The 125,746-nt window shown below is 39.4% G+C and overlaps 10 protein-coding genes across 12 annotated transcripts; 5 read left to right on the top strand and 5 right to left on the bottom strand.

Annotated features, from left to right (window-relative positions):
• Positions 1-8,083: 8,083 nt before the first annotated feature.
• On the top strand, positions 8,084-14,910 carry rnft1 (ring finger protein, transmembrane 1). The gene is made up of 9 exons (XM_063014056.1): positions 8,084-8,228; positions 9,672-10,111; positions 10,197-10,273; positions 11,427-11,527; positions 11,643-11,796; positions 11,878-12,036; positions 12,172-12,237; positions 12,959-13,060; positions 13,890-14,910. Exons 1-9 carry the CDS (start codon positions 8,203-8,205, stop codon positions 14,022-14,024), a joined length of 1,260 nt encoding a protein of 419 aa, XP_062870126.1. The 5' UTR covers positions 8,084-8,202; the 3' UTR covers positions 14,025-14,910.
• A 1,533-nt stretch (positions 14,911-16,443) lies between these two features.
• Positions 16,444-17,428, top strand: ptrh2 (peptidyl-tRNA hydrolase 2). The gene is made up of 2 exons (XM_063014357.1): positions 16,444-16,480; positions 16,834-17,428. Exon 2 carries the CDS (start codon positions 16,835-16,837, stop codon positions 17,336-17,338), a length of 504 nt encoding a protein of 167 aa, XP_062870427.1. The 5' UTR covers positions 16,444-16,480; position 16,834; the 3' UTR covers positions 17,339-17,428.
• Positions 17,429-18,199: 771 nt separating this feature from the next.
• Positions 18,200-49,392, bottom strand: cltca (clathrin, heavy chain a (Hc)). The gene is made up of 32 exons (XM_063014828.1): positions 49,106-49,392; positions 43,640-43,847; positions 39,909-40,177; positions 39,666-39,827; positions 39,360-39,473; positions 39,037-39,210; positions 36,443-36,640; positions 35,956-36,156; positions 35,038-35,190; positions 33,696-33,818; positions 33,436-33,573; positions 32,730-32,894; positions 32,394-32,574; positions 31,395-31,558; positions 30,734-30,859; positions 30,483-30,625; positions 29,167-29,401; positions 27,692-27,814; positions 26,128-26,273; positions 25,853-26,036; positions 25,102-25,294; positions 24,782-24,939; positions 23,879-24,043; positions 23,637-23,744; positions 23,147-23,314; positions 22,614-22,763; positions 22,358-22,489; positions 21,114-21,224; positions 20,805-20,975; positions 20,190-20,411; positions 19,018-19,093; positions 18,200-18,920 (listed from the first exon to the last, which is right to left on the bottom strand). The coding sequence occupies exons 1-32, from the start codon at positions 49,145-49,147 to the stop codon at positions 18,784-18,786; spliced, it is 5,040 nt and encodes a 1,679-aa protein (XP_062870898.1). The 5' UTR covers positions 49,148-49,392; the 3' UTR covers positions 18,200-18,783.
• A 7,395-nt stretch (positions 49,393-56,787) lies between these two features.
• alox5ap (arachidonate 5-lipoxygenase-activating protein) lies at positions 56,788-61,202 on the bottom strand. The gene is made up of 5 exons (XM_063014832.1): positions 61,119-61,202; positions 60,840-60,918; positions 58,901-58,971; positions 58,395-58,476; positions 56,788-56,950 (listed from the first exon to the last, which is right to left on the bottom strand). Exons 1-5 carry the CDS (start codon positions 61,186-61,188, stop codon positions 56,788-56,790), a joined length of 465 nt encoding a protein of 154 aa, XP_062870902.1. The 5' UTR covers positions 61,189-61,202.
• Positions 61,203-64,215: 3,013 nt separating this feature from the next.
• On the bottom strand, positions 64,216-75,737 carry uspl1 (ubiquitin specific peptidase like 1). 2 transcript variants are annotated; one of them, XM_063014829.1, is made up of 9 exons: positions 75,653-75,737; positions 73,825-73,968; positions 73,441-73,563; positions 71,965-72,586; positions 71,761-71,871; positions 69,065-69,194; positions 68,165-68,290; positions 66,721-66,881; positions 64,216-65,839 (listed from the first exon to the last, which is right to left on the bottom strand). In XM_063014829.1, the coding sequence occupies exons 2-9, from the start codon at positions 73,933-73,935 to the stop codon at positions 64,464-64,466; spliced, it is 2,760 nt and encodes a 919-aa protein (XP_062870899.1). In that variant the 5' UTR covers positions 73,936-73,968; positions 75,653-75,737; the 3' UTR covers positions 64,216-64,463. The 2 variants fall into 2 exon arrangements, with proteins under 2 accessions (XP_062870899.1, XP_062870900.1); XM_063014830.1 differs by lacking the exon at positions 75,653-75,737 and having other exon boundaries at positions 73,825-74,192.
• A 6,465-nt stretch (positions 75,738-82,202) lies between these two features.
• On the top strand, positions 82,203-87,121 carry hmgb1a (high mobility group box 1a). The gene is made up of 5 exons (XM_063014831.1): positions 82,203-82,303; positions 83,901-84,060; positions 85,365-85,510; positions 85,642-85,816; positions 85,978-87,121. Exons 2-5 carry the CDS (start codon positions 83,914-83,916, stop codon positions 86,110-86,112), a joined length of 603 nt encoding a protein of 200 aa, XP_062870901.1. The 5' UTR covers positions 82,203-82,303; positions 83,901-83,913; the 3' UTR covers positions 86,113-87,121.
• A 3,434-nt stretch (positions 87,122-90,555) lies between these two features.
• katnal1 (katanin p60 subunit A-like 1) lies at positions 90,556-102,109 on the top strand. Of its 2 annotated transcripts, XM_063014036.1 has the most exons (11): positions 90,579-90,595; positions 92,320-92,358; positions 92,511-92,582; positions 93,642-93,802; positions 93,943-94,105; positions 94,771-94,898; positions 96,546-96,651; positions 97,153-97,311; positions 97,944-98,205; positions 99,770-99,896; positions 101,282-102,109. In XM_063014036.1, the coding sequence occupies exons 3-11, from the start codon at positions 92,517-92,519 to the stop codon at positions 101,478-101,480; spliced, it is 1,371 nt and encodes a 456-aa protein (XP_062870106.1). In that variant the 5' UTR covers positions 90,579-90,595; positions 92,320-92,358; positions 92,511-92,516; the 3' UTR covers positions 101,481-102,109. The 2 variants fall into 2 exon arrangements, with proteins under 2 accessions (XP_062870105.1, XP_062870106.1); XM_063014035.1 differs by having other exon boundaries at positions 90,556-90,595; positions 92,320-92,582.
• Positions 102,110-104,798: 2,689 nt separating this feature from the next.
• Positions 104,799-105,785, bottom strand: or30bu1 (odorant receptor, family 30, subfamily BU, member 1). The gene has a single exon (XM_063014767.1). It carries the CDS (start codon positions 105,783-105,785, stop codon positions 104,799-104,801), a length of 987 nt encoding a protein of 328 aa, XP_062870837.1.
• Positions 105,786-113,738: 7,953 nt separating this feature from the next.
• On the top strand, positions 113,739-114,722 carry LOC134332723 (olfactory receptor 1E5-like). The gene has a single exon (XM_063014477.1). The coding sequence runs from the start codon at positions 113,739-113,741 to the stop codon at positions 114,720-114,722; it is 984 nt and encodes a 327-aa protein (XP_062870547.1).
• A 4,617-nt stretch (positions 114,723-119,339) lies between these two features.
• LOC134332339 (olfactory receptor 1E16-like) lies at positions 119,340-120,512 on the bottom strand. The gene is made up of 2 exons (XM_063013943.1): positions 119,556-120,512; positions 119,340-119,372 (listed from the first exon to the last, which is right to left on the bottom strand). Exons 1-2 carry the CDS (start codon positions 120,504-120,506, stop codon positions 119,340-119,342), a joined length of 984 nt encoding a protein of 327 aa, XP_062870013.1. The 5' UTR covers positions 120,507-120,512.
• Between the last annotated feature and the right edge of the window lie 5,234 nt (positions 120,513-125,746).

Raw genomic sequence — 125,746 nt, forward strand, 5'->3', positions numbered from 1 at the left:
AAGTTTTTTTGGACGTTTTACCTTTCTCACCTAACTATATACCTGTAATATAGTCTCATTGCTACATTTATATATCTGTTTATTAGTTTTTAGTTTGATTAATTAAATGCTCATTCTGTAATTGCTGAGGCTAAGTTGGCTGATTTTTCATGGATAACTACTGTTTTCTTTTTCTTCTACTTGTGACAAAGGTGCTTTTACAGTTTTGTTCTTGAATTATTTTGCATATTAAATGTTTCCTTATGTTCTGTTATGTTCTGAACATATTGCCTGCTTTCTTTTACATAAGACTTTGTATTAGAAGGTATATTATCTACTTTCTTTTACAAAAGACTTTGTATTCGCAGGTATATTATCTACTTTCTTTTACATAAGACTGTGTATTCGCAGGTATATGTGAATAATTAAGTATATGTGAATTAAGAAAATAATAATAAATTATTTAAGATCTAAGTCTATTGTTTGGTTTAATTGGTTGATGTATCACAGAATCTATAAACACATTTGAATTCATAAGTATTTATAATAATCAGTTTCCTATCTTTCTATACTTAAACATTCTCTACTCTAAACACTAAACCATTTCTAAAGATAACATTCCAATAAACTAGACGTAGACGTGTCTTAAATCAGTCCTCCAGCTGTAATTTAAGAGCTTTAATTATTTAATTAGAGCTGGAATTATATATGGAGCATGTTTACATATCTGGTATCAAACTGAATTGCTGGAATAGTGTGAGCAGAACAATTTTTAAGCTGCAAAGACATCTTCTGCATGATTTTTTTTGAGGTGGGAGAAAACTAACCCATAAAAAGTCTATAAAACAAGGGAAAACATGCAAAACTTCCTATAGACAGAGAATGGAGGCAAGTAGTTATCACTTTCCAAAAACTATGCTGTTAATGTATATAAAAGTACTACAGTAACTGCTTATAGGTGACAATTTCAACCAAAGTCAATTAAATCAACACTTTACAATAAATGATGGTTGCTGACCTGGTTTGCAGGTAAAATCCTAGTTTGTAGATCTGCTGAGCAAGATGTACTTATCTGATGATTCGTACTACACGGAAATCATATTGTGACAGTAAAACGTTGTATACAGTTGTATACCCTATGCCCCTCCACACACACTCCGCGACCCTGACGACTGACGAGACCTGGTGAATGTGTGTTTGAATGTGTTTAAATACCATCTACTGGCAACGTACCGCAAATACGCTGGTGTAGATGGCAATACACTTGCGATTATACTCGTTGTGTTTAAGTGGTCATTAAATGTCGAATTTAAATTCTTTTAATGCAGCTGACTTTATTAGACTATAATAAATACACCTTAATGAAATAACGTTATTTTTAATTTTACTATTTTATCACTTCAAAGTCACAAAAATTGACTTTGTGTCAATGTAACAACAGCACCCCCTACCGCAACTGAAAATTACTGTCTGTATAAAGGTTCCACCTCCTTACGCCTCCCACTTGTGTCAATTATTGACAAAAGAAAGCAAACAGTAAAAATTGTGGGTCATTCTATAATTTGGGGTACATTTCACATCACCAAAAAGTACAAAAACAATGTTCCTTCTCAACAGAACAATCAGTGGTTCAAGTTAATATATTCCTTTAGTGTAACAAATCCACTAGTTGCAAAGCTTAAACATTATTATTTTTTTATTTTATTTAAAAGGGCAAGTAGATGTAGACTACTAGGTAACTTAGTTGACAGGTAACATAGTTGACAATTTCCCTATTTTGACCCATAACTTCAGTGGTAGACCTTGCCTGGCTGACCACATGTCATTTCTTGAACAGAGTAATGTCTAATTTGAACATACATTTGAATTAAAATTATAAAAAAAATTGTAGCCATAACAATGTATGTAACATAGTTGACAGTCAATTAATATACTCATTGACAATGTTCTATTATAGATAAAATATTTTTAAAAATAAGAGAACATTCACCACAGTTTGTTCAATATGCCCTCTACAGAGATAAATGATATCATGTAATGCTGCTCACATAGTTTTAGAACAAACCATTTTTGAGTTGCTGAGTGGAGTTCTGTTAGTGACACAGTTGACAGAACTTTTGCGGACAATAATAAATAAATATATTTAAATTATTTAAAAGAGAAACTCAATTTAAAAAATATTATTTTTCTTTAGTATTTAAACTATTGAAATAAATAAAAAAATAGATGTTGTTGCCTTTAATAATTTTATTCATTATTTTGAAACCAAGGCACCCTCAACTTAAAAAACGGACACAGCAAAAACTGTTCATTTAGGAACATCATGACAAATTTCAAGCTAAATGAAGCATAGAATGCACATAATGTTTTTGTGATATTACAACATGTTTTCCATTAATAGGTAAAATATGACATTTTTAAAGAAAATAATTTGAATAAATATAATTATTATCATTGGATATGGAATGTACCCCAAATTATAGGATGACTCTGTATGTATGCTTGAGCTCGAGTGACAGTAGAAAGCAGATGAGAAGGACTGTCCAAAAGTTCCAACATTTTCTCATCAGAAATCAGAAAGGCAAAATTGTTAACATACTATGAGGATCGAAGAGGAGCAGAGAGTACCGAAGGGAAAAGAAAGAGTAACTACAAGTCAAATTCAGACACTTTGGTGTTAGTTGTGTTACCTGTAAATGTTTTTGAGTGGCAGGTTTACACTAAATCATGTGACAGACATGAAAAAGTCTGAGTATGCATTTGTGAACATTATGGTGCCAAGAAAATCATCCAGCATGACCAGTTTGGCAGTGGGTCAGTGATGACATGGGGAGGCATATCCTTGGAGTTCACACAAACCTCCATGTGATAGCCAAGCGTACCCTGACTGCTGTTAATTACAGGGATGAAATCCTCAGAGCCACTGTCAGATCGCTGGTGCCATGGGCTCTGTGTTCCTGATCCAGATCTAGGAGTAGATCTCCAGTGACACCACCACATCAGAAGATATTTTTGGGAGTGCAACCAGGCACGTGGGGGCCATAAAGTCACATTATGAGTTGCCATGATGAACTTTAGGCAAATTGGATCAGCCTGTGATTCTCAGTGTGATTTTGAATCCAGTCCTTAGTGGGTTCATTTTTTTCAGTGACCATTGCAATGGCATTTTGTTTTCAATAAATTAAATCAGTAAAGATTTTAACTTGAATCTTTTGTTCATTGATGTGTGATATAAGTGTGATGGCTCAGTGGTGGCTCAGCATTGGGTGTAACCTTGTCCAACAGACCTGGAACCACAGGTTTAAGTAGAAAGACGTGAAATGACATGTACTGATGACATAAATGAAGCCTACACATAACATTGTTAACTATCTTATTAACCTTGAATGTACTTTGGTGACAGTTTCTTACTCCCCTCAGTAAACCTAAAGTCCCTGGTCCTCAGACAGGTAGGTCGGTGTGTCTGTCCTGGTCAGTCAGCCAGCAGCTTATGTCCATGCAGAACATCCTTAATCTTCTGATGTGTTTGCTCTCAGACCTATTCACTCCATTGCATCAGAGTGTTGATGGCAGGTACATTTGATGGTGTGGCCGACCAAGTCATTAGAGGGGGTTTATAGCCTAACAAACCCTGAAAAGGAGTCATACCAGTGACTGAACCAGCTAATGAGTTCTGAGCCATTCTGTCCCTGGGCAACTGTCGTGACCAGTCTGTTTGATTATTGTGACAATAAATGTGCAGAAATTTTCCCAGTTCTTGATTGGCCCACTGGATTGAGGATTATAACCTGATGTAATTTAGGAAAAATGTGGGTGGTGTAGTGCCTTCTAGAAGTTCAATAGAATAATATCATTCTCTATGGGGTGGTAGTTTGGTGGCCTTTTTTTTTACTGAATACTGCTAACAAGTCGTCATACTCAGAGTGTGCCACTTGCAGCAGCATGAGTGACTTATCCAACAATGATAACCAACTAAATTCCTTTAAATCAATCTCTCACACTGAGCTATCGTCACTGATTAAATCATCAAAGTCACTGTAATGTATATTCTAACCCACTTACTTAAAGATTTACTCCATCATTGTATAGTCAGTGCTTACCTTAATAAATGCACCCCTTAGCTTCGGATATGAACCTAAATTGTTTAAAAAAGCAGTTTCCCAATAATTATGTTCTTATCTGGTTCAAGGTCAAAGAGATTTGTGGTGAACAGGGTTGCTGTCGTTCTGTCTCTCTCGTGCGATCACAACAGGTCCCTCACCTGGATGTCCGCCACATCGACTGTCATTCTTTGAAAAATCTTATAGAAGAACGCCAGTTTCTGTCGTACTGCTGACACTAATGTAATTCTAGCATCTCAAGATTACTTGAGTCATGAAACTCAGACACCCAGAATGTGCAATATTTGTTCATGTGTATGTACAGTGGATATAAAAAGTCTACACACCCTGTTAAAATGCTAGGTTTATGTTATGTAAATGTCATTTCCGAACCTTTTCTACCTTTAATGGGACATATAATCTTTGCATGTAAATTGAAAATCAAACTGTATACAAAGAAAAAAGACTTACAGTAATGTGGTTGCATAAATAAGCACAATGCAATTCCCTTGTAGAAATCAAAATATCTGGGAGAGTTGATTTACTTTTTAATTAAAATACTTCAAATGGGACAGTGGTATTCTAGTGGGCAGAGCTGTGGGTTACCAACTTCAAGGTTCTGGGTCTGAATCCCAGCCCTCCTATGCAGCCACTTTTGAGCACTTGAGCAAGGCCATAAACCCTCTTGGCTCCAGGGTTGCTGTACAATGACTCCCCCTGCGCTCTGACCCCAGCTGGGGTATGCATATAACGCATTTTATTGTTCTGTACATGTGTATTTGTATATATGACAAATAAAGGCATCACATCTGCCCTAGATTATCAGTATTATTACTGTTATCCTTATTATAGAAAATCTGTGATTCACTTGAAGAGAGCAGTGCATTACTGTTCACCACGAAGTTTGACTGAACTCAAACAACTCTTTAAGTAAGAATAGGCAAATGGCGTCCAGTGTGAAAAACTGTAATTAATAATAACAAATATATTAGGAACCTTCTTACCCAAAATTTTACTATAAGAACCATCTCTCACATACCTGGAGATATTAAAAAAGGCAACTATTTTGGACTTTATCGTATAAATTCGTAATTAATAATAAAATAAGAGATGTACTTTTCAAAATACTTCATAAACGCTATCCAGTCAATGCTAGATCGAGCAAATTTTTTTATATTTCTGATAGATGTAGCTGCTGTAAGTTCTTCAATGAATCCATTAATCATTTATTTTTTGAATGTGTCTATACATTTTCCTTTTGGGTCGATGTGTTCTGGGATTTGGGGAAATAAATTGGCAAAGATATTCCAAGTACTAGTCAATATATATTTTTTATATTTGATAACCCTAATTTCCGGCCGAATCTTATATAGTTAACTTAATAATATTATTAGCTAAATATTATATTCATGAAGTTAAAAATGCAAAACAATTACCATCTTTTATTTCTTTTGTAAATTCAGATTTGAAAATATATTTTAAAACAATCAATTCTTTGAGCCCCTCACTAAATAAAAAATTATGTAAATTGGTAACTGTTTTAAAACACTTTAAATTTATATAAGGATAATATTTTCTAAGGAGATTTTCATTTATTTGCTTATTTATCTTATTGACTTATTTTATATGATATACTATATCACTATATAATATACAGTACTATATTTATTTTATATGATATACTATATCACTGTATAATATACTACGTACATTTATTTTATATGATTTACTATATCACTATATAATATACTATATTTATTTTATATGATATACTATATCACTATATAATATACTATATTTATTTTATATGATTTACTATATCACTATACAGTATAATATACTATATTTATTTTATATGATATACTATATCACTATATAATATACTATATTTATTTTATATGATATACTATATCACTATATAATATACTATATTTATTTTATATGATTTACTATATCACTATATAATATACTATATTTATTTTATATGATATACTATATCACTATATAATATACTATATTTATTTTATATGATATACTATATCACTAGGGCTGGGTATCGCCACCAATTTCCTGGATCGATTCGATTCCGATTCACCAGGTCCCGATTCGATTCGATCTTCGATTTTCGATTTTCGATTCGATTTTCGATCCAATTTCGATTCAACACATTTAGGCATATTTGAGTTACATTAACAGGTTTTGTTTACATATGTACAGATGTTCAGAGAACGAATGTGATAATTGTACAAAGAACACTCATTATTAAAAATATTTGTGTATTTTGTTTACATAAATAATTAATCCAAAACAGAAAACAGTAACATTCAACAGCCAGGTGTATGTTTACATTACATTTACAATGTTGTAGCATGTCAGACAAATGAAATAATAATAAAAAATGAATGTTACTGTTTTCTTCCATTTGTCTGACATGCTACAACATTGTAAATGTAATGTAAACATACACCTGGCTGTTGTACAGCTTATGCCAAGTTTACACTACACGACACTCTGATTAACACGTGGTCACTGTAATGTTCACACTACACGACTGATCGGCGATGGGGAGTTTTACACTACACCATCCATCACCAGGGGGAATCACAGGCGAGCTTCTCTGGTCTCCAAAACTACGTTTTGTCACGAAAACACACGTGAGAAGTGATGAAAGGTTTAATGATACCACGTCCAAACATGCACATCAACAAGTAGCGAGCGATCAAAGTTTGTGCGCTGATGAAATAAATGAATCTGAGTGGATTTGGCAACACGAGCAGCATGGATCGTTCTGTAGTGAGTTGGAGGTTAATAAATATTTTGTTTTGTAGAGAACGATCTCGCGTGTGCTGATGTATTCTGATAGAAACTATATTGCGCTCCACCACCTGTTTCCAACCTCTCCCCTGTGTTTCCCCTCGCTGTTTCTCACATTGATTGAGAGCCGAGTTTTGATCGCAGAGCGAACACCGAGTTCCTCCCGAATCCAGAGCCGAGCGAAAATCAGTGCAAAAAGTTGTGTAGTGGTCATAATTTGAGCATCTGCCATGCTAAACTGATGTGCAGGTCAGATCTCGTTGCATGAAAAAACAGTGGCTGGTCACGCGAAATTAAAGGGGGTAACAATAGTAATAGATTTCCGTGTGCACCGTAAAAAGGGGCGTATTTAAAAAATCGATCTCGCATTTATATGAATCGATATCGGATCGTTCAAATAAAGATCGATTAAAATCGAAAAATCGATTTTATAAACCCACCCCTATATATCACTATATAATATACTATATTTATTTTATATGATTTACTATATCACTATATAATATACTATATTTATTTTATATGATATACTATATCACTATATAATATACTATATTTATTTTATATGATATACTATATCACTATATAATATACTATATTTATTTTATATGATATACTATATCACTATATAATATACTATATTTATTTTATATGATTTACTATATCACTATATAATATACTATATTTATTTTATATGATATACTATATATACAGTACTATTGCTTGCTCTTTTTTTAGATTAATTAATTCCTCTGGCTTTGTTGTTTTTCTCTTTTATGTTTATATTATTTCTTCTCTGCTGTTATTTAACATATTTTGTATATTGTTAAATTTAGTGCAAAAGCATATTTGATATGTTTATATATATTATATGTATGCTTCTGTAATATTGTTGTTTAAAAATAAAAGTTATTAAAAAAAAAAAAAAAAAAGCAAAATGTGGCTCTACAAAGTACAGAGCAGATACTTGAATGTTGTAAGGCAAAATGTTATTATTATTTTTACGAAAAAGAATAAATGTTATTAATAAGAAACAAAACATCAATTCATACTTTTTATCTGTTTTAGCACAGTGGCAACATGGTAAAACAGTGGAATGTGAGTAATCTTTAGGACTCTTTATTTGAAGGGTGTTGGAATATCTGCCATGATGGAAAGTAGACTCGTTCCTGTATTTCGTGACTTGTTGATAGAGTGATGTTGTGAGGAACAGTCGGTTATTTAAAGTGTATTCGGTTGACTTTATTTTCATTTTCGTTTTATTAGTTACTACACTTTTAACTCCTTACATGGAGACTCATTGTTTGTCATGAAACTCCGGCTGCAGTATGACAGGTAAGGTACATTAAATACCACATTTCACATTAAACTCTGGTAATAAAGAGCTGCTGTACTGGATCAACTGGGGATGAAGTTAACCGGTAACATGCGCGTTCATGTGAAATGTTTATTATATTATTATTATTATTATTATTATTTATGAAAAGTTGGTAGTTAAGTTCGAACTGTCAGTCGGTGTGTGAAAGATCTGACAGGTCGGTAGGTATAGAGAGCCTAATAAATGTCGAAACCAACTTTTATATATACACCAATGTTTCTTACATACTATAAAACGTTTTTTAACATTAATTACATTAGTTAAGTGATTTATTAATCAGATAAATGAATCCTTTAAAGTCTTGTATAATATACCATCTGTTAAATAGACATCAATATTCCTCACAAGCTACAAAACAGCCATAACATGTGTTACTGTCCATTTTATCAGCTCCACTTACCATATAGAAGCACTTTGTAGTTCTACAATTACTGACTGTAGTTCATCTGTTTCTCTACATACTTTTTTTGCCTGCTTTCACCCTGTTCTTCAATGGTCAGGACTCCCACAGGACCACCACAGAGTAGGTATTATTTAGGTGATGGAGTGTTAGTGTGTGTTGTGCTGGTATAAGTGGATCAGACACAGCAGCGCTGCTGGAGTTTTTAAATACCGTGTCCACTCTGTTAGACACTCTTACCTAGTTGGTCCACCTTGTAGATGTAAAGTCAGAGACGATCGCTCATCTATTGCTGCTGTTTGAGTTGGTCATCTTCTAGACCTTCATCAGTGGTCACAGGACGCTGCCCACGGGGCGCTGTTAGCTGGATTTTTTTTATTTTTTTTTGGTTGGTGTACTATTTTAAGTCCAGCAGTGACAGTGAGGTGTTTAAAAACTCCATCAGCATTGCTGTGTCTTATCCACTCATACCAGCACAACACACACTAACACACCACCACCATGTCAGTGTCACTGCAGTGCTGAGAATGACCCACGACCCAAATAATACCTGCTCTGTAGTGGTTCTGGAAGAATCCTGACCATTGAACAGCAAGAAAGGGGGCTAACAAAGCATGCAGAGAAACAGATGGACTACAGTCGGTAATTGTAGAACTACAAAGTGCTCCTATATGGTAAGTGGAGCTGATAAAATGGACAGTGTGTATAGAAACAAGGAGGTGGTTTTAATGCTATGGCTGATCGGCGTATATGCTTTTAAATTGCTCTTGTAATTGCTTATATTAAAATCATTTAAATGTTATAGTACAAATAAAAATAAACAATTTGCAGATGTATTTTTTTTTATTGACACACATATTAATATAGTTATTATTACATGTAATTATACAGTCTATCTGTGTAGAGCACTTTGTCTTAGCCGTACATTTTTTACCTGAACAGTTACAGTTGACTGAAACTGTCATTATCTTTAAAAAATGTGCCATATTAAATATTGCAGGAGAGCATCTAATGAGATCAGAAGCGTCTTGACTCACAGTCAATCAACTGTAATGCTGAAAGAATTAATCTCCCAAGATGGCACAGGTTCGTCAGTATCTTTGCAACCTGGGCTATTGACCAGAACGCCAGAGTCGGGAACGACCAATACTCTCGAGGACACAGATGTCCAAGTTTCAGTACACAGAACATCAACAGGAGAAGAAAGCAACCCTGCTCCATCTTCCCGCAGACTCAGAACCGGAGGCCACAGTCACTCCCACAGTTGTAGACGGTCTCATACGCATGCTGAGCCTGAGGCTGACCACTCAAACTCAGATCTTGAAGGTGGAGAGTCCAATGTGCCTTTTTCAGAATTGCGGTATCTCTTTTATTGGTTGCAAAAAAGTTTCCCTTTCATTGTGATTCTTTGCGTGAAACTAATTGTACAGCATGCCCTGGGTAAGTGGACATAAACTAATAATTATAACTTAATTCTTTTGTTAGTAGTAAATCATCTCTTAGACCTTTATATGATTTATAATAGGACTGGCTGTTGGAGTTGCTCTGTTTACAACATTCTTGTATGCAAATAAAAGCATCCAGACACAAGTTTTTCTTCAGGTAAGCTTTAATTACTTTTACTTGTGCTTATTTACAGTTATATTAAGTCACAGATTTCACTGATTTTTAAAGAAAAGTGCCACATTTCACAGCAGTCATTAAAAGCAGCCCCCTTTCACCCTGTTCTTCAATGATCAGGACTCTCCCAGGACCACTACAGAGCAGGTATTATTTGGGTGGTGGGTCATTCTAAGCACTGCAGTGACACTGACATGGTGGTGGTGTGTTAGTGTGTGTTGTGCTGGTATGAGTGGATCAGACACAGCAGCACTGCTGGAGTTTTTAAACACCTTACTGTCACTGCTGGACTGAGAATAGTCCACCAACCAAAAAACATCTAGCCAACAGCACCCCGTGGTCAGCGTCCACTGACCACTGATGAAGGTCTAGAAGATGACCAACTCAAACAGCAGCAATAGATGAGCGATCGTCTCTGACTTTACATCTACAAGGTGGACCAACTAGGTAGGAGTTTCTAATAGAGTGGACAGTGAGTGGACACTGTATTTAAAAACTCTAGCAGCGCTGCTGTGTCTGATCCACTCATACCAGCACAACACACACTAACACACCACCACCATGTCAGTGTCACTGCAGTGCTGAGAATCATCCACCACCTAAATAATACCTGCTCTGTGGTGGTCCTGTGGGGGGTCCTGACCATTAAAGAACAGGGTGAAAGCAGGCTAAAAAGTTATATAGAGAAACAGATGGACTACAGTCAGTAATTGTAGAACTACAAAGTGCTTCTATATGGTAAGTGGAGCTGATACTGTTTGGCCACCGTATCTGAAGGGTGGGCGTCGTATGTATCATACGCTGTGTAAGGACCCTGATTGGCGGAAGAGACGCCTGTGCAGAGTGCATGGGTGATAAGAGGAGGGCCGTGCACGTGTCGAAAGAGGCGTGTACAGCGACGTGCTCTCCTCGGATGCAATCTGGTATCTCTCAGCAGCGGAAGACAAATTGAGTGTGCTAAATCAGGAGGAAAATGGGTGAGAAAATGCATTAAAACAAAAGATCAGTAAATATGTGGGATAGGGATTTCTTTGTACATTAATATTAATCATTTTAAATAATCCAGAAGTGAAATAAAGTAAACAAGTTTAAGCGCTAGTATTTATTTATTCTTTTTTGTTTTTTGTCTCTGAAGGACCGGCGGTCAGTGCTCCAGTGTTTTTGGCTCTTGTCCTTTTTAACAGCCTCTGCCCTACTTCTGTATTACACGTTTCAGAGGGAGTCCCTATACTTTTGGTTTGTATTGATTGTTTTATCCAAAATAAATTGTAGCCTAATTTTTAGACCATTTTTACCGATTTTAATCGGACGGCAATTTTAATATTCAAAACTGTCTTTTACTGTCTTCTAGTCTCATCCTCATCTATCCCCATATTGAGCCTGTGGATTTCTGGAAGGTTTTATGGGCTGTTGGGGTAACCAGTTTCATTGTAAAGTTTCTCTTTATGGGATTTAAGTGCATTATACTACTTCTTCCAGCCCCGATCATGTTGTACAGAACACGGGTATGACCTGGCCTTTTGGTTTATTATAATTAATGTAATTTAGTTAGTGTTTTTCATCAGTAAATTCTCTGTTTTCGGCAGGGTCAGTGGTACATGTTTATAGAGGAGCTTGGACAGATATATCAGATACTTGCACCTGTGCCTCCTTGGTTTTACTATCTGGTCAGCTCCCAGGAGGGAGACAGCGCCCTGGGATTTACACTGGGCATTCTGTTAGCCATGCTTTATGTCATTGTGAAGGTAGGTCCATATGCATCAAGCACCATATAGTAAGGTCAGTTTGTTTTGTGATTAAGCACACATGTTTACTCTGAATAGGAATTAAACTAACAAACGTTGAATCTATCCTTTACTTTTATTATTTATATTTTTCAGCTTTTGGGACTTTATACTCAGTGGGGATCTCTGAAGAAAACAATATGGACTTTTCTCAGTAATGAGGTATTATAGATTTACTGTGTTTAGAATATTGACATTTATGCTAAGCTTTATTTTGCACTTAAGTATATTTATCATCAAACTAAGGTTTTGTTAGTTTATAAATAGACTTTTACACAAAGCCACAAGGTGGCTCAGTGTTTTTTTATGCTTGCCTGGTTTCCGGGTTCAAATCTCAGCAGTGCTATCAGCCAGGCGACTACACGGACACTGGCTGTCTCTTTGGGGGGTACGCCCAGAGCCCTGAACTGTGAGCCTGAACAGGATAAAGCACTCACTCACTCACTTAACCGCTTATCCAATTAGGGTCGTGGGGGGGGTGCTGGAGCCTATCACAGCTTTTCAATGGGCGCAAGGCACGCAGTAACACCCTGAACGGGGCGCCAGTCCATCGCAGGGCACACACACATACACGCACCTATTCACCTAGAGGGCAATTCAGTGTCTCCAGTTAACCTGACTGCATGTTTTTGGACTGTGGGAGAAAACCGGAGCTCCTGGACGAAACCCACGCAGACACAGGGAGAACATGCAAACTCCACACAGAAAGGACCCAGACCTCCCCGCCTGGGGATCGAACCCAAGACCTTCTTGCTGTGAGGCGACAGTGCTACCCACCGATAAAGCAGTTGATGAAAATTTTAACATAGTGAAACTGTTATTTTCATAAGAAAAGTTCATTATTAATTTCTTGAAACTTAAGTTGCTTTTGCTTTGTGTGTAGATGAATGGAGTTCCTGCCACTCAGTCCCAGTGTAGTGAAGCTGGAGAGCTCTGTGTCATCTGTCAAACTGAGTTTAAGCATCCTCGGGTTCTACTGTGTCAGGTAAAGCACGGTCCATCTAATCGTTAAATCACAAGCGGTCACCTTGTTAAACAGGGATACCCAGATGTTTTTTACATTCTATGTATGCATTTTTCTCCCAATCATATCCAATTACCCGTTTGTATCTCTCCTCCAATGCCCCCTTTGACACATGTACAGTTGCCAACTTCTTTTTCACCTGCACGAGGTGGGTTCATACAGGGATAAGTATTGCATACGGAAAGTCACGCACTGATCTCCATTATTCCCTGTCGCTGTTCAGGCACCATCGACCAGCCAGCAGATGCCATAAGGAATCCCTTTGGCCCTCCCACTTGACAAACTTTAGCCAACCATGTCTTAGGCAGACATTAGCCAACTGTGTCAGTGTGTAGGCACCCATCAGTGGATTTGAGTGTCTATTTTTTTGGCCACTTGATTAAGTTATCATTTTTATCTTCTATTTTTCTAAAATCCCTTGCACAATCAGGGAATTTTAGACCCCTTTTCTTTTGACAACTGATTTACATCTCAGATTTGAAGTGTGCCTTCTACCAGTTGCTCTTTAGAGATGTCCCCACAAGTGTTCGACAGGACTCAATGCTGGTCACTTCAAACTCTCCTCTTCTGGGTGCTTTTCGAAGCTATAATGTACATGCCAAAAGTCATGGAATAGCAGTATGTAGATTATGAAGTGACGTTACCTCATGCTTAGTTCACACTACACGATTTTTGCCCTGATTTTTGCTAGTTTTGCCAGCTCAGAGGCGAGTTGGTATATGAATAGTATGTAAGAACTCCTACAAGTTAATAATTGAGACAATAAATACAAAAAATCCTTTTTTTACAGCATGTTTTCTGTGAGGACTGCATCGGACTGTGGCTCAATCAGGAAAAGGCTTGCCCTCTTTGTCGTACCATCATAACAGATAAAGTGCACAAATGGAAAGATGGTGCGACTTCACCTTATTTACAAGTCTACTGAAGGTCATATCATCTTACCTACACATCTAAGGACGATAAATACAACAAAGATGAATATGGATCTGAAAAGCCATAACATGCTGTTCATTTTCTTTTGGGAGTAAGGGCATTTACCATGCTTATCATTTAGGTGCACATTTTCTATGCTTGCTGTGCTAAAACAAACAAAATGTTTAAGTTAAGCTCATTTAGGCACTTGAATTTACCTTTTGAAAATTCTACACTTTATATACACAGTGGGTTTTGCATAATATATTTCCTCGAAATAATGAGACAATGTATTTGCATTGATTTATCATTGTACATTAGTACAGTATTACCTTTTCTTACTGTATGTTTACCTTTTATTATGGTTATATACCCAGTCTGATCCACAGTTATTGACACCCCTGGTAAACATGGGTAAAGAGTGAATTTAGGTGAATTAGCTTAATATTACAATACAATAATGAAAAACAACCAACTTTAATTGATAATTTATTTCAAATAAGGAATATAAATCCCCATAAATCAGGAAGTCATGGATTAAAGTTTTTTTTTTGGTGGGGACACTAATAACTGTGGTTTTGTTTAAAACTATTTTCTAACTAGGGATTCTCTGAATACATGTATTTTAATTGCAGGTTGGATCTCTCCTCACTGTAGTGTTTTACTACAGATAAAAGCTTTACTGGTGCTCTGCTTAACAAAAACCTGTTTTTTATTGTTCAGCCTGACAAACCCAGAACTTATAAAGATTCATTAATAAATGTTTTATTTAAAATGATAAAATCAAGCAATTCATTTAAAAATTTTTGTGAATCTTAAAACTATTTTTGTACATTAAAATGAGAGTTGAATATCTTTGTAATCTCTTTGAGCAAATTAAATAAAACATTTAGACAATTTTTAGACAATTTAGTCTTATTTCTCTTCATTCTGTTCATAGCTTTATATAGTTACATCTTAAATAAAAAAATGCCAGAAAATACCTGAAATTAACATTTATTTAGTAAGGATATGTAACTATAATCACATGCCAAACCAAAAGTATCCACCCATGCACATACACACAACCCCAAATAAAAAAAAAGCTGGGACAGTTTGGAAAATGTACATAAAAACCCACAGGGTTTCTTCATTTACTTTGACTTGTATTTCATTACGGACAGGATGAACCTGAGATATTTCATCTTTTGTCTGGTGAACTTCATTTAATTTATTAATATACAGTACATCCATTCCTACATTTCAGGCCTGCAACACATTACAAAATTGGGACACATTTACCACGTTTTGGCACAGAGGGTAGATACCAAGTGATGAAGTTCAATCCAAAGCTTTTATAGATCATGTTTTGTGCACAGGTGCAAAGACATGCTGGAACAGAAAAGAGCCAACCCTAAATTGTTACTGCAAAATTTGAAGCATGTCATTTTGTAATGTTCTTTGTATAATTGATTTGTTAAACCTGTTGCCATTTGATGTGGCTAAAACCCTCCGCCTTTCTTAACCGCCTATTCAATTAGGGTGTGGGGGTGAGGGGTTGCTGGAGCCTATCCCAGCTTTTCAATAGGCGCAAGGCACACAGTAACACCCTGGACGGGGTGGCAGTACATCGCAGGGCAGACACACACACATACACACACTCATTCACCTATAGGGCAATTCAGTGTCTCCAATTAACCTGACTGCATGTTTTTGGACTGTGGGAGGAAACCGGCGCTCCCGGAGAAAACCCACGCAGACACGGAAAACAAAAATAACTTCCATATTTCTCTATTATTTCCTTCTTTATTTCAGTAGTATTGTATTTTGTAGGTGTAATTGCACAAAAGAAAGAATACTTTACTCAGCCGAGTTCCTTCTTCTCTCTCACTCACTGTCGCCTCTGCCTGATACACAGTGACATCTACTGGCAGGAATAATTATACAACACATCAAACGGTACTAGATTTTTTCATTTTCTCATCACTGCGCTTTCTTTGCACCTTCTTTGGGGCCATTTTAATATTGAATTTTACAAAATATAAAGAAAACACAGAAAAAATACCATCTACTGTCCGCTCACTGTATATATATATATATATAGAGAGAGAGAGAGACAGAAATATGTTCGTACGTTAAGTTGAAAAAGATCGCTCGTAACCCCAAAATGTTTGTATGGTAAACGGTTCGTAAGTCAAGGGTCGACTGTAGTTTTTTATTTATATCTTAAGCCGCAAAAATGATTCCAAACCAGCCCAAATTTTGTCCACCCGCCAAAGCGTTTTTTATCCCCGCTAGTTTCCAACAAAATCCGCCCAATTTGGCTGAAAACCGCCCAATCTGGCAACATTGACTCTTCCTTCAAACTTATGGCTGAAAACCGCCCAATCTGGCAACACTGCCTCTGACTTCAACCTTTGTCAGCTGTGATAACGTCATCAGTATACGACAGGGCTCACAGTGCAGCGTTTCGAAGCTTATCGCAATAAGGTGAGAAATGATGTTTGTGTACCTTCATCATCATCATCATCATCCTTATTATTGTTATTATTATTATTTCCGTTATTCTGATTGTTGACTGGTTCTGTAGTGTGGAGTTATTCTCTACTATAACAAACAAATGGACGTGTTCGCCGTTTTAAAGACACTTATTTACATGTGACACGCACCAATACATCCCACGTCTGCCCTGTTGTCTGTATACTAGTGGGTATTTGAGCGTTTTGATAAAAAAAAAATTAAAATTAGAATTCCATTATAGTCTGGAGTCACTGTAATAATAGCGTCAAAAGTTTTTCCTCTATAATAATCTGGTAATTTATCTGAATGTTAAACTTTTTCAGGATGGATGTGCAGTATGGTCCGCTGGCATTAGGCATCCTGTCAGGCGTGGGTTGCGGGCTCTGCCTTGGCTGGCTTCTCCGAGGACGACTCGTGATGGCAGCCAATCATGGCTCTGAAAATGGCACTGAAACGAGTGTTATGGGAGAGAGTGGTGAATTCAAAATGGTTCTGGTCGTCCGGTCAGACCTTAAAATGGGCAAAGGCAAAGTGGCAGCGCAGTGTTCTCACGCAGCAGTGTCTGTCTACAAGCAAGTTCAACGCAGGAACCCTGAGCTTTTAAAACAATGGGAGTACTGTGGGCAGCCTAAAGTAGTGGTGAGAGCACCAGATGAGGACGAGCTCTTTCAACTTTTGAGCCAGGCTAAAGAAGTTGGCCTTACAGTCAGTCTCATTCAGGATGCTGGAAGGACCCAAATTGCTCCTGGATCAAGGACTGTTCTTGGTATCGGACCTGGACCTGCTGATATTGTAGACAAAGTAACAGGGCACTTAAAACTGTACTAAACAAAGCAGACATTGTGTGAAAAATAATGTTTAAATGCTTTGATGCTGTAGCTTTTTGTATTTGACTTAAATTTATACAGTAAAATCTTAGAGGCATTTTGTTTGGATTTTTATCTTACTTTAGTAAGAAGCAAATAATTAAGTTCATTTTCATTTATTGTCTGTTTTATCTCTGCCTTATCCTATTCAGGATTGTGGTGGTTACAATTCACATACAGTATATATACACACCGATCAGGCATAACAGTTTATCAGCTCCACTTACCATATAGGAGCACTTTGTAGTTCTACAATTACTGACTGTAGTCCATCTGCTTCTCTGAATGCTTTGTTAGCCCCCTTTCATGCTGTTCTTCAATGGTCAGGACTCTCACAGGACCACCACAGAGCAGGTATTATTTGGGTGGTGGATCATTCTCAGCACTGCAGTGACTGGTCTAGAAGATGACCAACTCAAACAGCAATAGATGAGCGATCGTCTCTGACTTTACATCTACAAGGTGGGAGTAGGAGTATACTAGGTAAGATTGTCTAATAGAGTGGACAGTGAGTGGACACAGTATTTAAAAAGTCCATCAGCACTGCTGTGTCTGATTCACTCATACCAGCACAACACACACTAACACACCAACACCATGTCAGTGCAGTGCTGAGAATGATCCACCACCTAAATAATACCTGCTCTGTGGGGGTCCTGACCCTTGAGAAACAGTGTGAAAGCAGGCTAAAAAAGTATGTAGAGAAACAGATGGACTACGGTCAGTAAATGTAGAAATGGTAAGTGGAGGTGGTTTTAATGTTATGGCTGATCAGTGTGTGTGTGTGTGTATATATGTATAATTAATCATTGTGCACACAGAGTAAGGAATAGTATTGTTTTAATGACTGGTCCCACTTAACATTACACTCAACAGACTAGGAAAAATCCCAGACAATATACATAGTAGGAACACGACATTTTTAATTTGCACAGACCAGGATAAAGACTGTTTACAGTGGTATTTTAGATGTATTTAAAATATTTTTTTATTTGAAGATTAGCATAAACGCCACTGTTGATACTACCAATACAATTGGATTTTTTTTTTTACTTCTATATATATGAATTTATATAACAGTATTTTACATATCGCCTGACGAACCTGCTAACACAAAAACACAGATATTATTCTACATTACTTTTAGCCTCTGATTGCAAGTCAGATCCAACAAAAAACATTAAGAGTTATTCTAAGTCATAATATGATCGATTCCATTTTAAGATAAAATGGTGAAAAACTTAAGAGGTGTACAAAATTTCTATGATGATTTTTTTTTTTACCCAGAAATAAGTCCTTCATTTTAGTGTAGAGAGAAAGAATAAAGTAGGCATGTATGTATATATAAAAGGCAGGAACAGAGCAAGCAATAATGTTGTTTTTTTTAACAAAGGGAAGGAGGGGAATTCACATCCCATAGCCAAATCCTGGTTGCACCTGAGGAGCCTGTGGATAACCAGGTGCTGCGGAGTAATTATAGCCATAAGCCTGTTGTGGGGGAACAGGTACACTTGGGCCTGCGGTCAGCATGAGCTGGGGGGTACCTACAAAAGAAGCAATTGAAAGTACAGCAACCAGTGTTAAATGCAGGTTAAGTGCATTCTAAATGGTCACATCTGTGAAATAAGTCACTGCTCTTACCATACACAATAGGTTGTGCTTCTGTTGCCTGCTCCTCCTCTTTTCTTAAAGATTCTGAGGTCTCCAGCTTGTCCACCTGAGAACATCAGTTAAAAGAAGTTAGTTTATTAGGATTTTACCATCATGTTTTACACTTTGGTTACATTCATGACAGACACTTGTTACTAGTTACTTGTTACCCAGGATTCATCAATTCACAAGGTTGTATCGAACAGTCATGGGCAATTTTGTATCTCCAATTCACCTCACTTGCATGTCTTTGGACTGTGGGAGGAAACACACGCAGACACGGGGAGAACATGCAAACTCCACACAGAAAAGACCCGGACCGCCCCACCTTCTTGCTGTGAGGCGACAGTGCTACCCACTTAGCCACCGTGCCGCCCACTTATTATTAACGACCACCAAGGGTGTGTCAACGGCTTGACAGTAAAAGTCACTGTTGCAGTGGCAAAGAGGGGATTCAACATCCACCTTTTCTTTCTCAGATGGGCCGGGTCGAGTCTGTTTAGTACACTTAGTTGTACCCCTGTACCCCATTTATCATCCAAGAAGTACCCCACTGGGCCGCTCAGGTGGCACAGTGGTAAAGTACGCTAGCGCACCAGAGTTGGGGTTTCGAATACATCGTATCGAATCTCAGATCTGCCTTTCAGACTGGGCTGGGCGGCAGCACGAACAACGATTGGCTGTTGTTCAGGGTTAGGGGTAAAAAGTCAGATCATAGGTCCTCATAACTGGTGCGACTGCGGCCCCTGCTGGTGCCTGCACAGGGCTGAGGAATAATGCTGATGGGGGTTCGGCCCTCTATACACAGTGCCTGTCAGTGTATGGACTCGACTCATGCAGGTGAAAAATGCAGTCTGTACTGACTGTACGTGCCGGAGGGGGCGTATGTCAGTTGAGAGGCGTCCTCAGTCAGCGGTGAAGGGTCGAATCAGTATAGAGAACGCAATTAGGGTAATTGGACACGACTAGATTAGGGGAGAAAAATTGGGGGAAAAAAGTTCATCCCAAACCAGAACTTCATCAATGAAAGCAAAATATCCTGTTTATTTTTACCAAAGCTACTGCAGCAGCTTTCCCCTGTGCTAAGTTTGCATTGGCACTACATAGAAAAGGGGTTGTGTGTTTTCAAAAAGAGGACTGGACCTGCTGATAATCATACTTGCCTTGCTAAGGTACTCCCTCATAACCTGTATGAAGTATGGCATGGAGAAGTCCATAATGTTGTACTTCCAGGCGGTTTCCAAAACCACGTCAGGTCTGAGAAGGTCATAGCAAGTAAAGAGGCAGGAAGCAAAGCACTCCTTTTTCTCCTCCTGAAGAAACCACTGCAATAGTTCCTCAGCCAGCTCCATATCCTTTGACTCTGATGCATAAAGCATGGCATCCTGGGCAAGAAATGTAGCATTTTTGTTTACACAGTTCAATTAAAACCAGATAACAAGGGTACACTACAGTTTTCCAAGACTGAGCTATTGTAGGCTTTACATTACTTGTCTCTTTTTAAAGCTAATGAATGTATAATACAACAACAGTACAAATTGAAATGAAAAGTGATTTCTTTAACCTAATATAAAAACTCAGCTTATGACCTGTAAGACGAATGCAAGATAAACAGTTTTAACCCCTCTGACTGCTTTGATTAAAGTGCTTGCACTTGAGGTCATGCTAAACCGACAAAACCAATATAATCAAGCTCTTGCAAAGGCAAAGTAAATTAAAGAGCCATAAAACCAAAAAAAATGGTTTAACAGAGAGTTAGTCCTAATCACAGCACATACCTTATAAAGTTTGTCTTTTTTGCAGAGCTCCACACTTTGTTTCCAACGGTTATTGCCTTTGAAGAGATAAGCAGCAATTCTTCTAAATTCAATGAGTTCATGCTTCTCCATGCGCTGGGCCAATGTAATGTTGTCAAAGTTATCATAAGCATCTATAGATGTCCTAAGTGCCTGCAATTTCACAAAGAAAAAAGCAAGATAAATATTATTTGTTAACAAAAATTCCAATAGTTTCAAATACTCCTTAACGACTGAAACAAAACAAGGTAACTTTTAAAGACAAAACAGATATTAATCTTTGCTTCTGACCAGGTAGTCTTCCTCTGTGATGAAGAGGTTGTTAAGTGCTTCATTGACAGACTTGTTGTTGTTGTTCTGTACTGATCGCAAGTACGGTTTTACAAGTGGAAGTTGCTTAACCTGCAGAGTTCGCAAATAAAACAAGAGAAAGAGAAATTTTATACAAATATAAAATGTTAAATAATCAAACACTTAATTGTAATGAGCATATAGGCTTTATTAGGTAGCTTCTCCAAGACTATCACTTAAAGCTAAGAATACATTTACATAAGACTTAAGACATACACCGATCAGCCATAACATTATGACCACCTTGTTTCTACACTCACTGTCCATTTAATCAGCTCCACTTACCATATAGAAGCACTTTGTAGTTCTACAATTACTGACTGTAGTCGATCTGTTTCTATGCATGGTTTGTTAGCCCCCTTTTATGCTGTTCTTTAATGGTCAGGACCCCCCAGGACCACCACAGAGCAGGCATTATTTAGGTGGTGGATCATTCTCAGCACTGCAGTTACACTGACATGGTGGTGGTGTGTTAGTGTGTGTTGTGCTGGTATGAGTGGATCAGACACAGCAATGCTGATGGAGTTTTTAAACACCTCACTGTCACTGCTGGACTGAGAATAGTCCACCAACCAAAAATATCCAGCCAACAGCACCCCGTGGGCAGCGTCTTGTGACCACTGATGAAGGTCTAGAAGATGACCAACTCAAACAGCAGCAATAGAGGAGCGATCGTCTCTGACTTTACATCTACAAGGTGGACCAACTACGTAGGAGTGTCTAAAAGAGTGGACAGTGAGTGGACATGGTATTTAAAAACTCCACTCATACCAGCACAACACACACTAACACACCACCACCATGTCAGTGTCACTGCAGTGCTGAGAATGATCCACCACCTAAATGATATCTGCTCTGTAGTGGTTCTGTGGGGTGCTGACCATTGAAGAACAGGGTGAAAGCAGGTTAAAAGGTATGTAGAGAAATAAATGGACTAAAGTCAGTAATTGTAGAACTACAAAAAGCTCCTGTATGGTAAGTGGAGCTGATAAAATGGACAGTGTGTGTAGAAACCAGGAGGTGGTTTTAATGTTATGGTTGTGTAAGTGTAAGGCAAGTCCAATTTCCTAATATGGTTGCAATGTAATTGATCTGATATGTATCAAATCCAGTACAAGGTGTGGAAGGGATCGCTCCTACTTAAATGTACAGCAGCCTAGTAAGATTTTGCTAGTTTTTCTTACCTTGGTGAAAAAGTTGACAGCGCGTGAATGATCCAGTCTTGGCGAAAGCACTATGAGAAGGTCATTCAGTAACATGGGTTTAAACTCCAAGTAAAACTGGATTGCTTTGTAATAAAGCTCCACATTGGCCACCTACACAAATGCACAGACAAAACAACAGAGAATTATAAAGACAGACGCTGTGGGATACTGCACTGTAGAATACAACATCAAGAGGTTTTTGTGGCTATAATAGCAAGTTGACAAAAATTTGTACCTTGGTGATGATGTCTTTAAACTGGCTTTCCTTCCAGGCATCTGTAGGGTGGTTCATCATGGTAATGATAGCATTATCAAACTCCTCGTATTTATCATACAAAAAGACCAGTTCTGCCCACAGGTGGGCCTGCTCTGCTGCCCGCAGTACCTGGAATTTTGTAAATACATAAAATTGTATTAAGTGGGTAGCACTGTCGCCTCACAGCAAGAAGGTCTTGGGTTCGATCCCCAGGTGGGGCGGTCCGGGTCCTTTCTGTGCGGAGTTTGCATGTTCTCCCCGTGTCTGTGTGGGTTTCTTCCGGGAGCTCCGGTTTCCTCCCACAGTCCAGAAACAATTAACTTGAAGTCAGGTTAATTGTAGACACTGAATTGCCCTATAGGTGAATGTGTGTGTATGTGTGTCTGCCCTGCGATGGACTGGCGCCCCCCGTCCAGGGTGTTACTGTGTGTCTTGCACCCACTGAAAAGCTGGGATAGGCTCTAGTATGTCTAGTCTGGTGAAACTATAATAGGTAAAAAACTTATCAGTACCTTTGGAATGTTAACCCTTGACCAAAAAAGCTCCAAGTGCTCCCTCATCTTCTGTGGTTTGAATTTGGAGTAAAGGATGGCCAGCTCAGTAAACATGCCCATGTGGGCACGCTCTAGTCCAAGAGCAGCCTCCAACAGCGTGATCAGCTCCTCAAAGTAGCCACGGTCCTAAAAAACGCAGAAAATTAAAATTTTTGCTTATTTTCAGGTCTACAGGTAATCCTGAACAACCATCAGTATAAGAAAGTTTAAGTAATATGTTCACTATATGGGCAAAAGAATTGGGACAACCATTTAATCTAGTCTTGTGAGAAGACTTAGCCTTATATAGAGGTCAAGCTATTTTAATAATTTGTTTTTGAAATAGGATCTTGAACAAGCTCATTGTCAGATGCACAAATACTTTTGGCCATATAGTGCAAAATAAATACAGGCAATTAACCCTACTGAAATATTAACATATTTCTGTGTTTTACTTCGTCAGACTTACCTGGTAGTAGTTAATCAGCTCTTCCAGTTCATCAGCATGGACCACAATGTGAAGGCCACACATCTGAGCCAGTCTGAACTCATTGCCATCAACACAGGCAAAACACACCTACATTATTAAACACAAAAATGATTCAGATTTAGTTTTATTAAGATGAAGCTTTGCATGACAGAAGTTTTGTTTTTATTATAATACGTACATAATTATAAGTAAAATATTGATGAAAAATGTCACTTAATCACCTCCTTCCATGTGCGTGTGCTATTAGCTTTGCGAGCGCCATCCACTGCAGCCTGGTATTCTCCAAGATAAACCAGGGTGGAAGCCAAGCGTCCAAAGTTAGACACATTGTTGTAGAGTAATTTGGCAGCCTCGTACATCTTTTCATCATAGCAACGATCACCAACCTTAAAGAGAAAGGCGCACAAATTAAAGTGACAATTATAAACATAAAAGTATTCAGTTCAATTTCATGTATTAATCAAATAGTTCGTTTTTTTTAATGCATGGTCTCCCCATTTTCCTCTGCTGAGAGATACCAGATTGCATCTGAGGAGAGCACGTCACTGTACACGCCTTTTCAGACACGTGCACAGCCCTCCTCTTCTCATCCCTGCGTCTCTTCTGCCAATCAGGGTCTTTACACAGCGTATGAAGATCCCACCCCACACATAGTCCGGCCCCTACCCTGCAGATACGGTGGCCAATTAGTATCTGCTGCAGGCACTGCCAACTGTGCCCGCCAGATGGCGCCCAGCTGACAACGTTGGTGTGCTAGTGGAATATCCCGCTGCGCCACCTGGACGCCAGTATTTTTTATCACATTGGATTATTCTGGTTTGGTAGGCAAACTTGATTTGGAACAGTTTTTACTCTAGATGCCCCTCCTGATGTAGCCATCCTTATTTTTATCTGGGCTTGGGACTGGCACAGAGAACACACTGACAAGTGCAACTCCCAAAGGCTAGGCTGTTCATCCCCAAGAACAGTCAATCATGCCTGTGTAGACACCCAACTTGCTGACAGCACCTCTGACATTTAAACCCTGTATCCCAGCAGTGGTGTGTTATGATTTCACATGAGAAATACATGGTAATTAATGAAATTTACATTACATTATCTTAATTATCAAATGCTGTTATTACCTGCTGGATGTGGGCATTGTTGGGGCCGTTAATAAACTCTTCCATCTCAGCCAGTCGATTGGTTTTAGCCAGAGCAAAGATCAACTCAGTTTCTACGTATGACTCCCTGGCCTTTTTACGTGCCATCTGCAGGAACTTCACCAAGTCTTCCCAGTTACCTGTGCAATATTTAATATGCATTAACAATCACTATAGTTCTTCTGCAACCATATAACAATACAAAGTTATTATTTAATCATGCGATTATTGTACATCTATCTTACTTTACTTATGCCTGATGGGTACAGTAATTCAGCATTGAGTCTCTGTATGCCACTTACCACTCTGGTCTGCTGCTTGCACTACCTCCATGTAAGCAGAGGGGTCATCAGCCTTGATATAGGAGTCAATGGCCTCTTTAACTAAGCCTTTCTGGAGCTGAGCTTTAGCTAGCTGGCTCCACACAGGTGGCTCATTACAGCGCTCAGCAAACTCATACGCCCGGTCCAGATTTCCAACGTGCTCGATTAGAACCTGCAAGTAGTGTGCAAATGCAGTATTAATGCGCTTGCCTTGTACTTGTACTATTACTCGCCCAACATTATCACTGTGAATTCCTAAATTGGTGCAGAGCAACACATGCTCACTCATGAAAACGGTGTACTGTCTGCTCTAAATTGCCCTGAGGTGTAAGTAAAGATGTCTGGGAGAGAATAAAAATCAGGGTATCTACAGGAAAGCCACACATTAGAGAACATCCCAAACACCTCAGAGTCAGTTAATGTCAAGTTCTGGCAGTAATTAGATTATTCAAATGACTATGTAGACCAGGGGTCACCAACCTTTTTGAAACTGAGAGCTACTTCAAGGGTACTTCAAACTCCCTGAATAATAAAGTTACACAGTTCAGCTTTAAAAATAAGATTATTATTAATTATAATAATAATAATAATAATAGATATTCATATGTGACGAGACTGTCTGATCACATGTTAATGAATCCTCACAATAATTATTAACAATGAACCCACTTTACTGTAGTTTCATATATCAGACATCATCAGATTTAGAAATAAATGTAATTTCTCACACCTGCACTGCTGAAGTGTTGACATCAAATTTCTTAAAGATGGCAAATGCCTCTTCAAAAAGCTCACTGCTGATGGCAATGTTGGCAATGTCAGGTGCGTCATAGTTGTCCAAACGATTAATGTACTCCATGACACGTGACCGATCTGCTTTAATGGCAGTCAAAATCAGCAAGTTCTGCAGATTCCTAAGACGAGAATATGGCATATTTTAGTGCACATGGAAAACCATAAAACACAACATAAATAGTGTCAGTGCTTCGCCCTGGACAAATGTACCTGTGTTCACTGAAAACAGAATTGTCCAAGACGATCTTCTCCAAAAGCTCAATGAGTTCATTTGGCAGATCAGCCGTCATAAAAGCCTTAACAGTGACAGAAACTTCTTCTGGATCCTGAGTCTCTGACAGAGCAGTCTGCACCACCTGTTACAAAACAGAGCAACATTTGTGAGCTTTAAACTATCACAGCATACCATTCCATTACAATAATACCATCACGAAAATGAGTTTTAAGTGCTATACACAAATTAACCCACAAACAACCAGTATACAGCACACGCAATATCAGATAAAATATAACATGTCAAATCAAACTTTAGATTAAACTTTGTGACTAGTGCAGCACACAATCTAATTATTATACAGTATATATGACATACCCTAAGAAAAAGGTATCAGGGAATGTCAATCTGATTACTGGTTGTACATGCACTTCACATGTACATAGTAATCTGATTTAGACACCTTAAGTTAACACAAGTCAGTAAAATTAATGAGTGACAATATAGTGTGACAGTAGGTAGTATGACCAGTTACTTTCCAATAAGGAGAAATCGGTCGGCTGGGCGCCATCTGGCGGGCATAATTGGCAGTGCCTGCAGCAGATACCAACTGGCCACTGTATCTGCAGGGTGGGGGCCGGACTATGTGTGGGGTGGGTGGGTCTTCATACACTGTGTAAGGACCCTGATTGGCGGAAGAGACACCTGTGCAGAAAGCAGGGGCGAGAAGAGGAGGGCTGTGCACGTGTCGGAAGAGGCGTGTACAGCGACGTGCTCTCCTCAGATGCAATCTGGCATCTCTCAGCAGCGGAAGGAAAATTTAGTGCGTTAAATCGGGAGAAAAATGGGGAGTAAACAATTATTATTTAAAAAATATTTTTTGGGCTATTTTTGACTTGATAACAATCGTCTGAAGGTGGCCAGTTTGTAAAGAGTTCATTTTCAAGCCTTGTTTGTTTAAATGTTTATCATATTTAAAAGCTGCTTATCTGAAACAGCATCCTAAATCAGAGTTGTGCCCTATGTAGTATGTCAGCATAGTAACTTAATTAACTGTTTTACATACCCTTTACATACACTTTTTGGTGCTCTACTAATAAATAACGTTATAGAACTGTGTTAGAATGCAGCCTGGTCTACACCAGTGATGTTTCCTCACATATGAACAGTTGCAGAGCCTTTTAGTCTGTTGTTACCTAAATTTCCTTACAGAATTACATTAATTATAGAATTCAGTATAGATTGTTTTTGTCATGATACACTTTCTTTTTTGTTTCATAGCTAGTGGAATGAACTATCAAGTTATAGTCATAAAGTTATATAGGTTACACATTGGTAGTATAAGTATGTGCCAAGATGTAGTTATGCTTTTATGAGCATGCATCTTAAAATCTCATGCAAACTACTTAAAAGATTAATTAAATTAAATTTAAAGTTTAAATCTGTTGGATGACCTCTGAGCTAAAACTGGCTGTAAAAATAACTTTAATGCAACAAGTTTTAGACACCAAAGTCTGATGCATGGTTGCCAAGTCTGGCCATGCTTTTTGATTTCCTTACCTGATCAATAAGAGGTCTTCGGTATGGGTTAGTCTCTAGAAGGACACTGGCCCATAGATCTGCATCCCGGCGACGTACCAGATAACGGGACAGACTTTTAAACAAGGAGTTTTCATTGCACACCTGCAAACAAAATATTTATAAAATGTTACAGTGGATAAATATGCAAAACCATTGATTGTCAGTTATAACAAAAATGTTTCTGGATTCCTATTCATAGTTGTGTTAAAGACAAACATTTTGTGCCTTTGCAATATGATATACAATGCACCATTATAAAAAAAATGAACATATAATACACATTCCTGGACTACCATCAGCCTTGTTAACTTTTAACAATACTTTTACATGTTTTTTATGTTTAATGCATATAATGTATCTTATATAAATGTTAGTTAGAATGGTTAGTTCTACAAATGGGGGTTGTTGGTATGTATTTAGAAGCCTAAAGACCCAAAAACAAGAAAGGATGTTTTGAAGAAATGTTATACATACACCGACGAGGCATAACATTATGACCACCGACAGGTGAAGTGAATAACACTGATTATCTCTTCATCACGGCACCTGTTAGTAGGTGGGATATATTAGGCAGCAAGTGAACATTTTATCCTCAAAGTCGATGTGTTAGAATAGAAGCAGGAAAAATGGACAAGCGTAAGGATTTGAGCGAGTTTGACAAGGACCAAATCATGATGGCTAGACAACTGGGTCAGAGCATCTCCAAAACTGCAGCTCTTGTGGGGTGTTCCCGGTCTGCAGTAGTTGGTATCTATCAAAATGGTCCAAGTAAGAAACAGTGGTAAACCGGCGACAGGGTCATGGGTCCGATCCAACAGACGAGCTACTGTACCTCAGATTGATAAAGAAGTCAATGCTGGTTCTGATAGAAAGGTGTATATACAGAATACACAGTGCATCACAGTTGCAAGGCTGTTGCAAGCAAAAGGGGGACCAACACAATATTAGGAAGGTGGTCATAATGTTATGCCTGGACGGTGTATGATAGCCAGGTGTCAGAATCAACTTTATGGCATTTAAATAAATATATATATTTAATTTTTAAATGAAATTGTGGTGTGGATTTTTACCCATCTATTTACACCAGTCTCATTACCAGGAAATAAACATCTCTCTAAATGTGATAAAAAGACAACAAGAAAACTGAACTGGGAGGCTGTCTAGTGGCCAACAACCTGAAGAGGGACGTGCACAGGAGATAACCTTGAAAAGTGACAGATTTGGAGCACTTTTGCAAGGATGAGTAGACAAATATTGACATTTCAAGATGTGCAGTGCTGATCAGATTCCTACCCAAACAGACGTAATGCTGACATAAATCAAAAGGAGTTTTTATATCCACTGTATGCACATATTTACATGATAAAGAGCCCCATTTAGATTATATCAAAATTACCAATCACGAATCACATGTTGGGAACAAACTGCATCATCATGGTTACATGGTTACATACATGGATGAGCTCCTGGTCACAGTGGCCTCTCTCATAGGCCACACAAGCGAGATGGGGATCTCTCTTCTCACAGTACTTCCCAACCACACAACTGTCATAATAAGGGTTCTCCCGCAGAAAGCGTTCTGGGTTGTTGTTGCTGTCAATGTAGATTTTGGCAAGGGCATTATGGGTAGCGGGCTCCTCGCAACCCTCGTGAATGCGAGCTTCCAGCCAAGGTAGCAGCAACTTCAGTCTAAAGAAACCAGGAGAAGGTAATAGTAAATGAATGGTTAACAATAATTAATAAGTGGTTAATGCCAATTCTGCATTTTTCTGCATTTAGTCAACTGTGATGCATTATTAAATTAGTTTAGTATTTATTTACATGTATTTTTTGCAGTAGATGCATCAGTGCTGCACAGCATAGGTGACTTGCACATTTAGGAAGATAACATTTATGCACAGGTGCATATTGGGATTTTTGAAAGACGTATTCTGCCATCGAGGTAATCCAGGTACACAAATTCACAAAGTTAAAGCAGTTCATCTGGACACAAGTTTGTTGTAGAAATATGTTTAGTCACTCATCCAAGTGACTTCTTCAGTCTGAGCTGGTGATGAATACCCCAACCTTATATGCAGGCGATTTGCATAACGACCAAAGCCGGCCCATTGCATAACAATGTAAACCGCAGCAAACACGCTACGCCAGAAATTAGAAATTAGAGTAATGTAGTGTATGCTGTTAGGTGCCGGGAGGATTGCCGGGAACTGTACATCAGAGAAACTGAACAGCCACTGGCGAAATGGATGGCCCAACATTAGAGATTACCCTCTTCTGGCCAGGACTCCGCAGTTTACACTCACCTGCAAGCCAGCAGCCATCTATGTGAAGAGGGAACGACCATCCCTAAACCGAGGGGGGGTCTGGTCTGAGAGTACATCTATCACCATCTTACAATGCCATGATTGGAGCTATACCCCAATCATATGTGAAAGGCACACATGGTCATAATTAATGGTCATTGTGATTTGCATATAGAGTATAGAATGTAAGGTTGGGGTATTTATCACCAGCTCAGACTGAAGTCACTTGGAAACGTATCTCTACAACAAACTTGTGTCCAGATGAACTGATTCAACTTTGTGGATTTGAGTTGGTCAGTGAAAATAAAGTAGGTCAGTGTATCTTTGTCAGTTAATGTGTCCCAGACAGAAATGGGTTTGCAATGTTTTTTTCTTCCCATAGTAACTTACTAGTTTAAACAGATGATATGATAAAAATAAACCCATAGCAAAAATTAGATGAACCAAGAAACGATTTTAATCTATACCTGTTTCGCTTCTCCACCTCAGCTACCAGCTCATCAGTGGAGAACTGACCTCTCACCACCAGGATCAGGTTCTTAATCACATCCTCAGAGCAATCAACATCCAGCAGACCGCCAATTACAACTGGCAAGCGACTGGGGTTTACCTACAAAGATTAGATACAGACACCATCTCAAATCACATTCAAAATAAACGTGCCCGACTACCACTAGAGCAGTAGCAATGGTTGTGTAACATTCCTGAGTTCACTTACTTTCTGTACATAGATCTCAATGTACTTCTGGAGGCTGTTACGGTACAGGTAGAGCACCAGGTCATGGACGAAGTCAAAGCGGTCACACACAATGATGAGTGGTAGCTGGTCAGTGAGTTTAGCTTCCTGCCAATCAAACAAGAACCAAAGTACTTTTAGCACACACCAATATTAATTTTACAATTATTGCATTTTAATTATCTGTGTACTGTGAAAAGACTGAAAATTAGAGGACAAAAACCATGTCAGTATGAAATGTAATTACAAGGTAAACCAATGTTATATTAATTTAATAGATTATAGCAAATATTATATACATTTGTCAAATTGGCAAATCATTAAATTATAAGTTAGTCACATGATTAAATGCCACCACATCAGATATAACACTATTTATAAATTCATACAATGTATGCTGTCACTGTGCTACAAGAAAACAACTAACTAAATAACACTAAATACTAAACAACTAAATATTAATAACTGAAAATGGTTATAATTTGCTTTATTTAAATTAGACATATTAAGACCATTGCATTAGTGTTATGTATAACAGGATTTATAAATATTACATTTTTAAAATATACTTTTGAGAAGTGGATTACTGCTACTATTACTATTTTACAGCTGTTTCGTGGTTGATTCCCCCTTCTGGACATACCTTAAGAAAGTTTTTTACACAATCAGGGTCATAACAGTTGCTCTCTCTGCATATGCGTTCCACCTCTTTGATCTGGCCGGTTTTGCAGGCAGCTTGAATGTATTTGAAATGTACCTCTGAGTCCTGGCTGAAGTTCACAATGGAGCCAAGAAAGTAAAACAGACCTAACGGATTGGATCAGAAAGAAATGTTAAAAAAATTAACATTGCAACAGTTTTGTTGATTTACTTAATTACTTATTTAGCCTTGTATCATCTACTCATAATATTAAGTTTCGGGTGATTAAACGTTTGCTGACATTAGGCCTTAATTTTTTTTGTATTTGTTGTTTAAGGTGTTTACGTACTGCAAAATCCCCCAAATCCTACGGCCAACATGTTTGCATGTTTTCCCCGTGTCTGTGTGGGTTTCCTCCGGGAGCTCCGGTTTCCACCCACAGTCCAAAAACATGCAGTCAGGTTCATTGGAGACACTGTATTGCCCTATGGGTGAATGGGTGTGTGTATGAGTGTGTGTCTCTGCCCTGCGATGGACTGGCACCCCGTCCAGGGTGTTATTGTGTGCCTTGCGTCCATTGAAAAACTGGGACAGACTCCAGCACAACTGGAACTTTTAAGGCTGGTATGTGTGGAGGACTAGCCTAGTGGTTAAAATACTGGACTGGTAATCAAAAGGTCACTGGTTCAAGGCCCACTGCCAGGTTGCTCAGACTGTATCCTGTCACTGTACTGCAAGTCGATTTGGATAAAGGCGTCTGCTAAATGCTGAAAATGTAAACGTAAAGGAGGAAGAATGAAGTCTATAGTGAAGCATGGCAAGGACTCTGTGATGCTCAGAGGTTGCTTTGCTTCCTCCGGCACTGGATTTAAGCAATTATCAAAAAATCCTATGAGAAAATATCATGCCTTCTGTGAGCAAGCCGAAGCTTGGTCGTCATTTGACCTTTGTAAAACTTTAAAATGTTACACCCTTTACATATAAGAGTACTTTTGCTCTTACCTTCAAAACTCTTAAACGACTCGAAAAGCTCAGTGAGGGACTGGGTGGAAAGCTGCTCATGATATTTGGAAGCCACCTGCACACAGATCTGCAAATTCTGTCTGAGGTTGGCTGAAAGCATGGCTCTTAGACACTCCAGAGAATCTTCCACTGACAAGGAGCCAAAGTAGTTCACTAGCCACTGAAGAGAGTTAACAGGAGACAATCTGTCAGTGGCATAATTATGTACTGTAACCATGTTGTCAAACATGTTACACACATTGTCCTAGCGATAAGTGTGTATGAACAGAATCATATTTTTTAGAGAGATATTAAATTTACAGGTTTTATTTGTACCTCTGGGTTGAGTAGGTGTGTGTGTACGACAGCCCGTTTAATGTCATACAGATCAGTGTAGTGCTCCAGTGCTCTTTGCAGAAGACCTGCTTTCTCACAAAGCTGAGCAATGTGAGCACGGTCGTAATTTGTGAACATCTGATTTCCCAGGATGGCATCAGCAACCTAAACAGCAAAACAGATTTCAAACTCAAACACAAAGACTGAGAAAATGCATCACCAAGAGTGGATTCAGAAATTATTCACACTTTAATGTGGATTTGATTTCGAATGAATATAATAGCCATTGTAATTCGTCGATCTACACTTAATGACCCATCATAACAAAGTACCTGTGCAGATTGTGTGCTGGTTTCAAACCAGAGAAGCTTCACATGCCATTTAGCAAACTCCAAGCCGTCATATGCCTATTTAGTTTACTTAACAGTGGCTTACTACTCTGTTATTTAGGTCTGAATATAGTGTGCTGCAAAGAAAATTGTCGAACCTAACAATTTCTACCATCCCTGCACTCGAAATCCCAGCTCTGGTGTGCTAGCGTGTTTTACCACTGCGCCACCTGAGCGGCCACGTTTGGATTTTTTAAATCAGAAAATATAGTATAAGGCTTAGAAGTATTTACCCTAAAGTCATTTAGAGTGAGAAAGCTGTTGGAAAAAAAAACAAAAGCTGTTGTGCAGTGTATTTGTTTTGTGTGTTTACATACCTGAGGTGCATGCATGAGGTTCATCTCAAGCAGACGTGTCTGCAGAGGTCCTTCTGATGGACGGTTGTTTTTCAGAGCATCCAAAAGAAATGAGGTACACTGCTGAATCAGGTTGTACTCCATGAATACATCTACAATCTAAAGCAGATTATCAGAGGTCACGGGTGAGTTAAAAGAGAAGGTTTTGATCATTTTAAAGCTTTAAGAGCATGCAGTCAACCAGTGTCAACCTCTATACAGATGTCTGTTTTCTCCTTTACCTGTGTAATTTCAGCCAGTGGCTCCTCATCCTGCACTAGCATCTGTGCAAACTGAAGACCCTGATCTGGACTAACGCGCATTACATTTCTCAACAGGAATATCCAGTCTGGAGTATAACCCACCTGTAGAAAAACAGTTATCAAACAATGAAAAATATTTAGCTTAAACTGCCCCCAAACTGTGTTCCATGTACTTTCAAAATAACACAATGGCATAGCTGGTAAAGTGCACCACGTAGCAACAATCCTCGCCTCCAGATACTGTAAGGAATGTTCATGTGGGGTTTTTCTGGGTAACTCAGTTTTTCCCACATCCCAAAAATATGCAGTAAGTTGAGTAGCTACTCCACTCTGCCCATAGGTAACAGTGCACTAGCACCCTGTCCAAAGTGTACTCATGTCTTGAGTCCAGTGTTTTCTAAGAACAATGGGTAGTGCCCGACCATTGTGACCCTGGGTAGGCTTAGATTGGTAGTTACTTAATTTAACTGACAAAGTTATAAGAAATTACTTAATGCTTTGGCTGACAGTGTTTATAGAATATTCAAGTTGCATCATTTGGAGACAATCCACATTAAACAAGTGAACTGGTAACAGGTGACAGGATCATGACTAAATACAAGTCTTACTTCGTGGCATACTTTATATGCAAATAATTTAGGTCGTAATATTGCGAGAAAATTCAGGAAATCCAGAGAAATGTCCAGAGAAATGTAAAGTTCAAGCCCCATCACTGCCAAGTTGCCTTTGTTGGGCTCCTGAGCAAGGCCTTTAACCCACAATTGCTTAAAATGGATCATAACTGTAAGTGATCGATTGCAAGGATTGAAAAGGACATTTAAACTGTTATACATAAAGACGGCAAAAGTCAACATCTGTTACGAAATAGGGTGCATCAGTCCTCACAGCATAAGTGACTTGCATGTGTGAAGGTACAACTGACATAGAGGCATATACATCAGCCTGTATATTCAGAAGATTGTCAGTTCAAATCCAGACTCTATGCTGCTATGCAGTCACTGTTGGGCCATTGAGCGAGGCCCCAAACCCTATCTGCTCCAAGGCTGAACCTGCAATCTAACCCCAGCTGCCAAACAAGCTGGGACATGCGGAAAAAGCATTTCATTGTACTGTACACATGTGTATCTATGACAAACAAAATACAATTTATTTTTATTAAATGTAGCTAAATGTCCCAGGCTTTCCAAAAATAGGGTACTGAATGATATTTAACCTACTTTAACTATTAATCATGTTTAACGTATTAAATGAGCATTAAAAAAAAAAAAAACTTGTTTTATTACAATTCTTTCAACAATAAAATGGCACATGGGAATCTTACCTTTTTGGCATAAAGAACAATTTTAGGAAACTGGCCAGTTTCAGCAAAGCACTGAATAACTTTGTTGGGGATGTTTGCCCTCAGATAGACGCTAAGCGCCAGCGTGGGATCTACAGCTTTTACAATATCGCCAAGCTCCTCAGAGCACTCCAACTGCAGAAAAAAACATACACAAACAATTTATTAACCCAATTCATTTGTTTTACAAACAAAGGAGGAGTTAGAAATGAAGAAAATATGGAATAAGCGGACAGTTCAAGTCTAATTTTTTAGAAGGATGTCTTTGCAGCAGTAACACTGGATGAGAGGGTTACAGGAGTGATAAAAGAAATTAACATTAAATTCACTTGGCAGTATCTACTTTCTCATTAATCCTGACCGACTGGTCCAGTTCCCACTAAAGAGAAGCACCCCCACACCATAATGTTGGCACCACCACCGCACTTCATAGTAGTTTTTGTGTATTCTGGGTTCAAAAAAAAAATTAAACATGGTTCTCAATTATCAATTATAACATGGCTACCTTTATTTTGCTAACTGCAAACAAAACTCAACTGACCTAAATGTGTTTTCAATTCATTTCCAGTCTGTAAATGGGGAAAACCTCCATTCCTTAACACAAACCTGTTTACGCCCCCAATCTTAATCTGTCTGAAAACCTCTCTACAGACAGCAAATCTGCACTGACGTAATCGGTGTTATCGCTGTTTAAGTAGTGCATCTACATAATCTGCCTTATAAGTTTGATGTTTTATTAGAATCCTCTCTCCTTAAGCAGCTACCTGGGTAGCCATTAGGCAGAAAGGCAGCTCACTAATGCTCTTCTAACACACAAAGAAAGAACTTCTCTGTAGGGTGCATGTGTCCTGGTCATAATATACCCTTTAACAAAATCTGTTTCTCTCTCAGGCCATTTACCTTGTCCTCTTTAAGCCATTTCTCTAGCAGTTGTTTGCGGCCCTGCTGCAGGACAGGCCTGCACAGCTCCAGTGACTCAAACTTGTTAAGCTGGCCCTGATCCAACAAGATGCCAAAGTACTGCAGGAGAGGAGAGGTCTGACCTGGCTGAGCTGGAACACTTTGAAAGCGCCTGATGGTGTCCGGAGTGCGCAGAATGCCCTTTTGCAAACAAAACAAAACATAAAAATGAGCAAAAGGGGTCAGTTTCTGGAATTACAAAGTGGCTGGCATTACAGAGTTACAGGCTGCACCTTATGGTAAACAAGGCACTTTATTCATTCACCTTTTACAAACAGCAAGGGTGTGATAAGGACCTCTTTCATGCCAGGTCCCCACAGGACAATTAATAAAAGACTTACAAGTGCAAATACAAGTAATTCAGCCAAGCATTTCCAAACAAGACTTAATACTGTATTCCCTAAAAAAATAAATGCACATATCTTACTTTTGGAGCATTGGCAGCCACTTTTGCTGCCTCTGAGTAGTTCCCTGCAGAAAACAGGTTGTTAAACTTGCGTGCGAAAAGCTCCTCAGCTCCAGCCAGGTTATTCCTCACAGCCATACGAAGGGCCAGATCAGGATTCTGCAGCACATTGGTGATGTAGGGAATGATGTTTTCCTCCTCCACACAAACTGACAAAACCTAGAGCCACATATGTACAGTAGTAAGATGTGTGACACAACACAGTATAATTTTAAAAGGGCCACAGTAAATAACAATTTTTATCTTGAATTATTTATCTAAAATATTTGATTAAAAATTTCATGGTCTGTTAGCTAAATTTGCTATTGTGTTGGTCCCCCTTTTGCTGCCAAAACAGCCCTGACCCGTAGAGGCATGGACTCCACTAGACCCATGAAGGTGTGCTTTGGTATCTGGCACCAAGATGTTAGCAGCAGATCCTTTAACTACTGTAAGTTATGAGGTGGGGCCTCCATGGATTGGACTTGTTTAACCAGCACATCCCACAGATGCTCGATCGGATTGAGATCTGGGGAATTTGGAGGCCGAGTCAACACCTCAAACTCGTTGTTGTGCTCCTCAAACCATTCCTGAACCATTTTCATGAAAGGGTGTACATGGTCTGCAACAATGCTTAGGTAGGTGGTACGTGTCAAAGTAACATCCACATGGATGGCAGAACCCAAGGTTTCCCAGCAGAACATTGCCCAAAGCCTCACACTGCCTCCATTGGTTTGCCTGTGTTTCCCAGGTAAGCAACACACACACCCGGCCATCCAAGTGATGTAAAAGAAAATGTGATTTGTCAGACCAGGCTACCTTCTTCCATTGCTCCCTGGTCTAGTTCCGATGCTCACGTGTCCATTGTTGGCGCTTTCGGCGGTGGATAGGGGTCAACATGGGCACCCTGACTGGTCTTAGCTATGCAGCCCCATACGCAACAAACTGTGACACCTTTCTATCAGAACCAGCATTAACATCTTCAGCAATCTGAGCTACAGTAGCTACAGTAGGAGACGCTCTGACCGTCGTCTAGCCATCACAATTTGGCCCTTGTCAAATTCGCTCAAATCCTTACACTTGCCCATTTTGCAGTAAAACAAGAACTAGGCACTCAGCTTAACTTAAACGATAAGGCGTTCGTTGTTTTCTTTTTTTTTAAATTAAAATTTACTTTAATTAAAAGGTTGAATTTTTTTGTCAATTTCTTCAGTGTGAAATTAAGTCAGTGCTTCGACTCTAGATGTCAATGCAAGAACTGAATGGATTACACAACGTTGTCTAAACATTAGCACAGTAAATGTGTGTCGTAATCAAAGCTTATGGTGGTCTTTATATACACAAACAAAATATAGCCAGCTCTCAGACAAAATGACTAAACACAAACACACACACTCACACACACATTAACAGCTTAATATTTGCAAACAATAATTATCTGAGCTATTGTTGTTAATATGAGATGTACTATGTGGTGAAATGAAACTATATACAATGATTTCATCAGGTGGGTACCATCATTGTTGCTTTAAGTATTTCTGGCACTCCCCTTACTTGCCCATCCAAAATTGTTGTTTTGAGTATAAGAAGATATTCCAGCATTTCAGGAGTGATTTAGCAAGTGTATAATTACTCCCTACTGGAGACGAGCCAGATTCTGCAGTGGGAAGACGTCGGTATTATGGTTCTCAGAACAAGTATTTCATTTCATTTTTCCTCCAATACTCAGAGGAGTCTTAGTCACATACAATCTAATATGGTAGATAGATAAATAAATCACTTCATTGATGCCATAGAGAAATTTGTGAGTGCTAAGGGGAAACAAGCTTTTAACCACTTTTGATTTATTTTATATACTTACACTTATACTAAATCTTTTTTAGAAGCCAGCATTAAGTTATGTTGGCTTTTTATTTATGGTTAAATAAAAGTTTTAGTTTATTGGTCAATAACATAAAATTATTGCACCAAATAGAAAAGATAATGGGGCAGAGGGGTAAACACGCCTTTGTCCCAACTTTTTGAAGTGTGTTGCAGGCATCAAATTCTACATGTGTTTACAAAATACAATAAAGTTGATCAGTGGAAACATTGGAAATCTTTTCTTTCTACTTTTATCACTTAAATATAGATTCAAGAGAATTGTCAATGACACATTATTCTTTTTTTCTCCAATTTTTTCCCATGGGGTGTTGCTGGACCCTATCTTAGCTTTTCAATGGGCACAAGGCACGCAGTAACACCCTGGACGGGGCACCAGTCCATCGCAGGGCAGACACACATACACACTCACACACACACCCATTCACCTATAGGGCAATTCAGTGTCTCCAAATAACCTGACTGCATGCTTTTGGACTCCCGGAGGAAACCCACGCAGACACGCGGAGAACATGCAAACTCCACAAAGAAAGGACCCGGACTTCCCCGCCTGGGGATAGAACCCAGGACCTTCCTGATGTGAGGTGACAGTGCTACCCACCGAGCTGCCATGACCACGAATGCTTTCCTAAACAACCACTAAAGCTAATGAAAAACAGCTGGAATCGAGTAATTTATAAATGACAAATGCATACCTGTCCTTTCCTGTTGACACCAATGATTCCAGAAGTAGCCTCATGAGATGCTGTGACAAAAATGGTCTCCCCGCTAATTCTGTTCATGTAAATACAGGTGCCTGTCTCCAGGTCATAAAGGTGAATGTAGCCAAATTTGGTCACAAGGAAAACAACGTCCTGTTTGGAGCTGATCTGTTTTGAAATATGAAATGATTAGACATAAATGCTCAGTAATTTAAATGGTATGAATTTAACAATTGAAATGCTTCTGATTATATTATATGCAAGCAATGCACAGCTACCTACTCATAAATACAGACAAATCATTAAGCAATACGAACCTGCATGGCCACTGGGAAGTCATTCTGTGCCTCGGGAGGAAAGAATACATCCACAGCTTTCTTTGAAAAGGGCTGATTACCATTTGGAGGAGTCCCAACTTCAATTATATGAAGCTAAAAGATAAGAACGAGATTAATATTCATACTAACCTTATCATGTGACCTTCTAAAAGTGTTTCAATAACACAAAGAAATGAACTCAGTTGCTTAAAACATTGTATTTTCAATGTTTAATAAAATGTTAGTGATGAATTGGCTTTATGAACATCACTACATTAAATTACATTGAACTTGATATGTGCACACCTTTCCACCTGCTTGGCCCCGAACAGCAAAACAGAACAGAGTCGATTCTTCAGCATTTCCTTCCATTTTGAATTGAGCAAAGCTGGCAGCATGGCCCTCAATGGGCTGAGAGACCTTCCTGTCCACTGAGTACAGCTGCATTGCTCCTACAACTCTGTTTTGCTGCAACACACAAAATACACTGTATCTACCAAACACTAGCAACTTAAATGATACATTTGGCAAAATAAATGGCTTAAGTACCTGAGCTGAGATGCCGATAAGGAGGAGCCATTTTTGCTTGGCATCTGTACGATAGTTAATAATTTGACATCCTGCCAGGCTGGAATGGCGATCAAAGACTTTCATTGGCTGCGAGTCGCCCTCCATGCTCCAGTGATAGACGGCATTATCAGTCACCAGAGCAACTGTGTTGAGGGAGATCCACTTCCAAAAAGTGACATCATCAGTCATCGTGTGGGCCTTCATCTTACTCTTCATTTCAATGTTAAAGATCTGGAGCGTTTTGGCAGCTATAACAGGGAAAACAAAACAAACTTGAAAGGCAAGCAAACAAGCATTCTGAGCAATTAGCATTTTAATTACACCCAGTGGAAGCACATACATTTAAGTAAAGCAATGTATACACATGTAGGACAAAAATACAACAAGCACAGTCTCCATCAAGCACAGAGACAATCAGAAGCAATGTACAGTAGTATGAGTGGGATTGACAAGTACAGAGAATCAAACTGTAAACTTATATATAACTGCACTGAGTCTGAAACTTCTGTACCTTTGCCCAACACTTTGACAAATTTTGATCAACTTTCAAAATTCAACAAAAGGGTCGTTTTACTCATTTAAAATATTGGTTACCATTTGCTCAGGTGGCACAGCGGTAAAATACAGTGTATCACAAAAGTGAGTACACCCCTCACATTTCTGCAGATATTTAAGTATATCTTTTCATGGGACAACACTGACAAAATGACACTTTGACAATGAAAAGTAGTCTGTGTGCAGCTTATATAACAGTGTACATTTATTCTTCCCTCAAAATAACTCAATATACAGCCATTAATGTCTAAACCACCGGCAACAAAAGTGAGTACACCCCTAAGAGACTACACCACCAAATGTCCAAATTGAGCACTGCTTGTCATTTTCCCTCCAAAATGTCATGTGACTCGTTAGTGTTACTAGGTCTCAGGTGTGCATAGGGAGCAGGTGTGTTCAATTTAGTAGTACAGCTCTCACACTCTCTCATACTGGTCACTGAAAGTTCCAACATGGCACCTCATGGTAAAGAACTCTCTGAGGATCTTAAAAGACAAATTGTTGCGCTACATGAAGATGGCCAAGGCTACAAGAAGATTGCCAACACCCTGAAACTGAGCTGCAGCACAGTGGCCAAGATCATCCAGCGTTTTAAAAGAGCATGGTCCACTCAGAACAGACCTCGCGTTGGTCGTCCAAAGAAGCTGAGTGCACGTGCTCAGCGTCACATCCAACTGCTGTCTTTGAAAGATAGGTGCAGGAGTGCTGTCAGCATTGCTGCAGAGATTGAAAAGGTGGGGGGTCAGCCTGTCAGTGCTCAGACCATACGCCGCACACTACATCAAATTGGTCTGCATGGCTGTCACCCCAGAAGGAAGCCTCTTCTGAAGTCTCTACACAAGAAAGCCCGCAAACAGTTTGCTGAAGACATGTCAACAAAGGACATGGATTACTGGAACCATGTCCTATGGTCTGATGAGACCAAGATTAATTTGTTTGGTTCAGATGGTCTCAAGCATGTGTGGCGGCAATCAGGTGAGGAGTACAAAGATAAGTGTGTCATGCTTACAGTCAAGCATGGTGGTGGGAATGCCATGGTCTGGGGCTGCATGAGTGCAGCAGGTGTTGGGGAGTTACATTTCATTGAGGGACACATGAACTCCAATATGTACTGTGAAATACTGAAGCAGAGCATGATCCCCTCCCTCCGGAAACAGGGTCGCAGGGCAGTGTTCCAGCATGATAATGACCCCAAACACACCTCTAAGACGACCACTGCTTTATTGAAGAGGCTGAGGGTAAAGGTGATGGACTGGCCAAGCATGTCTCCAGACCTAAACCCAATAGAACATCTTTGGGGCATCCTCAAGCGGAAGGTGGAGGAGCGCAAAGTCTCGAATATCCGCCAGCTCCGTGATGTCGTCATGGAGGAGTGGAAAAGCATTCCAGTGGCAACCTGTGAAGCTCTGGTAAACTCCATGCCCAGGAGAGTTAAGGCAGTTCTGGGAAATAATGGTGGCCACACAAAATATTGACACTTCAGGAACTTTCACTAAGGGGTGTACTCACTTTTGTTGCCGGTGGTTTAGACATTAATGGCTGTATATTGAGTTATTTTGAGGGAAGAATAAATTTACACTGTTATATAAGCTGCACACAGACTACTTTTCATTGTGTTAAAGTGTCATTTTGTCAGTGTTGTCCCATGAAAAGATATACTTAAATATCTGCAGAAATGTGAGGGGTGTACTCACTTTTGTGATACACTGTACGCTAGCACACCAGAGCTGGGATTTTGTATACATCGTATCGAATCTCAGCTCTGCCATCCGGCTGAGCTGGGCAGCATGAACAACGACTGGCTGTTGTTCATCCAGGGTATGGAGCCGGATAGGGACCTCATAACTGATGCAATTACGACCTCTGCTGACTGGTTGATGCCGTCTGCAAAGAGTAGAGGAATAATGCTGATCAGGGTGTGGCTCTCCATGCACAGGGCTGATTCGCATATGAACTCGCCTTGTGCAGGTGAAAAAATGCACACGTATCGGAGGGGACGTGTGACAGTTCACTGTCCTCAATCAGGGGCAGCACCAGTAAAGAGGAAGCATAACGCAATTGGGTAAAAATTGGATGCGCTAAAGATCGGGAGAAAAAGGGAGAAAATGCATTAAAAATAAATAAATAAATAAATGAACAACATCTGTTCATCTGTGAAACTGGTAGTACAAAAGACGAAAGCAAAGCAACAGACCGAAAAACCTTGGGTAGCTGCAAAAGCACAGCGCAAATCTAGGGAAACTCTCAATGTCTCCTCTTTTTGAATATTTTTACACACACACATACATTTCCGATCATGAAATTACTTTTAATAACACAAAGAAAACCCAAGAAAACAAAAATGCTTGTTTAAAATTATAATTTTTTTCATTAAAGAAAAAATGCTGTTCAGCCCTAACTGGTCATATGTGAAAACGTAATTGCCCCCCCCAAACTACTAAATCATTTCTTCATTCAAACCATTTAATCAAATGCAAGGAGTAGCTTGAAAACCCTCTAATGATAATTTGCATGTGCTCCGAAGGAGGTTCTTTTTAAGAATGTTGATTTATTTGGCTGGATTCATCCTTCAGCAATTCTACCCAATCTTCCTGTACCTGCTGCTTTGAACATATTATTTTATGTTTTATTTTATTTCTACAATTACTAATTTACTACGAAGTAACTACTAGGATATTGACCTTTAATTTATGAATTAATACAACTTGTTACCCCTATATTAGCATATTATTACCCACTTATTACCAATCTGCAACAGGAGCTTCTATAAAGTATGAATTAAACATTACACTGATATCTGTAATTCAGAAAAGTATTGAATGTTTAGTTACTAACAAATGTATTAAAAACACCTCCAATGTTTTTTTCAGACCAATTTTATTCATTTCATTTGAGTCACATTATTATGACCACCAGCTGATATTCAGAGCTAATACATACACCACAGTTCAAGCTAAATGCAGTTAAACTATTAGATTTTTACACTTTTAGATTTTTAGGCAGAGTAAAGAAGAAGAAAAACATAATTTATACACACAGAAGCAGGTATGGGGCTATGAGATTAAAAAAGCACTTTTATTGCAAATACATATAAATTATCCACCAATATAGTATATTAAATGGCCTCTAAAACAAAGAAAGCACACAACTCATACCTTTTAGGGCAATTACTTTGCTGGCGGGGTTCATAATGGCACTGTCTGCAGATATGGGCCGGCGGATGGGATTGTTTGGGTCTGCCATGTCAATGATCACCACTTGCGCCTGCTCTCCAACCTTTTCCCGGATGCAGATGAACTTATCCGATTCCATTGTCAAAGTGCTGAACCCAATGTTGGCCGGGTTTATCCCGAGGTTTTGGAGCTGAATTAAAAACAGAAATGAAGTTAAAATCAGGTAATGCTTCTTAAAAATAATTTCCTTTTCTAGGAAGAAAGTTCAAGGTTGGATATTAATGGCTTTTAAATGAAGTTAGGTCAGTAATTTCAGCTTGTGATTACCTGACATCAATCTCTGCAACCCTTTATTATCAATCTCCTTTAAATGTTAAATTATACACCGATCAACCATAACATTAAAACCACCTCCTTGTTTCTACACACATTGTCCATTTTATCAGCTCCACTTACCATATAGAAGCACTTTGTAGTTCTACAATTACTGACTGTAGTTCATCTGTTTGTGCATGCTTTGTTAGCCCCCTTTTACCCTGTTCTTCAATGGTCAGGACCAGTGATGGCATAGTTACCTTGAAAAAGTAATCTGATTACTGATTACTGATTACTCCTTTAAAAAGTAACTTAGTTACTTTATGGATTACTTGATTTTAAAAGTAACTAAGTTAGATTACAAGTTACTTTATTAGTTATATAATGCGGTCCGCTAATGTATCCCATAATGCAACTGGAGCTGCATAGGCAATTGAAGCGGAATAAGAAACAAGATAGCGGAAAACGGAGAGTCCTCTGTTCACAAGTGTAAGTAAGATAAATAAATAAAATTTTTTTAAAGACAAATAAATAACAAAGAGACGATAAATATCCAAAATTTTGGCGAGTGGGGTTTGTAATGAGTCTGTAACTATGGTGATATTACGTCATCACGTCCCCACGTCGTCACTTGACGTTGGTAAGATGTACTTCTTTACCGGCCGAGTAGTGCATACTTCTAAGTGTATACTACTAAGTATGAGATTCCGGACGCAGCCCGTGACTTAATTGTCGCATAGGACAGACGTCACTCCCCGAGACGCAAGAAGAAAGCAAAAATATATCTTTTTACTAAGGAAAATGACAAAAATAGTAACGCGCAGTAACTTGGATAAGTAACTTTAATCTGATTACTGGATTGGAAATAGTAACGCGTTAGATTACTCGTTACTGAAAAATGTGGTCAGATTAGAGTAACGCGTTACTGACCATCAGTGGTCAGGACTCAGGACCACTACAGAGCAGGTATTATTTAGGTGGTGGATCATTCTCAGCACTGCAGTGACACTGACATGGTGGTGGTGTGTTAATGTCTGTTGTGCTGGTATGAGTGGATCAGACACAGCAGTGCTGCTGGAGTTTTTAAACACCTCACTGTCACTGCTGGACTGAGAATAGACCAACCAAAAATATCCAGCCAACAGTGTCCTGTGGGCAGCGTCCTGTGACCACTGATAAAGGTCTAGAAGATGACCAACTCAAACAGCAGCAATAGATGAGCGATCGTCTCCGACTTTACATCTACAAGGTGGACCAACTAGATAGGAGTGTCTAATAGAGTGGACAGTGAGTGGACACGGTATTTTAAAACTCCAGCAGCGCTACTGTGTCTGATCCACACCACCACCATGTCAGTGTCACTGCAGTGCTGAGAATGATCCACCACCTAAATAATACCTGCTCTGTGGTGCTCCTGTGGGGGTCCTGACCATTAAAGAACAGGGTGAAAGCAGGTTAAAAAAGTATGTAGAGAAACAGATGGACTACAGTCAGTAATTGTAGAACTACAAAGTGCTCCTATATGGTAAGTGGAGCTGATAAAATAGACAGTGAGTGTAGAAACAAGAAGGTGGTTTTAATGTTATGGATGATCAGTGTATAATGGCCCATGAAATGCAGATCAAGAATATAGGATAGATATAAAATAATATCTGAGACTTGGCTATGTAGTGTGTAGTGAACTTAAACAGCACAACGACCAATGTTCCACAGGAAAAGTTATTTGCTGTTTTAAGCCACTTTCAGCAACAATCCAGGAAAGAAATGGGACCTTGCTCAGCACAAAATCTCCATGCCGGGTTGTAACACTTGCTAAAAATCAAGAAGGGGCAGGAAATGGATATTTAATGTGCTGAGGCTTGCAACACGGTCGCTCCTGAACAGGAACAAACAACATGTCCATGACATGACAAATAATGAACTGGTGAAGCAGATATTGCTAAAGGAAAGTGAAATAAAAATGCCAATGTAAGGGTTCAAAAAATGACCCCCCCCTCATTCCCTATTCCTTTACTACGACCCCTCTCAGCAGAGATTTCCTAGCATGTCAACGTGCAGAGAAAACCATTGAGAACAGCAAATCCACATTTACACTAGGCTAGGCAGTCATGGGTTATCATGAGGTACTCAGCTGAAAGTTTAAAGGTCAATATCACTTCAGTACTTTGAAGTAAGGTATTAAATTCAGCATGACTGCTGTAAAACATAACGTATTGACAAATTACAGGCCACATGACCAACGTATAACAAATGCAACCCTTCAACGTTGTGCATGAAAATTCATCTGTATAATTTTTGCTGTGCTTTGAATTAATTTGCTTAATCACTTGCCATGACGTGATTATAGCAGGTAAGTACGTGTTTTATCCTGGAACACCAAATGTATAAACAAACCCATTAAAGATGGCACAGTATTAATGCAATTATAGCACCTCGAGGAAGATTTCTGCATGCCTTATAATCTCTCATAACATGTATTAATAAGGTCAGGATGGGTCACACAAATACTGTGATATAACAAAAGAGGCTGTAATTAACGTGTGTATTTTTTTGCATATTATAATTTTAACTGACAGCAAAAAAAACAACAATGAACACTATGTAAGTTATCAGTTAACCAGTTAATCAGTAAAAGCCTTAACACCCACGTCAAACTTTCACCCTTTTTCCTGATGACTGACTTTTTTTTGGATGTTGATACCATGTGAATTCTATGCCTTCACCATCTTGGGCCATGCCTCTCCAGTGGTTAACATCATTTTTCCACACAATATAAACTTAATAAGCGTCAAATTTTAAAATATCACCTCACCGATCACTCATCTTTATTTAACAGTGAATGCTACTCCCAAAGTTGCAACTCATGGGAAGCATATAAAGCTTCTATTAGTGGGCAGAGAGGACAATCAGCAATAATGTATGAATACATTACGAATCAGCAATACGAATTACTCCTGTAATATCATTCCCAATAATTCAAAAAGATCATAATAGTTGAATTAAGAGCACATCTGATGTACAACAGAAAGATAACTGAGAATAAAATTATACTAAATTCTTTTTACGATCCATGATCAGGTACTACGTCGATTTCAGTAAAATAAGGGTAAGGGTCCTGGTTCGAGGTTTGATCCTCAGGTGGGGCGGTCTGGGTCCTTTTCTGTGTGGAGTTTGCATGTTCTCCCCGTGTCTCGAGGGTTTCCTCCGGGTGCTCCGGTTTCCTCCCACCGTCCAAAGACATGCAAGTAGTATTGGAAATACTAATCAATATAACCTTGTGAATTGATGAATCTTGTGTAACGAGTAACTACCGTGTCTGTCATGAATGTAACCAAAGAGTGTAAAGCATGTATCAAAATTCCTTTTAATTTTTAAAAAGACAGTGCTGAGCTTGCATGGCCAAACTTTCGCCATCTCGGGCCATGCCTCTACAGTGATTGACATTATTTTTCCACACAAAATGTTCTAAAAGTGTCCAATAAAAAAAGTCACCTCACCGATCACTCATCTTTATTTATCAGTGAATGCTACTCACAAAGTTGCAACTCAACTCAAGCTTTTATTAGTGGGCAGAGTAGACAATCAGCAATAATGAATGAATAAAACAATAGCAATACGACTTACTCCTGTAATTCCTCTCCCAATTCCTCTCTGTTTTACATCTGATGTAAAACAGAGAAATAACTGAGAATAAAATTATACTAAATTCTTTTTATTATCCATGATCAGCTACTACGTCGATTTCAGTAAAATAAGGGTAGCACTGTCGCCTCACAGCAAGAACATCCTGGTTCGAGGTTCGATCCTCGGGTGGGGCGGTCCGGGTCCTTTCTGTGTAGAGTTTGCATGTTCTCCCCGTGTCTCGAGGGTTTCCTCCGGGTGCTCCGGTTTCCTCCCACCGTCCAAAGACATGCAAGTAGTATTGGAGATACTAATCAATATAACCTTGTGAATTGATGAATCTTGTGTAACGAGTAACTACCGTGTCTGTCATGAATGTAACCAAAGAGTGTAAAGCATGATGTTAAAATACAAATAAACAAACAAATAGTAAAATAAAAAGCTGCATGTATCAAAATTCCTTTTATTTTTAAAAATACAGTGCTGAGCTTGCATGGCCAAACTTTCGCCATCTCGGGCCATGCCTCTACAGTGATTGACATTATTTTTCCACACAATATGAACTAAAATGTTATAAAAGTGTCCAATAAAAAATATCACCTCACCGATCACTCATCTTTATTTATCAGTGAATGCTACTCCCAAAGTTGCAACTCATGGGAAGCATATAAAGCTTCTATTAGTGGGCAATCAGCAATAATGCATGAATAAAACAATAGCAATACGACTTACTCACATCAGTTGCATTAAGAGCACATCTGATGTACAACAGAAAGATAACTGAGAATAAAATTATACTATTCTTTTTATGATCCATGATCAGGTACTACGTCGATTTCAGTAAAATAAGGGCGGCACGGTGGCTAAGTGGGTAGCACTGTCACCTCAAGGTCCTGGGTTCGATCCCCAGGTAGGGCAGTCCAGGTCCTTCCTGTGTGGGTTTCCTCCCACAGTCCAAAGACATGCAAGTGAGGTGAATTAGAAATACTAAATTGTCCATGACTGTGTTCAATATAACCTTGTGAACTGATGAACCTTGTGTAACGAGTAACTACTGTGTGTCATGAATGTAACCAAATAGTGTAAAACATGACGTTAAAATCCCAATAAACAAACAAATAGTAAAATAAAAAACTGCATGTATTGAAATTCATTTTATTTTTAAAAGGACAGTGCTGATCTTGCATGGCCAAACTTCTATTAAACGTCATTACTATTTGACCTCTAATATTAACAATAGGGATGCAATAATGACTGACACGATTATATTTGGTTTTACTAACCTGTGGTGATTTAATTAAGTATTTAATCCTAAATTAAGTGTCCTTAGAACTAATCTTTGTGGACAGTCGACTGGTCGGATAGCTAGCTAGTCCACTGCTAGTTATCATAGATGGTTCTAATTGAGTTAGCAGTAAACAACCCGACTAGTACATGTGCGTGTTATTGTTATTTTACTCGAAATAATAGTCAAATAAAAGCGATATTCTTCTGGGTAAACCTGGAACATACCTGCTGGTGCTCCTGAAATTTAATGGGCAGAATTTGAGCCATGATGGTTCCTCTTTGCTCTTCTTATTGCTGCTCTGCAGTGCACTGGTTTAGCGACCCGACTCAACTACAGCTTCCTCTCTCTCTCGAATCCGAGGTAGGAGGGCGTACTGCGGTGGCGCCTGAGGTGATGTGCTGAGAAAAGGACAACTGTACTAGTTGTAGGATAAATATACAACCTGCTACTGTGTACAAACAGACGGATGGAATGAATTTAGGAAATTACAATGGCGGCGAAACCTGGACAGAAATGTTCCGGAAATGGATCTAGGCTGTAATCAAGCGGAGGGATACACCGAGTACTCCTGACATGTAAATATATCGCTCGCTGTTCAGCTAATATTTTGCATTTCCATTTAGGAACATATGACACTTTATACTTTACAGAGAAACATGTGGAATTTGATTTACAGTAGCGCAGCTGCCAGAAGTAATGCAATTTTAACGGTACTATTTTACAGTTTGTTCACCCTTGTATTTTGCCACATCACTGCTCCTTGTGGACTGACGTCAGTTCCTACGTTGTGTCGACTTCGTCACCGAACAGCCCACGTTCAGACGCAGATGCGACGCCGCCGCCTGTCACGTGCTCTCAATCGCAGCTGGCGCTGACAGGGGGCGGAGCGAACGTTAAATGGGCGGGGTTTTATCAGCTCCACTTACCCTATACAAGCACTTCGTAGTTCTACAATTACTGACTGTAGTTCATCCACTACAGAGTAGGTATTATTTGGGTGGTGGATCATTCTCATTCTCAGCACTGCAGTGACACTGACATGGTGGTGGTGTGTTAGTGTGTGTTGTGCTGGTATGAGTGGATCAGACACAGCAGCGCTGCTTGCACTCACTGTCCACTTTATTAGACACTCCTACCTAGCTGGTCCACCTTGTAGATGTAAAGTCAGAGACGATCGCTCATCTATTGCTGCTGTTTGAGTTGGTCATCTTCTACAGTAGACCTTCATCAGTGGTCACAGGACGCTGCCCACGGGGCGCTGTTGGCTGGATATTTTTGGTTGGTGGACTATTCTCAGTCCAGCAGTGACAGTGAGGTGTTTAAAAACTCCATCAGCATTGCTGTGTCTGATCCACTCATACCAGCACAACACACACTAACACACCACCACCATGTCGAGCTCTTCCAGGACTTCTAGATCTTTTCTTTCTACTTTTGTCAGTTAAATAAAGATTCAAGAGAATGAACAAATCACAGATTTTTTTTCTCTTCGTCTCCGATTCTCCCTCAATTTTCTCCCCTAATCTAGTCGTATCCAGTTACCCTGGTTGCGTTAAGCTTCACCTCTACCGATACAACCCTCCACTGCTGACCGAGGAGCTTCCCAAGTGACACACGCCCCCTCCGACATGTGAGCAGTACCGACTGCATCTTTTCACCTGCACGTGGCGAGTTCATATGCGGATCAGCTTTGTGCCACACCCTGATCAACATTATTCCACAACTCTGCGCAGGCGCCATCAATCAGCCAGCAGAGGTCATTATTGCACCAGTTCTGAGGAACCCTGGTCCGGCTTTTCCATCCCTGAATAAGATGGCAGAGCTGAGATTCGATACGATGTATTCGAAATCCCAGCTCTAGTGTGCTAGCACACTTATCGTAAATGGGGCTTGTATACACACACACACACACACACACACACACAGTGGACCGGCTGCAACTCTGATCAGGATAAAGTGGTTGATAAAAATGAAAATAAAGAAAGACATAATTGAGCTGCCTTAACCAGAAACATAGCTGCTCTCTGAGTATACAAATTAAGACAGTTAAAAAATGTGGCATGCTAATAACTACAAGTGGTGAACAAAATAATAGTGAAAAGAGCATTTACACAAAATGAAAAAAACATGTTTTAAGGGAAACAGTCTCAGAAGTTATGGCAGCACATAGTCAAACATGGACAAACCTTATCAGGGTGATAAGAATAACAAAACTGTACATCATGAAATTAAAACTGGAATTTATGACAGGGCTGCAATTCATACACCTAATGCTTCATTGTAGCAGTTTTGTTCCAAAGTGAAACTGTCAGCACATTTTTCCTCATTTTTTGTAGTCAGCAGCTCTCCATCCTGTGTAAAATTCCACATGTAAAATCTTTGTCCTTTCAGGGAAACAAGCTTACTACATAAAATATGTGTAAAGGACTTGCAAAACAGTAACAAAGGAATTTAGCTTACAATGTGAGGTCATAACTTAGTTCTTAAGAATATGTACATTTTCTTGACGTACGTGCTCCACATTTATTATCTAGCACAATTATTAAAATTAAAAGTGATTATAAATATTTATTTATTTATTTATTAGGATTTTAACAACAACTTTTACACGTTATGGTTACATTCATGACAAAACAGGTAATTACAGAAGACTGCACGTTAAGACTGCTGTGCCAACAATGCTGCTCCTGCTAGATGTGACGGTAACCTGGCTTGTTTGCACCAAAAATGTCAAGAACTCACTACAGACTTTTTGCTAGTTATAACTTAAGTTGAATTTAATTTTGTGTATGTATGATTTGTGTAAATCCTATTTATTCAAATTATCCTCCAGGCCACCCAAGAAGGTTCCTCTCAAGGTTTCTTCCTGTAATTTTAATGGAGTTTTTCCTTGCCACTGTTGCCCTCGGCTTGCTCATCAGGGGTGTTTGGTCTGTAGGTCCTGGATTCTGTAAAGTTGCTTTGAGACAATGTTCATTGTAAAAAGCGCTTTATAAATAAAATTGACTTGACACACGATTTATCAGTACAAGTCTTTTAATGTCAAACACAGTTATGGGCAATTTTATACCTTCAATTCACCTCACTTGCATGTTTTTGTACTGTGGGAGGAAACCGGAGCACCCGGAGGAAACTCACATGGACACAGGGAGAACCCGGACCGCTCCACCAAGTAATCAAACCCAGGACCTTCTTGCAGTGAGGCGACTGTGCTTCCCACTGAGCCACCCTAATTATAAATCTTCCACATGGTATGTGGTTCAAAAATAATGTTTGTTTGTGAAAAGTTGTCATTTTGGTTACCAGTTTAAGGGGATTTAAATCCGGCTGTGATTGGATGCACATACAGTATATTATTTTTAAATAATTGTGTCCTTAAGCCAAGGCTCTTGGATGAGAACAGTGTTTGTGTGTCGTTGCTAGGGTATCTTAGGTAGTTGCTAGGGTGAATTAATAGAAGTGAATGGGTGGAATGATGGTTGAAAATAGGATAAATGTAGGAGTGTGGGTCAGTATGTTTGTAGATTAGAGCTTGGCTGCTTGGCACACGTGCTGACACGGTTGCTAAGGTGTTGCTTAGTGGTTACTATGATTTTGCTACAAAGTGGCCAAGGTGTGCTGAGGTTGCTAAGCTGGGGTCATTTAGCTGTTGGGATAATTAAAGGTGAGGGTGTATTTAGCTGTTGGGATAATTAAAGGTGAGGGTGTATTTAGCTGTTGGGGTAGTTGAGGCTAAAGAGCTATCTAGCTGAGGGGTCATTTATCTATCTATCTATATGATCATTTAAAAGCTGCATTTTGTCTTTGTGTTGTCTTATATTATAGAATTTAATACACACACACACACACACATGTGTATATATATATATATATATATATACAGTGTATCACAAAAGTGAGTACACCCCTCACATTTCTGCAAATATTTCATTATATCTTTTCATGGGACAACACTATAGACATGAAACTTGGATATAACTTAGAGTAGTCAGTGTACAGCTTGTATAGCAGTGTAGATTTACTGTCTTCTGAAAATAACTCAACACACAGCCATTAATGTCTAAATAGCTGGCAACATAAGTGAGTACACCCCACAGTGAACATGTCCAAATTGTGCCCAAATGTGTCGTTGTCCCTCCCTGGTGTCATGTGTCAAGGTCCCAGGTGTAAATGGGGAGCAGGGCTGTTAAATTTGGTGTTTTGGGTACAATTCTCTCATACTGACCACTGGATATTAAACATGGCACCTCATGGCAAAGAACTCTCTGAGGATGTGAGAAATAGAATTGTTGCTCTCCACAAAGATGGCCTGGGCTATAAGAAGATTGCTAACACCCTGAAACTGAGCTACAGCATGGTGGCCAAGGTCATACAGCGGTTTTCCAGGACAGGTTCCACTCGGAACAGGCTTCGCCAGGGTCGACCAAAGAAGTCGAGTCCACGTGTTCGGCGTCATATCCAGAGGTTGGCTTTAAAAAATAGACACATGAGTGCTGCCAGCATTGCTGCAGAGGTTGAAGACGTGGGAGGTCAGCCTGTCAGTGCTCAGACCATACGCCGCACACTGCATCAACTCGGTCTGCATGGTCGTCATCCCAGAAGGAAGCTGACACACAAGAAAGCCCGCAAACAGTTTGCTGAAGACAAGCAGTCCAAGAACATGGATTACTGGAATGCCCTGTGGTCTGACGAGACCAAGATAAACTTGTTTGGCTCAGATGGTGTCCAGCATGTGTGGTGGCGCCCTGGTGAGAAGTACCAAGACAACTGTATCTTGCCTACAGTCAATCATGGTGGTGGTAGCATCATGGTCTTGGGCTGCATGAGTGTTGCTGGCACTGGGGAGCTGCAGTTCATTGAGGGAAACATGAATTCCAACATGTACTGTGACATTCTGAAACAGAGCATGATCCCCTCCCTTCGAAAACTGGGCCTCATGGCAGTTTTCCAACAGGATAACGACCCCAAACACAACCTCCAAGATGACAACTGCCTTGCTGAGGAAGCTGAAGGTAAAGGTGATGGACTAAACCCAATTGAGCACCTGTGGCGCATCCTCAAGTGGAAGGTGGAGGAGTTCAAGGTGTCTAACATCCACCAGCTCCGTGATGTCATCATGGAGGAGTGGAAGAGGATTCCAGTAGCAACCTGTGCAGCTCTGGTGAATTCCATGCCCAGGAGGGTTAAGGCAGTGCTGGATAATAATGGTGGTCACACAAAATATTGACACTTTGGGCACAATTTGGACATGTTCACTGTGGGGTGTACTCACTTATGTTGCCAGCCATTTAGACATTAATGGCTGTGTGTTGAGTTATTTTCAGAAGACAGTAAATCTACACTGCTATACAAGCTGTACACTGACTACTCTAAGTTATATCCAAGTTTTATTTCTATAGTGTTGTCCCATGAAAAGATATAATGAAATGTGAGGGGTGTACTCACTTTTGTGATACACTGTATATATACTGTACATACACACTGATCAGGCATAACATTAAAACCACCTCTTTGTTTCACTGACATGGTGGTGGTGTGTTAGTGTGTGTTGTGCTGGTATAAGTCGATCAGACACAGCAGTGCTGCTGGAGTTTTACTATGTCCACTCACTGTCCACTCTATTAGACACTCCTACCTAGTTGGTCCACCTTGTAGATGTAAAGTCAGAGACGATCGCTCATCTATTGCTGTTGTTTGAGTTGGTCATCTTCTAGACCTTCATCAGTGATCACAGGATGCTGCCCACAGGGCGCTGTAGGCTGGATATTTTTGGTTGGTGGACTATTCTCAGTCCAGCAGTGACGGTGAGGTGTTTAAAAACTCCATCAGCGCTGCTGTGTCTGATCCACTCATACCAGCACAACACACATTAACACACCACCACCAGTGCTGAGAATGATCCACCACCCAAATAATACCTGCTCTGTGGTGGTCCTGGGGGGGTCCTGACCGGGTGAAAGCAGGCTAAAAAGTATGTAGAGAATCAGATGGACTACAGTCAGTAATTGTAGAACTACAAAGTGCTTCTATATGGTAAGTGGAACTAATAAATGGACAGTGAGTGTAGAAACAAGGAGGTGGTTTTATTGTTATGGCTGATCGATGTACTGTATATAATAACAGTGACCTTGTTTTATATGCAAGACTAAAGTTTGTGCCTCATTACTGCCACCTAGTGGCACATTTCACATCTGGTTTTAATGCTCTGTAGATGGTGAGGATGAATAATGAATAATAAATAATTATTTATGTACACTGGAGACAGACATAGACATACATGTTTTATTAATAACACTACTGACAAAAACTATTAGGATAACACAACTGAAAACAAAAAGTTCTACTCTAGATCTAGTTCTGGTGAATCAGTTGCAAAGAAGTTATTCACAGGTTATTAATGTGAATTATAGTATAAAACAACATTGTAATGATACTACATATGGGTAGCCTCACATTTGAAAATAACTTAAAGATAAGAATTACAATCACTAAACTAAACCAGCGGTTCTTAAAGCTGTTGAAGCCACAGACCCCTTTAGTGCAGTGGAAAAAAGATCTACTAACCCAGATAAGCACATCAAGCAAAATGCAGTATAATGGTTTCTTTTTCTAGTTAAATTGTATTACTTGTTCTTTTAATGAAACACTTATGTTTAGCAGGTGGAAGATCCTCTACGAGGAGAAGATTTAGCACACTTTAAATGCACTTTGCATCAATCTGTGGGCTTCATTTGTAAGTCTTTGTGCATTAAAGTTAAATCCATTCTATGCAAAAAGAAAATTATAATATACATTGATCAGCCATAATATTTAAACCACCTCCTTGTTTTTACACTCACTGTCCATTTTATCAGCTCCACTTACCATATAGAAGCACTTTGTAGTTCTACAATAACTGACTGTAGTCCATCTGTTTCTCTGCATGCTTTGTTAGCCCCCTTTCATGCTGTTCTTCAATGGTCAGGACCCCCACAGGACCACCACAGAGCAGGTATTATTTGGGTGGTGGGTCATTCTCAGCACTGCAGTGACACTGACTTGGTGGTGGTGTGTTAGTGTGTGTTGTGCTGGTAGGAGTGGATCAGACACAGCAATGCTGCTGAAGTTTTTAAACACCTCACTGTCACTGCAGGATTGAGAATAGTCCACCAACCAAAAATATATCCAGCCAACAGTGCCCCATGGCAGTGTCCTGTGTCCACTGATGAAGGTCTAGAAGATGAGTGATTGTCTCTACAAGGTGAACCAACTAGGTAGGAGTGTCTAATAGAGTGGAAAGTGAGTGGACACGGTATTTAAAAACTCCAGCAGCATTGCTGTGTCTGATCCACTCATACCAGCACAACACATAGTAACACACCACCACCATGTCAGTGTCACTGCAGTGCTGAGAATCATTCACCACCTAAATAATACCTACTCTGTGGTGGTCCTGTGGGGGTCCTGACCATTGAAGTACAGCATGAAAGGGGGCTAACAAAGCATGCAGAGAAACAGATGGACTACAGTCAGTAATGGTAGAACTACAAAGTGCTTCTATATGGTAAGTGGAGCTGATAACATGGACAATGTGTGTAGAAACAAGGAGGTGGTTTTAATGTTATGGCTGATCAGTGTATATATAAAACAAATAGTTTTTAAATGCTCTGTACATTTAATGCAATAACTTTAAACAGAATTGTAACTACATTTTAGCACAGTGGGCTTATTTGGCTTCGGCTTCCTTTTTGCTATATAGAACTGGCACATAATTCATTATTACTTATTATTTGGCCTTCTTTTTGCTACTCAAATTTGTGTGGCACACACAGTGGTATTTCATACATGTGGTATCGGTTGTATCTAAAAGCAAAATAATAATAATAATATTAATCATAATAATATTAAACTGTAAGTGTCTATAAGACTAAGGGATAAGAAGAAGAGTAGTGGCAGCCTTGGTGATGACCTGGATGTACTCTTTATAGTCACTGGCTCCATAGGTCACTAGTAGGTAGTTCACTATTCCCACAATGCACATGAGTGACAGAAAGAAAAGAACCCGCTTTCCAAACAGGAAACCAGGAGTGCTGTAGTAACAAAAAGTAGTGTCAGTAAAAACAACCAGGTTGCATTACCTAAAATATTTAAACTATCAAAATTATAAAAAAAAATAAAATGCTGATTAGATTGCCATCTGCAATGCAAAATGCTAGAACAATAACAAGTGATGCTGCAAGTTTGCTGTTAAAAGCTTGTCGTTTTGTAAGTACAACCCCAAATCAGAAAAAGTCGGGACAGCATGGACAATGCAAATAATAAAAAAACACAGAGTTTCTTACATTTACTTTGACTTTTATTTCATTGCAGACAGGATGAACCTGAGATATTTCATGTTTTATCTGCTCAACTTTATTTCATTTAGTAATAAACATCCATTCCTGCATTTCAGGCCTGCAACACATTCCAAACAAAGTTGGGATGGGGGCAATTTAGGGCTTGTAATGGCATGGGCAAGGGATTACTTTGGCAAACCTTTGTCAAGCACTACAATACGGAGTTACATGCACAAATGCCACCTAAAACTTTACTGTGCCAAAAAGAAGCCTTATGTTAACCATGTTCAGAAGTGCCGTCGACTTCTCTGGGCTCAGAGGCATCTCGGATGGACCATCACACAGTGGAAACGTGTATTGTGGTTAGTTGAATCAGCATTCCAGGTCTTTTTTGGAAAAATCGGATGCCATGTGCTCCGGACCAAAGACGAAAAGGACCATCCAGACTGTTATCAGCAACAAGTCCAAAAGCCGGAGTCTGTCATGGGATGGGGTCGTGTCAGTGCCCTTGGCAAAGGTCATTTACACTTCTGTGATGCAGCATTAATGCAGAAAAGTACACTGAGATCTTAGAACAACATGTGCTGCCTTCAAGACGTCATCTTTTCTAGGGAGGTCCATGCATTTTTCAACAAGACGATGCAAAACCACATGCTGCACACATAACAAAGGCATGGCTACGGAAGCACAGGGGTATGGGTACTGGACTGGCCTGCCTGCAGTCCTGACCTGTCCCCAATAGAGAATGTGTGGAGAATTTTGAAATGAAAAATGCGACAATGACGACCCCGTACTGTTGCACATCTTAAGACGTGTTTGCAGGAAGAATGGGACAAAATAAAAGCTGAACACTAAATCACTTGGTATCCTCTGTGCCAAAACGTCTTTTAAGTGTGGTGAAAAGAGTGGTAAATGCTTTACTGTGCCAACTTTGTTTGGAATGTGTTGCAGGCCTGAAATGCAGGAATGGATGTTTATTAATAAATGAAATGAAGTTGAGCAGATAAAACATCTCAGGTTCATCCTATCTGTAATCAAATAAAAGTCAAAGTAAATGTAAGAAACTCTGTGTTTTTTTTGTATTATTTGCATTTTCCATGCTGTCCCAACTTGTTCTGATTTGCGGTTGTATAATATCTATAGGTTTGTAGTGTATTTGTTAATTATGTATATCACAATATTAAGGATTGATTATTACCTCTGTGATGTCTGTCCCATGTAGCCAACAAAATACTTCTGTCTGGCCACAAGATACACAGTTCCAGCAAAAGCCGCTGGTACTGGGGAAAGAATGTTGGCTAATGTTAGAGATACGTATGTTCACTGGACGAAAGGCAGGAAACACCCTGGACAGGTCACCAGTCCATCACAGGGTGAACACACATACACACATTCACACCTATAGGGACTTTTAGTATTTCCAGTTAACCTGACTGCATGTCTTTGGGCTGTAGAAGGACCCCCCCCCCCCCCCTATCCCAACCACACACACACACACACACACACACACACTGGGAGAACATGCAAACTCCACACAGAAAGAACCCAGGACCTGACCAGCCAATTGCACCGCTGGGGATTTTAACCCTGGATCCAGGGAGTAGTGAACTAGCATAATATTGGGGTGCTATGCTACCCAAGCACTACTACTACTAATCGTATTAGTAGTAATATTAATAATAACATTTAAGTCAAACCTCTTACCTTGATTAATGCATATACCAGCACACCACATGACTGCCAGGAATGTCGGGTAGGCATCCATACAGTTTCGGCTGTTCATTTATAAAAACAACATTTAACATGTTGGTTAAAGGATGAAAAGCTTTATTTAAGGCCATTACTACGTACAACCCCAAATCAGAAAAAGTTGGGACAGTATGGAAAATGCAAATAAAATAAAAATGCAGTGTTAAGTATGAACCTGAAATATTTCATGTTTTGTCTGCTCCATTCCTGCATTTCAGGCCTGCAACACATTCCCAAAAAAAAGTTGTGTTGTGTTGCAATTTAGGGCTAGTAATAAGGTGAAAAAACTAAATAATGATGTGACTCCAAACATGTGATTGTAATCATGGTTTGGTACAAAAGCAGCATCCAGAAAGGTCTTTAATGAGCAAAGATGATCAAAGGATCTCCAGTTTGTCCACAAATGAGTGAGAAAATGATTAAAATGTTTAAAAACAATGTACCCCAAAGAAAGATTGGAAGGGATTTGCATATTTCTCCCTCTACAGGAGGAATTTCAGTGCGTAAAGGCCAAGGGCACAAGCTTAAGCTGAACGCCCGTGATCTTCGATCTCTCAGATGGCACTGCATCAGGAACCGGCACTCAACAATAGCTGATATAACCACATGGGTGAGGGATTACTTTGGCAAACCTTTGTCAAGCACTACAATACAGAGTTACATGCACAAATGCCACTTAAAACTTTACTGTGCAAAAAAGAAGTCTTATGTTAACCACGTCCATAAGTGGCATCGACTTCTCTGGGCTCGGAGGCATCTAGGATGGACCATCACACAGTGGAAACCTGTATTGTGGTCAGATGAATCAGCATTCCAGGTCTTTTTGGAAAAAATGCACTCTGTGTGCTTAAGACCAAAGATGAAATAGACCATCCAGACTATTATTAGCAACAAGTCCTAAAGCCAGGGTCTGTCATGGTACGGGGCTGTGTCATTTACACTTCTGTGATGGCAGCATAAATGCAGAAAAGCACATTGAGATCTTAGAACAACATATGCTGCCTTCAAGACGTCATCTTTTCCAGGGACGTCCATGCATTTTTCAACAAGACAATGCAAAACCACATGCTGCACACATTACAAAGGCATGGCTGCGGAAGAGAAGGGTACCAGTACTGGGCTGGCCTGCCTGCAGTGTGGAGAATTTTGAAACGAAAAATGCCACAACGACGACCCCATACTGTTGCACATCTTAAGACGTGTTTGCAGGAAGAACGAGACAAAATAAAAGCTGAAACACTAAATCACTTGGTGTGGTGAAAAGGAATGGCAATATTACAAAGTGGTAAATGCTTTACTGTGCCAACTTTTTTGGAATGTGTTGCAGGTCTGAAATGCAGGAATAGATGTTGACCAGACATAACATGAAATATCTCAGGTTCATCCTGTTTGCAATCGAATAAAAGTCAAAGTAAATGTTAGAACTCAAAATGTTTTTATTATTTTTCCCAACTTTGTCTGGTCTGGGGTTGTAATATCAATATACAAATGAATCAACCTCAGAATAGTTTACTTAAGAATGCAGAAGTGTACAGGATATGGTGAAACTTCTCGTTTTGTCAAATTTCCTGTCTGTTTACAATTTCTGCAAGGCCACTGATGTGCTGGTGTGTAAGAAATACGTATGTAGTAAGGTGTAGTATAGGAATCTGTTAATATTAATCTATCTTCATAGACAGTTCTCTTTTCACCAAGCATGTGTAAGCAAATGATATGTAAAGTCATCACTAGTGTGGAAAAACTGAACCATATTAAACAAATAAACGTACATACATTAAAATATTACTTATTAACGTATTACTAATAATAATAATAAGATACTGAGATCTGAAAGATACATCTCTGTTCAGATGTAAATCTTATTTAGTGAGGAAATTAGAATAAACATACTCACCTGGCACAAGACAGGCGTTCAAATGCAGCCGTTTTACTGTGCGCCTTACATTCCTTCTCAACTTTCTGAGCAAAAAATGCTTTAGACAGACAGACAGACAGACAGACAGACAGACAGATAGATACTTTATTGATCCTGAAGGAAATTTAAGAAAATGCTTTATTACATGAAAACTAATAAAACAGCATTAAGCATTAAACCCCAGTATTAAATTATTTAACAAACAATACACAAGCCATAGGTTAAATGCAGTAACATAGACAGGTATAAATGACCTACCGTTCTGTGCAATGCTCAGCAGTGTGACTATTACCAGTAAGAATATATGCTCCATAATGCTCTCAACCATGTTTCTCTACGGTGAGCACAAAGTACGTTTCTCAGAGAGCTGATCTGATCTGTGGCTGTTGATCATCAGGATGTGAAGATAATAATCAGCTAGTGGGTTAAACTCTACCCCTCCTATCAGTCTTTTAGTGATGCACTTCCGTCTGTGATGGAATGGCGTTTTCCTCTTTCACTCACTTCTCATTTTTAGAAATGTGCAGCTAATAAGTTGCAGTGTTAGTCTAAAAGTGATCAAGTGTGCAAATCTGTTGTGTCATTAATATGCAACAGTGGAATGCAAGGCATCGTGTTTATTTGCATTTACTGGTAAAAATCCAAAAATAGGTAGCTTATCTGCAATGCAAAACAGACACTGGGCCTGTGGCCTTTGAAATGGCATAGTGATACACCGATCAGGCATAACGTTATGACCACCTTTCTAATATTGTGTTGGTCCCCCTTTTGCTGCCCTGTAACTGTGATGCACTGCAGTGGCGATTTCTCTAAGACTGCAAGGGAAGCTCAGCTTCCCCTAAAATGTCAAAAATTAAATGGTGAAATATGTACAGTTGTGTTAACATTACTACAAATTGCGTTAGAACACGTTCATCTTGAATATTGAGTTCGTTCAGAATCAGCTACTTATCACAAATCGACTCGATTTTGTTAACTTAACTCATACATTCCCGGAGCGTCAATGCATTTACCCGCAGACGCTGAGCGTCTCTTTGCTTCTATGGGGCTGCATGGGCAGGACTTCGAAACTCGCCGGTCATTGGATAAATGCCACGGTTTTGTCCCGCCCCCGGACGCTGAGCGTCTCTGGGGGTCAATGGGGCTGTGGGCGGGTCTGGACGCTGAGCTTCTGCAAGATGATTTTAAGACCAGACCTTAAAGCCCTCTTTGCTTCCTGTTGTCGCTAACCAGAAAAGAAGGGGACATCGCTGGTGATGTTCGATGAAATGCAAGAGAAGGGAAGCATGGTGAAATTTGTGGTAGGCTAAATGCAAATCCTACTACCTCTGACTGCAGATAACATCACAGCATGAGTACAGAGACCAGTGTCCCAACTCTTCTCTTAATGGGGTTTGTACTGTATATTGAAAGGTCCCTGATGCAACTGTGAACTCAGTGTGAACTCATTCATTATAGCACTTCATATGAAATCTTAGATTAGCAGTTAAATAACAGAACCATATTTTATGCATTAAAAATAAAAGACATGCTGGTACTTTCTCCTAAAGCTGTTCTTGTGGAGCGCTTTAAAAGGTACCATTAAATGCAATACAATCTAGTAGCTAGTTAGTTATCTACTGGTTAGCAGAGTAGTTTCAATAAACTGAGCTAAATGTAATTTTCTTAGCTAGTAATTCAAACAACGCTTGGTACCAAAGAAGCATGTAGTTAGACAAACGTCAAAGCAGTAACACTTTTGTACTGCTGGTGTATTTGGTTTTACCTATTTAGTAACAGTTTGAAACATACTTTATGTACTGTATTGTGTGCATACACATTGCAAATACACTACCAGGCATAACATTATGACCACTAAAGTGAAGAACACTGATTATCTCTTCATCACGGCACCTGTTAGTGGGTGGGATTTGAGCGGGTTTGACAATTGTGATGGCTAGACATCTGGGTCAGAGCATCTCCAAAACTGCAGCTCTTGTGGGGTGTTCCCGGTCTGCAGTGATCAGTATCTATCAAACGTGGTCCAGGGATGGAACGGTGATAAACCGCCGACATGGGTCATGGGCGGCCAAGGCTCATTGATGCATGTGGGGAGCAAAGGCTGGTGGTCCGATCCAACAGACGAGCCACTGTAGCTCAAATTGCTGAAGAAGTTAATGCTGGCAGGATGCGTGTGCATTGCTTACCTGAGGAACACATCTTAGGCCATGGGCTTTGGGCAATGTTCTGCTGGGAAACCTTGGGTCCTGCCATCCATGTGGATGTTACTTTGACACGTACCACCTACCTAAGCATTGTTGCAGACCATGTACACCCTTTCATGAAAACGGTATTCCCTGATGGCTGTGGCCTCTTTCAGCAGGATAATGCGCCCTGCCACAAAGCAAAAATGGTTCAGGAACGGTTTAAGGAGCACAACAATGAGTTTGAGGTGTTGACTTGGCCTTCAAATTCCCCAAATCTCAATCCAGTCGAGCATCTGTGGGATGTGCTGGTTAAACAAGTCAGATCCATGGAGGCCCCACCTCACAACTTACAGGAGTTAACCCTTTGATGCACAACCTGGGTCAAAAGTGACCCAACTGAGTTTTTATTTTCTATATCTTTGCAATAAATTAATTTCGTCATTCAAGCTTCCATGAATTTTTCAATTAACTTGTTTTTGATCATCACAAATCCTTATTTCAGTTTTATATTTTTTGCTTTTTTAATAAAAATCATTTTTGTATCACTACCCTCCTAATGCACAACATGGGTTAAAAATGACCCTTATGTATTTACTATGGAATTTGACAGGAACTACTGACATTTGTAAGTGTTTGTAGTCAAAAACATATTTACTGATCTTTTGAAAGACAACCAAAGATTAGGCCCTTGAATCTTGAATATGTCCAATACTATTTGCTTGCTAGCTGTTTACATATTCTAGTATAGATAGCTTTTATTAGCTAAGACAGCAAATACATGAATAACTGACAAATGTGCATATGAAAATATTCTTGAATGGATGAATATGGGTAATTTTTGACCCATGTTGAGCATTAGAAGGGGTTTGCTTAGCTTGTGCATCAAAGGGTTAAAGGATCTGCTGATAACATATTGGTGCCAGATACCACAGCACACCTTCAGGGGGTGACCAACACAATATTAGGAAGGTGGTCATAATGTTATGTCTGATCGGAGTATACTATGACTTATGACAACTATGCAGATGTAAGGACAATGCAATCTGTAACAACTTTAAATACATATGCTTACCTGTCCGTAGCTAACGTTTTATATCTTTAAAGTATTCTCCAGTTATTTGCAGTGAATATTTTGTTATGTGTATAAAACAATAGCCAAGACACAAATCTAAAGCAGTAGTCTAATTTATTACAATTTTAACACTTGAGCAAAACTTTTTACAAACTGTACAAATTTGTCTGTGAATTGATTAAAAGGTAGAACAGAATGTTTCACATTTACTAAAAAAAAAAACCCAAAATAATTTAAACCTGTATCTAAACACATACATTTCTACAGTGATCTTTAATGTTTATGTATTAAACTAGTAATATCAGTGTCACACATGTGGGAATAGAGGAGGACAAACCCCACTGTTCAAAAAAATATATCCAAAGCATTAAGATCAGTGTTCTCGTGTACAGACTGATGCAGCTCCGATTCTGAGATGAATTCATCAAGAAAGTTATCGGTGGAGGAAGAAAAGTCAGATTGGGCAGGTATTGAGTTCTCCTGTGTGGTACAATCTAATGGTCCTGCACCCTGGCTGTTGGTCAGCTTTTCAAGAAAATCTGTGCTATCAGGTGACAAAGTGCTGGCACTCAAGGGTGGAGACAGAAGTTCCGAAAGAAAGTGATCATACGCTGGGCTGTTATAGGCTGACGTGACGGAGTATGGTGAGCAGACGCGTGTGCTGTCCGGCTTAGGAGTGGACTCGCTGTCATCTTTGTACAAAAGCTGATTTAACTTCGCCAGTTTCTTTTTCTTGGCCTTTAGCTTTTTCATGAGTTTTAGCCTCAGTAAATCAGTGGTGGAGAGAGTCTTCGATGGGGACAAATTTGGGTTGTCCTTGTTTGTAGACTTCGGAAGTGCAAAGGCTTGAACTGCAGTATTGCCACCTGGGTGGGTTAAAGGCTTCTGCGAAAGTGGCTTCACTAGCTGATTTTTTAACTGTCCTTCAGGTAAAATAGAATTTGGAGAGTTTTTGGCTCTGTAGCCACCGAAAAGCTCAGCAGGCTTGAATGGGAGAGCCTCATTGCTTTCAGATCTTAAGTCAGGTTTCAAACGTGAAGAACAAAGGGGTGTAGACTGGCGGGAGGGGTGCTGTTTCAATAAAAATGATAGGTGTGAAGAATTAGGGTTTGAAGAGTGTAGGGTAGGTTGGCACTGGCTAACTTGTGAAGCTGCTGTTGATGTCATCACAACTGAAGGGACAATGTCAGGGGTAGATGAAATGTTCTGAGCACAACTAATTTTGTTATTAATGAGGTTCGAAGTTTGACTTAAAGAGGTTTCCTCTGGTAGTAAACACTTTTTAGTGACACTTGGCTCAGCAGGCCCTATAACTGATTCCTGGGAAGTGGGGAGAGGTTCCTTAGCATCCATTTCATCAACTTCAACTAGTGTAAGAGTGATGATATCACTGTGGGAAAGTCCTTCAAAAGTATCAAGCAATGTAGTACTGCCTATTGAAGAATCCAAGGTATTGGCATCCTCATTCTTGGTATCATTTAAAGTCAAGGCCTTGACTATGCATACATCATCTGGTAGAGAATCATCAGTATCCTTAAGCCTGTTACCCTCATTAGTACTCTCTAAAGTGGTGTTCTCAGCAGGGAGATGCTCAGAAAGCCCGGAATTCTGTTTCAACTCTGCCTCCCAGAAGACAAGGTGAAACTGGTTGGCTGGGAGCGTAAATCTTTTATGGGTTGTGCAGTGAGGGTACTTCAGATCATCAAATTCTAACCATGTCCCTGTGAAAAAGAAAGAGCATTATTAGTTGCAGCATGAATGTGAGTTTGGTAAAAATCCCATATTATTACTGATCAGCCATAACATTAAAACCACCTCCTTGTTTCTACACTCACTGTCCATTTTATCAGCTCCACTTACCATATAGAAGCACCTTGTAGTTCTACAATTACTTTTTTCAGTCTGCATTCACCCTGTTCTTCAATGTTCAGGACCACCACAAATCAGGTATTATTCAGTTGGTGGATCATTCTCAGCACCGACAATGACATGGTGGTGGTGTGTTAGTGTGTGTTGTGCTGGTATGAGTGTATCAGACACAGCAGCGCTGCTGGAGTTTTTAAATACCGTGTCCACTCGCTGTCCACTCTATTAGACACTCCTAACTAGTTGGTCCATCCTTGTAGATGTAAAGTCAGAGACGATCGCTCATCTATTGCTGCTGTTCGAGTTGGTCATCTTCTAGACCTTCATCAGTGGTCACAAGACGCTGCCCACGGGGCGCTGTTGGCTGGATATTTTTGATTGGACTTATACCAGCACAACACACACTAACACACACTAACACACACTAACACACACTAACACACACTAACACACACTAACACACCACCACCATGTCAGTGTCACTGCAGTGCTGAGAATGATCCACCACCTAAATAATACCTGCTCTGTGGTGGTCCTGTGGGGGTCCTGACCATTAAAGAACAGCATGAAAGGGGGCTAACAAAGTATGCAGAGAAACAGATGGACTACTGTCAGTAATTGTAGAACTACAAAGTGCTTCTATATGGTAAGTGGAGCTGATAAAATGGACAGTGACAAGGAGGTGGTTTTAATGATTATAAAAAACACTGAAATTCCAATCAAGATGGCAACTTACCATCAGGTTGGTGGATCCATGTAGCAAAGTGCTTGTGTTGCTTATTGTATTGTATGATAGTTTTGATGTTGTAATGTGTGCCTTCAAAATCGAAAGAGTATCTGGAAACATCCCTCCGAGGTAGTCCCTCAACAAAATGTAGGGCAAGCACTGAAGAAAGTCTAGGAAAAATAAGGAAAATAGTGAATAGTTATAAAGCTAGCCAGTACCAACATTTGAGAAATAATTGTTTATTTGGGGCTATTATCTCCAAAATAAGAAAGCCTAAAAACTGGAAAATGCTCCCAATGGTGGCCCCCTAACAAAAATCCTGAAAATGGGGTCAATGGGAAAGTTGCAAGCAACACCACTGCCAAAAAACACAGTGATGACTCTCAAGCCTGGAACAATGTTCAGCAGACATGTATGCGTTTATCTGGTGTAAGGCTAACAGCATAACAAATCATCATACTGACAGTCAAGCATGGTGGTGGTAGTGTGATGGGGTAGAACAATTATTGCTTTAGGGCCTGAGCAACCTGCTATAATTGTCAAAACTATAAATACTGCTCTTTACCAAAAATGCACTGCTTTGAAGTACAGTGGTACCTTGAAACTCAACGTCAATTGGTTCTGGGAGTGGCATTGAGTTTCAAGGTATTTTTTCCCATAAGGATGTTTGGGGAAACCTGTTAATGCGTTCCATGGTCCCGTGGAACTGCATATATTTTAGGCTAATGTAAAATAATGGGGTTGTTTTTGGCACTTATACACTGAAAATAACACAAATATAATATAAAAAACACTGAAATACAATAAAACCTGCTCTTTAGCTTTACTTCTTTACTGTTTTCTTATGCTTCTTAATTAGTGGAGAGAGCTTATAAGCAGTAATAGGTAAGAAAGATTGTGTTCCTGTGTCATTATTTTAATACATTAAGTTACTTTTCTTTTTTTAATGACAAGCGTTTTAGACTCTCTCTGAGAAGCTGATTCTTACAATTTCTCAGCACCCCGAGCTGTAACACAAGTTTAAAAGTGAAACAGGAGAAAAATCCAGCTGAATCAGATACATGTGGAGCTTTCAGAGTGAATTTGATGGATATTCCACACAAACGCAGAATCGTCTCATGTTCGCATGACGTTTTACCGAAGAGCTCAAGCCGAGCGCTGAACAAAGCAGCATTCGCACACACGTCGAGTTCAAGGGAAATGTTGAGTTTAGTGGTACAAATTTCTCGATGAAGGGTGTTGAGTTTAGGGGACATCGAGTTACAGGGTACCACTGTATAGGCTTAATTGGGTTATGCAACAGGTAACAATTCAAAGTATAACACTAAGTGTGAACTTTTCTTATTTATACATTTTTTTTGTGTTCAAAAAGTAATTATTATGTTTGAAGTTTTTGTCAACAACTAAACAGAAGTTATTGTAGAAATTCGTGGGAAAATCTACAGTTTCTCACCTTTGTAAAACCAATTTCCTCCTCTGTTTTTTGCAAAGACAGTTGTTGCACTGCGTACGGTGAACTGCTCTGAGTGGGTGCCAATCAGCCACAATCTCTGTAAAAGTTGTTACCGTCTTCTCCACACTATGACGAACACACATTTTGCAAACAGACATTACGACTCTAAACATAAATTTAAACTGTGGTTTTTTTATTAGAAAAAGTATAGTAAATATATTTATCTATCTATATACACACACACTGATCAGGCATAACATGACCACCTTTCTAATATTGTGTTGGTTCCCCCTTTTGCTGCCAAAACAACCCTGATCCATTGAGGCATGGACTCCATTAGACCTCTGCAGGTGTGCTGTGGGATCTGGCACCAAGATGTTAGCAGCAGATCCTTTAACTCATGTAAGTTGTGAGGTGGGGCCTCTATGGATCGAATTATTGCGAGATAATTAAAATGCCTATCCCAAACAGATGAGTACATTGATCAGCCAGCAGAGGTCGCATTTGCACATTATTAACAGAGAAATGCTTTTATTAGTGAACATTGTTCAGTGCTGCTAAATTATCAGCTACTGATGTTCTGAACAGTTTCTAGGAACAGTGAATTACTTCATATCACACCATAGTGGAGCAAATCCAAATCAGCTCTGCTACTAGATGATTTGTTGCTACTACTATTGTTTACAGTTACAGTAGTGTATTTACTCTCAGTATGTGATGGAGAACATCACAGCTTTACCTTCACTTTCACCAGTACCCTTGTGCAAGTGAAAATGGAGAATCGCACTATAGGTTCAGCATGGATAGTTTTGGGCGTGTGCCGGATTGTACGGATTTGTGTAGGGTATCATGCTATGAAAAGGGGCTTGAGTGACTACAATTCTTTAAAAAAAAAGCTACCTTGTGTTGAGATTGTATCCACATTTTGTGCACTTAAACTCCCATTGTCCAGTATGCTGGAGGAGACTATATGCCCAGTTATCTGAGTCCAGAAGAAGAGGGAGGGCAAATACAGGTGTCTCCTGCTGACCTGTCAAAAAGACAAAATACAGAAATGTTGAATATATATATACTGTATGCATTATACAGGGTGGGCCATTTATATGGATACACCTAAATAAAATGGGAATGGTTGGTGATATTAACTTCCTGTTTGTGGCACATTAGTATATGGGAGGGGGAAAACTTTTCAAGATGGGTGGTGACCATGGTGGCCATTTTGAAGTCGGCCATTTTGGATCCAACTTTAGTTTTTTCAATGGGAAGAGGGTCATGTGACACATCAAACTTATTGAGAACTTCACAAGAAAAACAATGGTGTGCTTGGTTTTAACGTAACTTTATTCTTTCATGAGTTATTTACAAGCTTCTCTTTGTTTACAGCCATTGACATGTCGCAGAGGTTAACACGTGAGGAGCGGATAGAAATTGTGTTGAAGTCTGGTGAACGCAGTACCCGGGTCATTGCAGCAGATTTCAATGCAAGACACCCTACGAGACCACCTATCTCCCATGCTACAGCTAGCAAACTGCTTGCCAAGTTTCATGAAACTGGTTCAGTGTTGGATTAGCCAAAATGTGGACGCATGAAAACTGTCACTAATGAAGAAACATCAGTGACTGTCCTAGCTTCATTCAGCAAGAGCCCACAGCGTAGCATGTCACTGGAGAGTGGCATCAGTCGAACATCCCTTCGGCGGATATTAGCTACTCACAAATGGCACCCTTACAAACTCCAGCTGCTGCAGCATCTCAACGAGGATGACCCAGATCGGCGCACTGAATTTGCAGAATGGGCAAAACAAAAATTGGAACAGGACCCTCAGTTTACACAGAACATTTTGTTCAGTGATGAGGCAAACTTTTATGTGAATGGTGAAGTTAACAAACAAAACCACCGCTATTGGTCTGACACTAACCCACATTGGATAGATCCCTCCAAGACTGTTGGAACACAAAAATTGATGGTATGGTGTGGTATATGGGGTACAAAGATAGTGGGGCCATTCTTCATCAATGGAAACCTCAAGGCCACTGGATATTTGAAATTGCTACATGATGATGAGTTTCCCTCTTTATGCACTGAAGCTGGCACGTTCCCTGAGTTTTTCCAGCAAGATGGTGCACCACCACATTATGGGTGTCAGGTCCGAGCATTCCTAGATGAACAGTTTCCTGGAAAGTGGATTGGTCGTCGTGGGCCAGTTGAATGGCCCCCAAGGTTTCCCGATCTGACCCCCTTAGACTTTTATCTTTGGGGTCATCTGAAGGCAATTGTCTATGCTGTGAAGATACGAGATGTGCAGCACCTGAAACTACGGATACTGGAAGCCTGTGCTAGCATTTCTTCTGCGGTGTTGCTATCAGTGTGTGAAGAGTGGGAGAAGAGGGTTGCATTGACAATCCAGCACAATGGGCAGCACATTTTATAAGTGGTCAGAAACTTGTAAATAACTCATGAAAGAATAAAGTTATGTTAAAACCAAGCACACCATTGTTTTTCTTGTGAAATTCTCAATAACTTTGATGTGTCACATGACCCTCTTCCCATTGAAAAAACTAAAGTTGGATCCAAAATGGCCGACTTCAAAATGGCCGCCATGGTCACCACCCATCTTGAAAAGTTTCCCCCCTCCCATATACTAATGTGCCACAAACAGGAAGTTAATATCACCAACCATTCCCATTTTATTTAGGTGTATCCATATAAATGGCCCACCCTATACATCGTTAACATTAAAACCACCTCCTTGATCCTCTTTCCATATAGAAGCACTTTGTATTTCTACAGTTACTGACTGTAGTCTATCTGTTTCTCTGCATGCTTTGTTAGCCCCCATTTATGCTGTTCTTCAATGGTCAGGACTCCTGCTACAGAGCAGGTATTATTTTGGTGGTGGGTCATTCTCACCACTGCAGTGAAACTGACATGGTGGTGGTGTGTTAGTGTGTGTTGTGCTGGTATGAGTGGATCAGACACAGCAGCGCTGCTGGAGTTGTTTTATACCTTGTCCACTCACTGTCCACTCTATTAGACACTCCTACCTAGATGCTCCACCTTGTAGATGTAAAGTCAGAGACGTTTGCTCATCTATTGCTGCTGTTTGAGTTGGTCATCTTCTAGACCTTCATCAGTGGGCACAGGACGCTACCCACGGGGCGCTGTTGGCTGGATATATTTTTGGTTGGTGGACTATTCTCAGTCCAGCAGTGACAGTGAGGTGTTTAAAAACTACATCAGCATTGCTGTGTCTGATCCACTCATACCAGCACAACACACACTAACACACCACCACTGTCTCAGTGTCACTGCAGTGCTGAGAATGATCCACCACCTAAATAATACCTGCTCTGTAGTGGTCCTGTGGGGGTCCTGACCATTAAAGAACAGGGTTAAAAAAGCATGCAGAGAAACAGATGGACTACTGTAGAACTACAAAGTGCTTCTATATGGTAAGTGGAGCTGATGAAATGGACAGTGAATGTAGAAACAAGGAGGTGGTTTTAATGTTATGCCTGATCAGTGTAGAAGTGACTTTTATTTGTGCCTATATCTAACATGGGAATTACATGCTCAACAATGACAAAATACCTACCCAATTCGTATTTAAGCTTTGGTTGAAGAAGTTGCAAGACAGAATCACGAAGAGCTTCCATGTCCTGCTCTGTTTTCTGAAGGACACCAGAAGGCACTCGAACAATATTCCCTGTTGAAATAAAAATTTGCAATTTCTATATAAACTTAAGAATAGCCTTTGAATGTCAAAAACGTTTAAGTTTTTTAATAAACACCCTCTTACCTTGGCACAGTTGCTCCTTGGTCCTAAGATTTGCACAGGATTGGTTGAATCTTACACAGAAGTTCCTCATAATGTTGGGTATGTCGTCGGCCAAACCTACATTTTCATATGACGATTTCCTAAATGCTCTAAAGTGTACAAGTGCCACAAGCAAAGAATTTAACCAACATAGGTTATTTGTATTTCTCCAAAATAAGTGTGGTCGAGTAGGTACCATCTCGATCAAATCGTCAACAGCTACATTCCCCTGATGTGTTTTACACTTCTCATCCTGAGTGCTAGACACAGGATTTATAATTTGTGCATTATGGGATGGTCCTTGAGCCCCATTAGTGCCATTGCAAACCATAGCGCATGTATTCTTGTCATGCTTTCCAATCTCCTTTTGCTCCTTGCAACTATTATCAAACAACTCATCAACATATGATGTGGCAGATTCATCATCATCACCAAGATCCACAGTGAATGTGTCCTCAGATACATTATCAGATTCTTTTTTTCGCCGTTTGGGGGACTGATTAAGGTCATCGGTAAAGTTCCTCTTAATCTTCTTTACGTCTTGAGATGAAGAAATGGTGTCATGATTATAGTCCAATGGTTTGCTGACCAAAGGGTAAAGGCACTGCATAAAAAAATAAAAAATATGTGTTAGTACAATTAGACACAATGGTGTTGAAATGGGTATGCACCGATAACATTAAAACCACCTCCTTGTTTCTACACTCACTGTTCATTTTATCAGCTCCACTTACCATATAGAAGCACGTTCTAATTCCACAATTACTGACTGTAGTCCATCTGAGTTAGTGTGTGTTGTGCTGGTATGAGTGGATCAGACACAGCAGCGTTGCTGGAGTTTTTAAATACCGTGTCCACTCACTGTCCACTCTATTAGACACTCTTACCTAGTTGGTCCACCTTGTAGATGTAAAGTCAGAGACGAGCGCTCATCTATTGCTGATGTTGGAGTTGGTCATCTTCTAAACCTTCATCAGTGGCCACAGGACGCCGACCACAGGGCGATGTTGGCTGGATATATTTGGTTGGTGGACTATTCTCAGTCCAGCAGTGACAGTGAGGTGTTTAAAAACTCCATCAGCGCTGCTGTGTCTGATCCACTCATACCAGCACAACACACACTAACACACCACCACCATGTCAGTGTCAGTGCAGTGCTGAGAATGACGCACCACCCAAATAATACCTGCTCTGTGGTGGTCCTGTGAGGGTCCTGACCATTAAAGAACAGCATATAAGGGGGCTAACAAAGCATGCAGAGAAACAGATGGACTACACTATAAAATGCTTCTATATGGTAAGTGGAGCTGATCACATGGACAGTGTGTGTAGAAGCAAGGAGGTGGTTTTAATGTTATGGCTGATCGTGTGTAAATCAGTGTGGAGGGGTATTAATGTTTTTGCTCATCAGTGTAATTGGGTAAATAGACAAAAAATACAGAGCATGATGTGGTATACCTGTGGACTGGTACAAATTGTGATAGATTCTTCAAAGTTGATTGCATATGAGCGAAGAACGTTTGTCTGTCCTTTTGCAGAACAGCACGGACAGTTTTCACCAAATAGCCCTCTGTCTTTAGCCTGGAGAACAAAATAAAAAAACACGAATATAAGATAAACATCCTCACAACATACATTAAACACCTTTGTAATTATATACCATTTAATGATACACCAGTGTTGGTATGCATAGACATGTTTTACTAGTTAATACTTTCGCCTTTTACAAAGATTTCCGTTTTTATATTAATACTCCAGTAAGATTTTTGAATTTCATTTGCTTGCACCATGTGCGGTCCAATTTGCACATGTGACTATAGGGAAGAACAGAGCACAACTGACTTTGCCCAAATACCATGCCTGCGCTGGGCTCGGCACACTTAGACCACAGCCTTCACCGTTCATTGGCCTGCTCTTACTCTTGGGTTCCATCCACCATGAATTTATCACCATGTTGTTGGACCGCCAAGCTCATCTTCTTAGATCCTGGAACGAGAGACCAGGTTATATAAAATGAACATTTTAAAATGGACAGGGTATGAGGTAATAAACAGGTAATAAATATTGACGAGGGGACACAGACAAATGTTCAAAACAAAATAAACAGGACAGCTGCTAAAACGCCCCAATGACAGCCACAAAATCTTAACAAATCTGTGCTTCATGTGTTTTTTTTAAAGCAGCCAGTAATGACATGACTATTATTTGGAAATCCCTCTGTATCCAAGCCTGATGTGCAAAAAAGAAACCAACAGGCAGTAAAAACCTAAGTATTATTATTATTGCTGCACATTGTCATATGACATCGAACCTACACTGATCAGCTATAGCATTAAAACCACCTCCTTGTTTCTACACTCACTGTCCATTTTATCGGCTTCACTTACCATATAGAAGCACTTTGTAGTTCTACAGTTACTGACTGTAGTCCATCTGTTTCCATGCTGTTCTTCAATGGTCAGGACTCTCCCAGGACCACTACAGAGCAGGTATTATTTGGGTGGTGGGTCTTTCTCAGCACTGCAGTGACACTGACATGGTGCTGGTATGTTAGTGTGTGTTGTGCTGGTATGAGTGGATAGAACACAACAATGCTGATGTTGTTTTTAAACACCTCATGGTAACTGCTGGACTAAGAATAGTCCACCAACCAAAAATATCCAGCCAAAAGCACCTGGTAGAAAGCATCCTTTGACATTTACATTTACATTTTCTGCATTTAGCAGACGCTCTTATCCAGAGCGACTTACAGAAGTGCTTCCATAGTGAACATTTCATTTCTCAAGTTTAAGTAAACAAGTCAAAGAACACAAATCTGCTGAAACCTGTTAGAACCAGAGTGTATTTTTTATAATTTTTTTTGGAAATGGAAAAAATGTTTTAGTAAATAAGTACAAGTCAGATTAAGTGCTTAGTAAAAAGGTGGGTTTTTAATCGTTTTTTAAAAGACAGCAAGAGACTCAGATGTTCAGACAGAACTATATTGACCACTGATGAAGGTCTAGAAGATGACCAACTCAAACAGCAGCAACAGATGAGCGATTGTATCTGACTTTACATCTACAAGGTGGACCAACTAGGTAGGAGTGTCTAATAGAGTGGACAGTGAGTGGACACGGTATTTAAAAACTCCAGCAGCATTGCTGTGTCTGATCCACTCATACCAGCACAACACACACTAACACACCACCCACCACCTAAATAGTACCTGCTCTGTGGTGGTCCTGGGAGAGTCCTGATCATTAAAGAACAGCATGAAAGGGGGCTAACAAAGCATGCAGAGAAACAGATGGACTACAGTCAGTAATTGTAGAACTACAAAGTGCTTCTATATGGTAAGTGGAGCTGATAAAATGGACAGTGAGTGTAGAAACAAGGTGGTTTTATTGTTATGCCTAATCAGTGTATCTCTTAGCACCAAATCAATGTATACGATGAATGAAAAGAGTACCAGGAGTAAATCGCATATCGCTATTTATTAATACAGTAATGGTGTGTGTGTGTGTGTGTGTGTGTGTAGCACTGCTGCTACCTGGTACCGGCTTTTGCAGCTTTCTAGCTCTGAAGCTAATAAGTTAGCTATAGCTACTACGCGCCCTTTATAAAAATATACACATATATGTACACGTTACATGTTGAATTGTCAAAAACTACAACAGTACCTACTTACCTTAAATATGACCCATAAAAAACAAACTGGAAATGAATAATTTCTCGATAACAGTTCAGCACGCATGCGGCTCTGCCATTCTACCATGTGTACGCACAGCAGCAACCAACGTAAGTACGACGCTGCACTTCCGTTTCTCTTTCCTATAAAATAGATCAACCATATACAGGAGAAACAGCGCCACCTTTTGGATTTCTCTTGTAAGACAAGTATTGACATTGTATAGATTGTATTGCACTGTAGTGACTCATTGTCCATTTTATCAGCTCCACTTACCATATAGGAGCACTTTGTAGTTCTACATTTACTGACTGTAGTCCATCTGTTTCTCTGCATGCTTTGTTAGCACCCTTTCATGCTGTTCTTCAATGGTCAGGACCCCCTCAGGACCACCACAGAGCAGGTATTATTTGGGTCGTGGATCATTCTCAGCACTGCAATGACATGGTGGTGGTGTGTTAGTGTGTGTTGTGCTGGTATGAGTGGATCAGACACAGCAGCGCTGCTGGAGTTTTAAAATACCATGTCCACTCACTGTCCACTCTATTAGACACTCCTACCTAGTTGCTCCACCTTGTAGATGTAAAGTCAGAGACGATCGCTCATCTATTGCTGCTGTTTGAGTTGGTCATCTTCTAGATAGACCTTCATCAGTGGTCACAGGACGCTGCCCATGGGGCGCTGTTGGCTGGATATTTTTGGTTGGTGGACTATTCTCAGTCCAGCAGTGACAGTACCACTCCCAGGACCACTACAGAGCAGGTATTATTTGGGTGGTGGATGATTTTCAGCACTGCACTGACACTGACATGGTGGTGGTGTGTTGGTGTGTGTTGTGCTGGTATGAGTGGATGAGTGGATGAGACACAGCAGTGCTGATAGGGTTTTTAAACACCTCACTGTCACTGCTGGACTGAGAAAAGTCCACCAACCAAAAATATCCAGCCTACAGCGGCCCGTGGGCAACGTCCAGTGACCACTGATGAAGGTCTAGAAGATAACCAACTCAAACAGCAGCAGTAGATGAGCGATCGTCTCTGACTTTACATCTAAAAGGTGGACCAACTAGGTAGGAGTGGACAGTGAGTGGACACGGTATTTAAAAACTCCAGCAACACTGCTGTGTCTGATCCACTCATACCAGCACAACACACATTAACACACCACCACCATGTCAGTGTCACTGCAGTGCTGAGAATGATCCACCACCCAAATAATATCTGCTCTGTAGTGGTCCTGGGAGAATCCTGACCATTGAAGAACAGCTTGAAAGGGGTCTAAAAAAGCATGCAGAGAAACAGATGGACTACAGTCAGTAATTGTAGAACTACAAAGTGCTTCTATATGGTAAGTGGAGCTGATAAAATAGACAGAGAGTGTAGAAACAAGGAGGTGGTTTTAATGTTATGGCTGATCAGTGTATATAGCAACAACACTAGCGGTTTGCTCCACTGTGGTTGTGGTTGTTGCACTGTCTGTAAAACTGTTTTGAAAACGTTTTCATTTCAAATGCCAGACTCAAGGTCTTAATGCCCTTCTTTTTCTAATCACACACTGATAAGGGCTTGCACCTTGTCAGTTGGCCAAAAGCATCTCTTAACATGTTTTATTTTTCTGGTAACACTAAACTAAGCTATGTGGCACCAATAAAGTAAATATAATAAACTGCATTTGAGTTTTGAGTTTTAAATATGGCACTGGTATTCTCTTAGTCCACTCACTAGTCTGATTAACTGGCAATATAAAACAACTTCTAAATGTGAAATCACAGATTTAAAATTGTTCTGTATCATAGGGCAGTGGTTCAAACCCTTTTTTTCTCTTGGACCCCACTGAAGAGACACTGAGAACATTTTCTCGGGCTCCCTTAATACAGGTTATAACATTATTCTTGCACTTTCAGGAAGGATGACAAAATGTATTGTTTTCAAACAAACATTTATTAGCCTGCTTGCTCATGAAAACTGTAATGAATCCATAATTATTGTATATATCTAAAAGATATCACCAGATCACCAGCTGTCCCAGACCCCTAGGTCCAGAGCCTATATCCCTGGTTTGCCTGAGTAAATAAGTGTGTTTTTAAGCTGGACTTAAAGTTTGAGACTGTCTGAATCCAGAATAGAAGCAGGGAGATTATTCAAAAATTTTAACATCATTTTTTTACACACTTTGGTTATATTAATGACAGAAACTGTAGTTATTCAATGTTAAATACACTCACTCACTCACTGTCTTAACCGCTTATCCAATTATGGTGGCTTGGGGGGGGGTGCTGGAGCCTATCCCAGCTTTTCAATGAGCTTTTCAAGGCACACAGCAATACCCTGGATGGGGTGCCAGTCCATCGCAGGACAGACACACACACACACACACACACACACACACACATACATTCACCTATAGGGCAATTCAGTGTTTCCAATTAACTCGACTGCATGTTTTTGGACTGTGGGAGGAAACCTGAGCTCCCGGAGTAAACCCACGCGGACACAGGGAGAACATGCAAACTCTTCACAGAGAGGACCCGGACCGCTCCACCTGGGGATCAAACCCAGGAACTCCTTGCTGTGAGGCGACAGTGCTACCCACCGAGCCACCGTGCCGCACCAAAATCGAACAAGAACACTCCGTTCCCCTGCTTCTTCTTTTCTTCTTCTTTCAGCTGTTCCAGTCCTCTGCCCCACTCTGGTACACTGAGCACATGTACTCTGTTTTTGTTATTGTCACACTTACCCTTTCACTCCGATTCGTCCCCAGGTTCATGACGCACTGTTGTACCTAATGAGTCAATGTTTGTTTAGTGTATTGAGTACCCCTTGAGTTCTGCCTTCATTGTGGGTCATTATCCTTGTGACTGTTGTTTGAGAGCTTAGATTAGTTTAGATTAGTTATATTATCTTAGATTACATATTTGTTCTTTAGTTCTAGTGATTATCATTAGCTTTTCATAGGGATTAGCACCTCCTGTTTGTTTAGAGTTAAGGTTAAATTAGGTTAGGGACCCTTTCTAGTTTTTCTATATTAGATAACTATCATTATATTAGTATTATCATTAGCCTGGGTATTTGTCACTTTGTTTATTGTGTCTGCCTGGTTTTCTTGTCTGTTGTGTATTCCTGCTTTCTAATCTTCCAAATGTGGTAATGTTCACTGTTTCTTTTTTTGTAAAAGTATTCTAAGAAATATATTATTCTTTGTATCGGCCTGACCTCGTCTGCATGAGCAGGCTGAACTCTCTCTGGAGAAACAACGGCGTCAACGCAAGTCCTGGCTTGACAACATCAAAGAATGGCCCGGACAGACCGCTGGCACATTACCGCGAAAAACCGAGGACCGAGAGCAATGGAGGTCGCTGATTGCCCTCTCCTGCATGGCACCCCTACGACATCAGTCAAGGGTTCAACTAACAACTAACTAACTAACTAATACTGATCTGGGTCAGGCTGGTCCTGAATCGATGTGCTGTTAGTGTGTGTATTATATGGAGTTCAGGTTCAGGACCAGCTCTATAAGAAGACTTGGCACTTTGCTCAGCTTATGGCATTGCAGGAATCTGGACTAGGATCTGGCATTTGATTGTGTAGAATGACCTGCACGCTTTTTTCTGTCAGTTCATTGACAGCTGAATTGAATCTTCCATTTGATTTATTTGTAGTCCCAAATATGTGTATTCTTTACATCTTTCTATTGTGTGTTCCTAGGGTGACGTGTGAGTTTTCCTGAGATCTGGCTCTTTTCTGAAATGTTAAGAGTTTAAGTCTTTTTTGGGTTGCCTGTCAGGGCACAGGTCTGACAGAACTGCTGCAGCAGGTCCAGGTTCTGCTGTAGTCCCTGTCAGAGTTGTACAGGGTGAAACCAGGAGCTGCTCTAACATGGAGGTCAATTCATTTATATAGCTATTAAATAATGTTGGACTTAAGCAGCAGCCCTGTCTCACTTCACACTTCTGAGAAAATAATTTGGTTCCTTTATTGACTATTTTTATGCCATGAGTTGTTTGTGTACATGGATTTTATTGTCATATGTTTTACTCACTAACAACACTTTTAAATGTATAAAATAAGCTCTGACACCAAATGGAGATAAAAGCTTTTTGAAAGTCTATAAAACAAGCATAAAATGTTTTTCCTTTTAGTTTATACAGTATGCGATGGTATAAATCCAATGTGACTTTTTCTCAGGACACTGTGTTTCATAAGGAAGTTGATCATTCCTGAGTTAATGATACTACAGAAGAGCTTCCCCAGGTTACTGCTCACACAGATGTGGTAATTGTTGGGGTCAAAACTATTTTTAAAAATAGATGTGATTGGACCTTGTGTCCAGGTTTTAGGAAAGTAGCCTACAGTCAGAACTACAGTAGACTTATTCCAGTGCTACCAAAAGGTGTTTGTGTTTATGGCATTCTCAATTAGCCTTGTGTCCCTGGTTATTGTGCTATTTTATTGCATGCATGGTTATAAAGTTTTAAAGTGTTGTAGTACTAAAAGTATAAATCTGTGGGGTTTTTTTTTTTGTCTATATGCTTTTGGCAAGATCATTTACTTAATTTTGTCCTGAGTTGTTGCCATTTCCATCAAACAATTTGTAATCTTTTGGTTTTTCTGGTTTGGTTATTTGCTTCATGTTTACAAATTTTGGCTGTTTTAGTAAAGATTTGTTCATATGTCTAATTGCCAGATCGATAGTTGATTTTTAGGAAGGTGTTTAATGATGCTTTCTGTAATTCTTCTGCACTGTTTTGGGCCCATCTGTAGGGATGTCTGATATTATACAGCTCACTGGGCTGTGTGTGTTTTCTGCAGAGGGGTTAGTGGGTTACTTGTAAATGTGCTGACAGAGAAGGGATCACAGTGTATGCAAAATCTACTGTACTATTGCTAAGAGGTATCTTCCCAAAGTGTCCCCCACCATTAACAATCTGAGTAGTGGGGAGGGTGGTTGGTTATGTTTCTGTGGTACTGTCATCCCAATATTTAGGCATTGCCTTATTCATTTTGAGGGTGGGTAGAGATTTTGTCCTTTTAGGTCCTCACAGATTAGGACACATCTCTGAGCCTGGAAGCTGCAGATCTTAGTGTGGAGTTGGGGGAAGATTTCCTTGTCTTAATACTGGGAGTCAGTGGGAGGGATGTACTTTATAAGTAGAAATATATATTTTGGACTGTTTAGTAAATGTCTTCAGATTTTAAGCCAAATGTGAGATTTTTGTAATTTTACTGTCTGTGTTTCAATTCTGATTGAAACCATATTTTTGTTCCAGTAGATTGTTCATGTCTCCTTAATGCTGGATTCTTAGTAGAGAAGATGGTGATTTTTTGTAATCTTTGGGACAGTGGGCGGTGGATTAACACCAGGTCTTTTTTAGGATTAAAAAGGATTTAAAGTCCTTTGTGTTTTGTTCGAATTCTGTGGTTTGCACCCGGACATTAAAGATTTGATGCCCTATATATATATATACACTTACTGTCCATTTTATCAGCTCCACTTACCATATAGGAGCACTTTGTAGTTCTACAATTACTGCATGTAGTCCAACTGTTTCTCTGCATGCTTTGTTAGCCCCTTTTCATGCAGTTCTTCAATGGTCAGGACCCTCACAGGACCACCACAGAGCTGGTATTATTTGGGTGGTGGATCATTCTCCGCACTGCAGTGCAGCTGGAGTTTTTAAATACCGTGTCCACTCACTGTCCACTCTATTAGACACTCCCACCTAGCTGGTCCACCTTGTAGATGTAAAGTCAGAGACGATCGCTCATCTATTGCTGCTGTTTGAGTTGGTCATCTTCTAGACCTTCATCAGTGGTCACAGGACGATGCCCATGTGGCGCTGTTGGCTGGACGATTTTGGATGGTGGACTATTCTCAGTCCAGCAGTGACAGTGAGGTGTTTAAAAACCTCCATCAGCACAACACACACTAACACACCACCACCATGTCAGTGTCAGTGCAGTGCCGAGAATGATCCACCACCTAAATAATACGTACTCTGTGGGGGTCCTGACCATTGAAGAACAGGGTGAAAGTAGGCTAAAAAAGTATGTAGAGAAGTAGATGGACTACAGGCAGTAATTGTAGAACTACAAAGTGCTTCTATATGGTAAGGTCGTACATATATCATATCAGTTACTTTAGGAGCTGTGATTTACTATGACTTGTTTATTACAGGAATAATTAAAAAAAAACATTACCTACAAGTGACAGATTACTTATGTGAGAATTTGTGAATAAAAAGTGCTGGCAGGTTTACTTAGATCTTATTTATTTAGTTTATGGTATCACACTACAGCGCTCTCTTCCACGCTGTACATAAAGCTAGTCGGTGTGGCGCACACTGAACTCTATACTATAGCTTCCACAGTGCAAAACACACTGCTGCTGGAGAAGCTTAGCGCAGTTTGTATTACCCCGCCATTTAAAACTGTCGTGACGTTTCACGAACTACATCCAATCAAAATCGGGTTGTTATTAAGACAATGGAAAGGTTTCGGCCAATCAGAGCGGCGTCTGGCTTGGCGGTAGCCAATAGAAAACGAGCCATACTAAGAGTAATGTTACAGAGCCGAAAGCAGAGTGAGAAGACTGCGTATCGCTATTGCCTTCACACAGCCATTGCAGTACATTGAGAATCAGCATCAGCTTTTGGTAAGTGTAAGCGAGAGATGTTGTAAAGTACAGATTGGTGACGGATTGTTAGAAAAATTCAAGAAAATAGAATTAAGTTGTTTGTATTTTTATAAAATATATGTATAATTTGTTTTATGTTCACTCGATGATAAAATGATTATAAAAATAAGTCAGGACATTACTCTATCCTTGTTATGATTTTAAAGTTAGCTTTATTGTGTATAAATCTGTTTAATTCTATTTTATTAAATAAAATTGATAATTGTCGTTTTTTTGCATGTATCGCATATTCGTCATGAGTAACATTCTGAGTAGAACTAACTGTCCGAATTGCGTCAAAACAAGGTCTATGTCTATGTATTACAGGCAGCTAGTGCGGTAGCCAGTGAACGTTAGCTAGCCATTGCAGTACATGACATGAGAGCTCAGCCTCAGCTCAGTCTCATGTGGAAAAAAGCTTCGTGTGAAAGAAACTGCTCAAATAAAAAAAATATGTGTAATTTGACGTGATAAAATAGTCGTTTTGGTACGACGAGTATTTATATGTGTGTATATATATGAATTAGTAAAAAAATCCAAAACAATGGTCTGTGCTTGACTGTGTAATGGCTGACTGTACTCGCATTAGAAACAAGGCGAAGGCGCACAGCCTGTGACAAGCGCAGTTCGCTTCAACTTTTTCGAACCGTGTTTTCTATCATTATTCACATTAAAGATGTATATTTCCCGATGGAAAATAAAAATACAAGCTTTAATCTATGCGAGGATATTTTTTCTATATTTTTCCGTGCTTGGGAAGGATGTTAATTTCGCTGTTAATGTGAGTTGGTCGCTCTGCCCCCTATTCCATGCAGTGTAATGGCTGAGCATTGACACAAAGAGAAGGAGCCATATTCTCAGTGTTAGTGTAGGAAGACGAGCGGCCATTCCGAGCGCACAGCAAACCTACCTCTATACAGAGTACATAGACTTACTACAGACCCAGTGTGTTCCTATACGCCGGGCTAATACATAGGCTTTTACTAAGCGAAAAAATAAGCAAAAGCACCGACTTTCGCCGAGTTAAAAAGCCAACAGGAAGGCGGGTGGAGACATTTTAGAAGGACTTTCTTTCATGAAGAAGGCTTTCTCACAAAATGGAAGGAGAAATATTGGCGTCGTTGTTGACCTCCTTTTCACTCAACAAGACGGCTCGTGCGCCATTGCTCTGTATTACTATACAGTACATAGAAAACATCCTACAGAGGACAATATATTGTTATATTGCTATCATTACATTTCAAAATTTTTTTTTTTTTTACCAGAATACATCGAGATTAACTCTCGGAAGTATTTTTCTTGCTTTATTTTATTTAGTTTTGTCCAGTATTTTGATTTAATTTGTAATATTTACTTTATTCTTAAAAAAAATTTTGCTATCGAAATTTTACAAAATCTTAACTTCTGTGCAGCCGTGAGTTGTTATTTATTATAGAAATGCATAAAATAATGCGTTTTAAGATTGAATCTGGACAAAACTAGAACGCGTTCTAAACGCATCACTCTAACAGAGAGTCCAGATGGTGAACTCGGATTAATAATGCTGGGCGATTTTAATGCTTTTTTTCCTTTTTAGGGACATTCTGAAGATGGGGAAAGACCCAACAAAGCCAAGAGGAAAAATGTCCTCATATGCTTATTTTGTTCAGACCTGTAGAGAAGAACATAAGAAGAAACACCCTGACACTTCGGTCAACTTCTCAGAGTTCTCCAAAAAATGCTCTGAGCGGTGGAAGGTAAATGAGCATCCTGCTGCGTCTTTGTTTATATATATTTGTTAGGGCTGTCACGTGATTTAACATTTTAATCGTGATTAATCGCAAAATAATAACTAAGCAAAATTTGAACAGTTATGCATATTTCTATTGCAAGAACATGTTTACCAATAAAAACATTAACAAAATTATAATATTTATATAATATTTTTATTTATTATTATATTATATTAATTATATTATATTTAATTATTCAATCTAAATTATTTTTAAAAAGCCAGCCAATGCCTATACAGTGGAACCTTGACTCACGAGTTTAATTCGTTCTGTGACCAAGCTCGTAACTCCGTTTCAGCCTCCCAAAAACCACACCGATTTTTTTTTCATTGTCTTTTTAAATAAGAAAAATGTACTTTATAAATAACAAATGTATAAAAATAATAACATAATAAAAGAAATAATGTAAAGAAATAAACTTGTTTTATTAAGTGTATTACAGAACAGTACCTTGCTGGTGGAGGTGAAGGAGATAACACAATATGCTACACTTATCGCTAAACTTTCACCACACTTTACTCGCTTTCACTTGCAGGGCGTTTCAATAAAAACTTGTCCAAGGAGGTTTGTTTCTTCCGGCACAGCAAGATAACCACATGGACTGAACGCTCGCTGGGCTACCCAGTGGCGGGTGGCGTAAGCTCGCTCGCTCGTAACTTAGATTTCGACTCGTATCACAAAGCAAAAAATCGACCAAGCGACAGCTCGTATCTCGGAAAATTCGTAAGTTGGGTCACTCGTAAGTCAAGGTTCCACTGTATAGAGTTGTTCACAGCTACCCATCTTTCAGCCAGTTATTTAAAATGACAAGTCTGTTCACATTCTCTGCTGGGGGGGCAGCAAGGTGAGTGACCTTGAGTCCCTGCCATGGGCCCCGGTTCACCTTTTGTATCTGCCGTAGTTTTTTCTGCCCTTGTAATTCACACAACTAAAAAAAGGGCTACTCTAAGAAAAAGAATGTTGTTTTCTAACGTCTCACCTGTCATGTAATGTGAATTACAAATATATTGTCTGGCCCTTTAAGAACGTTAAGCGTACTATGTTAAGTGTGCTAGGGCATAGGGAGCAAGTGTGTAGGGAAGATATCAGAAATGACCGTCTCCGGCTGTGCTTATTTTGTTCTGTTAATCAGTGTTCTGCTTCATGCACTTTTAATCGCGATTAAACTTTTAACGTGTTAATTAACGCAATTAACGACAGCCCTAATATTTATATTTATATATATATATAGGGAATTGTTTACTATTTTTCCTCTCTATTTTGTCCAGACTATGTCAGCCAAGGAAAAAGGCAAGTTTGAAGATATGGCCAGAATGGACAAGGCACGTTATGAGAGAGAGATGAAGAACTATGTTCCTCCCAGAGGGGAGAAGAAGAAGAGGTTTAAGGACCCCAATGCCCCCAAGAGACCCCCGTAAAAATCTTGGATGTTTCTAGAGTGTAGCTTAGTTTAACAGTTTTTAATCTTACATTAGTACAACTATTAATTTCATCCTACATGGTCAGCTATCTAAAGTATACTAAATTCTCTCTCGCCATTCACAGATCCGCATTTTTTATTTTCTGTGCGGAATATCGGCCCAAGGTGAAGGAGGAGACCCCGGGTCTGTCTATTGGCGATGTCGCTAAGAAACTTGGAGAGATGTGGAACAAGACTTCGGCTGAAGACAAACAGCCATATGAGAAGAAAGGAGCCAAACTGAAGGAGAAATATGAGAAGGTTTTTATTTTATATTATTATTGTGCAAAAATATTACGATTGGATAAACAAAAAGTAGTTTCTGTGGTTGGAGTTCTTGAATTTGCATCAAATTTATTTAGTAAATATTGTTGAAGGATGAATTAAGGAAAATGCTGTGTTGGTGTGCTTTCCTCCTTTAGGACATTGCTGCATATCGAAAGGGCAAAGTTGTGGGAGGCGCTGCGAAAGCCCCCTCCAAGCAAGACAAAGATGATGATGATGATGAGGACGAAGACGATGAGGATGACGAGGACGATGAAGATGATGATGAATAATCTGGTTACAAAATAGTGCTTAGCATCTTGTTTATAAAGCATTTACCCCGCCTCCCCCTGCATAACTAAGGCCATAAAATAGAAGAGAAAAAAATAATACAAGTTAATGGCAGTGTATATGAAAGGGTTTTAATGATGTACAGTCCCCGGCCCCTTATTTTTTTTTGTATAGTAACACTACAAATGTGTAATGTAGTTTGTTTGTATACCCTCAACTTTTTGTTCTGGGGTTTTCCCCTGTAAATGGTAGTACCTAAGCCACTATCATTATCAGTACAGTTTAAGGGGGGCTAAAAATGGCTTGGAGTTTTGGAGGTGTGCAGCACACAACCTAGTAATGTGAGGTTGTAGTTCATATCTTATTGTATTGTTGTTGTTTTTTTCTGCATCACCATTTTTAGTAAGTTGATGTATGATAGTTATTTTACTGAACTTTCAATACCACTGTAATTGTCACAATGATTAAAAAAAAAAAAAATTTAATTGTTTCATTGACCTTCTATGTGATAAGACATCAATAAACGTTTTTTTTTTTTACATAAAATGTTCAATTTTTATTTAATTGTGGGTGGTTCAGCCAGAAAAGTCAGTGCTACAGTTCCATGCTTGTAGGAACCTGGTTGCTCTGGTAGTCTTTGGTTAATGTCTTTGTCAGGCTTGTCTTATTTCTGGTGTTTTAGGGTCGGCAACACTGGCTGAGTGGGTAGCAAGAAGGTCCTGGGTTTGATTTCCAGGTGGGGCGGTCCGGGTCCTTTCTGTGTGGAGTTTGCCTGTTCTCTCCGTGTCTGTGCGAGTTTCCTAGGGGTGCTCCGGTTTCCTCCCACAATCCAAAGAAATGCAAGTGAGATAAATTGGAGATACAAAATTGTCCATGACTGTGTTTGATATAACCTTGTGAACTGATGAATCTTGTGTAATGAGTTATTACCGTGTCTGTCATGAATGTAACCAAAGAGTGTAAAACATGACGTTAAAATCCTAATAAACAAATTGGTGTTGGCAGAAACTATTAGAATTAAGTGTTTACAGTAGATGGGTGAATGCTTATGTTTTAAAGTTTAACGACTATGGGGGCTTTTATAGAATGGGGTCAACATCTGTGTTGGTATGTACTGTAGTATCAAATGTATGATGTGCTGGATTTAGTGTAGATATTGCAGGGTATGATCCAGGGTTTGTTTTATTACAAAGCTCTAATGAAGCGCCCTATGGTATCACCCTATTTAGATGGCAGAGAGAAGAATGCACTGCCATTTAGTGAGGTTTAATTAGAAAAGCAATATGCCGTTAGACCATTACCTTTTTTTCACATTAAACTTTGAACATTAAAAATCTCAGCTGTATTTTACACATTATAACCCATCAACATCAAAATAATAAACAAGTCTTATTTGAATTAGTAAATCAATCTTTTTTTTTTAGAGCACTCCCTACAAGCTTATATAAAACTTCCAGAGAACACATCAAGCTAATTGGCCCTGACTTTAATTGCAATTACTTTGGAATAAAACCGACTCTTCCTGGAGAATTTCACTACTAGTAGTGAATGTTACACAAATAATTCTATAAGCTATCCTTCTATGTACTGTTTAAAGCATCTTTGAAAAGTGTTGGCACTACCAACACCTTGCTTAGATCAGCCTGCACTTCTATATGATCAAACCTAAAGAAGGTCCTGGGTTCGATCCCCAAGTGGGGCGGTCTGGGTCCTTTCTGTGTGGAGTGTGCATGTTCTTCCCCGTGTCTGCGTGGGTTTACTCCGGGTGCTCCGGTTTCCTCCCACAGTCCAAAGACGTGCAAGTGAGGTGAATTGGAGACATTAAATTGTCCATGACTGTGTTTAACATGAAACTTGTGAACTGATGAATCTTGTGTAGTGAGTGGCTACCGTTCCTGTCATGAATGTAGCCAAGGTGTAAAACATGATGTTTAAATCCTAATAAACAAACAAACATGATCATTTACATTTTCTGCATTTAGCAGACGCCTTTATCCAAAGCGACTTACATTATAGTTACAGTATACAGTCTGAGCAATTGAGGGTTAAGGGCCTTGCTTAAGGGCCAAACAGCAGCAACCTGGCAGTGGAGGGGCTTGAACCAGCGACCTTCTGGTTACTAGTCCAGTACCTTAAACACTAGGCTACGGCTTGATCAATATTATTATTTAGGGATCTGACCATGAGGTCAGTGGCAACTTTGGAGCACTTGCAAATCTTTATGGCTATGATTGGTCAGTCTGTGCGTGTGTCAATCTTTAAAAGCCTTACACAAGACTGGCCTGTCTGGCAGGGTGGCAAAAGGAGAGCAGTCCAAGACTGACATGTATGGCCTTAAGTAGAGCAGTCCATTGCCAGTCACCATGAAAACTGACTTAAACAATTCTGCATGGAAGAATATTACCCAGTCTAGGTGTGCAAAGCTGGTAGAGACATATCCAAACTATGAATCTATATTTTAAAGGGGTATGATAATTTTCTGTATCACCTTAAAGATCAAGAAACAGTGCCAACCTCTCTGGCCTCTAGATTACCTGAAATGTACTTGTTTATAGTGGAAACATGTATTTTGGTCGAATTTATGAATATATTGCTGTGTTCTCCAGACCTTATGAAGAAACTGATTAATAACAAGAGTTTATTTTATTTTAGTTCATTTATTATTTCTGTTTTTATCAGCATTTTACTGAAGTAACTAAAGTTATATCAGTAAAACATGGGCACTGTGCATGCAGCAGGTACTGTAAGTGCCTCGTAGCATTGGGATTCTTGATTGCAAGTTTTAAAATGTTTATACATTGTATATTTCTATTTTTCCTGTTTCAGTGTTTCATATTAAGTGGGACAGTGGTAGCCTAGTGGGTAGAGCATTGGGCTATCAACCGGAAGATTGGCGGTTCTGCTATGTAGCCACTGTTGGGTTGAGCAAGACCCTTAACCCTGTCTGCGCCAGGGGCACCGTACGATGGCTGACCCTGCGCTCTGACCCCAGCTTCCAAACAAGCTGGGATATGCGAAGAAAGAATTTTATTGTACTGTACACCTGTATATGTATATATGACAAATAAAGGATATCTCTCTCATATCTCTCTCATTAAGTACTGTTCACATTACTGTAATGTAGTTTTACTATTTCGAGTGACTCTTTCATAACTGAACTACACAGCAGATGTGGAAACTATTTTAAGAATGTTAAAAAAGCATTGTGATTACTGAATAAAGTTGACTGAAAGACACCCATACATTTGCAAAGCTGCAGTCCTGGTGCTAAGCACTTTATTAGGTACACCTATCTAGGGTGGCAGTAATCAAGCAATCAAGGGTGTGTCTAGTCTAATGGAATCCACGTATCATTCATTGTCTGTTTTACCACTGCTTCATCCTGGTCAGGATCGCGGTGGGTACAATTCATTGGGCAAAAAGTAGGAAACACCCTGGACAGGTTGCCAGTCCATCACAGGGCAAACACACACACACACACACACTGCAAGTTTGTATCTCCAATTAACCTGACTGCATTTCTTTGGACTGTGGGAGGAAACCAGAGCTACATTTGTATTAGAGGTGCAGTGGATAGTGCTGTCACCCCACAGCAAAAAGGGCTTGGGTTTGATTCCCTGGGTCCTTTTTGTGTGGAGTTTGCATGTTCTCCCTGTGTCTGCGTGGGTTTTTTCCTGGTGCTCCGGTTCCCTTCCAACAAGTCCAAAGACATGCACTAAGTCAATTATTAATTTATTCATTCTTATCTGCTTATCCAATTAGGGGGAGCCTGTCCCAGCTTTTCAATGGGCGCAAGGCACACAGTAACACCCTGGACGGGATGCCAGTCCATCGCAGGGCAGACACACATACACCCCAGCTAACAACCCTCAACGTTATTTTGTAATTACTAATATGCTGAATACTTTAAATGCTATTGAAGTTATGAATAAAAATCTGTTTTTAATTATGTAATAAAGGGTAAAGGTGTCAGTATAAGAGTTGTAGTATGTAATGTGGGTTACACTTGATAAAGTACAACTTGTTTTGGAGCAATTTGATGAATATTTTTAAAGCTATTAAAGTTATTAATATGCTGTATACTTTAAATGCTATTGAAGTTATGAATTAAAATCTGTTTTTTTATTTTGTAATAAATGGTAAAAGTGTCAGTATTAGAGTTGTAGTGTGTAATGTGGGTTACACTTGATAAATGACAACTTGTTTTGGAGCAATTTGATGAATATTTTAAATGAGTTTTTGCATAATAACTGTTTAATAATAAGTACAAATTACAATTAGATAGCTCTTATGGGTCACATTTATCTGTCTATTGTTATCCATAAACAAAGAAGCCACACTACGCCGTGCCAGATACTCAGAAGCCCCGCCCCTTCATCTGCCTCCGTGATTTCTCATTGGGCGTTCTACCGCGGCCATGGTAACACCAGCTCGCGACGGTCTGTGGCTAGAATACGCATCCGAAGCTCTCTGCTTGTTTAATAGGTAAGAGCGTGATTAAGTTGTATTTAAAGTTTATAGCACTAAAATAAATGTTAATTCCACACGTCTATTAAATAATCTTGAAAAAACATTAATACTTTATTTTTATTACCACGAAAATCTAATGCAGCTTTAGGTGACTTTGTCTGTGGCGTTTTTTTTACAAGTGCATGATGGGAATTGTTGTTTCAGCAACCAAGGTTTCCTACTTAGTTGTTAAAACAACCAAGTGTATTAAACTACAATTCCCCTGAGAAGAGAAACGATATAAATAAACGATTTAAAAAATAATTTACTTTCCTATCCCACATAATTACAAATGTTCCAAAGTTTACGTATACTTTGAAAACAAGATTATTAATAAATGTACAAATTTAGCGTAACGTAAGGTGCCCCATGGCCACCGACTAGGCATAACATTATGACCACTGACGGGAAGTGAATAACACTGATTATCTCTTCATCACGGCACCTGTTAGTGGGGGGGATATATTAGGCAGCAAGTGAACATTTTATCCTCAAAGTTGATGTTAGAAGCAGGAAAAATGGACAAGCGTAAGGATTTGAGCGAGTTTGACAAGGACCAAATTGTGATGGCTAGACGACTGGGTCAGAGCATCTCCAAAACTGCAGCTCTTGTGGGGTGTTCCCGGTCTGCAGTGGTCAGTATCTATCAAAAGTGGTCCAAGGAAGGAACTGTGGTAAACCGGCGACAGGGTCATGGGCGACCAAGGCTCATTGATGCACATGGGGAGCGAAGGCTGGTCGTGTGGTCCGATCCAACAGACGAGCTCCTGTAGCTCAAATTGCTGAAGAAGTTAATGCTGGTTCTGATAGAAAGGTGTCAGAATACACAGTGCGTCACAGTTTGTTGTGTATAAGGCTGCATAGCCGCAGACCAGTCAGGGTGCCCATGTTGACCCCTGTCCACCGCCAAAAGCGCCAACAATAGGCATGTGAGCATCGGAACTGGACCACAAAGCAATGGAAGAATGTGGCCTGGTCTGATGAATCACATTTTCTTTTACATCACGTGGATGGCCGGGTGCGTGTGTGTCACTTACCTGGGGAACACATGGCACCAGGATGCACTATGGGAAGAAAGCAAGCGTGTGATGCTTTGGGCAATGATCTGCTGGGAAACCTTGGGTCCTGCCATCCATGTGGATGTTACTTTGACACGTACCACCTACCTAAGCATTGTTGCAGACCATGTACACCCTTTCATGGAAACGGTATTCCCTGATGGCTGTGGCCTCTTTCAGCAGGATAATGCACCCTGCCACAAAGCAAAAATGGTTCAGGAATGGTTTGAGGAGCACAACAACGAATTTGAGGTGTTGACTTGGCCTCCAAATTCCCCAGATCTCAATCCAATCGAGCATCTGTGGGATGTGCTGGACAAACAAGTCCGATCCATGGAGGCCTCACATCACAACTTACAGGAGTTAAAGGATCTGCTGATAACATCTTGGTGCCAGATACCACAGCACACCTTCAGTCCATGCCTCGATGGGTCAGAGTTGTTTTGGCAGCAAAAGGGGGACCAACACAATATTAGGAAGGTGGTCATAATGTTATGTCTGATCGGTGTACATTCCAATGCAGACTACCCCTTCCTTCGTTCTAGTGAAAAGCAGATATAGGTTTACTCTAAACACGAAACCTTCACTTACTTACTTGCACGTTTTCACAGTTAACGTCTGTCTGTTTTTTTCATTTGCCAGGACCTTTGACAAAGATGACAGTCAGTCGCATCATCAAAAGTATCTTCAATTAAGCAACTAGATTCCTGAATTGTCTCCTTTAGAAGCAAAATCTTTGCATAATGAATTTGACAGAGATATGTGACAATGCTAAAAAGGGAAGAGAATATGCATTGCTTGGGAATTATGACTCCTCAATTGTATACTACCAGGGTGTTATGCAACAGATTCAAAAACACTGTCAGTCTCTGCGAGATCCTGCACTGAAGGTCAAGTGGCAACAGGTAAGACTTAATAAAGACTAATTATTAATAATGATCCCACAATAAGTATTTCTCCTTAATGTCATCTGTTGAATCTTGTAGTTATTGACCACAAAATGTATGTACTGATATGCATACTACCAGCACTCTGCTCTTAAGCCTTGATTGATTGGTGCAAGCACATATTTTTCCTTATGGGAACTTTAAACGTTACATTATACACCGATCAGCCATAACATTAAAACCACCTCCTTGTTTCTATACTCACAGCTCCACTTACCATATAGAAGCACTTTGTAGTTCTACAATTACTGACTGTTGTCCATCTGTTTCTCTACATACTTTTTAGCCTGCTTTCATGCTGTTCTTCAATAGTCAGGACTCTCCCAGGACCACTACAGAGAAGTTATAATTGGGTGGGGGATCATTCTCAGCACTGCAGTGACACTGACATGGCTGCTGTGTCTGATCCACTCATACCAGCACAACACACACTAACACACCACCACCATGTCATTGTCACTCCAGTGCTGAGAATCATCCACCACCTAAATAATTCCTGCTCTGTGGTGGTCCTGTGGGGGTCCTGACCATTGAAGAACAGGGTGAAAGCCGGCTAAAACAGTATGTAGAGAAACAGATGGACTACAGTCAGTAATGGTAGAATTACAAAGTCATTGGCTGAATAGTGGCACAGCTGATATAATATATAATGGCTTGATCCCTGACTCTCGTTACTGTTTGTGGGAAGTTTTGTATGTTTTGCCCATGTCCATCTACTAAAAACAGGCATTAGGTAAATGAGCTCTTTGAATTAAATACATTAATGAATTGCTGCCCTGCTTTAGCACCCAGTGTTTACATGTGACAATATACTCATCAAGACCCTGATCACAGATGAATATTCATTTAATGATGTAATCAGAAACTAAAAATGAATAATTGTATAAATATATGTATGTAAACAAGTGTAGTTTATGACTGACATTGCTTTGCTTAGACATTACTGGACCAAGGAATCTTAATCTAATCTTAGGATAATTATTAAATTCTGATTGACATTTTATGTGCCAATTTCAGGTCAGACAGGAGCTAGTGGATGAGTATGAGCAGATCAGAAGCATTGTGGACACTTTGGAAAGTTTTAAGGTAGAAAAGCCAGCTGACTTTTCTAATCCTCAACCAGAGGAATGCCAGAAGGACCGTGATGTGTGGCCACCGCCTACCCCTGCAGAACACATGTACACTTGGTCATCATTATACAAATCATTAACCCTGAACATGGCTTGTCATTTTGTGGTGAAGAAACCAAGACAACATAAGTAAAATAGTGGTCAATCTGTACATGTGTAGTAAACCTTTTTGCCTTATTAATTTTCAGAGCACCTGTTCATGTAAAGAAACCAGCCCCTGGTGTGAAGCTTCAGAGCAGAGATTCTCCAGCCATGCAGCACCGTGGGCCTGCAGGAAAGGGCCAACCAAGTTCCAAATTAGACAGACCCGCTGCCCGTGATCTTCGCAATGCTAAAGCTAAAGAAGACAAAGTGAGTAACTAAACAGTAAAATGTCTAAATATGAAATGGCAAATTATGCCTGGTCTAAGCTGAATTGGTTTAGAATGACCATATGGATGTTTAACAATTAGTCTGCATTTACTAACGGGCGGCACGGTGGCTCGATGGGTAGCACTGTGGCCTCACAGCAAGAAGGTCCTGGGTTCGTTCCCCAGGCGGGGCGGTCCGGGTCCTTTCTGTGTGGAGTCTGCATGTTCTCCCCGTGTCTGCGTGGGTTTCCTCCGGGAGCTCCGGTTTCCTCCCACAGTCCAGAAACATGCAGCCAGGTTAATTGGAGACACTGAATTGCCCTATGGGTGAATGTGTGTGTGTGTATAAGTGTGTCTGCCCTGCGATGGACTGGCACCCCATCCAGGGTGTTACTGTGTGCCTTGTTCCCATTGAAAAGCTGTGATAGGCTCCAGCACTCCCCCGTGACCCTAATTGGATAAGCGGTCAAGACAGTAAGTGAGTGAGTGCATTTACTAGCGGAACTAAAACAGAACTATTCGTAATTGCAAAACAAATTGAAGCAGCTCTTAATTCTAACGTTACTGTAGTATTTCATCTGGTATTTTGGCATATTCACAAAATTTGAGAACACATAAAGCTCAGGAGTATATTTTATATAATCAACGCTTAATTACATTTTTCAGGGCAAAAAGGCTGCCAAGGAGGGGACAAAAGCTGGAGAAGTGAAGAGATTTGATGGTACGGGTCATGACGGTGATTTGGTTGAAGCCCTGGAAAGAGACATTGTGTCCAGAAATCCCAATATTCACTGGTAAGTACTAAGGAGACTTTCTATTAAGAATGGTCATTTTGGTCATTTTGATAGAATGAGTACATGATAGAAAAACCTGAAGTACAGTAGTGTGTAAAAATACACTAGAAATAAGAAAATACAGGAAATAAGTACACAAAATGAGGAAAAACACAATTTTCCAAACTAAATAGCTTCTACAGGCAAAAGTCAGTATTTAGTGTGACCTTTCTTGGCAATAAGCACATCTTGAACTTACAGTCAAGCCGGAAAGTCTGCACACCCCTTTCACCTTCTCCGTTTTATTACGTTACAGACACATTCTATAATAGATTGAGTTCATTTTTTGCCTCACACATCTACACACGATCACCAATGATTATGAAGTGAAAACAGGGTTTAGAAAATATGCAATTTTATTTTACTGACAAAAATGGTTTATTTAGGGGTTACATATCTGTACACACCCTTAGCCTAATACTTGGTTGATGCACCTTTGGCAGCAATTACAGCGTCAAGGCATCTTGGGAAAGAAGCTACGAGCTTGGCACACTTGTTTCTGTTGTGATGGGGAGCGTGGATTTGTGGAGTGCTATCTATCTGGATGGTTGACAAGGATACTTTGGAGCTCTGTCAGAGCTCACCTCCCTGGCCGAGGCCCGTCTTCCCCGATCGCTCAGTTTGGCCGGGTGGTCAGGTCTAGGGGACCAGGTGCTCTTTGGGACCTGTAAAGCTGCAGCAATTTTTCTGTACCTTTCTCCAGATCTATGCCTTGACACAATCCTGCTTCTGAGGTCTTTAGATAATTGCTTTGACGCCATGGCTTGGAGTTTGCTCTGATATGCACTGTCAACTGTGGGACCTTATCCTTATATAGGCAGGTGTTGGCAATCCCCAATCATGTCCAATCAATTGAAATTACCACAGGTGGACTCCAGTTAAATTGTAGAAACAGTATCAGTGAAAACAAAATGCACCTCAGCTCACTTTTAGGTGTCATATCAAAGGGTGTGTACATATGATATTTTACATTTTGATTTTTAATAAATTAGATTACATTTTCTGTAATGTGTAGTTGTATTTTAATAAAGAGACTAAAAATGATTGTATATGGTCATTATAGCATTGCTAAACAACAAATCTAATGGTGGCTTAAGACCTAAGGCCACCGTTATGAACTATATGCTTCTGTGCTTTTCTTATGTACGTATTAATACACCGATCAGCCATAACATTAAAACCACCTCCTTGTTTCTACACACATTGTCCATGTTATCAGCTCCACTTACCATATAGAAGTACTTTGTAGTTCTACAATTACTGACTGTGGTCCATCTGTTTCTCTGCATGCTTTGTTAGCCCTCTTTCATGCTGTTCTTCAATGGTCAGGACCCCCACAGGACCACTACAGAGTAGGTATTATTTGGGTGGTGGATCATTCTCAGCACTGCAGTGACACTGACATGGTGGTGGTGTGTTAGTGTGTGTTGTGCTGGTATGAGTGGATAAGACACAGAAACAGATGGACTACAGTCAGTAATTGTAGAACTACAAAGTGCTTCTATATGGTAAGTGGAGCTGATAAAAAGGAGGTGGTTTAATGTTATGGCTGATCAGTGTATATTTAACATCTTGTATATGTACATTTGTTTTGCATGATTCATGCAGGGGTGATATAGCAGACCTAGAGGATGCCAAAAAACTGCTGCGGGAGGCTGTAGTCCTGCCAATGTGGATGCCAGATTTCTTTAAAGGCATTCGGCGCCCATGGAAGGTTAATATGTTGACATATATACATGTATAGCACAGCTGCGTTAACAAACCCACACCACCTTTTGTTATTCAATGTAATAAATATATTATAAATATACCATATAAAAATAATGCAAATTTTTTTTTATTTCGTATTTAAATAGTAAACTACACCATACGGTCACAAGTATGTGGACACCTGACTCCCCTGCCCACCCCTTTAGGGCTACAACGTCTTTGCACTTCTTTACTCTTTTTTATTACAGTATTTTGGTGTGTGTCTGTGGAATGACAGATTCTTTGCCACTTTGTTCAGTGAAAGTGCGAATATGAGACAATTCTGCATTTGTGTGAAATAACCATCAGATTTACTCTGAAAGCTCCACATGTATTTATGTTTAGCTGGATTTTCCTCCTGTTTTACTTTTAAACTTGTTTTACTGCTCGGGGTTCTGAAAATTGTATGTTAGTTTTTGACCAGTGTGCTTTTCCAGGTTCTAAGTGTGTCTCTGCTTCGTGTTAGGGTGTATTGATGGTTGGACCTCCAGGCACAGGCAAGACAATGCTGGCTAAAGCTGTAGCTACTGAGTGTAGCACCACTTTCTTCAACGTATCATCATCCACGCTCACCTCTAAATACCGGGGAGAGTCAGAAAAACTTGTTCGGCTGCTCTTTGAAATGGTAATGAAGCATTTCAGTTTTAAGACCCTAAACTGCTCATTATAATTTTTTTTAGTTTTAGTGAATTCTGTGACAAAATACACAGATCAGCCATAACATTAAAACCACCTCCTTGTTTCTACACTCACTGTCCATTTTATCAGCTCCACTTACCATATAGAAGCACTTTGTAGCTCTACAATTACTGACTGTAGTCCATCTATTTCTCTACATACTTTTTAGCCATATGCTTTCACCTTGTTCTTCAGTGGTCAGGACCCCCACAGGACCACCACAGAGCAGGTATTATTTAGATGGTGGATCATTCTCAGCTCTGCAGTGACAATGACATGCTGGTGGTGTGTTAGTGTGTGTTGTGCTGGAATGAGTGGATCGGACACAGCAGCACTGCTGGAGATTTTAAATACTGTGTCCACTCACTGTCCACTCTATTAGACACTCCTACCTAGTTGGTCCACCTTGTAGATGTAAAGTCAGAGACGAGCGCTCATCTATTGCTGCTGTTTGAGTTGGTCATCTTCTAGATAGACCTTCATCAGTGGTCACAGGATGCTACCCATGGGGCGCTGTTGGCTGGATATTTTTGGTTGGTGGACTAAGCTTTTTTACAAAAACGCTTCTCTGTTTTTTAGGCTAAATTTTATGCTCCAACTACTATCTTTATCGATGAGATCGACTCTATTTGTGGACGGCGTGGAACATCAGATGAACATGAAGCAAGTCGTCGAGTAAAGTCTGAGCTTCTGGTGCAAATGGATGGTGTAGGGGGTACGTTAGAAAATGATGACCCCTCGAAAATGGTGATGGTTCTGGCTGCAACGAACTTTCCATGGGACATCGATGAAGCACTTAGAAGGAGGCTGGAAAAGAGGATCTATATCCCTCTGCCAACTGGTAATATTACATGATTCTTCTCTCACTTCTCTCAGTGTCTCTCTCCTGTCGTTTTGCCTGCACAACACGGGTTCACACAGGGATCAGCATCACGTGCGGAGATATGATCTCTCTAGATAAGGGGTTAGCAATATATGGCACAGATGGTATATGGTCTTTATATATGGTATTTTCAAGAGAAAATACAGTTACTTAGAGCTGTGCCCTTATTGGTAGGATTTTTATTTAAAGCAACACACTCACTATTTGATGCCAGCAACACACTCCAAAATAAGCATGAAAGGTTTGAATGAGGGAATCATGATTGGGTAGAAAAGAAAGATCCACCAAATGATCAGTCTGGGGTCGTGGCTCACCACTTTGTGCCAGACTGCAGGAGAGACTTACCAGTCGGAGAGATCTGGAGAGATCTCAGTTTGTGTAGGGCAAAACTGGAAACCACTGTTAAATGTGAGTGACCTTTGAGCTCTCCACGATTATTCAACAAGACAATACTAGGCGTCCTCCTGGACGCGCTACCACAGCGTGACTGTATAGACAAAGAATGTGTGTGCTTGACTTGTCTGTCTGCAGTCTAGATCTGACTGATCAGAAGACAGCAACCACTGTCCCAACTTTTTTTTTTGCATTTTTCTAATCATGTCCAATTACTTGATGGCATGTCGCTTCCTCTCTAGTGCTGCTGAGTTCCACTCCGACTGCATCTTTTCACTTCCAAAAGCCGAGTTCATATAGGGCTCAGACTCACGCACAGAGAGTCACGCACTGATCCACATTATCCCCCGTCTCTGTGCAGGCACCATCAATCAGCCAGCATAGGTCGTAATTGCATTAGTTCTGATGAATCCAACGAGCCAATCATTGTCCCTGTAGGCGCCCAGCCTGCCGGTTGCAGAGATAAGATTCGAGCTCACGAGTTCAAGATGTCAGTGAAAACATTGGAAATCCTTTCTTTCTACCTTAATTAGTTAAATAAAAAACTAAATATCCTAACTTTTTTGGAAATGGGGGTTGGATCTTTACACTATCATGCCTTAATATGTGGAGGTCATTTTGTAAGCCTTTGGCTGTGCTCCTCCTGTTCCTCCTAGAACAAAAAAGCAGATACTGCTTCTGCTGATGGGTTGATGCCTTTCTATGACCCTGTTCAGCTCTCCCTGTATTCTGGTTATTTCTCCATGCTCATGAGACATGTGAGCTGGACTACTACTGAATGGGCTCATGCTACCAGTAGCGACAAAGACATTAGCGAGGAGAATCAGCCAGGAGTATAATGAGAGAGTAATTGTCTGTGGTCACCACCGTGGTTTACTTGCTGTTGCCTTTCCAATTCACCTGATGTTACTTTCATTTACACCATAGCAGGTGAAATTAATTTACAATAGGTTATGCTTTCTAATTGACGAATTGATATCCCTAAAGATTACCTGACTTGTTGTTATACTGTGTGATGAATCGTGTGTTTAAATAAGTGTTGCTTTATTTTTTCAGTGTATAACTGTAATCTAAACTATACTATACTATTCAATGGATATATTGTAGTAACTTAAGCATCCCCTTTTAGCTAAAGGGAGAGCAGAGCTACTCAGGATTAGTCTGAAGGAGGTGGACGTGGCTGCTGATGTTGACCTGGCCGAAATTGCAGAAAAGATTGAGGGCTACTCTGGTGCTGACATCACTAATGTCTGCAGGTATAGTACTGTATATTAGACAACATCCTGAATGCATGCACTGGTAGGCAATAAGATATCTGACATGGAACTGTCAAGCTTTACTCGGCCATTAATGGAAAAAGCCGCTATAGGATTACCAATTACCTGATACATTGGTTGGTGGACCAAGCTTAGCATAGAAGTAAGACTGACTAGAAGGTGACTATCAAATTGTTACTATAGTGTACCAACAAGAAAGGCCTGTTCAGTAAGTGTACATTATGTATCTGGCAGCCATATGATTTTATATACACCATGTCATGATGTTAGTGTCACTGTTGTGATGACCACCTCCTTGTTTCTACACTCACTGTCCATTTTATCAGCTCCACTTACCATATAGAAGCACTTTGTAGTTCTACAGTTACTGACTGTAGTCCATCTGTTTCTCTACATACCTTTTTAACCTGCTGTTTTAGACCTGTTTTTCAATGGTCAGGACCCCCACATGACCACCACAGAGTAGGTATTATTTGGGTGGTGGATCATTCTCAGCACTGCAGTGACACTGACATGGTGGTGGTGTGTTAGTGTGTGTTGCGCTGGTATGAGTGGATCAGACACAGCAGTGCTGCTGGAGTTTTTAAACACCATGTCCACTCACTGTCCACTCTATTAGACACTTCTACCTAGTTGGTCCACCTTGTAGATGTAAAGTCAGAGACGATCGCTCATCTATTGCTGCTGTTTAAGTTGGTCATATTCTAGATCTTCATCAGTAGTCACAGGACGCTGCCTACAGGGCGCTGTTGGCTGGATATGTTTGGTCAGTGGACAATTCTTAGTCCAGCAGTAACAGTGAGGTGTTTAAAAACTCCATCAGCGCTGCTGTGTCTTATCCACTCACCAGCACAACACACACTAACACACCACCAACATGTCAGTGTCACTGCAGTGCTGAGAATGATCCACCACCTAAATAATACCGGCTTTGTAGTGGTCCTGGAAGAATCCTGACCATTGAAGAACAGCATGAAAGGCGGCTAACAAAGCATGCAGAGAAACAGATGGACCACAGTCAGTAATTGTAGAACTACAAAGTGCTTCTTCATGGTAAGTGGAGCTGATAAAATGGACAGTGAGTGTAGAAACCAGGAGGTGGTTTTAATGTTATGGCTGATCCGTGTATCACCTAGATGACATCTGGTCAGCTGTGGCCCTGTGGTTGTCCCTCCTCATTGATAAATTATGGTTGAAGGTGGCAAACTTTGTTTATTGAAACATAGAGAGTACAGTTAGTAATTTTATACCCACAAAGTACACATATACTGTAGGTGTTGTACCTGATAAATTGACAAACAATCGTATATTTATTTAATTAATTAGCATTATAATTATCCAACAACAATTGTTTGTGCACTCAGGGATGCATGCATGATGGCAATGCGTCGCAGAATCCAAGGCCTGAGCCCGGAAGAAATTCGAGCCCTCTCCAAAGATGAGTTGCAGATGCCTGTAACCATGGAAGACTTTGAGCTCGCGCTCAAAAAAATCTCAAAGTCTGTTTCTTCTGCTGACTTGCTGAAATATGAGACCTGGATGAAGGAATTTGGATCTGTTTAATTGAACAAATGACCATGACGACTACAGAAAGAACAAGATAACTGATGTTGGCAAAACCTCTAAAATCTATTTTTTAGGTATGGGTGGTGACAGTAGAGATCAATACTTAAAGCGTCACATATTCTTCTTATTCAAACTTACAGTGCTTTGTTTGCACACGTTTCTTATTTATTATATTTCCCAGTCTAGTGTTTATGAGCCAATTAATGTGTTAAGTTGTTTCTTATTTGCTTTTAATCAACATTTAAACGACCGCTGAAAAGATCTAGTTTGTCATATCTGTTTATAACAGTTTTTTGGGTTCTTTTATGTCTTGAAGACAGATCGGTACTTTAGTTGTTGGTACTTTATTTTGTTGGTACTTTTATTTGTGTACATTTTAAATGTATTGAGTTTTTAGTATTTCAGAACTACCGTATTCTTCGGTTTCCTTCTTCAAGCTACTATTACGTCTCAGTGGTGGTAGGCTAGCGCATTAGACATTTGCTCCACATGATCAACCCTGCATTTCTACTGCAGTTATACGTTTCATTTGTTTACTGGAAATGAGGACGATCTCAGCACGTCAGTACAAAATATGTTACACTATTTTACCATAAAAACTAATAAAGTTAACATGGAGAACACTATCTACAAGTCTTATGTGACACACTTACCTTACCATTAGAAAAACTGAAGTAGAATCCAAGATAGCGGCATTCAATGACATGACCTAACAGGTTTCCCCCTTCCCTCAGAGCTTGTATCTAAAACTGGATCACACCGTATGGCAAATTGTTTTCATTTGTATGAGTGTTTTTGTACTTTTAAAAAACTGTGTATAAACTGATCAGTTATAACATTAAAACCACCTCCTTGTTTCTACACTCACTGTCCATTTTATCAGCTCCACTTACCATATAGAAACACTTTGTAGTTCTGCAATTACTGACTGTAGTCCATCTGTTTCTCTGCATACTTTTTTAGCCCAATGGTCAGGACTCTTCCAGGACCACCACAGAGCAGGTATTATTTAGGTGTTGGATGATTCTCAGCAATGCAGTAACACACATGACTGGATAAGACAGTTTTAAAACACCTCAATGTCACTGCTGGACTGAGAATAGTCCACCAACCAAAATATCCAGCCAACAGCACCCCATGGGCAGCAACCTGTGACCACTGATGAAGGTCTTGAAGATGACCAACACAAACAGCAGCAATAGATGAGCGATCGTCTCTGACTTTACATCTACAAGGTGGACCAACTAGGTAGAAGTGTCTAACAGAGTGGACAGTGAGTGGACATGGTATTTAAAAACTCCAGCAGTGCTGCTGTCTTATCCACTCATACCAGCACAACACACACTAACACACCACCACCATGTCAGTGTCACTGCAATGCTGAGAATGATCCACCACCTAAATAATACCTGCTCTGTGGGGGTCCTGACCATTGAATAACAGGGTAAAAGCAGGCTAAAAAAAGTATGTAGAAAAGTAGATGGACTACAGTCAGTAATTGTAGAACTACAAAGTGCTTCTATATGGTAAGTGGAGCTGATAAAATGGACAGTGAGTGTAGAAACAAGGAGGTGGTTTTAATGTCATAATGTAAGAGTCAAAAAAGAGAATAAGTTTTAAAATAAGTTTTAAAAATGAGATTCCTAGTTTTAACACTGGGTGTCGCTACTACATCACATCTAAACGCAAATTACAAACTGTCTGGCCAAAAAACGTTGCACACTAGAATATTTTGTTGGACTGTCTTAAGCTGTGGTTAGTTTTGACATGCAACATCACAACATTGATTTCCACTTAAAATTGCATGAATTTTTGGCTGAAATCTTGAATCAAACAACTTTTTTTATCAGCAAATCCCTTTCAATGGGGTTAAGGTCAGGACTCTGTAATAGGTGTAACAATGATGCCTTTATAAACCACTTTATGCTTCCTGGCAAACTTCAAACTGTTTAGTCCTAGTTCTTTGTATTCCTGTTGCATTTTGCATTTCTTGGCCAGGCAGTGTATATAAATTAAATAAAGAATCTTATTTCAATATATTCATTCATTCATTCATGAAACATATGCAGACAGACACATTAACTGTAGGCAAAAACTGGTCCCAGATCATTAGGACACTGAAGCTGTTTGACACCACATATACAAAGGCCAAAACTGATCTACACACTAAATGTTTGACAAAAATGGCAAAGGCAAAAATGCTTCAGATTTTCCACTCCACCATACAAGTGAGATTTTATTGCTAGCATGCTTAATTAAGTGGTCTCACAAACAAAAATACTATCACAATATTAGCCACTCATTAATAAAGCCTTACACTAAAGTCAGTCTTGATAATAATAATAATATAATAGCATGCTTAATTAAGTTGTCTCACAAACAAAACATTTGTATTTACTACCACAATACTATGACAATACTAGCTACTCATTAATAAAACCCTAAATAAAGTCAATATTGATGATGATGATGATGATAATAATAATAATAATAATGCCTTTCTTTTTATTGCTAGCATGCTTAACTGAGTCTCACAATTTGTCTTTACTACCACAATACTATCACAATATTAGTCACTCATTAATAAAGCCTTACATAAAGTCAGTCTTAATAATAATGCCCTTCCCACTCCACCAGACAAGTGACATTTTATTGCTAGCTTGCTTAACTAAGTGGTCTCACAAACAAAACATTTACCACAATACTATCACAGTACTAGCTATGTTTTAATAAAACCTTACAGAAAGTCAATATTAATAATAATAATAATAATAATGTTTGGAGTTAGTGTATAAGGAGTTATATTAATCTCCTGTGCCTTTTTATTTACAAGCTAGCCATTGCAGGTTCTCTCTTTTAATCTTTGTGTAGTCTCAGTATACTGAGCGTTTTCTTGTCTTTATCTTGTGGTAAGACACACCATGTTTTCATGTTTACTTTCTTAAGTGTACAATGGCCCATCAAATAAAAGCTAAAATAACCAACATTTATGTAAAACACATTATTATAGTATTTAATGTCTTATAGATTCTAAATAAAGTATATATATATATTTTTTTATAAATGCAGTTGTTTAGTCACAAACAATGCTAACATGTATAACTATATGCTTTCAGCTGTTGGACACCAAATTAGCTGTGTCATAATGACAGATAATTCACAGATATACCAAAATGTATCTAAACACTAAAAAAGCTTGATTTAAAGACATTCCAGTGGCCTAATATGTATATATATATATCAACGTGTAGTATGATGTTAAAAGGTCATATAAATGGCTAACTCTAACATCACCAGCAGGTACGTTACATAGAACTATTCATTTACATTTACGTTGATAATCTTATTTGTAATCTTTTTTCTTAAGCACCATTTAAAAAATAGGACTTGGATTTCTTTGCTCCTAAAGCAATATATAAATGGGTTTACTAGTGGTGGCAGCAGTGAATAGACCATAGTAAATGTCATTCTTTCATCCACTGTAATTTTAAAATTAGGTATAAAAGGAGTTGTGTAAACAAATAAGCGAGGTGCATAATAAAGGCTGATAATGAACAACTGTGTGCCACAAGTGGAAAAGGCTTTCATTCTGCCTTGATTATTTTTTATCCTGATTACTGCCACCACAATGCTGATGTATGTGAAAATGATAAAAGAAAAAGGTACGAGAAGAACAAACATGGCTAGTGAGAACTGCACTTGATATGAAGCTCTTGTATCAGTACAGGCTAGATTGTTCATTGATAATGTGTCACAGTAGCAGTTAATGATCAGATTGGGCCCACAGAATGGCATCTTTGCAGTAAGTGATGTAGAAATACTAGGGCAAATCATAGATGATACCCAGGAAAACCCTGATAGGAACCACATAGTCCGAACAGACATAAATACAGAGTATCGAAGTGGAAAGCAGATAGCCAAATAACGGTCTAAAGCCATGATCATCATGATAAGAGAGTTTAGCGTACCAAAATAATGGATCAATTGCCTTTGCAAAAAACAGACATTGAATGAGATGAAGCCATTATTGAACAAGTAGCGTGAGATTATTTTAGGCAGGGCTACAGTGCAGAATCCAATATCAGAAACAGCCAGATTGATCATGATAAGATACATAGGCTTATAAAGGCTTGGTTCATTTGCAAATAATAGTACAAAGATAAAATTCTCTAATAATATAATACAGTAGATAATGAGGAAAATTGTCCCCATGAGGTTGTAGTATTCAGGCTGAAGTCCAGGAAACCCCACAATGAAAAATTCGGTTACAGTAGTTATGTCTGTCTGGTTTTTTTGTGACATACTGAAAACAGAGAAAAATTGTTTTAAATTAGTTTCATATTGCCCAACCATAATAAAAACAAACAACCTAACCTTTTAAATTACCTATGGACTGAATCAATTATCAAATTACACACACAAGTAAAGTTAATGTATGTTTATACATTACAGGTGAAATGCTTCTTATTTTAAAAGCATAATTATTTTAGTGATCATAATTAAAAAATAATAGTACAGTTTGTTTTCTAAAATATGCCACTAAAAAGATGACTGAGTTCTATGATTGTTTGTTATATATGGAGAAGTAATAAGTACCTACCTCTCTGTGTCATTGCTAAAAGTCTTATATTGCTCTGTGCTTTGCTTCTGTCTTTTATATACTTACGTGTCAAAACTACCGAGATCCAGTGGGCAAGAATTATGTCATATACACCGATCAGCCATAACATTAAAACCACCTCCTTGTTTCTGTTTCTCTGCATGCTTTGTTCGCCCCCTTTCATGCTGTTCTTCAATGGTCAGGACTCTCCCAGGACCACTAGAGAGCAGGTATTATTTGGGTGATGGATCATTCTCAGCACTGCAGTGACACTGACATGGTGGTGGTGTGTTAGTGTGTGTTGTGTTGGTATGAGTGGATAAGACACAGCAGCGCTGATGGAGTTTTTAAACACCTCACTGTCACTGCTGGACTGAGAATAGTCCACCAACCAAAAATATCCAGCCAACAGCACCCAGAAGGCAGCGTCCTGTGACTACTGATGAAGGTCTAGAAGATGACCAACTCAAACAGCAGCAATAGATGAGCGATCGTCTCTGACTTTACATCTACAAGGTGGACCAACTAGACAGTGACAGTGAGTGGACAGCGCTGCTGTGTCTGATCCACTCATACCAGCACTACACACACTAACACACCACCACCATGTCATTGTCACTGAAGTGCTGAGAATGATTCACCACCCAAATAATACCTGCTCTGTGGTGGTCCTGTAGGGGTCCTGACCATTGAAGAACAGGGTGAAAGCAGGTTATAAAGAAGTATGCAGAGAAACAGATGGACTACAGTCAGTAATTGTCAAACTACAAAGTGCTTCTATATGGTAAGTGGAGCTGATAAAATGGACAGTGAGTGTAGAAACAAGGAGGTGGTTTTAATGTTATTGCTGATCAGTGTATATTAAACTCTAAAATATACTTATAGTTATATACTTATATTATCTTCTGAATGTGGAATGGTGTGGTAACTTTATACCAAATGTTATGAAACCTACTTCTTTCAAAATATTTTACATACATTTGAGGCCCACTTTTTAGGAACATCAGTATACCTGCTTATTTATTTCATTATTTAAATAGCCAGTGATTAACAACACTTCAAACCTTGGCAGATGGGTTACAACAATGGAAAACCACATCGGATTTCACAACTACCAGTCAAGAACATAAAATTGGGGTTTGCGTGCTGCTTGATGAATGAATCTTGATTTCTTCCATTCTTGCTCGTTATAAGACTTAACAGTTCATGGTTGATGTCTTCTGATTCTCCTCTACATGCTGCACCATGCATTTTTAATAGGAGACAGATCTAAACAGCTGGCAGGCCGGTCAAGCACACATTTTGTGTCTAAAGATGTAGTGCATACAGAATGAGGCCTGACATCATCTTGCTGAAATAATTCCTGGGAAGAGATGTCATCATCATGGCAGCATATGTCTCTGCAATCCAAATATACAGTACATCTCTGTGTCAATACCTTCACACATATGCATGTCACCCAGGCCATGTTGGCTTTTGCACATTTAGCTGATGAGAGTCTGGATGGTCCTTTTCATTTTTGCAAAGAGTCTGTGGTATCTGACCACAGCATATGATTCTTCTGGTCTTTTGGACCATCTGAGATGAGCTTGGGCCCAGAGAACTCATTTTGGCATAATACTGATGTTCAGGTTGCATTCATTGATGCACTGGCAGTCTGTGTTAAGTGACAATGACTTTCTGAGGTACATATAGCCACGTGGCTATATTTATCAAAGTAGCATGATTGTTTCTTATGCAATGCCAACTGAAAGCTCAAAGGTCACGGCTGGAACACCTCTGGATCAAACTTGCTGCTGATACAGAAAGCCTACTGGGAGTGACATACGGTGACACTTCTGGATGCTTTTATCTGAGTGATATGTCAACAAACAGCATCTGAGATTCGCTTGGACACTAAGACCGCAGTTTGGAGGTCTGAATGATGAAACTGGAGGGTTGTGTTATTACCTTTGTGGATAATTGGATGGCACAGGAATGCCTCCAGTAATGTAGAGAGGGGCAATGTAGCATCTCATTGATTGTATTCTATGTTCTATATGTATTCTAGTCTGTATAGTCAAATAATTATGGACGTGTTTATGAATTCAAATAATGCTTATTTTTTTGTTTTTACTGTCTATGTGTGTCCCATTTAATGTAGTGTGTTTTGTTGTGTCTGTGCTTTAGATATGGTTTAAAGCTTGCATTGGGCTTGAATGTCTGTAATATGACTAGTCGGAGTGCTACTTTGTGTGCTTTGCTTAATGAAGCCTAGTAGAAGAAACACAGACCTTGACTTTTCTCATTTTGTCTAACCCTCATGTTACAATGTATTAATACATTTGACTTCAGGAGTTGTCTGTTTAAGCAAGATGGCTGTTGAGTTTAATGGGGAGCTGGCTTCTTCCTCCTTTTGTAAAGCCACATGGTCATCTAGAATCTCTGCCTATACAAGTTGCATTGACTTGCAGTCCATTTAGCTGTGTCACGTCTCTTTCTCCATACCCAAACTTGACATTGTGCACATTGCATTTTCTATCCCACCAGTGCTTTCACTGATTACTGATTAAGCAAGCATAACTCTGTTAGGGGCTACCCAGCTCTGCCAAAATGTCCGGTTAATTCACAGTGCCCAGCTACCATAGAGGTTGCTCTGCTTCTTGCTGCCCCCTGATGATGCTCCCTGCTGGATTTAAGGACGCCTCAGCTCAATGTCTCCACTGAGAATGTCACTCCCAGCTGAGGATGCATGTCTGCTTTCTTAAGACACAGGGTTGATGTTGTGTTCCTTAGAGATCCATATCTGCCTCTCAGCTCATTAAAGTGTAGCAACTGGTACATAATAACAAGGTTTTGTTTCATGTTAGTCCTTTATGCAACTCTGCTGGAGTAATGTCAAAGGGAAACATTAGGAAGACATAACAAACAAATCATGTTAGGTCAGAGAAATATGGTGAGTGTGCAGCTTTGCATATCTAAAAGGACAATCAAAACATAATGACCTCTGGTCAGCTCCAGAATTTTTGAAATCTAAACATTTAAACCTTGAAATAAATCTACAACCCCAAATCAGAAACAGTTGGGACAGTATGGGAAATGCAAATAAAATAAAAACACAGTGTTCCTTACATTTACTTTGACTTTTATTTCATTGCAGACAGTTTGAACCTGAGATATTTCATGTTTTATCTGCTCCACTTCATTTCATTTATTAATAAACCTCCATTTCTGCATTTCAGGCCTGCAACACATTCCAAAAAAAGTTGGGTCATGGGGCAATTTAAAGCTAGTACTGAGGTGAAAAAAACTAAATAATGATGTGATTCCAAACAGGTGATGTCAACAGGTGATTGTAATCATGGTTTGGTACAAAAGCAGCATCCAGGACAGGCTGAGTCTTTGATGAGTAAAGATGATCAGAGGATCTCCAGTTTATCAACAAATGTGTGAGAAAATGATTGAAATGTTTAAAAACAATGTACCTCAAAGAAAGATTGGAAGGGATTTGCAAATTTCTTCCTCTACAGTGCATAATATCATTAAACGATTCAAGGATTCGGGAGGAATTTCAGTGCGTAAAGACTAAGGGCACAAGCTTAAGCTGAACACCCGTGATATTCAATCCCACAGACGGCACTAAATCAAGAACCATCACTCAACAATAGCTGATATAACCACATGGGTGAGGGATTACTTTGGCAAACCTTTGTTAAGCACTACAATACAGAGTTACATGCACAAATGCCACTTGAAACTTTACTGTGCAAAAAAGAAGCCTTATGTTAACCATGTCCAGAAGCAGCATCTACTTCTCTGGGCTCTGAGGCATCTAGGATGGACCATCACACAGTGGAAATGTGTATTGTGGTCAGATGAATCAGCATTCCAGGTCTTTTTTTGGAAAGAATGGACACTGTGTGCTTTGGACCAAAGATGAAATAGACCATCCAGACTGTTATCAGCAACAAGTACAAAATCACTCCTGTGATTGCAGCATTAATGCAGAAAAGTCCATGCATTTTTCAACAAGACAATGCAAAACCACATGCTGCACACATTACAAAGGCATGTCTGTGGAAGAAGAGGGTACGGGTACTGGACTGGCCTGCCTGCAGTCCTGACCAGTCCCCAATAGAGAATGTGTGGAGGATTTTGAAATGAAAAATGCGTCAACAACAACCCCGTACTGTTGCACATCTTAAGACGTGTTTGCAGGAAGAATGGAACAACATAAAAGCTGAAACACTAAATCACTTGGTCTCCTCGGTGCCAAAACGTCTTTTAAGTGTGGTGAAAAGGAATGGCAACATTACAAAGTGCTAATTTCAGTAACAGTTAACCATAGAACCTGTCTTTCTTATTGTCTGTTTACTACTGCTTTATCCTGGTCAGGGTCACAGTGGGTGCAATTCACTGGGCGAAAGGTAGGAAACACCCTGGACAGGTCACCAGTCCATCCAAGGGCAAACACACACCAGCATACATAGGGCAATTATGTATCTCCAATTAACCTGACTGCTTGTGTTTGGACTGTGGGAGGAAAGCGGAGCTCCTGGAGGAAACCCACACAGACATGGGGAGAACATGCAAACTCCAGACAGAAAGGACCCAGATTGCTTTACCTGGGATTCTAACCCTTGTATCTATGTCAGTCAAATAAAGCTTTAAGAGAATGACTTTTCATTGCGTTTTACAACTGGGGAATGGGGTTTGTAATTAATCAGGTTGTGGAGTTGTGCCTAAATTACATAATAGGCCTTGTGTTTCTCTGACACCTATGGGAATAGACAATCATTGTTGTTTGCTGGAACTGTCTCTAATCACATGCCAGTAATTTATTCTCTAAAGATACATAAGAGACCCAAATGAATAGTCAAACTAGATGTGGTTTCTTAAGCGATTGTGCAAGATCTGTAAACAGGCAATCCTAATGAGATATTGTCACAGACTAAGCTACGGTAAACAGTTTGTCACTAACAAATGTACACTATACACTGATCAGCCATAACATTAAAACCATCTCCTTGTTTCTACACTCACTGTCCATTTTATCAGCTCCACTTACCATATAGAAGCACTTTGTAGTTCTACAATTACTGACTGTAGTCCATTTGTTTCTCTGCATGCTTTGTTAGCCCCCGTTCATGCTGTTCTTCAATGGTCAGGACTCTCCCAGGACCACTACAGAGTACCGTAGGTATTATTTGGGTGGTGGGTCATTCTCAGCACTGCAGTGACACTGACATGGTGGTGGTGTGTTAGTGTGTGTTGTGCTGGTATGAGTGGATCAGACACAGCAATGCTGATGGATTTTTTAAACACTTCACTGTCACTGCTGGACTGAGAATAGTCCACCAACCAAAAATATCCAGCCAACAGCGCCCCATGGGCAGTGTCCTGTGACCACTGATGAAGGTCTAGAAGATGACCAACTCAAACAGCAGCAATAGATGAGCGATCGTCTCTGACTTTACGTCTACAAGGTGGACCAACTAGGTCCAACAAAACACACACTAACACACCACCACCATGTCAGAGTCACTGTGGTGCTGAGAATGATCCACCACTGCTCTGTGGTGGTCCTGTGCGGGTCCTGACCATTGAAGAACAGCATGAAAGGGGGCTAACAAAGCATGCAGAGAAACAAATAAACTACAGTCAATAATTGTAGAACTTCAAAGTGCTTCTATATGGTAAGTGAAACTGATAAAATGGACAGTGAGTGTAGAAACAAGGAGGTGGTTTTAATGTTATGGCTGATCGGTGTATATGTTTCAACCACACCCACTATTAAAAAAAGCCCTTTCCTGTTTCAGCATGAACCGATGCACAAAACATAAAGACATAGTTTGACAAGTTTGGTTTGGAAGAACTTTAGTGGCCTTCACAGAGTGCTTATCTCTCACAGTTTTGACTAAATAGACACAAACAGCACCAGACACACTCCAAAATTTGTTTGTAAAAAGCCTTAATAGAAGATTGTACAACCTCAAATCAGAAAAAGTTGGGACAGTATGGAAAATGCAAATAAAATACAAATGCAGTGTTCCTTACATTTACTTTGACTTTTATTTGATTGCAAACAGGATGGACCTGAGATATTTCATTTATTTCATTTATTAATAAACATCCATTCCTGCATTTCAGTCCTGCAACACATTCCCAAAAAAGTTGGCACAGTAAAGCATTTACCACTTTGTAATGTTGCCATTCCTTTTCACCACACTTAAAAGACGTTTTGGCACCGAGGAGACCAAGTGATTTAGTGTTTCAGCTTTTATTTCATCCCATTCTTCCTGCAAACACGTCTTAAGATGTGCAACAGTACGGGATAGTCGTTGTCGCATTTTTTCTCCACACATTCTCTATTGGGGACAGGTCAGGACTGCAGGCAGGCCAGTCCAGTACCCGTACCCTCTTCTTCCACAGCCATGCCTTTGTAATGTGTGCAGCAAGTGGTTTTGCATTGTTGTTGAAAAATGCATGGACCTCCCTGGAAAAGATGACATCTTGAAGGCAGCACATGTTGCTCTAAGATCTCAATGTACTTTTCTGCATTAATGCTGCCATCACAAGAAGTGTAAACTACCTTTGCCAAGGGCACTGACACATCACAGCCCCATACCAAGACAGACCCTGGCTTTTGAACTTGTTTCTGATAACAGTCTGGATGGTCCTTTTCGTCTTTGGTCCGGCGCACACGGCGTGTATTTTTTCCAAAAAAGACCTTGAATGCTGATTCATCTGAACACAAAACATGTTTCCGCTGTGTGATGGTCCATCCTAGATGCCTCCGAGCCCAGAGAAGTCAATGCCACTTCTGGACATGGTTAACATAAGGCTTCTTTTTTGCATGGTAAAGTTTTAAGTGGCATTTATGCATGTAACCTTGTATTGTAGTGCTTGACAAAGGTTTGCCAAAGTAATCCCTCACCCATGTGGTTATATCAGCTATTGTTGAGTGGTGGTTCTTGATGCAGTGCCGTCTGAGGGATTGAAGATCACGGCGTTCAGCTTAAGCTTGCGCTCTTGGCCTTTACGCACTGAATCATTATTTCATAATAATCATAATCATTATTTAGTTTTTTTACCTCATCACTGCCCTAAATTGCCCCAACTTTTTTTGGAATGTGTTGCAGGCCTGAAATGCAGGAATCGATGTATATTAACAAATGAAATGAAAAGTTGAGCAGACAAAACATGAAATATCTTGGGTTCAAACTGTCTGCAATTAAATAACCGTCAGTGTAAATGTAAGGAACACTGCATTTTTATTTCATTTGCATTTTCCATACTGTCCCAACGTATTCTAATTGCAATTTTTTATGCTGATAATTGATCTGTAATGAAGGAAATGTCCCTAAAGACATTTTAATGGACTGACATACACAATAAAAGGCTGCACCAGAGTGCGGAGTTCCTTTAGTCTGTGCTGAGAGCTCGGAGAATGAGGTGAGACTAGTAGTCATTCACTTACTCACTTGTTAACTTACTCGCTCACATGCTCAGTCGCCTGCTTCATGCAATTACCAATCAAACCACCCAAAACATTCCATCAAAAATGTTTATTTAATCTTGGATTTAATTTTCAGATTTAATATCTGTATCATTGTCTGGAAAGTTTTTACAGCTATTTTACCTGTTAATTTTGATTGTATCTGTATGTTTTCAGTATGATGAACAACACCCAGAGCAGTCTCACTCTTGAGTTTTTCATCGTTGGATTTCCAGGACTTTTACCTGATTACTATAATTTAATGGCTGCTATGTTTTTCATCATTTACTTGACAACAATACTAGGGAACTTACTTCTGGTGGTGTCATTCTTATGTGCACCAAACCTCCAGAAGCCCATGTACATCACCATGTTAAGTCTAGCTTTGTCTGATATCGGATTTTCCACAGTCGCTTTGCCTAAAATAATCTCTCGCTACTGGTTTAACAATGGGTCTATTCCTTTTTTCGTTTGTCTGTTTCAAAGGCTGCTAATTCACTATTTTGGCACTCTGAATTCTCTTATCATGATGACTATGGCTATAGATCGTTATCTGGCTATCTGCTTTCCATTCAGATATCCTGTACTGATGACCAACCAGATTATGAGTATTATAACAGGGCTTTCGTGGGCATCAGCAGTGATCGCCCCTGGAATTACCACTATCCAAACTGCAAATTTGCCGTTCTGTGGGCCGAACCGAATTATTCATTGCTACTGTGACAGCATGTCGATGAATGCTTTAGCATGTGCTGATATTACCTTTGTGTCATATGTTTCGAGTTCTTTAGCTGCTGTTGTACTTTTGTTACCTTTTGGTTTTATAATATTTTCCTATGCCTGCATTATCGTGGCTGTAATTAGAACAGCCAATAATCAGGCCAAGCTGAAAGCTTTCTCTACTTGTTCAACACAGTTGTGTATTATTAGTATTTATTATGTTCCCCGTGTCTGTGTGTATGTCACACCTTATATTCCCAGTTTAAAGTGGAATGTAGACCAAAGACTTGTAGTCACTATGTTTTATGGCTTCTTCCCACCACTAGTAAACCCACTCATATACTTCTTTAGGACTAAAGAAATCCGTCAGCTTCTGATAAAGTGGTGCACTGAAAAAAAGTGTATGACCCAGGTAATTAATATTGTATCTGTTTCTAAATAAATATATATCATATTAAGTTTATTATTATTATTTTAATTAGCTTTTTTGAAGAGGTTATTAGATAGGTACATACAAAATCTAAATCACATAATTTAAAAGATATACACGACATGGCCAAAAGTATTTGGACACCTGACCATGAGCTTGTTGGACATCCCATTTCAAAAACAACTGGTATGAAAATGGTGTGACCTCTATATATTTCTTTCACCTATGTGTAGGTCACTGGAGTTTTTTTAAATAAAGCTTTAACATATGGCTTTACAGATCTTGCTTTGTGCACAGTGGCATGCTGGAACAGGAACAGGCCTACCCTAAATATAATATAATTTCCTATATATAATTGATTTATTACACCTGTTAGTAATTTTTGTGGCTGAAGCACATTAATCAGTAGGGTTGTTTTAATATAATTGTTCATATAGTGTATACTGACATGATTATGAACAGCAAATATACAAAGCTTGTAATAATGTATTAAATTAATTGTTAAAGATCATTACTACTAAGATCACCAGGGATCTTACCCCGTAGTAGTATGATGTTCTTGTTAAAAGTTAAAAGTAGAAGCAGGAAAAATGGGCGAGCTGAAGGATTTGAGCGAGTTTGACAAGGGCCAAATTGTGATGGCTAGACGACTGGGTCAGAGCATCTCCAAAACTGCAGCTCTTGTGGGGTGTTCACGGTCTGCAGTGGTCAGTATCTATCAAAAGTGGTAGATGCACATGGGGAGCAAATGCTGGCCCGTGTTGTCCGATCCAACAGACGAGATACTGTAGCCCAGATTGCTGAAGAAATGAACGCTGGTTTTGATAAAAAGGTGTCAGACTCCATGCCTTGGCAGCAAAAGGGGGACCAACACAATATTAGGAAGGTGGTCATAATGTTATGCCTGATCGGTGTACTATCAAATTGTATTCCTTTTGTCAGCTTAAACTAGTCTGTCCATTTACATAAAACAAAAAGTGATTATATGAAAGTCAATAATTTTAGATTATTAAGACATGACAAACTTAAGTAAAACCACATTTATATTTATTTAGCGAACAAAGTTATTCAACACTATTTTCATGCTGTTTTTAATTAAATGTTGTATATAATTTGATATTTATCTTCCACATTACCACATTACATTTTAGTTTAGTCTTATTTGCAGAATTGCATTAAACAGACACACTGCAAGGTGTTTTGTTCATCACAGCTTCTCATTTGAGTTAATTTAGGTTGTGATTCATATGCTTTTAAAACACTGTATCAAATAGTTTGAAGAAAGTCCAGATGTTTTTGGCAGGTTAGCAAAGCAGGTATTTTGCCTATGCCACCATGCCAAAAATTACCGTACTGTCCACATTTTATGTTGTGGAGATATCATGACTGACCTTGGATGAAATTAGATGTCTAAATTTGTGGTGCTTTGCTGGGACCTTTCTAAAGTTTATGGCATTCACATGAAGGTTGATTAACTAGTTGGTTGAGTAAACAGTAATTGTTGTATGTGTTAGATAACATTGTTTCTCAAATAAATAGAATTGTGTTTTACAAAATGTGTTGTGTTTTCACTCATGCTGACTTTGTGTATCATCTTTTTAGTCAGTATAGTAAATTTAATAGTATATAGAGGCATTTAATATAATGGGACTTACAGTACTTACAGTATGTACACTAATGTATGTAACTCAAATCATCTTACAGTGCTGATTTTAGGCTTTACTGATTAAATCTCAAACAACAACCAACAACTGTATTACAGTGTCTACATTCCAGTGTCTCAGTAGTAATGATTGCTTATTTGAAGCGATAATTTTATGCCACAGTTTGACTGGATTATAATGTGCAAAATCTAAAATAGAATAAAGCAGTGACCTGGTCACCGATAATAAACTGAATAATAATATCATTAAGGTATTTTCCTGAAGCGTACATAAACTATAGTTCTGAGAAATTGTAAGAATCAGCTTTTATTTCAGTGTTTTTTATATTATATTTGTGTTATTTTCAGTGTATAAGCGTCAAAAACAACCCCATTATTTTACACTAGGCTAAAATCTATGCAGGTCCACGGGACCATGGAACGCATTAACAGATTCCCATACATCCTTCAACGCCTTTTAAACTCAACACCACTCCCAGAACCAACTGATGTTTAGTTTCAAGGTACCACTGTATTTTTTTAAAACTCACTTCATCTTTATGGACCGATGAGTTAAATGGCAACACAATAAGTATACAAAAAATCAAGAGGTCTTAATACTTTCTGAATCCACTGTACATAATTTATTTAAAAGAGAAAAAATAAATGTTTCATAATAATAAAAAAGATACAAAGAGTAAAACATACAGTATATACAAGGTTAAAAACTAAAGTCAATTAGGTACATTTAATTTACTTAAAAAGTAAATAAAAGATTAAACGGCTAGCAGAATGTTCAAAAGTTCTTCTTGGACATCTTGTGATAGTGGAGATTGACCCAGGATCAGCCAGTCAAAAACATGACTTTAAAATTACTGATCAAGTCTAATATTGTGACATGATGTTATATGTAATATTAAGTTCAATTTTCTTTGTTATTGCCATAGATGCCAAAAGGGTGCTGCTTGGTCAGTAACCCCCCCATCACAAGCATATTATCATATAAAAGGTTCATTGTTTCAGAAGTATAAAGCAAGGTGTTTTTCTCTTTCTACACAGTTCTTTTCCGTCTTCTAAAAAGAAATTCTGATGTTTAGCTTCCTCTGGATTGCTGAGACCCTTATCATTATGACAGTACATGCTTAGAATAAGATGATTCGGAAACTTAAGGCATTTGGACCTCCCTATATTAGCAAACACTTTAAGAGGCATTTTCTTGTTGAACAACAAATACAGTGATTTCCTTGGTTGAAGCTTATCTGATATAAACTTATACATAGTAGAAATATATGTTGGTTTGAAAAAAATGACATTGTGTTCTTCAGGCCTAAAAAGAAAAGACCATCCGATTTTTACTAGTATAATTCTTAACCAAGGTCTGACATGGTATGAGGGTGTATTAGTGCCTGTGTCATAAGTAACTGTGAGTGCACTATTAATGCTAAAGGATGTATACACATTGTGAAGAACTACATTTTTACATTGTTCAATGCTTAGTTTATCATGCCAAGCCAGATCCTGCATGTGATACAACAGCATGGCTGTGTAATAAGAGAGTTTGGGTGTTAAAGACCTTTATATCAAAAATTTAAACACACTCCACTTGGTTCAGCTGCTGTTTTCAGTTACCATTTATTAAATAAAGAGGATTTAATAAAGAGGTAAGCGTGATCCCGACCCAGTGTTTTAATGTGTTGCAAACCATTTAAAGAACCATATAATTACAATAAAATAATAAACTGAATAGGGTAAAAATCAGATCAATGATTCAATGGACTGATTTCTGTTTTAGTAGCATTTCACCTGTTGTATCAAAGAATTGATGTATGAACACAGTAAATAACATTTCATTAAATTAAGTGTAATCTAAATCATAATTTGCCATTGTTTTTTCCAAGCAGAAATAATGTCTGCTTACTCATTGTTTCTAACACACTTCACACAATGTATTTATAACAATTTGGGCCTACAACTAGTTCCTTTGGTAAACTATTCTGTCTGAGCCACTCAGCTGGACATCAATTTGCTAAGAGTATAAGAGTATGGTATACAGTACTACAGTAAAAACAGCTATTTCCCCATAAACAACTACATGATTAGTTTATTCTTTTACACTTTCATAATTAACTATAAACATGTTATATTAAAAAGGCATCATTTTGTTCACATTTGTTCGACGCCTCCTGGACTGTTTTGAGCCAGAATGGCGCTGCCCGTGAGCATCAGCTCGTTAATCGAGGATTCTGTGTATAACGATGATGGGGTGCGCTAAGGAGGCGCTGGTGAATGTTTTGGTGGATAAACACGTGTTTTCTGGGTTCGGTGTGAGGGGTGAGACGGACGGTGCTGATGTCTGTGCTTCTATTAAAGCTCATTACAGTCAGGAGAACCGGGTTCTGTATTTAGTGCTCACTTCGGTTCTCGATAACAGACAGCTTCTCCGAGCTTGTGAGTCTTTAACAGTGACACTGGGTCATGCAGAAGCACACGAGTTTTGGAAAGGTTGCAAAATGTTATGTACTTGCTGATTGTAGCATTATATTATTTAAACATGACATAAACATTATACCTAATTCAGTGCCATTCTTGGGCTCCTGTAAAACTGGCCCAGACATGACACTGTGACATCAAGTCCTTTTATAGCTAAGTTAAAAAACTTAAGTAAGCACAACCAAAATAAGCCACACTAAGGAAGGTAAACGATACAGGCATTGACTTGAAATATTCCAATCATATGTGATAATAAATATACAATAAAAAACAAAAGTGTACCTATTTCAGTACCTATATTAAGAACTTAATATGATTCAACGTGCTTACACTAATTCCACATTTATTAACAGCAGGTAGTATGTTTATATGTTTATATTTGACAATTTAATGTTAAAATTCACATGTGATTTTTACTACACATTTTAAAAATGTGCTAATGCTGAGAATCAAACAATCAAAATAGTAAGTGATCAACTTGATGTTCTCAGTAAGTCTTATTTACTTTTACTTACTGAGACTTGGGATAGCTACATTTGGTAAATAACTAGAGGTGCATTTACATTTTAATGCAGCCTATATTTTGGTATTGTATTTAAACCAAAAAACAATTATGTATCAATTTCGTTGTTGATTTCACACTGAACCTGCTCCTTCTATGGATAAATTTTAACCTGACTACTACGTTAAGGCATCCTACATACTTTTTTCACTTTTGCTCTTTTGTAGAGCATTTTAATTGCCTGCATGACCTCCTCTGTCTTTAGTGTATATATAATGGGGTTTAACATAGGTGGAATAGTCTGTGTCAGAGCAGAGTTAATCATCCTATTATTTGCTTGTAAGGATGATGTAAGAGAAGCAACGTTAGTTCCAAAAAATGGGAGATAAAATATTGCCACTAAAATAAGGTGGGAGGTGCAGGTTTTCATAGCTTTTTTCCTCTCAACTCCGTGTGAAATTCGAAGCAAGGCAATACCAATACAAATATATGAGGCAGATATTAATACCATTGGGAGGCAAGCCAGTACAATAAAACTGACAACAGCCATGAGATAGTTTAAAAAATAATCATTACAGGCTAAAACATAGACAGGGCCATGATCACAAAAGTAGCTGTCAATAGTAGTGGATCTACAAAAGGACAGTCTGGTTATCAGAGCTACAAGAAGTGCTATGATTGATATAGAGAAAATCCACGTAACACCGATGATCAAAGTCATCGCTGCTTTAGTAACAATGTCATGATACCGCAAAGGAAAACATATTGCAACCAACCTGTCATAGGCCAGTACAAGCAGAGTAAGAGACTGTAAGGTCATAAAAAACAAAACAAAAAACATGTTTGCCAGACATGCTTCATAGGAAATATACTGATTCGCATAAAGCAATGTATCAATTAGCTTCGGAATGAGAGCAGAACTTCCACATAAATCAGAGAAAGCCAAGTTGAATACAGCAATGTACTTGGCTGTATGGAGAGTACGTGCTAGATAGATAGTACACATTATGAAAGAGTTCCCTAAAACTGTCACAGCATAGACAAAACACAGAAATACATAATAGTACTTTGTGTGGGGAATGTTGTAAAATCCGTTGATGTAAAAGGTGGGAGGGCGAATAAATGTCGCATTTGCAGAAAAGGCAGACCCAAAGGAAGGCATGTTAGATGTTATCTGGCTGTAAAACCTGTTGATGATAAAAAAAAAAAATAATAATCTATATACAATTTACATACAAACGTAAGATTATTATTTGTACATAAAATAATAGTACTGTGCTTATTTTATACTGTACCTTCTGCAGCCGAGACAGTATAGCAATATACATGACAACACTGTCAGGCATATTTATACTCTTCCTATAGTAATATCAGTTCTGAAGCCCACCAAACAAACAGAAAGGGGTGGAGATGTCTTGTGGGTGGGATAACCAGGCATGCATTTTGTAACAGTAAAAATAAGAAATATAATGAATATTTTAATGAATTATTTATCTGTTTCTTATTTTAAAGACATGAAAAAAGTCTTGTTTTTTAATTTAAAGACTTGCAAACACCCACATACACACACACACACACACACACAGACTAAAACAAATAGCCTAAAACAAACACTAACTGTGTGTTATCCTACAGTAACAGTGATCCTACATGTGCTAAATAATCACACCACTGGATGAACAACACAAGGTTTATTAATTCACTCATTTCTTGATTCAGTAGGCAGATTCTAATAAACTATAGCATATTTAATCTATCCAGAATTGCATTACAGTGAGATGAGAACATATTTGGGATTATAATGCTACACAACTACGTATATACACCGACCAGGCATAACATTATGACCTCTGACAGGTGAAGTGAATAACACTGATTATCTCTTCATCACGGCACCTGTTAGTGGGGGTGAGATATATTAGGCAGCAAGTGAACATTTTATCCTCCAAGTTAATGTGTTAGAAGCAGGAAAAATGGGCAAATTGTGATGGCTAGACGACTGGGTCAGAGCATCTCCAAAACTGCAGCTCTTGTGGGGTGCTCCCGGTCTGCAGTGGTCAGTATCTATCAAAAGTGGTCCAAGGAGGGAACAGTGGTAAACCGGCGACAGGGTCATGGGCGGCCAAGGCTCACTGATGCACGAAGGCTGGCCCGTGTGGTCCGTCCAACAGACGAGCTACTGTAGCTCAAATTGCTGAAGAAGTTAATGCTGGTTCTGATAGAAAGGTGTCAGAATACACAGTGCATCACAGTTTGTTGCATATGGGGCTACATAGCCGCAGACCAGTCAGGGTGCCCATGCTGACCCCTGTCCACTGCCGAAAGCGGCAACTGGACCACAGAGCAATGGAAGAAGGTGGCCTGGTCTGATGAATCACGTTTTCTTTTACATTACGTGGATGGCCGGGTGCGTGTGTGTCGCTTACCTGGGGAACACATGGCACCAGGATGCACTATCGGAAGAAGGCAAGCCGGCGGAGGCAGTGTGATGCTTTGGGCAATGTTTTGCTGGGAAACCTTGGGTCCTGCCATCCATGTGGATGTTACTTTGGCACATACCACCTACCTAAGCATTGTTGCAGACCGATGAAAATGGTATTCCCTGATGGCTGTGGCCTCCTTTAGCAGGATAATGCCCCCTGCCACAAAACAAAAATGGTTCAGGAATGGTTTGAGGAGCACAACAACGAGTTTGAGGTGTTGACTTGGCCTCCAAATTCCTCAGATCTTAATCCAATCGAGTATCTGTGGGATGTGCTGGACAAATTAACTATTTACTATGGTAAATAAAAAAAATAAATTAGCAACTATAAATATTTACAACCAGATGTATATACTGTATGTGCCTAACTATAAATACATTCCCACAGGATTTTTTGGATATGGGTCCTCATACACATTGCACATTTCCCTAAGGAATAATTAATGAGAAAATCTATTAACGCTGTTACCACAGTTGAGCATTGTCTTTTTAATTATAAATCTATTATTAATCTCAGTGGATAAAGAATACAACTGAGACCTAGAGCTTCCAGTTATGGTGGTGTATCCATTGCTTAACATAACAATATCAAGAGAGTATTCTAAGGGTCTTTTAAACTCTAATTCATTTGTAGATCTACTTATACTGCACTTGGATCCATTGTTAAAGTGTTTTTACTAAGGAACTAAGGGCATCTTTAATGTATTTGAAAAAAAAATGCATTGAAATATATGCAGTTTCTAAAGCCATTCAGACAGAACACTGATGTTATTAAGTGTGGATTCATAAAGTATTCAGACCCATTTTGACTTTTTGTAGACTTTATTGTGTTGTGGAATTGATCAGGTATGTTGGTCCTCCTTTTGCTGCCAAAACAGCCCTGCAACTGTGACTCACTGTGTATTCTGACACCTTCCTATCAGAACCAGCATTAACTTCTTCAGCAATTTGAGCTACAGTAGCATCAATGAGCCTTGGACGCCCATGACCCTGTCACCGATTTACCACTGTTCCTTCCTTGGAACACTTTTGATAGATACTGACCACTGCAGACCGGGAACACCCCACAAGAGCTGCAGTTTTGGAGATGTTCTGACCAAGTCGTCTAGCCATCACAATTTGGCCCTTGTCAAACTCGCTCAAATCCTTACGCTTGTCCATTTTTCCTGCTTCTAACATCAACTTTGAGGATAAAATGTTCACTTGCTGCCTAATACAGTGCCTTGCAAAAGTATTCAGCCCCCTTGAACTTTTCAACCTTTTGCCACATTTCAGGCTTCAAACATAACGATATGAAATTGTAATTTTTTGTGAAGAATCAACAACAAGTGGGACACAATCGTGAAGTGGAACGAAATTTATTGGATATTTTAAACTTTTTTTAGAAATAAAAAACTGAAAAGTGGGGCGTGCAATATTATTCAGCCCCCTTGCGTTAATACTTTGTAGCGCCACCTTTTGCTGCGATTACAGCTGCAAGTCGCTTGGGGTATGTCTCTATCAGTTTTGCACATCGAGAGACAGAAACTTTTGCCCATTCTTCCTTGCAAAACAGCTCGAGCTCAGTGAGGTTGGATGGAGAGCGTTTGTGAACAGCAGTTTTCAGCTCTTTCCACAGATTCTCGATGGGATTCAGGTCTGGACTTTGACTTGGCCATTCTAACACCTGGATACGTTTATTTGTGAACCATTCCATTGTAGATTTTGCTTTATGTTTTGGTTCATTGTCTTGTTGGAAGATAAATCTCCGTCCCAGTCTCAGGTCTTTTGCAGACTGCAACAGGTTTTCTTCCAGAATGGTCCTGTATTTGGCTCCATCCATCTTCCCATCAATTTTAACCATCTTCCCTGTCCCTGCTGAAGAAAAGCAGGCCCAAACCATGATGCTGCCACCACCATGTTTGACAGTGGGGATGGTGTGTTCAGGGTGATGAGCTGTGTTGCTTTTACGCCAAACATAACGTTTTGCATTGTGGCCAAAAAGTTCGATTTTGGTTTCATCTGACCAGAGCACCTTCTTCCACATGTTTGGTGTGTCTCCCAGGTGACTTTTTATAGATATCTTTGAGAAATGGCTTTCTTCTTGCCACTCTTCCATAAAGGCCAGATTTGTGCAGTGTACGACTGATTGTGTCCTATGGACAGAGTCTCCCACCTCAGCTGTAGATCTCTGCAGTTCATTCAGAGTGATCATGGGCCTCTTGGCTGCATCCCTGATCAGTCTTCTCCTTGTTTGAGCTGAAAGTTTAGAGGGACGGCCGGGTCTTGGTAGATTTGCAGTGGTCTGATACTCCTTCCATTTCAATATGATCGCTTGCACAGTGCTCCTTGAGATGTTTAAAGCTTGGGAAATCTTTTTGTATCCAAATCCGGCTTTAAACTTCTCCACAACAGTATCTTGGACCTGCCTGGTGTGTTCCTTGGTCTTCATGATGCTCTCTGCGCTTTAAACAGAACTCTGAGACTGTCACAGAGCAGGTGCATTTATACGGAGACTTGATTACACACAGGTGGATTCTATTTATCACCATCAGTCATTTAGGTCAACTTTGGATCATTCAGAGATCCTCACTGAACTTCTGGAGTGAGTTTGTTGCACTGAAAGTAAAGGGGCTGAATAATAGTGCACGCCCCACTTTTTAGTTTTTTATTTCTAAAAAAAGTTTAAAATATCCAATAAATTTCGTTCTACTTCACGATTGTGTCCCACTTGTTGTTGATTCTTCACAAAAAATTACAATTTCATATCGTTATGTTTGAAGCCTGAAATGTGGCAAAAGGTTGAAAAGTTCAAGGGGGCTGAATACTTTTGCAAGGCACTGTATATCTCACCCACTAACAGGTGCCGTAATGAAGAGATAATCAGTGTTATTCACTTTACCTGTCAGTGGTCATAATGTTATGCCTGGTCAATGTATATTTTAATATCTATGCATTCATTATTTTTACAGGTTATTTCGTTGTTGTTTGTTGGTATGAACAGGCCTAGGTCTTTCATTTAAGAAAAAAGGATTACAAAGAAAATGACTTATGTCTCTGTGCATGCCTATGGGAATTACAGTAAGCCAGTCATTACTGTTTGTTAGGTCTGTCTCTGACCCCATTAAGTGTGCAGTTAATTTATTCTCCAAAGATATCCAAAAAACCCAAATGACTAGTTAAACTAGATGTGGATTTCCTACGAGATGTAAACTCAGTAAACATGCACTGATGAAATATTGTCATCGCTGGCAAGCTGAAACTAATTGGATACTGAATCTATTGTATTGGATTTCAAATGAAGATATACACCGATCAGCCATAACATTAAAACCACCTCCTTGTTTCTACACTCCCTGTCCATTTTATCAGCTCCACCTACCATATAGAAGCACTTTGTGGTTCTACTATTACTGACTGTAGTCCAGTTTTTCTACATACTTTTTAAACCTGCTTTTACTCTGTTCTTCAATGGTCAGGACCCCCACAGAGTAGGTATTATTTGGGTGGTGGATCATTCTCAGCACTGCAGTGACACTGACATGGTGGTGGTGTGTTAGTGTGTGTTGTGCTGGTATGAGTGGATCAGACACAGCAGCGCTGCTGAAGTTTTTAAACACCTCACTGTCATTGCTATAATAGTCCACCAACCAAAAATATCCAGCCGATGAAGGTCTAGAAGATGGACCAACTAAAACAGCAGCAATAGATGAGCGATCAACTCTGACTTTACATCTACAAGGTGGACCAACTGGGTAGGAGTGTCTAATAGAGTGGACAGTGAGTGGACACGATATTTAAAAACTCCAGCAACGCTGCTGTGTCTCATCCACTCATACCAGCACAACACACACTAACACACCACCACCATGTCAGTGTCACTGCAGTGATGAATGATCCATCACCTAAATAATACCTGCTATGTAGTGGTCCTGACCATT

This window comes from Trichomycterus rosablanca, chromosome 18, assembly GCF_030014385.1.
Source record: "Trichomycterus rosablanca isolate fTriRos1 chromosome 18, fTriRos1.hap1, whole genome shotgun sequence".
Taxonomy (NCBI): domain Eukaryota; kingdom Metazoa; phylum Chordata; class Actinopteri; order Siluriformes; family Trichomycteridae; genus Trichomycterus; species Trichomycterus rosablanca.

Excerpts from the sequence above, each read along its gene's own strand:
- rnft1 (XM_063014056.1), top strand. The coding sequence starts at position 8,203 with ATGAAACTCCGGCTGCAGTATGACAG. Across the intron at positions 8,229-9,671 it reads CTCCGGCTGCAGTATGACAG|GAGAGCATCTAATGAGATCA; the intron begins GTAAGGTACATT and ends TAAATATTGCAG. Across the intron at positions 10,274-11,426 it reads AGACACAAGTTTTTCTTCAG|GACCGGCGGTCAGTGCTCCA; the intron begins GTAAGCTTTAAT and ends TTGTCTCTGAAG.
- LOC134332339 (XM_063013943.1), bottom strand. The coding sequence starts at position 120,506 with ATGCCTTCCTTTGGGTCTGCCTTTTCTGCAAATGCGACATTTATTCGC. Across the intron at positions 119,373-119,555 it reads TGCTCTACAAAAGAGCAAAA|CTATCCCAAGTCTCAGTAAG; the intron begins GTGAAAAAAGTA and ends TACCAAATGTAG.
- or30bu1 (XM_063014767.1), bottom strand. The coding sequence starts at position 105,785 with ATGTCACAAAAAAACCAGACAGACATAACTACTGTAACCGAATTTTTC.
- uspl1 (XM_063014829.1), bottom strand. The coding sequence starts at position 73,935 with ATGGTGATAAATTCATGGTGGATGGAACCCAAGAGTAAGAGCAGGCCA. Across the intron at positions 72,587-73,440 it reads CAATTTGTACCAGTCCACAG|TGCCTTTACCCTTTGGTCAG; the intron begins GTATACCACATC and ends TTTTTTATGCAG. Across the intron at positions 66,882-68,164 it reads AGGAAATTGGTTTTACAAAG|ACTTTCTTCAGTGCTTGCCC; the intron begins GTGAGAAACTGT and ends TATTTTTCCTAG.
- katnal1 (XM_063014035.1), top strand. The coding sequence starts at position 92,421 with ATGAATTTGACAGAGATATGTGACAATGCTAAAAAGGGAAGAGAATAT. Across the intron at positions 93,803-93,942 it reads CCTACCCCTGCAGAACACAT|AGCACCTGTTCATGTAAAGA; the intron begins GTACACTTGGTC and ends ATTAATTTTCAG. Across the intron at positions 99,897-101,281 it reads GACATCACTAATGTCTGCAG|GGATGCATGCATGATGGCAA; the intron begins GTATAGTACTGT and ends TTGTGCACTCAG.
- LOC134332723 (XM_063014477.1), top strand. The coding sequence starts at position 113,739 with ATGATGAACAACACCCAGAGCAGTCTCACTCTTGAGTTTTTCATCGTT.
- ptrh2 (XM_063014357.1), top strand. The coding sequence starts at position 16,835 with ATGGATGTGCAGTATGGTCCGCTGGCATTAGGCATCCTGTCAGGCGTG.
- hmgb1a (XM_063014831.1), top strand. The coding sequence starts at position 83,914 with ATGGGGAAAGACCCAACAAAGCCAAGAGGAAAAATGTCCTCATATGCT. Across the intron at positions 84,061-85,364 it reads AATGCTCTGAGCGGTGGAAG|ACTATGTCAGCCAAGGAAAA; the intron begins GTAAATGAGCAT and ends TATTTTGTCCAG. Across the intron at positions 85,817-85,977 it reads TGAAGGAGAAATATGAGAAG|GACATTGCTGCATATCGAAA; the intron begins GTTTTTATTTTA and ends TTCCTCCTTTAG.
- alox5ap (XM_063014832.1), bottom strand. The coding sequence starts at position 61,188 with ATGGTTGAGAGCATTATGGAGCATATATTCTTACTGGTAATAGTCACA. Across the intron at positions 58,972-60,839 it reads GAACGCCTGTCTTGTGCCAG|CCGAAACTGTATGGATGCCT; the intron begins GTGAGTATGTTT and ends ATAAATGAACAG. Across the intron at positions 56,951-58,394 it reads ATGGGACAGACATCACAGAG|CACTCCTGGTTTCCTGTTTG; the intron begins GTAATAATCAAT and ends TTGTTACTACAG.
- cltca (XM_063014828.1), bottom strand. The coding sequence starts at position 49,147 with ATGGCTCAAATTCTGCCCATTAAATTTCAGGAGCACCAGCAG. Across the intron at positions 40,178-43,639 it reads CAAAGTAATTGCCCTAAAAG|CTGCCAAAACGCTCCAGATC; the intron begins GTATGAGTTGTG and ends TCCCTGTTATAG. Across the intron at positions 18,921-19,017 it reads AGCACAACCTATTGTGTATG|GTACCCCCCAGCTCATGCTG; the intron begins GTAAGAGCAGTG and ends CTTCTTTTGTAG.